Source organism: Myotis myotis, unplaced genomic scaffold (assembly GCF_014108235.1).
Source record: "Myotis myotis isolate mMyoMyo1 unplaced genomic scaffold, mMyoMyo1.p scaffold_m19_p_11, whole genome shotgun sequence".
Classification (NCBI taxonomy): Eukaryota; Metazoa; Chordata; class Mammalia; order Chiroptera; family Vespertilionidae; genus Myotis; species Myotis myotis.
The window spans coordinates 12,894,632-13,016,527 of NW_023416315.1; the positions used below are offsets into that span (position 1 = coordinate 12,894,632).

A 121,896-nucleotide genomic window follows, 5' to 3' on the forward strand; every position below is an offset into this window, starting at 1 on the left:
ATAATATGTATAGTCATCCTATTGCTTCTCTTTCTCTGAAGAACCCTGACGGACAGAGATGCTAATGTTCCTAAGCCTCAATTTTATCATCTATAAAATGAGGATTGATAGTACCTACTCATAGAGTTGCTACAAAGATTCAATGAATTTTGCATCTGAGCACTCAGGTGGCACCTAACATATTGGGTTGTGCAGTAAATGTTAAATATTAGGGAGTGTTAGTGCTCTCCCGCCAAAGGCCACCACAAATACCCCTCTAGTTGGGCAAGTGGAGTTCATTCGCATTGCAGTGAGGGAGAACATACAGCAGAGTGTCAGAAAAGACCTGTGATAAGATTTGGGCTTGTGTTTAAGTAATTTGGAGAGGGTTGAAGAAAGTGAGGCCTTGCTCTGGATTGAATGCTGTCCGAAAGCTGGAGTAATCCTATGGTTAGAGGTCAGGAGTGGGCTAAATTGTCATATCCCAAAAGATATGGCCAAGTCTAAACCCCAGTGCCTATGAATGTGACTTTAGTTGGAAAAGGAAACTTTTCAGACAGAATTAAACAAAAGCTGTAGAAATGAGGTCATCCTGGGTTAACCAGGTGGGCCCTAAACCTAATGACAAGAAGGCTTCTGAGAAGAGAAGACACGGAGACCAAGAGGAGAAACACAAGGGAGAGAAGGTGGTGTGAAGACAGAGGCAGATGGTGGAGGGAGGTGTCTACAAGCCAACAAACAACAAGAATTAGCAGCAGCCACCAGAAGCTACGAGGCAGGCATGGAGCAGATTCTTGCTCAGAGCCTCCCAAGGGAAGCAACCTTGCTGAAGCCTTGATTTCAGACTTCCAGACTCCAGAGCTTAAATGTTGTTTTAAGCCACCTAGAGGGAGGGCAGACTACAGGGAAGCCAAAGAAGCTTCAGCCGCTCCTACTAGCCAGGAGAGGGGTACACTGGGTGTACTGTGACTTGAACACTGCTCAAGTTGTGTCTGTGTTCAGACATGATTATGAAGTGGACTAGTTTCTGTCTTGTTCCATCAAAATCACAGAGTGATCTTGTCTTGTGTTCATATTTTCTAAAATTGTTTATGTTCAATAGGAACACACTAAGGCTCTTCCTTGGGAGCTTCTAAGAAAAATCATTTTTGTGTGTTTGTTTTTTAATCCTTACCCAAGCATATGTTTTTATTGATTTTTGTTTGTTTGTTTTTAGAGAGAGGAAGGAAGAGAGAGAGAGAAACATTGATGTGAGAGAGAAACATTGATCAATTGCCTCCTGTATGCACCCCAATCGGGGATGGAACCTGAAACCTGGGTATGTGCTCTGACCAGGAATTGAACCTGCTACCTTTCTGTGTACGGGACAACACTCCAACAACTGAGTCATACCAGCCAGGTCAAAAATCAATTTTTTAAAAATTCTCTACCCATTATACCCAAATTGCTTTTGTGGGAGGGAGGGGAGCTATGAGAAGTGGTTAATCTTCCATTTTAGCCTTTTTGCTGTTTGGTGAAGAGTTGCTATTATCTGTCAGATTAGAAATTGTATGTTTCCTTCATCCCAAGAAATATATCAGGATTTGGTTCAGAGCACACAGGCACCCACTGATACTGTGACAAATGAATTAAAATGCGAGCAGTTCCAAGTGTCAAGAGTGTTTTCATCATTCTGGTTGTTGTCAAAGGAGCTGTGTGTCCAAACACAAGCCAAGTTGTTGGTGCATGTCCAAGAGGCCCACAGCTTGGGACAACTCTCTCGGGGCAACCAGCTGGACAGCTCCCTTTGCCATCCAGAAATGTTTTGCGAATCTCCTTTACTATTTCATTGCTGAACTACAGTAAATGTGCACTCACTCTAAGACATTATGACTAGCTGATGCAATAATTAAAACCCCACTTCCCCATTCTGTCCCATCCTTGCCTAGGCACACATATGCATCTTCTTCACAGATGCTGTAACTATCTCATTCTAGACTAAAGACTACACTTTCCTGGGTCAGAGCAGAGCAGCAGAGGCAGAGCAGAGCTGTCTGTCTGGAGAGAAGCTTTGCCCCAGGGCCACCTCGCCCCAGGACCACCTCGCCCAGGGCCACCTCGCCCCAGGGCCACCTCGCCCAGGGCCACCTCGCCCAGGACCACCTCGCCCAGGGCCACCTCGCCCAGGGCCACCTCGCCCAGGGCCACCTCGCCCCAGGACCACCTCGCCCCAGGGCCACCTCGCCCAGGGCCACCTCGCCCAGGGCCACCTCACAGCCATGCTGCTCCACAGCTGCGCTGCTTTCTAATTGAGCTGTGAATCACAGTTGACCTGTTTACACTAAATAAAGTTTCTTTCTTCACCGAACCCCAAACTGGGGATTCCCGTTGACGTCAAATTGGTGCCAAGGACCATTACTTGGTAGTTGACACTACTACACCTAGAGCAGTGGTTCTCAACCTGTGGGTCGCGACCCCTTTGGGGGCCGAACGACCCTTTCACAGGGGTTGCCTAAGACCACCGGAAACACATATATAATTACCTATTGTTGTTGTGATTAATCACTATGCTTTAATTATGTTCAATTTGTAACAATGAAATTGGGGGTCCCCACAACATGAGGAACTGTATTAAAGGGTCGCGGCATTAGGAAGGCTGAGAACCACTGGCCTAGAGGTTTCCAGAAGAAAGCGCAGGTCCAATAGTACCCGCACACATGCCACAAAGCAATGTGGAGGTATCTGCTTCCAGGTTAACCTTGGGGAGGTATCTGTTTCCAGGTTAACCTTGGGGAGGTATCTGCTTCCAGGTTAACCTTGGGGAGGTATCTGCTTCCAGGTTAACCTTGGGGAGGTATCTGTTTCCAGGTTAACTGAGAAACACTCAGATTTCAACTGGAAGTTGCTACCAAACTCAATACAAATGATGCCATAGACGAGACAAAACAGAACAGCAATCTTTCTTTTTCTTTTAGTGCAAACCATAGAATGTGTTTCCAGGAGAAATATAAGCAAGGCCTAAGTATACAGGAGATTATTTGAATTGTGTTTCCTGGAGGATTTAACATAAATACCTGTAGCATTTTTGTATAAAATGCATCAGAGTATATGTACTTGTTATCATGACATTTCATTGCAGTCTGATTTTCCCTGAGGTTTTAGGTAAATACAATTTTGAGAATGTATTTACAATCTCTGTAATGCTAGGAGAATGAAAGGGGGAAAACCTCCTTGATTCTTCCACTGCCAGGAAATAGAAGGGTTCCAAGAATTGGTTCATTCGGTATAGGGAGCTGAGAGCTGATGGGCATTAATTGTACCCATCCAGATGATGAAGGGCTTTTTATTAGTTTTGATAATGATTCTGTGTCTCCTTTCTCCATGCCAGACCTCTCCTAGTGATTCTAGAAATCACTAACATCTGACTGCAAGATCTTGTTCAATTGAGAATAGGTTATTTGAAGGCTGGCTTTTCTAAGGGTGCTGAGTATGTCCAGGAAACAGAGTATCTGCTATGGAGTTCTCACTGAAGACTTTCTGCACTTACATAAAGTACTCTACATGCCACAAACAGGTGCTTAGAAGCATTATATGTAGATGGGTCCTTGCCCTTTGTTCCATGTATCTGTTGCTGTATAACAACCATCTCAAAATGCAGTGACTTAAAACGTGATTTATCTCACTCACGGTTGTGTGGGTCAGGACATCAGGAAGAGCTCAGCAGGTGCTTAGCAGGTGGTCCACACAGCATCACCTGGGTCAGATAGCGCTGAGGGATCTGCCTTCAAAGTGGCTTCCTCACTCATGAGCCTGGTGCCTTGGCCTCTCTCTTTACACACAGTACCTCATTTACGATGGCCTTGTCACGTGGCCTAGGCTTCTCACAACATCGTGATCTCAGTGTGTCCTATTTCTTAAGTGGTGGCTAGATTCCAAGAAGCGGAAGCTCTCAGGCCATTTAAACATTATGCCCGGAGCTGGCACGGCATGACTTATGCTGTATTTTATTGATCTAAGTCAGTGGTTCTCACCCTTCTGGCCCTTTAAATCCAGTTCCTCATGTTGTGACCCAGCCATAAAGTTATTTTCGTTGCTACTTCATAACTGTAATGTTGCTACTGTTATGAATCGTAATGTAAATATCTGATATGCAGGATGGTCTTAGGCGACCCCTGCGAAAGGGTCGTTCAACTGCCAAAGGGGTTGCGACCCACAGGTTGAGAACCGCTGGTCTAAGTAGTCACAGGGCTCATCCAGATTCAGGGTTGATGATAGGTAGAGTCCAAGTCTTGAGGGGATTTCGCAAAACAACACAATAGAAGAGCATATAGAAGTATGGTCATCTTTAGCAAGTACAATCTGCCACCTTCCTTTAAAAAAAATTATGTGACATTTTTTCTTCCTTTGCTTTATAGAGGTTCTTTGAGGTTAAACCACGTGTGCTGCACTTATAAAGAGCCCTAAATATACCACGAGGTGTTAAAAAAAAAGTGGCCCCTCAGTTAAGTCCCAACCAACTCAAAGACTTACGGTTCAAGGCATTAACTGATGAGTCAAAGAAATTCCAGGAATTGATCTGATCCACACAATATTCTTCAGCCTTTCACATCCTTGCTGGTAGCATATAGCAAAACTACATCACAGAGGCCTTCATTCCTTTTAGAACAAGGTAACTGCCAAAATTTGTGGAATTCCTAGAGGGGTATAAAATCTAAGGCAGGGAAGGGCATGAAAGATCAAGGAGAGTGATAAGACACAAGATGAGGAAGATAAGAGAAGGGAAAAGACCAGAGGGTTTTCAACACTGGACCCCACTCTGATTGAGCAGACAGGACTTTATAAAAAAGGATATCTGGAAGCTCACAGAGTCACTGGGAGACTGGAGAACTGGACTCCAGAGGCCAGGAGTGTGATACAGTCAGTAGAGCCAAATCATACCACAGAATCAGCCCACAGAAATCTTACAGCCAATGCCTCTGTTCACCGAATGCCAGGGTTTGCATGGCTGCTGCCCATGTCACAGCTATTGCTGCCCCCCAACCTGGAAGTGACCCTTGCAGCTGCTGCCACTCGCCACCACATGGATCATAGCTGTGTCTGCTTCTTAGTGCTATTTCCAGGGAGAGTGCATCTGATTGGCTGAGCCTGAGTCACATGTCCCTGCCTCACTGCAAAGGGAGTCTGGGAAAGTGAGTATAATTGTCAGCTGCTCTCTCCTATCAAGATCCATAAAGTGGGTGTTCCCTAAAATAGAAAGGAGGTTCAGATGATAGGTAGCCAAATCATGGGCAAAGTCCACTCTTTGGCCACTTAGTCATTCCATAACCTTTTATGGAGACTTTATGTGCAGCACTATTCTAGGCATTGAGAAGAAAAGGTGGGCAGGAAAGACTTGAAGTAAGACAAAAATAAAGAAACAAGTAAGATAGTGCAGATAATGATAAGTGCAATGGAGAAAAGAAAATTGTGTAACAGGCTAACGCGTCACTGGGGAATGCATGGGGGCATATGTGGGCGGGATTGCTTTATTTTTTTATTTTATTTTATTGCTTAAAGTATTACAAAGGGTATTACATATGTGCCCTTTTTTTCCCCCCGCCCTTGACAATCCAGGATTGCTTTAAATGAGATGATTAAGGAAGGCCTCTCCGTAGGTAGCAGAGTTGGGTGGAGCTGAGAGATGAGAAGGTATCAGCTGCTGTGAAGGTCTGGGGGAAGAGCCTTATGGGTAGAGGGAAGAACAAATGCAAAGGTCCTGAGGTGGGAACACATGAGAGGCATAAAGGAAGTAACAAGTCAGTGTGCCTGGAACAGATGAGCAGCAGGGAGGTCTGATGACGGCGGATAGCAACCCGTAAATTGTGTCTAGGTCTCCCTTAGCTAGACAAGCGCCAGGATATGGTAAGGACACTTTTACACTTGGGGATATGGTGCCCTTCCTTGTGGCGGGGACAGTATTGTCTTAGAGGCTGTGTCAAGAATAGTTTTGTGGGCTCACAGAGACTTTCCAACTTCTTGACTAATACCCACTTCAGGCATACATTGTGCTTGGCTTTATCGCTTTTGACAGATGCTGCATTTTTGTACAAACCAAAGGCAAGACCCTCCACCAACAAAAAAGATTATAATCCACTTTATTGCAATACTTGCTTTATTGTAGTGGTCTGGAACTGAACTGCAATATTGCTAAGTTATGCCTGTATAAGAGATATATGTTATTCCACTACATACATATATGTGATGGCTAATTTTACACGTCAGCTTATTTAGGCTATGTTACCCAGATATTTGGTCAAAGATCAGATTGGATGTTGCTGTGAAGGTGTTTTTTAGATTACCACATATTAGGAGGTTATCTTCTATAAGATGTGTGGGCCCATTTGATAAGTGGAAGGCCTTAAAAGAAAACAGACCGAAGCCTCCTGAAAAACAGAAAATTCTGCCTCGAGAGGATCTTTGGATTGAACTGCAACATCAACTCTTCCCTTTTCTCTTTACAGTACATCATTTCTTTTTAATAATTGACGTGTTGGTTACTCATTGCCAGTTTTTGTTTTCTTCTCGATGCTGTACCTGGTGCAAAAGCAGCTTTGTCTTCTGTTTTCTTATCTTGTCAGTTACTAGAAGGTAGAGTGACGCTTGGGAAGATGAGTCCTTCGGCCAGACGAGGTTGCATCCAAAAGTCAGGCAAGAGGCTGATGAGTGAATAGTACAGCAAACCCCAACACCTGCTGAGAACAAGCCCTTGGAGTGAGTCCACCCACCCCTTCGTTCCCTGCCCACAGATGCCGCCCACAGGGACCCCGGGAATCATAGTACAGAGATGTTACAATGGGCACAGACCAATGAGCAGGATCTCGGGTCATGAGCAGCTTTGTGAAGACCTGCCCAGAAACCTGACCCATAAGCCTTCTTCACTCTTGAAGCCAACTTGGCACCTCAATGAAATGTAGGGACAGCTTTCATTTTAAAAATATGTTTTCATTTTGGCTCTCTAGATTGAATTTGATTTCTCTTTTGTAAATAGGTAAAATGTTGGGAAGACGTCCTTTCTTTGAAGTCTCTAGAAGTAGTTGTTTCTGTGCATTTCTTTCTAACTTTCCATACCAAACTCTAAGTTCCAAAAGGCACCAGGTCTTAATCATTTACTATCCACCCACCAGAGCTATCATACTGCCTTGTGTATATTGGAGTCTTACTAAATATCTGTGGGATCAATGACATTTCTGTGCCTTGAAAGGTGGGCAGCATTTCCCAAGTTCTGAGGAATGCAGTCTTAAGAAACACGCTTCCCCAAAAGAATTTCATGATCGTACCAACTGAGGAAACAATATAACCTATAGTCCCATAAAGTAGAATAAAATGCATATTTAGTATAATCAAGGTACTGAAAAGGCCTGCTGTCAAGAAATCCAGTATTTCCCACAGCTTCTAGAACAGTGGTTCTCAACCTTCCTAATACAGTTCCTCATGTTGTGGTGACCCCAATTTCATTGTTACAAATTGAACATAATGAAAGCATAGTGATTAATCACAAAAACAATAAGTAATTATATATGTGTTTTCCGATGGTCTTAGGCGACCCCTGTGAAAGGGTCGTTCTAGAACATGGGACCCTTCTGTTGTTGAGCACTACTAGCATTCTGTAGAACACGGTCTCAGGCATGTTTTGCAAACACTCTTTGGGAAAATGCTGCTTTAGAAATGACGTTAGAAGCTTGGAAGGCATCAGTCGGTGCTCACTACAACCACAAAAAGCTGAAGAAACTAAAAATCAACAACTCCTCTTCAATCCTTCTTGGAATTGAGGTCACAGGGCAAATGGCTGGCCCCCAACTCGGAGAAAGAAGCACAGGCAGACACAGAGAAGCACATGTTACCAGAGCAGAGACCTCTGCAGGAGCCAGTGCCAGGCAGTGACCCCTAGATTGTACTGGATACATTGCTGGAGGCTCAGTGTGGACAGGTTGGAGAGAGAAAAACCGCAGGGGGAGCCGTCTTAAGGCGGTGCCCCACACGTTTGTGAGTGTTACCTCCATGAGCACTAACAGATTCTCACGGGAAGGCAGGAGAAAAAGCCCCTCTGGCTTCCAGTTTCCAGGCAAGTAGCCATTTAAAAATATGCCAGAGTTCTCAGTTCTTAACAGGGAACTATATTTCAGAAGCTAATCAACCGGGGTTTTACTAGAGCCTAAATGACGTAGGGGAAGGGGAATTCCCAGCTCCTGCCCACGCTAGCCCTCCTGTCTCACCTAAGGGGGGAGAGACTGAGAAGCACTTGTGAAGGTCACATCGCAGGGGCACAGGCTCAGGAAGTGACCGAGCCCTAATCCCAGGACTGTGGCCTGCTTCCCCTCCCCGCACACCTTGCCACCACATCACTGAGGCTTCTGTATGTTAAAGGGGGAATACAGTGAAACCTGTGGAGAGGTCCACCTTGAAGGGATGCAGTGAGCGCTGGGAGGAAGAAAGCAGCGGCGATAGGAGAGAAGTGCTGTTTCCTCCTCCTAACATGCTCTCCTCAACCCCATTCCCCGCTCCTGTGTCCACTTCCATCATCCACTGTGCCTCCCCACCTGCCCCAGTCCTGTCAACCCTTCCACTTTCTCGTCTTCCATGAAGCATCTCTGAGGACTCTAGCTCACAGTGCTCCCTGCTGCCCTGTGGTCTTTACCACACAAGGAACTTAGAGCCCCAGTTCAAACACTAGCTGGATTTTTTTTTTCTGGAGGTTCCATATCACCCCATTAGAACATCCACTTTTTGAGAGCAGGGGAGTGTGAATAATTTGGTGCCCTCGCCTCCTGTGGCATGTGGCATCTTGCTTCACATCCACGTGACAGGCCCAGGTGGGAAGGGGGTGGGGACTGGTTGGTGGATGAGTTGAATCTTTTTGCACAAGATGAAAGGAAAAGACTGTGTAGTTGCAGGAACTACCCCTGAAAGGGAACAGACTCTCATGGGGCTTCTCTCAGACAGCCTCAGGAGAAGATCTGGATGGACTGGGTGCTGTTCTCAACACCATTTGCCCGAGAGCTGCTCCCAAATTGCAGGTACTTCCAAGCTGACCTGCTCTGATTGATTGCACTAAAGTAAGAGGGAAGAAAATAAAAATAAAGAAAAACATAGACCCTTGACCTTTAAAGGAAGTGTGATTCTGCCTTCAAGTGTCCAGTGAAGGTTTAGGTCTGCTCTAAGCTACCTCAACTAGAAGACACCCTCACTCCCAGACAGTTTACTTTCTTTCGGGGGAGACATCGTGGTGCAATGAAGAGTTGGTGCTTTGCGGTAGCAAGCCTACCCCTTACTAGCCAAAGTAACCTCTCTGAACTCGAGTCTCCTCCTCTCTACAGTGGAGCAATCATATCTATCTTTCAGGTTTAATATGAGAATTAGAGATAATGTATACAAAGTGCAGAGGACAATACCTGATAATAAGTAGCAGCAATTCTGCCAGCTGGTGTGGCTCAGTGGTTGAATGTCAAACTATGAACCAGGAGGTCAGAGTTTGATTCCCATTAGGGCACATGCCTGGGTTGCAGGCTCGATCCCCAGTAGGGGGCATGCAGTAGGCAGCCGATCAACGATTCTCTCTCATCATTGATGTTTCTATCTCTCTCTCCCTTCCTCTCTGAAATCAATAAAAGTATAGTTTTAAAACATTAGTAGCCGCAATCCTCATTATGAAAGTAAAAATATCCAACCTGCTCAACAAGAATCCTTCCACTAGAACTGCAAGAACAAACTCATAAAATGGAATGTTTGTCCTCTTGATATGTGGCTTAAATTCTGTCTCCTTTCGCAATGCCATACCAAAAATAGCATTATCCTGATACATTGATTTTCCTACCATAAAAACAATCAAAATGTTAGCTCATACACCAGAAATGGGGCCCCGCCAGTATCCAAGCTAATTTGTCTGAGTAAGAGAATTCAGAAAAGTAGAGAGATCACATATTTTATAGAGCTGATTAGCATTTTCCACTCAGACCACATGTGCTCCGTGAGTGTCTTATGATTATCCCAGCAGTTGTGAATGAAAAATGAATTGAATGTTTGTGCTGGAAGTGTTGGTAAATGTTTAGTTTGTTTTTGTATTGGCCTGGCAGAAGAAGATTTTTATTTTCAAGCTTGCACGCTGATCTTTATCCTCCTTGGCTCTGTGCTCTTCTTTCTTGTCGCATATTTAGACCTGCTCTATTATGCAAGCTATTTAATGTGGGTGAAAGTGCTACATGCAGCTTCTCTCGCAGTTGTGCATCTGGAAAGGCTCTTGGGATTAGTTCCAACCTTTATTACCTGATATACAATTGAAGACCCTTCAGGAAACTCCTGGAAATTTGTGAGTTTTGAAGATTCCATTGGATCCAAATAGGTCTAGACCCAGAACTCCCCCAAGATTGCCCAGATGCAGGCGGAAACACCAGGGGTCTCTAAGTATTTGCCTCTTGCTTATATTTAACTTCATACATTCCAGAGTCTCTCTAAGCCAGAGTAGAAGCAGCTTCCCACTGCCTAGACCTGTACATTGCCCCGCGCCCTAAGCTTGGATCAGACCCAGCTGTCCAAGTAGTTCATCACTTTTTCTGTAGAATGGAGGGACTGACGAGGAGCCAAGCCCTGGGTAAGATGCCAAAGCTCTTGTTATGTAAAAAACCTGTTTGACTTCCTCATGCTAGAGTAGAGGTTTCATAATTCTGTCTCATTTCCCATAATTCTGTGTCATTTCCCATAATTTTGTGTCATTTCCCTGGTATAAGTGACTTGCGATTTAGTAGCTTCTGAAAGTGAAATCAGAACATGCAGAAGACATGGTCTCAGATCTGCAGAAATCATGTTCTTGGTTTCTGATCAACATGCTCTGGAATACTGTCTTCATCTAAGGGGCTGCTCTGTCTGACTCTGTGAGTGGCTGTGAGTGGCAGTCCTCAGGATGGTTTACATTTCTCTGTGATGGACAGTATGACCAATAGACTCCAAAGACCACTGTTTGTTTTTCAAATCAACCTTTTTATAAGGATATAGAGAAACTGTCCCCCCCAAAACAAACAAACAAACAAACAAACAAACACTGGATTAGTAGTTAGAGTGAGCATTGGGTTGATAATAGCTAACAATAGTAACTAACGTTTATTAAGCAATTAATAGTCAGGCACTGTTCTATGTGCTTTACATATAAGTGCTCATTCTATCTGATAAGCAGTCTTGAGAGAGACATTATTACTACCCCCCTTTTAAGATGAGGAGACTGAAGAAAGCATGGAGTGATTAAGTCATACATCCAAAATCATGCAGCTGGGAAGTGGTCAGCTAGGAGTTGAACCCAAGAGGACTATATTCGGAGTCTCTACACTGCTACACCATACTACTTGTCCTGGAGTCAGGGACCTGGGATCCAGGCTTGCTTCTTGGTATTTTTCTGAGATCAGTAGCATTGCCAGTCACCTCGTCATCCTAGCCAGAAAGCTGAGAGTGGTCCTAGAGTCCATTCTCTCCTTCTCTCTCTCTCACCCTTCATAGCCAATGAATCCTCAAGTTCCACCACGCTGGGTTCAAAAGCTACCTCCTCTCGGTCTCCATCTAGTCTCATATTGTTACCATCCATCATCCAAGCTGCTTTCTAAAATTCAGATGGGTCAAGTTATTTCCTGTCTTATTAACTATAGAGGAAATTTGCCCCTTTGAGGGCAAAATAAATAAATAAATAAATAAAATAAAAAATAAAATATCTTCTAGTAAAGCATTATTGGACATTAATTCTTTACGCTTTTGAATGTCTAAAGTAAAGGCTTTATTTTGCTTTTATTTAATTTTTGAAAGATACTTTTGCTGAGTATAAAAGTCTAGCTTGTCAGGTTTTCTTCTTCTAGTACTTTAAAGATATTGCTCCATTGTCTTCTTCCATGCATTATTTCCAAAATATCTGCTGTCATTTTTAGTTGTGTTCCTCTATACATGTCTTTTGCTCTGGATGGTTTTAAAATTTTCTCTTTATCACTGGATTTAAAAATCTGATTTTGATGTGTCATGGTGTAATTTTCTTCATGTTTCTTATGTTTAAGGGTCATGGAGCTTCTTGGATCCATGAGTTTACAGTATTTATCAAATTTTGAAATTGTTTAACCATATTTCCTCAAATATGGTCTCTGTTCTGCTCCCCCTCCTAAATTTGGAGACTCCAATTCCACAGATATTAATCTATTAAAGTTTTCCCATTTTTCTGTTTATTCTTTTTTTCTCTGTGTGTTTTAATTTGGATTATTTTTAAAGATTTGTCTTTAAAACTAGTAAAGTTTACTAGTCTTCTTCTGCATTGTATAGTCTGCTATTCATTCTATCCAGGACACTTTTTATTTCAGCTATTGTAATTTTCATCCCTCGAAGATACATTTGTATTTTTTATGACTTATTTGATATGTTCAATCTTTTCTCTACCTTCTTGAATTTACAGAATATAATTGTAACAACTGTTTGAATATCCCTGCCTACCCATTATATCATCTATATCACTTTTAAGTTGATTTCAATCTATTGAATTTTTTCATTATTAGTGGTCATATTATTCTGCTTCTTGTGCCTTTTATAACTAGCACAATTGGAAGATGACCCAATGATGAAGTCCCTTTTTTAATTTCCTAGCCTTGATGAAAAGATATCATTCTCATGATAACATTACATTATATATCTAAAGGAAGATGAAATTTTGCCGATGAAACTTAAGTTCCCAAATCAGTTTAATTAATCAAGAGGTAAATTGTCTTTGGGGGGCCTGAGCTATTTAGGGGAGCTCTTAACAAGAAATCTAGAAAGCAAAGACAAAGGACGTCAGAGAAATGCGTTTTTGATGGTCTTGAAGGAGACACAATCCCCCTAAGTTGTACAGCTGCAAGGATTCTGCCAACAGTCAAATGAACTTGAAAGAGGACCCTGAGCCTTAGATGAGACCACAGCCCTGGCCAACACCTTGATTACAAACTTTTAAGCCCTGAGCAAAGAACCCATTTGAGCCTTGCCCAGACTTCTGACCTACATAACTGTGAAATGATAAATGGGTGTTGCCAGAAAGTGTGTGGTTATTTGCTATGCAGCAATAGAAAATTAATACAACTGCTAATATTTTATTGCATTTCAGGTACTGTTAATTTTAACTTTTAAAAATTTGAATTCCTATACATTTTTTTTAAATTCATTGTTTAGTTTTTAATTTTTTTATTGATTTTATTGATTTTTTTATTGAATTTGTTGTTTCACTTGTTTATGCATTCAGTGGTTGAGCCTTCTATGTGCCCTGATGGGGGATCGAACTCACAACCGTGGTTTATCAAGATGATGCTCTGCCCACCTGAGGAATCTGGCCGGGGCATCCTATAAATATTCTTGACCTTCGATGCAATGCAGTTACTTGGCAACAGTTTGATCCTTTCGGGGTTGTTTTTCAGCTTTCTTGGGTGGAACCAGAGCAGTGTTTAAACTAGGAGTAATTTTTTCCTGACTAGTGAGGCAAACATCTTACCTAATTTCCCATAAATAATGAGATTTTCCATTCTGGCTATTGGGAACAGGAACTTTTGCAAGCCCTGTGTTAGCTTCAGATATTTTCCCTGCTAATTATATGAGTAGTTTCTTCTCCAATGTTATGAGCCTCAGACATATGCACTCACTGATTAGTACATAGCTGCTAATCTCTAGACCTCTCTCTCTCTCTCTCTCTCTCTTTATCTCTCTCCCTCCCTCCCTCCCTCTCTCTACCTCTCTCCTTTCTGGTTACCTGCCCTTCCTTGGTTTCTCCACTCTCACAGCTTTGAGTCCCCAACTCAGGGAGCAACTGGGTTCTTCCTAGATTTCCCTCCCTTACACCATTGCCTGAAACTTTTTCCAGGCAGTTATCTGGGATAACTGTAGAGTTTATTTCATTTGTTTCCCATCCCTTAGAGATTACTTTCTATTACTTCTTGATACCCAGTGTCTTGATGTTCATATATTTTTCTAGTTTCTTAGTTTCAGGAAAGAGGGTATGTCCTGTCCCTGTTACTTTATCCTATATAATAAAAGCCTAATATGTAAATTGACCTAACAGCAGAAGGGGGGGGGTGCCTGCAAGCGGGTGGCGCCAGGCCAGCCAAGGCAGGTGCCAGCAGGCAGAGGGAGTGGATGGCGATTGGGGGGCGGCGGCAGAGCAATGGAGGGAGAGCCGGCCGCTTGCCTCCCACAGAGCAAGGCCACCAGTGGCAATGGCAGGTCAGCAATGGGGGGCAGGGCCAGCCAGTGCCATCCCCCAATCGGCCCGCCAGTCACCTCCTGCAGAGAGAGGCCACCACTGGCAGCAGCAATCAGCCAGATTGTGGCTTAGGCCCACTCCCCACAGGGGCTGGGCCTAAGCCATCAGTTGGACATTCCCTGAGGGCTCCTGGACTGCGAGAGGGTGCAGGCCGAGCTGAGGGACCCCCCCCCCCCCCCGCCCACTGAGTGCATGAATTTTCGTGCACTGGGCCTCTAGTCTTACCATAATTGGCTATACTTCTTTGTATTATTATTTTAGTAATTGCTCTGGAATTGCAATATACATCCTTAATTTCTCATAGTTCACTTACATTTTATATTGTACCACTAAAATAAAATATAGAAACCATGACACCATTTGTCCCATAGGCCCCATGATTTTTGTTATAATTATTATATGTAATACATCCACATTTGTTATAAATCAAATGGCACCATTATAATTTTTCTTTAAATAGTTTTGTGATTTATATAAAGAAATTAAGAGGAAAGGGGCAAAGAAAATATATTCTTTTACATTTACAATTTTAATGTTATTTGTTCTTTTAAAGAGACACAAATATCCACCCAGTATTATTTACCTTCAGCCTGAGGAACTTCCTTTAGCATTTCTTATAGTTAAGTCCACTGGCAATGATACTTTCAATTTTATTTCATCTGAAATATCTTTATTTTATCTTCATTCCTGAAGGATATTTTTTCTGGATATAGAAACTGCATTGGTTTCATTTTTCTTCCAGCACTTTAAAGATGTTGGTTCACTCTTTTCCACCCTCCATACTTTCTGATGAGAACTCAGCCATTAATTAAATTATGATTCCCTCATATATAATGTGTTGTTTTTGTTCTTGACGCCTTGAGGACTTGTTCACTATCTTTGGCTTTCAACCGTTTGACCAGGATGTGCCTGATTATGGTTTATGCTTTTTCTACTTGATGTTCTTTGGGCATGCTTTATTTATAAATTTCTGGGTTTTTAAATCAAAATTTGGAAAATATTTTTGCCATTTTTTATTAAACTTATTTTCTCTCATCTTCTGGGATCCCAATTACACATATTTTGGAGCATGATATTTATATAAAATGTTCTGTTATGTTTTTTATTTCCAATCTTTTTTTCTCTCTATGCTTCACATTGGACAATTACTATTGATCTTTGCTTTCACTGACTCTATTATTTCCATTCAACTGTTAAGTCCATTTAGTGAATTTTTTATTTCAGCTATTGTATTTTTAAGTCCTGGAATTTCATTTTGTTTGTTTTTATTTCCATTTTGAAATTGTCTATTTTCTTAATTCATTGAGCTCATATTTTGTTTTATTTCATTGAGAATAATTACAATAGCTATTTAAAAGTTCTTGTCTGCTACTTCTAATATCTAGGTTTCTCAAGTTCTTACCCAACTCATTTTCTTTTCCCTTGAGAATATATTCCACTTTCTTGGTGGTTGGTTTTTTTTTCTGTTAGGGAAATTTGGGTTTATAGTGCATTTTGTGAATGGTAAGTTATATGAAGTCTTGATTTTTCTTTAACAAACAGTATTCTTTTGCTTATGAAACTGTTTCTTGATTGGCAGTGCCAATCTCAGTTCAGGTCATCTGTCTTTAGCTAAGGTGCCTTGAATCTGTTTCATGCAGTGTGATTCAATAATTAGAGAAACTGGTAGACAGAATTTGGAAATGTCCTCTCCCTTTCTCTTCTGGGATTCTCCAACTTTCTCCACTGGCTGTGGATTCTCCTACTAGGGAGATTGTGGATTTTCTGACACCTTCCCCACCATGCACTGGCTATGCACCCAGGCTAATAGGCACGGATACCGGGGGCTTACTTACCACATTACCAGTAGTTTTATTGCTAGCTTTACCCAGTGGCCAGATAAGTTTCTTCTGAACAAGTACAAAAAACGTTTTTACAAAGTATCATACTTTAAAAAGATCTTAGCTTGTAAGAACATGTAATAAATTACTTCAAAATGCAATGGGTATTTAATTTTAAGGCGTGCCTTTAACATTGATGTAAAACACTGTGTAATATGAAAACACAAGAATGCCCGTGACCGCCCGCAATGTGTTAATACAGCTTCCCTCCTCAAAGAATTTATTCCTCACCAGCGTGTGCCTATTTCTATTCTGTCTCCAGTGTCTTTGAGTCTTTGCTTTTTGCTTTGTGTCCAGGTTTTATAGTTAGTTACTGCAGGGAAGACTCCAGGAGGGTCTTATTTATCATCACCTAAATCTGAAATCCCTCTCACTTATCTTTTAAATTCAAGAATCTTGTCAGTTGAAGTCAAACACTTTCCAGAGCCTCGTAGAAACTTGTTCAACTAGCTCATATGGTGAGAAGTATCTACTAGTAGGCCTACTTTCTACAGTCATTGTTCATCTTCAGAGCACTTAGTTGGCCATTATCATTTTGAAAGTACTCCTTAATTTCACTGTTCAACTCAAAAACCCTGTTTAAAACTCTTCCTGTGGTAAGCCACCAAATTTCTGTATATTTATATGGTCTTGGTCCAGGTTTTTACAGTTTAAAATATTCTCGCCGAACCGGTTTGGCTCAGTGGATAGAGCGTCGTCGACCTGTGGACTGAAGGGTCCCAGGTTCGATTCCAGTCAAGGGCATCCCTATTGGGGGGCGTGCAGGAGGCAGCTGATCGGTGTTTCTCTCATCGATGTTTCTAACTCTCTATCCCTCTCTCTTCTTCTCTGTAAAAAATCAATAAAATATATTTTTTAAAAAAAATATTCTCAAGTTAATTAGTCTTTGTATATCAAAGTTAGCCATATTGTAGCATCATCCAAAACTTTCTATCACTTCATCTTGAGGGGTGTTTAACAACACCGCTTCTCTAAGAAGAAAGCAGTGTGTTGTCACAATGTGAGTAGATTTTTCATTTTACATGATACAAAAACTCTCAGAGACCCAACCATTGACCAGGACCATCCGTATGCAAATCAACACACTTCTCCCAGGACAGATCATTTGTTTATAGATATGAAGGCTAAACATTAATTCTATTTTGGCCTTTGTTTGTTGTGGGCAACGTTTTGTGTTCTTGAATTTCACAATTACTTGCAAATCTTACCAACACTGCAGCATGGCATTTATTGGTGAAATCTACTAACTCCAGCTAGATTAAAAAGCTGTTGTGGTCTTTGAGTTTATTTCACAAAACCTCTTCAAAGTCGTGTATTGTGTCATCAATACTTCAACTCTTCACACTGTTTGAGCGTGTGGAACATTCCAATTTCTTACACCACGTCTTGTCCTAACATTTTATTTGCAATGATTGTACATGATCACATTATTAGGCTCTTACCGACTGTGTGACTTTTCCTGTTTGAAGTAATAAGATCTGCTACTAAAGAACACATCTCCTGGTCCTTTTCACTGTTTTTAACTGATTACTTTGAGATTCTAATTACTGTTTAAATCAGCACTTTTTCAAGTGGCTGTGACTTGTATGTAAGGGTTTGTTTGTTTGTTTGTTTGTTTGTTTGTTTTGTTTTTCAATTTTCTTGGAGCTATTGTTCCATTTGTAAGTTGTTTAACATAGCAGGGGTTGGCAAACCACTATCCATGAGCCAAATCCCACCAGAGGTCTGTGTTTGCACAGCCTTCAGAGCTAATATTGATTTGTACATATTCAAAGAGTTGTAAACAGGCAAAGAAGAATATGTAAAAGAGACCATAAGTGGCCTGCAGAACCTAAAATATTTTTTTTCTCTATCGAAATTTGTTTTAAATCACAGGAAGAATATATACCCTTCCTTCCATTTCCTCTAGTGACCAATGACACACTTTGTAAGAAAGCTGGCAGGGTTAGGAGTAGTGCCTATGTCAGTGTAACAGAAATTTTCTTTCTTAGAACCGATGAAAATCATCACAAAAGAAGGAAGTAGATGAGATGCGAGTGGTCAGGCTTAGCCAAATTCTCCTTAATGTCCCAAACCCCATATGGGTTAAGTGGAGCCTGTTATGTAACCTTTTTGTGGGGCTGCCGTACAGTCAGAATGAAAAGCCTCTATGACATCCAGGCACTGTGAAAGTAAAACTTACTCTCCCTTGATATCTGACATCACAGAAAATAGTTCTTGGTCAAAAACCTTGGTTTGTTTAGAGATCAGGCAAGCCCCTCTGGTGTCCCATTCTAGCTTTCCCTGGCCAAGCTGCCTAATTTTGCAATTTCAACTCAGGCTCAAATACAGCCGTGCCTCAGGATCGCCATCTTGGGGGAAGGAGATTTGCTTTTGGAACCTTGGTAGTGGAGTAGACAAAGCACTAGAGCAGATGGGTGAACCCTCAGGGAGAGGACAGAAAGGTAGCTGTTGGAAGACAGATAAGTTCTTTATAAGTAAGTTCTGTCCAGCAGAAGATGAAGACTGGACGTAGGCATAACTAAAGACTATATAATCATGAAGATTCGAGATAAATAGGGTCTAAGCTTGGCCACCAACTCTCACAGATACAGGAATACAAAAGCCTCCCTAGCCTCAATGTTTTTCAATTCTGTGGCGGTGTTCTTGCTGCAGAGCTCCCCATGGGATCAGACTGCAGCTAGGCTTCAGCTGAAACCACATCTTACTGAGCTTATCCTCTGTGCTGTCCTCCTCCCCTCACTCCCTTACAGCGTTCAGGAGAGATCACTCTCTCAGTTAATCACTTGTGCAAGAATCCCCGCTGCAGGCTATGCTATGAGGAAATGTTACCTAAGACCAGGTTTAAAGAAAGTGCATGTGCCAGTAGCATCTATTGTGCTGTATTTCTCAGAAACCCTGAGTGCCCCAGGTAGAGTGTAGGGATGAGCTTTATTCCAAAACTGTTTTATACCCTGGCATTAAATATGTAGATCCTCTGAACCTTAAGAGAAAAATTTAAGAAGAATTAAATGGATGGGGGTGCAAATTATGGGTCCATACCAATTATAAAGACAAAAAGGAGATGCATAAGTGATTATCTCCTAATTTTCAAAATTAGTTTCTGAAGATCTGTGGCAGGATAGTGAGAAGCTAGGAAAATTCCTAGGCAAGTAGAAAGGGAAACTGAGACAAGAAAATTAAACAAGGCTGAATAGTTTGGGCAGCTTGCAGCCAGCTTGTGAATCACAGGACCTTATCTTTCCCAACCAAGGACACTTGAAAGCAAAGGATTAATATCGTTCCTCTCTAATAAGAGAATGCATAACTTAAATCATCCTGGCCTAGGAAAATATAGAACAAAGAACCCAGCTAACGCAAGGACAAATATCATGTAGGGGATGCTATGATAGGAAAAGAGGAAGGAGAAAGAAAGGGGGAGTTTATGTCACCCACCAAACAAAGAAGTCAGCTGTCTTAGAACTTTCCAAACAAGATGCAACAATGGAAAAGGGGACTTTAAAACCTAATGTGCAACCCAAGATATCTAGCAGAGAAATCTTGAAACCTAAAGGAAGAAGGGTATAAAACCCCTTGAACCCACACGGAGCACACGCTCAGACTAGCTGAGTGGCCCACTTGTGCTTTATGCCAAGTGTATTTTTAAAATTTGCTTGCCTTGCTTCCTTAATAAATTCACTTGCTTTGCTATGACACTGCTGTCTGTCACTCATTTAAAATCTTTCTTTTGAGATTTACAAGGGCTGAGGAGGTGACAGTCCTCTTTCTCCAACCTGGGGCTGTCCAATAACAGAACCACCGCAAATCATTTTCAGATTGTCACTACAGTGGGGCCTTGACTTACGAGTGTCCCGACTAACGAGTTTTTTGAGATATGAGCCATCTCTCTCTGCCGATTTTTTGCTTTGAGTTGCGAGCTAAAATTCGGGTTATGAGCCAGCTTCAGATACCCCACCGCTAGTTGGCGCAGCGAATGTCACAGCGAACGCCACAACATCAGCCCAGCATCACGTGTCTCACTCGTTCACTTTTTGATTTGACATATGAGTAATTTGAGTTATGAGCTCTGTCACGGAACGAATTAAACTCGTAAGTCAAGGCCCCTCTGTAGTCTGGTTCAAAGGGTTAAGTGTATGGTTTTAGTATGTCTCAATCCTATCCACAGTTTTTTTGAGAGCATAGGGCACATGGCATAATAAATTAGATACTGGCACCTATATTTGATGCTTTTATCACAGAAGAAAATATGAACAGGGTTTTATGCTGTTATCTGACATGGGATCACCAAAAAGTTCTAGAAAGCTTTAATGAAAAGATTAAAATGAATCTAAGAAATTCATACATTGATGTCTATCTAGAAAAGAATATAATAAATTTGGAACTATAGCTTTTAAATCCCTGCCCAAGCGAATAGCCAAGGAAAAAGAGTCGATATAAGAAAGATTGAGCTTTTGGAGATATTCCTCTATTGATTTTAACTTTGACAGCTTCTTTAAGTGACAATCCATCATTGATTCATAACCCTTTATATCATTTTTCCAACTACGTAGGAATTCTTACCATCTTCATGCTTAAAGTATGACAAGTGGAGGCAAATGCCTCAACTCCACGATTAATCCATTCAACCCCTCTTCCCACTATCCCTGCTGGCAACTGGGCTGTCACTGGAGAAATGAGTCTCAGGGAGAAAAGGTAATCTATATACACAACCATCATCAAGACAAAGCCAGCTGCATTGCCACTTCTACCATTTAATTTATCTCTCTCATTATTCAGGTCTAACTTAAGCTACACAGAAAAGCTAGCAAGGTACATAATCAAACACAGTTGTCTACCCCAGATTAAATACCTCCCTAGGAATGGCCCCAATTTTCATCACTTGCTATTAGCTTTTTATATTTTGCATTTGACAATAACATGGGGTCAACAAACTTGGTTCTAGTAATTGTTACCAACTCTCTGAGACTTAAGGCCAATCAGTCACCTCTCTGGGCTTCAATTTCCTCAGCTGAGAGAGAGAGAGAGAGAGAGAGAGAGAGAGAGAGAGAGAGAGAGAGATTTGATCAGTGTATCTGCATCAGGAAACACTGGTTTAGAGAGATGACTTTTGCACACAAAAAATCATATGATAATCTAAACCAAATATCACTGTAAACTACAGACCCTCCTTGGGGCATTCCCACTATACTGAATATAAGAAAAAGTTTTTGTGATAAATGAGTTCACGTTGTTTGAGCAAAAAAGAAATGTTGGCCATGGAAACTTTAGATGGCATGCTTACTAAAAATTCCAACTCTGTCTTTGGTGGTACCCTGAACTGGAGGAACTTTTCCAGGTTCATAAGTCAATGATTGTAGTTGGCCTGGTCAAAAACTAGTATAGATGTTGCTGTGAAGGTATTTTTTAGATGTGCTTAACATTTAAACCAGTAGACTTTGAGTACAGTATATTATCCTCCCATAATGTGAATGGGCCTCATCCAAACAGTTGAAAGCTTTAAGGGGAAATTCTATGGTTACAAGAAGAAGAAGGGATTTGGTCTCAAAACTGTAGCATAAAACCCTACTTGGGTTTTTAGCCTGCATAACCTGCCCTGTGTATTTTGACCTCAACATTACTTCAACTCCTACCCGAATTTCTATACTGCCAACCAGCCCATTGGATTTCAGACTTGCCAACTCCCATAATCACATGAGCCATTTTAAAAATCAATTTTTAATATATGATTAGATATAGATATAGATATAGATATAGATATAGATATAGATATAGATATAGATATAGATATAGATATAGATACTCCTATTGGTTCTGTTTCTCTGGAGGACCCTGACTAGCATGCTGGTATTGTTTTGCGACTTAACCAAATATCTATATAGAAAGTACAAATTTCCATTGTCTGCTTTTTGTCTCCTAATATAATATGAACCCCCTTGAGAGTGTTTCATATAATAAATAAGTATCTTCTAGAGGAAATGAGGCACAGTATGGTCGTATGGAAAAAGTACTTAATAAAAGACAAGATAATTAGTTCCCATTGCTCTTCTTTATCACTCATGGACTTGATTGTGCCACCATTTGAAGTAGGATAGTGTTGCTATGCTTGTCTGAGGCAATGACTTGCTGAACTGATTTTTTTAATTTAAATTCTTTATTGTTTAAAGTATTCCATGAGTCTCCTTTTCCCCATTGACCTCTCCCCAGCCACTCTCACCCCCCAACATGTCCTCCCCTCCCTCTCCCATCTGTGTCCATTGGTTATGCTCCTATGCATGCATACAAGTCCTTTGGTTGATTTCTTACCCCTTCACTCCCCACCTTCCCTCATTGTTGGAGTTATTCAATGTTTCTATGACTCTGGTTCTGTTTTGTTAATCAGTTTATGTTGTTCATTATATTCCACAAATGACTGAGATCCCTCTGCCCACAGGCACACGCCTTGGCTGGTCTGGCACTGCCTGCTCACCGGTCCACCCCCTGCCAACCATTAGGTCAATTTGCATATTACACTTTCATTATATAGGATAATTTACATATAATACAGTTCACCTATTTGAAGTGTACAATTCTGTGGTTTTAGTATGTAAACAGGACTCTACAACCACCACCACAATGTATCTTTCTCTGACTGGCTTATTTCACTTAGCATAATGCTCTCCAGTTCCATCAATGCTGTTGCAAATGGTAAGAATTCCTTCTTTTTTTACAGCAGCATAGTATTCCATTGTGTAGATGTACCACAGTTTTCTAATCCACTCATCTGCTGATAGGCACTTAGGCTGTTTCCAAGAAAACAGAAACACCAATCAGAAAGAATATATGCTGAACTGATTTTTGGTGATCCTTTCAATTTCTTAAAAGTGTGGTTTTCTGACTTAATGGCTACTGTGCTTGAGGAAGTAAATCTAGATCGTCTTCTGACAAGACTTTGAACAACTTCACCATGGCCAGGTTTGATTGAGGGAGAGAATGATGTTGTTAATCCACATTCTTGGCACAGTTTCTGGTTCAAACTGGCCCTCAATGAATGACTTCCCATGCTAATGAACAATTTTTAAAAGCTTCTTAATGGTGATCTTGGCTTCATACACTGTATAGTTACTTTGGAATCCCTAGAGTTCTTTTATTTTGGCATAGATATCCATTCCATCTAAACAGTCCCTTGAAAGAAGCAATCACCACAAATGGAATGGGATCCTTTATAATGCCTAAATGGGCAGGTTTTTTTATACCCTCAATGACTCACTTTTCTTATCTATAAATACTGATAATAAGAATTTCCATCCTTTAAAGTTATAAATATTGATTATACTGTAATAATTAATTTAAAATCATTAGCACAATGCTTGGCACAAGAGAAATGTTCAAAAGTTATGAATAAATAATAATTTCTTAGGTTATCCTTACAGATTTTAACTGAATATAGTTGTGTTTGGGAATACACTGTGTGTCCTAAATATAAAGTATAATGTAATAGCATGTATACATATATGAATCTCAGTTCAGCAATTCAAGTGAGCATAAAATATAGCATTATTTTTCTATCATTCTGCTTAATTTCTCTTCCTGGCTTACATTATGCTAGGGTTGTGGAAACTTACTCTTAAAGTCTCCATTTCCCAAGGAGGCTCTAATGGAGCTAAGGCATTGAGTGGGGTGGTGGAGGGGGTGGCATCTTGTCTCCACTGAGACTTCTATAGTTATGGTCTTGGGTCAGAGCTAAAATACCCATTCCTGTCCTCACAGCCTCTTTCAGTTCAGCCCGTTTCCCCTCTGACTTCCCTTTTTAATTTACCCTTTTTTAAAACTTTCCCCAGCATTCTAGTATAATATCCACTGCTTGGCAGTGAAATGCCAGTATCTTAAGGTTCTATGCAGGAAAATGGTTTTAGAACTAGTTTTTAAGGGATTTATTCTATACCACTAGAGCAGTCATTTTTTATAACAGCTTTATTAAGATACTAGAGGCCTGGTGCATTAAAATATGTGCACTGGGGGGCAGGGGAAATCCCTCAGCCCGGCCTGCACCCTCTTGCAGTCTGGGAGCCCTTAGCGGATGTGCAACTGATGGCCTTCCTCTGCAGGAGGCAACTGGGAAGGCCGATAAGGGGACAGCACCGATTCCCCCCGCCATTGCCTCTCTGCTGCAGCTGGTCGCCACTGCCCCCGATTGCTGTCCCCTCCTTCTGCCCGCTGGCATGCTCCTTGGCTGGTCTGGCACTGCCTGCTCACCGGTCCGCCCCCTGCCAACCGTTCGGTCAGTTTGCATATTACACTTTTATTATATAGGATAATTCACATGTAATACAGTTCACCTATTTGAAGTGTACAATTCTGTGGTTTTAGTATATAAACAAAACTCTACAACCACCACCACAATCAATTTTAGAACATTTTCATTACCATAAAAAAAACACCTGTTACCAATTAGTAGCTACTTCCAATTTCCTCTCCCCAACCTCACCAGCCCTATGTCTCTACAGCTTTCCTTATTCTGCACATTTAACATAAATGATATCATACAATATGTGGCCCTTTGATTGGCTTTGTTCACTTAGCATGTTTTCATGTTGTAGCATGTATTAGTACTTTTTTATTGCCAAATAATATTGTGTTACTTGGATACATTACATTTTATTTAACCATTTATTAGTTGATGAACATTTAAGTTCTTTTCACTTTTGCAATGCTTCTATGAACATTCATGTATGAGTTTGTGTTTGGACGTATGTTTTCATTTCTCTTAGGTATATACCTAACAGTGGAAAGGCTGGGTCATGTGGCAATCTTTATTTAACCTTTCAAGGAACTGCTAGACAGTTTTCCAAAGTGTTTGCACAATTTTACATTCCCACTTGTTACTATCTGTCATTTTGATCATAGCCATCCTAGTGAGAAGAGGAGGTATTAGCACAATTGTGGTTTTTATGTGCATTTCCCTAGTAGGTAATGATGTCAATTATCTTTTTCTGTGTTATTGGCATTTGTATATCTTCTTTCATATTTTTTGTATATCTATTCATATTCTTTGCCTATTTTTAATTGGTTTATTTGTTCTTTTATTATTGAGTTGTAACAGTTCTTTATGTATTCTAGATACAATACCTAGATATATATATTTGCAAATATTTTCTCTAATTTTGTGGCTTGTCTTTGCATTTTCTTGATAATGTTTTCTGTAATGCAAAATTTTTAATTTTTGATGAACTCTAACGTACTATTTTCTCTTTTGTCACTTTTGCTTTTGGAGTCATAAAAGAAACAATTGCCTAATCCAAGTTCACAATGATTTATGTCTATGTTTTCTTTTTAAGAGTTTTATAGTTTTAGGCTACTATAATTGGGTTCAATCCATTTTGAGTTGATAGTTGTATATGGTGTGAGGTAAGGGTTCAATGTCAGTCTTTTGCATGTAACTTTCTAGCTGTTCCAGCGTTCTTTTGTTTAAAAGCTTATTCTTTTCCTATTGAGTGGTTTTGACACCTTCAAAAATTAACTGACCACATGGTTTATTTCTGAATTCTCAATTATATTCCATTGTTTTAAATATTTATCCCTATGCCAATACCACACTATCATGATTATTGTTGCTTTGTGTTAAGTTTTTAAATCAGGAAGTCTGAGTCTTTCAACTCTGTACTTCCTTTCCAAGATTATTTTGGCTGTGCTGAATCTCTTGAATTTCCAAATGAATTCCAAATCACCTTGTCAAATTTTTAATGGCTGTGTGTTTTTCTTTTGCATGCACAAATCTTGTTCATAGTAATATTGACCATCAGGGCTGAAATACCCATTCCTGTCCTCACAGCCTAATTCACGATGTTTTCTTGGTTTTTATTATAAGTGTGGATGAAAGGGGCCACATGTGAACACAAGCTCAGGGAAGGCCTGCATGGCAGTCTTGCAAACTCAAAGACCTAAAGTAACCACAAAGGATGGTCTGAAATTAAACTTTAACTAAAAGCAGTTATGGTGGGTAGTTACATCCTAGGCTGGTATCTTCACTGACAAGGTCAACCTTTACCTTAACTGAGCCTATCTATCTTTTTGCACCTATGATAACATACCCTTGAAATGTCTGGGTAACTTGTAACTTCCCTTTTTCCAGACCCCTTGGGGTACAACCTAATGTGTCTGGGCGCCAGGACAGATACCACAAATTCTTTCATTGTTATGTTAATTGTTCCTGCGCCCACCTAAGTATGTGTATATCATTTTACTTTTTATCCAATCCCAAGTTTTCCCTGCTTTGCTTTCTCCTGTCTAGTCTATCACCAATGGACTTCATGTAACCCACCTACGTCCCTTACTTTGATTGCAATGTATAAATATAGATATAACCCGCCATTCTCTGGAGCATTATCTCAATCCGTTGAGGTTCTGCTTCACAGCAATTGTTGACAGTTTGGCTCAAATAAACTCACAAAAATTCTTTACAGGGTTGAATGTTTTTAATGTTAACATAAGTATTTCAGTTATAATAAAACTCTTGTTTAAATCCTGGTCATCAATTTCAAAATCTGAATCATCGTCTGACCAATGAGTAAATGTGTTTATTCATTCTTCCCTTTGTTGCATCTCTTCGTCAAATACAAAAACAAGTTCTTCTTGTTCTTGTTCCTCTGGAGGATGCAGTTGATTTGATGTCTCATCTGATACAGACGATGATTCCTTGAATGTCACTGTAGATGGTCAATATCTATTTGTTTTTACTTCTATCCAAAGCTCTGAGTCCAGGTCAGACAACCTTTAGACATTGCTTGGAGATTACTTGTTTAGTATTTTATTTAGTTAGTTAGTTTTGGACTCAGTAGACTTGCAGTTCTTGGAGAGTTTGGCAGACTCTATATATGAGCTAGAGGCTTGATCTGATATAAACTCAGAATAGGAATTATTTTTTAAAAAGTTCTTGACTCAACACTTAAGTTCCAGTGCAGTGGGTAGAACTATTAATTACAATAAAACAAATCTTGGCTCAACCCTAACCCTTGCATCAAGCAAGTTACTCTGCAGCAGATGGGAAAGGAGCTTTTGATTCCTTCCTTGTGCCATTCACATCTTGGCCCCAGAAGCACTTCATTCACCACTTGCTAAACTGATGGCCCATTCATCAACCGCAGGATACTGCCTTACACAAACGTATCTATTTCTGACCCAGGAAGAAGCTTCCAGACTGGAGGAGCTCAATCAGAACCAGAACTGGAGAAGGTCACAGCAGGCAAATCCCCTGAAGCTTTGTCAAAAAGCTTATGTCTGCTCTCTGTCCCCTATATCACTCCACTCTGAGAATATTAAAAAAAAAAAAAAAAAAAAAAGGTAGAAGAAATGAGAAGATCAGATATATTCAATTGAGAAAATATCCCAGATCACTCTGATAACCACTGTCCTACAATCATACAGAAAACAAGGGCCCTGACCGGTTTGGCTCAGTGGATAGAGCGTCGGCCTGCAGACTGAAAGGTCCTAGGTTTGATTCTGGCCAAGGGCATGTACCTTGGTTGCGGGCACATCCCCAGTAGGAGGTGTGCAAGAGGCAGCTGATCGATGTTTCTCTCTCATTGATGTTTCTAACTCTCTATCCCTCTCTCTTCCTCTCTGTGAAAAATCAATAAAATATATTAAAAAAAAAAAAAAAAGAAGAAGAAGAAGAAAACAACAAGGGTTCCATAAGCCAACCAGAGCCAAACTTTTAACTTTGGGGGAAGAAGAAAGAGAGGAGAAGGAGCTTGGCCTTAAAATCAATATTTTCTTTAATTTGGATCATACAGATTATGAGAAGCAGAAATGGGTTAGGCAGTCTTGCCAACAAATGGTCCTTCGTAAAAGGACCAGAAAAAAATGGAGCAAAAAGATTGAAAAAGAAAAATTGACATATAACAGAAACGGTGATGTGAAAAATAAGAAGAAAGGTAAAGAGAGAGAAAAGAGAAAGTAAATAAAATGTTTTATGCCAACTATAATTTAGAATAAATTATTTTGATGTGAAAAAGAAGTTTAAAAGAGTAAAGAGCAAAAAATATTTTAAAATATGAGCAATAAAATGGCAATAAATACATATCTATCAACAACTGAATCTAAAAATCAAAATAATCGAACAAGAAATCTAATGAGCAAAATAAACTGGCGAATAAAATAGAATCAGAGGCATGGAAACATGAAACAGATTGAGGAATCTCAGAGGGAAGGGGGAGGGTGGGAGACCTTACCTATGGACACAAACAAAAGGGTGGTGAAGGCCTGGGGCAGGAAAGGGTGGGAACCAGGTGGAGGGGGAGCAATGGGGGGGAAGAAGGGGGAGATCTGTAATAATCTCAACAATAAAGATTTTTTTTAAGAAAAGAAGAAAAAAGTAAAGAGCTTGTTCCAGGAAGTTAGGGTCAGGATATGGGAATTTGCGCAAGAGAGACTGCTGACTTAAAATGGAGTTACAGACACAGGACCAGGAAAGAACCCTTGGGGAATGGCTCTAATTTTATTTTTGAGGAAGTGAACAAGGATTCAAGAAGAAGTAGAAAGAAGAATTGTGGAGCAAGTTTAAGGAACTTTCTAAGAAGAGAAAAGAAACTTTAGAGAAAGAAACTGAAAGAAAAGACTAGCATAAAATGTACAGAATGGAAGGCCCTTTCAGTTTAAGACATCCTATTTCATATGTAGAGGTTGCACAAAATTAGATTTATGAACATCAGAGTTTTGCCTGGCAGGGAGAATACTAGTAAGCATTAAATAAGGCAAGCAACCAATTAATTAGCCTCCAGTGCTCTCATGGAGAATTTTTAAAATCTACTGGGTGAACCATTTTTGAAGGAGATGGTGGAGGAGACTTTGTTTCCGTTCCCCTGGGAGGAAGTGACAAACAGGAAGGGAATACAGCACAGACCAAAGGCACTGCAGTGTGTTTGTGTACTTTCAACTCAGATAAAATCACGGGTGCCATGTTTTCCAGCTTTACCGTGTACTATTTGCAAAACTTGAAATTGTTATTTTCCAGATTCACGTGTGCTCTATTATGCAATTAGCCAACATGGGGCGATTTTCATAGCATGCTTTATAACTTACTTTATTACTTTGCTTCTTATTAAAGTTTCAGTGAAGTTGCTCATCATAGTTTTGAGTATCCACATCGAAACTACGGAGACTCTAGGGTTGAGGAGCTAGAGTCAGATGGTTTCAGCTTTAAACCTCTCTACCACTTGCTAGATGTGTAATTTAGGACAGAGTATCTAATCTCTGTTCTTTAAGGTAATCCCCACCCCAAAGGATTGACAGAAAGCATACATTGGATAACTATTGTAGAATGTTTGACACAATGCTTTGTATAGAGTAAGTGCTCAATAAATAACAGTTATTGTTCCTCTTATTATTATCTGGAATAACCCTTGTCCTAAAAGCAAACCCCCCAAAAAGCCCATGTTCAAAAGAGAAGGAAGGAAATAAACAGTAGCATTAAGAAGAAGGAATAGGCGTATTATCTTATTTGAAAGTGGGGATAATAAAACCACCAAAGTGGTTGTAAACAGCATCTAAAGTACACAACCAATCCGTATATTTAAGGGCAAGCACTAGGTTAGTGTTGGATTAGGAATGGGCCCTTTAATTGCTCTAAGTTGAGAAATATGATAGTGCTACATCCAACCAGCAGTGGAGTCTGGCCACACCCACACTGGGTTAAAAATGGTAATCATACAATAACATCATAACTGTATCAAAGTACCACAAAACCAATCCTATTTAATGCAAACACTTATTGTTATTAGATAGAGATTCAGATCAAATATAAATAATTGAAAAAATTCTTTTGGGAGAGCAGGTTTGCTTTCAAGCAAAAAGATCTTGAAACTTTAAAACAGGGGAAGGGAGCACCAAGGAAAGAGAAAAGGACCCAGAATGGGGTAATTCTAAGTTCATGTTGCCTATTTCACAGCTGAGTCACAATTCATGGAGGCATTTGGAAGCAGGGTGGGGAGAAACTTTAATGCATGCCGTGTGGTTGCCCATGGGTAACTGAGTGAAGCAGACAGAGAAGGGCCCTGGGAAGTGAGAGAAAGGATGCCAACATGTAAGTGGATCTGAAGCAGCGAGGACGGAGAGGCCGTGCTTTCTGCCATTTGAGCTGACCTAACACCAGGAGAGATGTTTTCATAAAAAATCAACAATTGGATCATCAATGTACCTTATACCTGGATTTGGGCTTCTGTTGAGATGTGTTGGTATGAGATCAAAACACCTGACAAGTCCCTTTTCATAAGCCAACCTCGGAAGACCCGATTGATTTTGACGTTCCTGCTGTGATTTGGGGGACTGTTTTTTTTTTCTTGTCAGCATTTTATTGCATCAGCCTAGAAAGGTCAAGACAGGTTTCTCAGTCAGTCCGACATAACCAGTTTTTCCTCTGGCATAGAGGCAGGCAAGGCCACTGCCTGTGGTGATGGAAGCTATGCCTTGGTCACACAAGGCCTGCAGAAGAGTGAGTGGGGACAGATCTAGCCTGGTCTGCTTGTCAAGATGCAGGAAAGGAGCTTTTTTAGTAACTTGCACAACAGTTCTACTGAGTTAGTAGTGGCTATGAAAATAGATTTCTGTTTATCCACTAAAGCCCAAGGTCGTATGTTTGCATCTAACAAACAGTAGAATCCTACTTGCCACAAGATGAGCACATGATGAGAGGCATGTGGACATGGGACTGAGACTGACAAAGGAAAGAAGAGTTTTGTGTCTCTCGACTCCTTTCACACTTACCGCATGGCCTTCAGTCATCACTGGGTGAAACTTAAGTGGAATTTATTTTATTTTTTCCATTACCATTTATCCCCTGTAAGCCCTCTTCCACCTCCACACCTTCCCCCACAATCACCACACTGTTGTCCATGTCCATGAGTTCTCTCTCTCTTTTCTTTTTCTTTTTTGCTCATTCCCTTAGCCCCCTTCCCGCAACCCAGACACACACACCAGAGCTGTCTGCCTGCTGTCTATTACTCTGCCTCTATTTTGCTTGGTAGGTCAGTTTGTTCATTAAATTCCACATATGAGTGAAATCATACGGTACTTGTCTTTCTCTGATTGGCTTATTTCACTGAGCATAATATTCTCCAGGTCCATCCATGCTGTCACAAAAGGTAAAATGCTCTTCCTTTGCAACAAGTAGTATTTAATTGTGTAAGTGTACCACAGCTTCTTTACCCATTCATATACTACTGGAAACTTGGGCTGCTTCCAAATTTTGACTGTTGTAAATAATGCTGCAATGAACATATATAGGGGCACATATGTTCTTTTGAATTAATGTTTCGCGTTTCTTTGGATAAATTCCCAGAAGTGGAGTTGCTGGGTCATAAGGCAGTTCCATTTTTAATTTTTTAAGGTAACTCCATACTGCTTTCCACAGCGGCTACACAATCTACATTCCCACCAACAGTGTGTTCCCACCAACAGTCCCTTTTCTCCACATCCTTGCCAGCACTTGTTGATTTACTAATGATAGTCATCCTGACAGGCATGAGGTGATATCTCATTGTGGTTTTTAACTTGCATTTATCGGATGACTAGTGACTTTGAACATCTTTTCATATGTCTGTTAGCCATCTGTGTTTCCTCTTTGGAGATGTGTCTATTCCGGTCTTTTGCCCATTTTTTAATTGGATTGTTTGTTTGGTGTTTTTTTTTGTTTGTTTGTTTTGAGTTGTATAAGTTCTTCATAATTTTGGACATTAGCCCCTTATCAGATGTGTCATTAGCAAATATGGTCTCCATTCAGTGGGTTGTCTTTTCATTTTGTTGATGATTTCCTTTGCTGTGCAAAAAATCGTTTAGTTTGATGTAGTCCCATTTGTTTATTTCTTCTTTTGTTTCCCTTGCCATAATGTGCTCATCTCATGGCAAGTATGATTCAGAAAAAATATTGCTATGAGAAATGTCCAAGATTTCACTGCCCATGTTTTCTTCTAGAATTTTTATGGTTTCAAGTCTAACATTTAAGTCTTTAATCCACTTTGAATGTATTCTTGTGTGCAGTGTAAAAAGTTGGTCTAGTTTCATTTTTTGTATGTATCTGTTCTATTTTCCCAACAAAATTTATTGAAGACTCTCTTTAGTCCATTGTATGCTTGTGCTTCCTTGGTCAAATATTAGCTGACTATAAAGGTGTGGGAAATATTCTGTTTCATTGATCTATATGTAGTTTTTATCCCAGTACCATGCTGTTTTGATTACCTATAGTCTGGTAGTATACTTTGATATCAAGTAGCATGATTTATCCAACTTTGTTCTTCTTTCTCAAGATTGTTGTTGCTATTCATGGTCTTTTGTGGTTTCATATAAATTTTAAAACAATTGTTCTAGTTCTGTGAAATACGCCATTGGTATCTTGATAGAAATTCTGTTGAATCTGCAAATTGCTTTGGGTAGTATGGACATTTTAATTATGTTAATTCTTCCTATCCATGAACATGATGTATGCTTCCACTTATTTGCATCTTCTTTTATTTCTTTCTTTAGTGTCATATTTTCTGAATACAAGTCTTTTATATCCTTGGTTAAATTTATTTCTAAGGCCCTAGCTCAGTGGTCGGCAAACTCATTAGTCAACAGAGCCAAATATCAATAGTACAACGATTGAAATTTCTTTGGAGAGCCAAATTTTTTAAACTTAAACTATATAGGTAGGTACATTGTTATTAACTTAATTAGGGTACTCCTAAGCTGGCCTTTGCTAAAATCGTCCTCAATCTGATTGAGGTATGTTCGCTGAGGTCGACCCCTTCCAACTCTCCCATCCACACTAGTCTTGTATACTTGTTTCCTCTATCTCCTTTCCAAAAACCAACTTCTGTGCATGAGCCACGAAGTTTCAATCGCACTGTATGTGCACACCCGCACGTGGTATTTTGTGGAAGAGCCACACTCAAGGGGCCAAAGAGCCGCATGTATAGTCCTTCCTCATCAGGGTGTAAACTCCATAGGGTGGGGTGAGAGGGATTCCAACAGGTGGGACTGTTGCTTCTCCCTATGCTAATTCTGTACTGATGAGAAAGGTGGCTTCTGAATTATGGGGAATGACAGCACAGGATCCTGGTGCTGTCCTCTCAGCTCTTCCTACAGAGCCACCAACCCCAGACTCTCCTCACACAGCTCTAGTCCATTGTGCCCCAGCCCAAGGTGAGTGACTGCAAATGAAATTTTGTGCATTGGCCCTTTAAGCGGGTGCCTGCATTTCTAGCCCTCTCTCCCTGGTGAACAGAAACCCCTTTGCTTTTCACAGTCAGATGCTATGTGAGCACCTTTCCCAGTCCTGGTGCTCTGGGCTGGGGAGCCCAACTTGGGGTTTAGACCCCAGAATTCTCAGGAGAACCCCCTGCACCTAAGATATTCTTCCAAAACTTCAGCTGCTGCCTGCGGAAGCCCAGCCAACCCTCTTTCACCTCCATACTTCCTACCAGTCTTGATGCAGCCTCCTCTTTATGTCCTTGGTTATAAGGGTTCTCTCTAGCTAGTCTTCAATTGGGTATTCAGAATGCTTTTTCTATATTTAGTTGTAATTCCAGTTTGGTCCTGGGAGAAGGTCAGTGTGGCTTCCATCTAATCCACCACCCTCTTGGAATCCTACGAGGTTTTAAGTCCTAGCTTCTCAGCTCTTTCTTTGACTGAATATGGGGAGGAGGGATGGAGGAATGTTATTGTTTGAAAGGAGAGTCCCCTTCCATAAAAATGTCAGGTAGCTGTTCTTCGGGGGTTCTTTCACTCTTTTGTTTCTTTGCTCCACTAGAGCTTGCTTCAGGCTCACTGGGTCTCTTACTAAAATCTTCTCCTTAAATAGAATTTAAAGTATTGTCTTGAAAATAAACAATCCAATCAAAAAGTGAGCAAAGGACCTTAATAGACACTTCTCAAAAGCAGACATACAGAAGGCCAAGAGGCATATGAGAACATGCTCTAAGTCACTGATCATCCAAGAGCTGCAAATCAAAACGACAATAAGGTCACACCTCACATCTGTCAGAATGGCTGTCATCAATAAATCAACAAACAAGTGCTAGAGAGCATGTGGGGAAAGGGAACCCTCATACACTGCTGGTGGGAATGCAGACTGGTGCAGCCTCTGTGGAAAACAGTACGAAGTTTCCTCAAAAAATTAAAAATGGAACTCCTGTTTGACCCAGTAATCCCACTTCTAGGAATATACCCAAGAAATAAGCCAGTCAGAGAAAAGATAAGTATCACATGATCTTACTCATTTGTGGACTATAATGAACAACATAAATTGACGAACAAAAATTGATCCCGAGACATAGAAGTATCGAACAGACCATCAAACCTCAGAGAGAAGGCTGGAGAGGGTGGGCAAGGGGAGATAGAGATAGGGTAAGAGATCAACCAAAGAACTTGTATGCATATAAGCATAACTAATGGACAGAGACAATAGGAAGGATGAAGACCTGGGCTGGGAGGCGGGGGCAGGCTGGGAGAGGACAATGGGGGGAAAAGGGGGACATATGTAATACTTTCAAAAAGAATTTTAAAATAAATAAATAAAGTATTGTCTTACTCTCTTTCTTTTGATGGCAGGGTACTAGTAGATGCTAAAAAAGAGTTGTCGAAGAAAGTTTAATGAAAGGATTTTTACAAATATGTATTAAGGGAACCAGCAAAGGATAATGATTCCCCTTGGCTGTCAATCTCAGGGAAGGAGAATTTCCGGGGAAAGCGGTGGCTGAAGGGAAGAGCTGCCCTTCTTTTGTAGAAAAGAAGCAGTGTCACCACGTGTGCCTTTCTTCTGTATAGTACCAACATAGTGGCCCCTGTGCCACTCAAAAAAGTATGTTCTGAAGTCAAGGTTTTAAAGAGTCTCTTTTCTTCCTTTCTACAAATCATTGAAAAGTCTTATACATTTTAGATTGTATATTTGAATTCTGGCTTTCTTGTATAGCTTTTTTGTTTTTCTAGCATTTTGGATTGCTTTGAATTTGTCTTATAGAGAATAAATAGCTTTTTTATGCATAATTATAAATGAATTCCAGCTTCTACTTATGCTAGATATTACATATAAGTTACTCTTGAAGAACATTGACTTTTCCTTTTAATTTGGATTATGCTTTCTAGGCCTGCTGAAAATTCTGAGATTTCCTTTTTAAAAAAATGATTTTAAGAAGTGTAAGTAATTGTATTACTAGGTTGGTTATATCTATCTTTTTTTTTATCCCACACTGTCTTTCTCTTAGCTTTTCACCTTTGTTTAGCTGAATAATATCACTAAGTAATACACACACACACACACACACACACACACGCACACACACACACGATAGAAGAAAGCATTTTTTTTCCTGCTTAATTCTAGAATGGCTTATCTGATTAATGTGGACTGGACCTTTATATTTCTTGCTGCTGAGGAAAGATGGGATACCAACCTTCAGATACAGATTAGCTCATCTTTAGATGCAATGTGTTCTGAAAATCATGTATTTAATCACCTTGAGATAGGGTAAACTCTTGACTGTCATGTGTAATACTGTTCATATGCTGTTGGTTTTTACCATTTGGACCTATGCAGAAAACACTTCATGCAGGATAACAGAGAGATATGAAGTACTGGTGGTGCAGATGAGTTAGCAGCAATGATGAGAAGTAAGAACTGCCTGTACCTTATCTTCCCCATTTATCTGCGATGTGAACCAGACTTTAGGCAAAACATTGAATCCCACATAGAGAGCTAGGGGAGATATAAAACAGCATTGGCAAAGAGTCCTTGATAGGAAGGACCTCATGCCCTACAAAGCACATGCCACAAATGTATAAAAAAAAAAAAAAAAAGACTGTGTGTAATGTTAGAATAATGATGTCAAGAGCAAATGACCTAAATGACTCTGCTTAATTTTATTATCATTCACTGAGCCAAAAACAATAGACAAAAACAGCCATTGACATACATCCACCTGAACAGTACTTTGAAGACATACCTGTCCTAAGACATAACTGAGAGGACATGAGACTGTGAGAGCAATGACTCTCCAAGTCTTCCAAGGTTTTGAATTCCACACTCTCCTGTTTTAGCAGCCTTAAGTTTTTTTTATTACTTCTTGTCTCTTCAGGATCTTTAACTTATTGGTCTCTTCTGAAACCTTCTATTCCATATAACCATACCTGCTTTTCTATTTTAAAAAATAAGGAATGAAAGCAAAAAAAGAAAAAAAATGGAGAAAAGAAAATTTAAGTTTTAAAAATTGATTTCAGAGAGAAAGGAAAGGGAAAGAGAGACAGAAACATCAATGATGAGAATGAATCATTGAGCTATCAGCCTCCTGTATACCCCTTGTTGGGGATTGAGCCTGCAACCCAGGCATGTGCCCTGACCGGGAATTGAACCGTGACCTGCTGGTCCATCGGTTGATGCTCAGCCTCTGAGCCACACTGGCTGGGCAAGAAAAATATTTTAAATCCACTTCCTTTTCTGGAGATTCCACTTCACCACAAAGAAATTAGTTACATTTCCAACAGTTTCCTCACCGGCCACCAATTTCTCAACATATTCCTATCTGACTTTTTCTCTTACCAAACTATGAAACTATTTTCATAAAGACTACTACTAATTTTTTGCCAAAAGATTCAATAAATATTTTGATCCTCTTCTTGAATCAGCAGCCAAAATGATGACTGATCCCTTTCTTAAACATGCTTATCCTTTGGCTTACATGATTCTGTGCACTCCTGATATTCCTCTTTTGTTTGTGGCTGCTACTTCATTGTCTTCTTTGTTGGCTCATCCTCTTCTACGCTGCCTTTAAGTTCATCAAGGCTCAGTTGTAGGCTCCCTGGAGACTAGACTACCTCCTTAGACAATCTCAAACACACCCAGAGCTTAAATCCCATATATCTTCAGTGTGCATCTATTCTGGGCCTCTCTCTTTTGAGCTCTGGATGAGGAGAGGTATGTGAAATCTTTGTTTGCATGTATCAGAGGCACTTTCCACTCAAACATCCTAAGATGAAAAATGATCTATTCCCCCAAGTTAGCTCATCTGTGGTGTTTTTTATTTCAGTAAATATATCAGCACCAAAATCTACTCAACTGAGCAAGCCTGAAGCTTGGGAGTTGTCCTTGCCACCCACCACTTGCTCATCCTCCATCTATAAATCATTACAAAGATTTGTTCATGTTATCTTCTGAATATCCCTTGAATCAATTTCTTTTATCTCCTCTCTTATTACCATAGTCCAATCTACCACCAACTCTCACCTGAATCACTATAATAACCTTTTAACTTCATATCCTCCATTCAATTTTCTACTCTGTTGGCAAATTGATTTAACCTAAATATGATCATGTAATTTCCTAGCTTAAAAGCCTGTCAATAGATTCCAATTGTGTTAAAGATTAAGACCAAAATATACATCTTGTATACAATGTAAACCCTGCCCCTCTTTCCCACCTCATTTCTCAATACTCTCCCTCATAGGGGAATGTGCCATGTTCAGTACTGCCTCAAGCATTTGCATAAAGTCTTCTTTCTCCTCCAAACAATCTTTTCTTCTCCCCAAGTTTACTTAGTTAATTCCTATTCCTACTGAAAATTTTAACTCAAACATTACTTTCTCAGGGAAGCATTCTTAGAACTACCATTCCAGGTTAAGCTCACCTTTTAAGCATTATCAAAGCTTCATATCTTTCTTTCACATCACTTTCCATGGTTCATAATCCAATATTTGATCAATTTCTGTCTCCTACCTAGACTGTATACTCTATGAGAGCAGAAAGAGCATGAGTTTTCCCATCACCATTGTAGCCCCAGAACCTAGAATAGCAATTGGTGCAAAGTAGATACTGAATAAGTAAACATGTCAGTAATAGTGCTTTACTGTGCAAGGCAGGCAATAAGAGGTAAATAAAGGTATTATTTCTATGCCTCAAGTAATAAACATAAAAAGACTCAGAGAAGAAAAACATAATATGAATAAAATTTCCAGAGACATATTTATGAACCTTTTAGGAACTGAACCAAAAGGTGGTTGGGAGAGGATATATAACTCTACACCAGGGGTCCTCAAACTTTTTAAACAGGGGAGCCAGTTCATTGTCCCTCAGACCGTTGGAGGGCCGGACTATAGTTTAAAAAAAAACAATGAACAAATTCCTAGGCACACTGCACATATCTTATTTTGAAGTAAAAGAACAAAACAGGAACAAATACAATATTTGTATTTGCATATGGCCCGCGGGCCATCGTTTGAGGACCCCTGCTCTACACTATGTCTTTTGCAGTGCTGTCAGATTTAATCTGAAAAGAAAAACACCTCCCAATAATCAAGAAAACTTTAAAAAAAGGACCAAGAGAAGAATAGCGGTTTACATTAAAACTAGTTGTCCAGTGCATGAAATTCATGCACATTAAAAGGGAATTAATTGCCCTAACTGGTTTGACTCAGTGAATAGAGCATCGGACTGTGGACTCAAGGGTCCCAGGTTCGATTCTGGTTAAGGGCATGTACCTTGGTTGCGGGCACATCCCCAGTGTGCAGGAGGCAGCTGGTCGATGTTTCTCTCTCATCGATGTTTCTAACTCTCTATCCATCTCCCTTCCTCTCTGTAAAAAATCAATAAAACATATTTTTTTTAAAAAGGGAATTAACTAGTAGAGATATTTTAATATTGCTATTTGCCCTTTCTCTATAATAGAAGTGTGAGAGATGAAAGGAAATTAGTAATATATATATGAAAATAATATATAAATTTATTAATAAATAAACAGTAACAAAAGGATATAACAACAACAGAGACATGATATAAAAATGACAAAAACATGATATGAAAACAACAGTGATACAAACAATGACTGATAAAGTGATTAAACTTATTCTAATATCTCCCTGTACACCACATTAAGAGTGAAAACACTTTCAGAGTGCTTGACTAATTTCCCTTGTGAAGTATTTAGAACTTTAACTATAACATCACATGCTCGAGAGAAAGCAACATATAACTGACCATGTGCAAAAACAGGTTCAAGTAGGAATATGCCTACTCTGTCTAGAGTTTGTCCTTGTGATTTATTAACAGTCATCACGAGAAACCATCATCAAATCAATTTAAATGGGAGGCCAGTGTCAGATGGGGACAAATTAATTCTTGGAATCAGAACAACCTCTCCCTCTGCAGATCCTGTTAATACTTCAGCTTTGATAATGTTAGGTCATAATCTTTTGATAATAAATCTGGCACCATTACAAAGACCCCATTTACTATTGAGATTTCTCAATAGCACGATGATTGCACCCACTTTCAATTTTAATTTATGACACGGCATTACCGAAGGAGTAATACTATTAAGAAATTTGATGGGAAAATAATCCTTTTCAGCATCATCTGTGGAATCAATGGAATCATCACTCAAATATGTGTGAAAATCTCCACCGAGTATATCCAAATTTTCTTCATTTAATTTTTGAACATGCTCATTTTTTGGACAAAGAATTGCACATTTAGATATATTTTTAACACACTGTATGCGGGAAACGTATTTATACGTTTTACTTATACGTTTTACGTTGACTGGTAGTAGAGCACGGGACACGTATTAATACGTTTTTTATAGACTAGTGGTAGAATGCGGGTAACATATAAATACGTAAACTAAAGTTATCGTAATTTTACTGAACATTGACATTTGCGCAAAAAATTAGCAAAAATGGCCCGCGCCACCTGTTAGCGCGCAATAAAAACTACCCGCAAACAATGTGTTAATATTATCTATAGCAGTGGTTCTCAACCTTGGCTGCACATTAGAATCACCTGGGAATCTTTTAAAAATCCTGATTCCTGGGCCTTGTCCTCTGGAAATTGTTTCTTTGTTATGGGGTGGGACCACAACATTAGTAACAAAGAAACAGAATTAACACTTTATTGTGGGGAGCCACTACAGTGTTTTGGACAGGTTCAAGCCTTGGACTGATGAGAGGGCACAGTCCTCTCATTGCCACATGCAATTCCCAGATTGGAGGGCAGGGCCCTCCCAGCACAATTATAGCCAACAGCTGTAGTTGTAAGCTTGAACCTATGGTCCAAACATGTGGCCCCACGTGCCTGAGTGATGTAGGCTTGATAGAGTTCAGGTGCATGTAGTTGAGTAGGATTGAAACCCAGGAGAATGTTGTAAACATTTTGGTCACGCCCTTACTTTGCCTCGTAGCTTTTGCTATAAAATAAAGGCATGGCTGTGGGCATGGTTGCTGTCTCTCAGAGAAGCAGCGTCCCACTGAGACCTGGCTTTCATTCTCTTGTCTTTTCTAAGCCTTTCCGCCGCCCCCATTCAGGTTCACCCTTGGCTGTGCTGGCGCAGCACACTTTATAAAGAGATGCCTCCACGCTCCCAGGGCAGGTTCCTGCCTCAAACCCCGCCCTTACGGGAAACAGCTCAGGGGAAGATGCAGCCGTTGCCAAGACAACCCCTGCAGTACTGACTTCCTTCCACTTGGTCACAGTTCTGGTGGTCGTGATGAACATCACCGAGGGTTTTTATATAAGTAGATGCTATATTTCAGACTGAATTTTCATTATATTTCTCTATAAAATAGATCTACCTCTCCTCCTATCCAAAATACCTAGAAAAAAATAATTTAAAAAATAATGAATCACAAAATAGAAAGGTATGATCAGATTGACAGGGAGAGCCCAAAGTAGAGAACCATGATCCATATCATGTGCAGGAGAAGACTATTCCAGAAACACAAACAATTTCAGAGAAACTCTAAACCAGGAAATCAATTTCTGTTGTTAGCCACATAGTAAATGTTTCAGGCAGAGTGTAAAATAAAGTGAGGCTAGTGAGCTTTACAAAGGAGCACTTCCTTGGTATTACATCCTAGGCGCCTCTCTTTCCTCACCTTAGTCCTAGTCTTGAGTTTAGGTTTTGTGAGTTATGCACTCTGTAGCAATTAATCAACTCTGTCATTGCATACTAAAAGCAGTCATGGATATGTAAATAACAGGGCCTTGCTCCAATAAATCTTTGTTTATAAAAACAGGTAGCAGGGTGGGTTTGACCTGAGGGTAATAGTTTTGCTGACTCCTGCCCAAGTTCAGGATCCACAAACACAATGAAGCACAATTGGGCAAGAATACAAAAAACAACAGTAAAAAGAGTTACACCAGAGGAGATCCTCCCCTTACCACTGGGTTTTCTCCACTCCATACTGAGCAGTGGGCAGCAGTAGAACTTCCCCAAGTCCTATAGAATCATGGCATGCTCAAAATTATCTTTTTAAAATACTCTCATGTTTAAATGCAGTCACATTTGACTGACTAAAGAATTCTAATCTATATGTATAAAAGCCTAAGCGACCTTTAAAACTGAACAACTGGAACGACCAGTTTCTATGACACGCACTGATTACCGGGGGCAGATGCTCAATGCAGGAGCTTCCCCCTGGTGGTCAGTGCACTCCCACAGCCAACCTCCCATGGCCGGCCAACCTCCCCTGGTCCTTCCCCCTGGCTGGTCCCTCCCCCCAGATGGCAGCCAATCTCCCACCGTCCCTTCCCTCCCCACCCGCCATGCACAAATTTGTGCACCGGGTCTCTAGTGTAAAATAATTTCCTCTCAGAATCAGAGACTGTTCTGTTGTCTTCCAGTACCCTGTATTGATGATACAAAAATCCATTGACATTCTGCTTCTTATTTTTTTGTAAGTAATCTTTCTTTTTACTCTGGGAACTTTTAGAATTTTCTTTTGATCTTAGAGAGAAGAGAAAAAAATCAGCAAGAAAGTATAGTAGATAGGAAACATAAAGGAAAATGTCAGGATATGATCTGACCTGATTGTATGAATGGATTAAATTCCTCTAGCAATTTACAAAAAAAACCCTCTATTTTTTTAAAAAAAATCAAATCATATATATCAAATGAACTACAAAATGTCTGTAGGCTATGCTAAATATAATCAATAAATATTTACTCAAGGGTCTTAGAGTTTACCGACTGGGAACATAGCTAAGCAGAAACCAAGACGTGTCCCAAAGAAGAAAGCAGAGTAAAAAGTTCAGCAGGAATGTTATTACACAGCAATAAGTAAATAACACATGCCAGAAGGCTAATGATCCCTCCCAAAGGGAGGATGACGGAAGTGATGGTGTGTAACTTCTAAGGCTAGGTCATAAAAGACAATGTAGCTTTCCACCTTGCTCACGAAAATATTTGCCCTAGAAGCCTTCAGCCACTATATAGGTATCTGGCTACCTTAAGCTTGGCATGTTGTGAGTAGTCCAAACGAGCACATTTTGGGTGAAAAGGCCCTGGGACTATAAGAAAAAAGAGAAATGCCCAGTTGGTCCTCAATTGTACCAGGACCCTCCTGATTCAGCTCCAGCATCTATCTGACTACAACACAAACACTGAGCCAAAGTGTACATGGCTAAGTCTGTCCTGAATTCCTGACCCACAGAAACAGAGAGACAGCATGTTTTTTTTTTAAGTGCAGGGTGTCTTATAGTCGACAGGCAGAGTACGTAAATGCCCTGCTTGCCTCCTTCCACAACCACACCAAACTTACTACTAATCATAAAACAATCCCAGAGAACCACCTGAAGACCAGCTAAACAGAACTCCTATAACTAAGGAAGTAAAGAATAAGCCACATGGAGACTAATAGGAGGGTCGAAGACATGAAACAGTTTGGTCCCACACCCATGTTTGGCCATTAAGAATCAGGAGTGATGGACACAGACACCAGGGGGGTAAGGGCATGAGCGGGAGGTGGGGGGGAGCAAGGGGCGGGTAAGGACACATATGTAATACCTTAATCAATAAAGAAAAAATAGAATCAGGAGTGAGCCCAACTGGGTGGCTCAGTTGGTTGGAGAGTGGCCCCATGCACCAAAAAGATGTTGCAGATTTGATTCCCCAATCAGTGATTCCCTCTCATCATTGATGTTTCTCTCATCTTCCTCTCTGAAATCAATAAAAAAAATTGTTTAAACAGAAAAAAAAAAAAAACAAATAAAAGAAAGCAGCATGGAAAGTTCTTTCACAGAAGAATCCTAACAAGGAACTGTTATGGTGTATAAACCTTCCCAGAAGATAAGAAAAGATACAAAGCTTCTCAACTCATTCTTTGAGACTATTATAATATAAAACCAGACAAGGATATAGCTTAAGATAAAGAAAATAAAACTCTAAGCTAATGTCACTCCTGAACCTGTGAAAGTTCTAAGTATAATATTAACAAATTGAACATAACAATATATCCTATATAATAAACGGCTAATATGCAAATTGTCCCCTTGGGAGTTCGACCAACCTGGAGTTCAACCACTTGCTATGACGTGCACTGACCACCAGGGGACAGTGCGGAATGAAGGAAGGACCCGGCCAGCTCCCGGCAGCTGGGGAAGGAAGGCCCCGATCGGCCCTGATCACCAGCCAGGCCTAGGGATCATACCCGTGCATGAGGAAGCGGGGTTTATTTCAGATAAACATGGTGCATTCGATATTAGGAAATGATTCCATGTAGTATTTTTGCACTGAAAGATTAAAGGATATAAGCCATGCGATTATTTCAATAGATAGCCAAAATAGAATTTTAGAAAAGTCAACACCCATTCATGTTTAAAAAACTTAAATGCCAGGGCTGACCAGCAACCCCTGAATGACGGATGAACAGGTTTCTCAGACACAGTTTCACTGTCGGGGAGAGGGCTAAGGGGTTTGCCCAGCTGAAGAAGCCAGGCCACCTTGATTGCCTGCCTTGTTAGGCCTTTATTGGAATTTTTATCTTTAGATACAATCAGTAGGGTACATAATCCTGGGAGGACACATGTTTACATTATCCTCTAGACAGGGGCATCCAAGGATTAAGCATGAGGATTCCAGTAAACACCCCAGGGTCTGCATGTGCACAGGCTTGTTTGGAAAGGTCAAGGAATAATTAGGGGCTCCGCCTTCGACACTCCCTTAAGTCTCCCCGAAGTCAGAATTCTAATAAACAGGGCAGGTGGCCTTCCACACACTTCCCCTTTATCAGAATGTCCTCCTTACAACTTTCCAACCAAGTCTCTTGTGCCCCCCAACACTTAAATTCATAGCAAGCTAGAACATGCAAATCAACTTTTATATGCTCCTAAATTCTATAAGTATTTAAGGTAAACTTATGTGTTCATGCTTGTTTAATTTAAAAAATAACAAGCCCTGGCTGGTTTGGTTCAGTGGATGGAGCGTCGGCCTGCAGACTGAAGGCTCCCAGGTTCGATTCTGGTCAAGGGTGTGTACCTTAGTTGCGGGCACATCCCCAGTGGGAGGTGTGCAGGAGGCAGCTGATTGATTTTTCTCTCTCATTGATGTTTCTAACTCTCTATCCCTCTCCCTTCCTCTCAGTAAAAAATCAATAAAATATATTAAAAATAAAAAAATAAAAAATAACAAGTCATGCACAAATGATCAAGTTATATGATCAAATTTATTGCATAATTTCCCAGCTCTTCACTTTTACATCACTTTTTCACAGACTTTGTTACAAGATCAAAAATAATACACACTTCCAAATGTGTAAAAATAATTGGAACGAATAAGTATGATCTGTATAAATTTATTTCCTCTTTGATTTTTAAAACATATTTATATACTAATTAGAATTCAGGGCCAACATAACTCATTACATTTCAGTATACTCACACACATGAATAATTAGTTTGAATAATTTCATTGTAAAGAAACTTGTGAATTCTTAGTAAATATGATGGTTCTGGCAACAGCTTTAAAGTCATTCTTAAAACCTGAATATTCTTGGCACATGAAGAACTACACTAGAATATCCAGAATATGGGTATTCTGTAAGGAAAAGATCATCTTCTGAAAGTGAAAACAGAAAGCAATGAAATTATAACACCAAAAGCTGAAGAAACAGCTTACAAATGTACTGTTGGAAAACTTGGAAGATGACCAATCCCCACATCAAGAACATGGCTCAAATGTCACTAATGTAAAATGAAATGGCACTGTAACTTGCCTGGCACATTGAAATGGTGCTTATGGAATTCGTCACTGTTTTCTAATACTATCCAAGAAGAGGGTGCATTGATTCTAGAAGACAAACAACCCTAACCTTGACAGAAATGTCCCCAGAATTTTTAAAAAGTGAATTTTTAAGACTTAGATGGCTTAATGGAAGTATTTTTTAAGAGGCTCTAACAATCAATGTCTTATTCTGTATCCAGCAAACAAATTATTAACATGCAAACTGGTTTTCAGAGAGAACCTGCTGTACAGGTAACAGGATCCCATTGTCAAGTCAGGTTTATTTCACATTGCAATTACTTTAATTTTCCATCGAAGAGACCAATGTATTGCTTGTCAGTTTAGTTAGTGTTTCTCAGTCCTCTACAGTTCGATCACCTTCGAGCCACTTGATGAAATTCTTTCTGAACCAGTATCTATGGGGCATGCAGTGCACATGCACAACTCAAGAATTCTAATTTCAGAGTAGACCACAAGGATCCCTCTCTGCATGAGGAGCCCCTCAGCCTCATATGAAAAATGGGGGAAAGCTTTTTGGGATTGATGGTATAACTAACACCCTGGACAAAGATGGGATCCAAAATGTCCCCTTGCCTCTCATTACCAGGTATTTTAGGAGAACAGAAAACTCACCACTAGGAAAGAAAGAGATATGTAGTCCAGGCCAAGATAAACAGGTGGTTTCTTCTGGGACCTACAGCCAAGTTCCATGGCAGATGGACTGTGGTTAGACTTCTTCTGGAGGAAAATGTTCTCTCACCCTGTTGTCAGAGAGAAAAACAAGAGGAATAATGGTTAAATGGAGAAAAGAAACTTCTTTTTCTTTTATTGGTGTTATTAGCCAATATCTGAGAACTATACCCATTGGGTCTGCCAGCGTATATGGCCACAGACAAAAGCTGGTAAAATGAGGGAAAAAGTAGTAGAGACGGGAGTCAGAGACCTCTTTTTTGGAAAAGGAAAGAGATGCTGTGATAACTGGGAAACGGAGGTTTTTGTTTTGTTTTATTTTTTCTTTCAAATGAGAGAGGTTCAAATATGTTTATATGCCAAGGAGAAGTCAAGAGAAAGGGGGTGTCTGAAGGTTCAGAAGAGAGAAGGTGTGATGACTAATGAACAGGCCCTAAGGAGAGAGGTGGGGATATGGGATGGATCCAGAGTACAGGTGAGAGAGATTTACCAGGCTCTTTCCTTGAGCCTGAAGAAAAAAAGAAAACATGCGTGGGTATCTACATATGTCAGGGTAAACCTGGTCATGCTATGGTAACAGCCTCCAAAATCTTCATGGCTTACAAGAAAGGTTTATTTCATATACTACATGGCCAGGGCAAGTTGGCTCTGATTGGGTCCACATTTCAGGATTTAGGCATGTGGATCAGGCCCTCACTGGAATACTGCCATCTTTGTGACAGAAAGAAAAGAGAGAATGGCAAATCATGCATCAGTGCTTACAGCTTCTGCTGGGAAGTGATGCACAACACATCACATCAGTTCACATTTCATGGCTAAGGCAACTCCCGTGATCATGCCTGAGTTCAATAGCACGGGCACATAGGAGAGGAATGAGGAATATGGGTGAGCAATACAATAGAGAGGGGCTTTGAATATGGGCAAACAATGCAGTCTATCACAAGATCCATCCTGCTTTTGTTGGTGATAGAAGTTGCTCCTTCATTCATTCAATAAATATTTATTAAGCACTCCTGCTTGCCTTAATCCCAGCCTCTAACGATCATTGATCTTCTTTCATTGTAGAACTTCTACAATTTTAAAAATGAAATCATACAGTATGTAGCCTTTCATGTTTAACTTCTTCAAGAAAACTAATCTTCTGTGGAGGCTATGAAAACAACTTACAGGTTAAAAAAGGCAAGGAAAGTAGTAAGGCTCACCAGTCTGAGTGCCCACGTACTTTGGCTTCATCCTAAATACCAATTCCCAGGAAAAATTGAGTCTTATGTGCTGGTTATATTTTTCTAGAACTCATTAAAATAATTACTAATGTTAAAAATGTTAATTTGAGCACATCTCAGATAAGCAAGCCTCACTTAGGAAAACACTTCATTAAAAGATCTTGACCACCTTTTTTACTTCTAAACTCTCATTCTCTCAATCATTAATTTTGGCCATTGAGTCTTAAATAAAGTGGCCATTAGCAAAATGTATAAGTAATTATAACTCCCAAATCTCCACATATAGCATCATAACATGCAAGTCCACATTTACTTTACTTTTAAAGATAAATTCAAACCTTTTTCTTTTTGCTTTCTACCTTTATTTCCCATTTTATTTGGTTGGGATAAGAAAAATTTGTTTGGATATAATGGAAACCAAAAACACAATAAAGGTGGGAAGATTGAGACTTGCCATGCAGCATACATAGATTAGGAAGACGTCCTGCAGAATATGAGATTTCAAGAAGGTTCTAGAACTGGAACTTTGCTAGCCAGGGCTTATGCACTCTAATGTAATTGGGAGAACTCTACAGGAAGAGTTCTATGGTTGTAACTCCCCTTTCCTTAACTTCCTTTCCCCCCCTTATATAAATACTCCTCTATCTTCGCACATAGGCCAGAATGTGCATGTAGCTTGCTATGTCTGCTTGTACTGGGTTGCAATCCTTTTCTTTTTCCCAAATAAATCCTTTTTGGTGATGAAACACCTGGTTGATATTAATATTCAGTTGAACACAAAAATAAACTCAAAATGGATAAAGGACTTAAATATACGACGGGAAACCATACAAATACTAGAAGAATCCAAAGGCAACAAAATCTCAGACATATGCCGAAGCAATTTCTTCACCGATATAGCTCCTAGGGCATTGGAAACTAAAGAGAAAATAAACAAATGGGACTACATCAAAATAAAAAGCTTCTGCATAGCAAAAGAAACCATCAACAAAACAAAAAGAAAACCCACTGGGTGGGAAAACATATTTGCCAACGTCATATCTGATAAGGGCCTAATCTCCAAAATTTATAGGGAACTCATACAACTTAATAAAAGGAAGATAAACAATCCAATCAAAAAATGGGTAAAGGATCTAAATAGACACCTTTCAAAAGAGGACATTCAGAAAGCCAAGAGACATATGAAACATGCTCAAAGTCACTAATCATCCCAGAGATGCAAATCAAAACAACAATGAGGTACCATCTCACACCTGTCAGACTGGCTATCATCAACAAATCAACAAACGACAAGTGCTGGAGAGGATGTGGAGAAAAAGCAACCCTCCTGCACTGCTGGTGGGAATGCAGACGGGTGCAGCCACTATGGAAGACAGTATGGAGTTTCCTCAAAAAACTACAAATGGAACTCCCATTTGACCCTGTGATCCCACTTCTAGAAATATATCCCAAGAAACCAGAAACACCAATCAGAAAGGATATATGCACCCCTATGTTCATAGCAGCACAATTCACCATAGCTAAGATCTGGAAACAGCCTAAGTGCCCATCTGTAGATGAAAGGATTAGAAAACAGTGGTACATCTACACGATGGAATACTATGCTGCTGTAAAAAAGAAGGAACTCTTACCATTTACAACAGCATGGATGGAACTGGAGAGAATTATGCTAAGTGAAATAAGCCAGTGAATGAAGGAAAAATACCACATGATCTCACTCATTTCTGGATAATAAAGACCATTATAAACTTATGAACAAAAATAGATACAGAGGCAGAGCTGCCTCGAACAGACTGTCAAACTACAGCAGGAAGGCCGGGGAGGGTAGGAGGGCAGGAGGGGGGTGGGTAAGAGATCAACCAAAGGACTTGTATGCATGCATATAAGCATAACCAATGGACATAAGACACTGGGGGGTAGGGGAGGCCAGGGGATTGTCAAGGGCGGGGGGGAAAAGGAGACATATGTAATACTCTTTGTAATACTTTAAGCAATAAAAAAAAAAAAATTCAGTTGAAAACAGGAACATTTTGCAACATAATGCCTGTAGAAGACCCATGTAGGTGCAGTAATTCTTCCCCTATGTGGATTACTGTATCCGTTTCCATTAAACCACTTTCTTTCCCAGTTACTCTGACACTTCCATACTTTTAGGGTAAGAGTCATCAGTTTTCTGTGTGTCTCTGTGATTGTAGAGGACCCAGCAGCCTGAGTTATTAAAGAGTGCTTCAGAGATGGTTAGCAGATAATCGGATCTATGAAAACCCTTTCTGTAGATGAGGCCTTTTCTTTAGCAAATTAGAACTCTAACAGAGGTTTGAATAAGGAAAAGGTCTAACCAATTAAAAAGTTCCTTTGTTATTGTCTGTCTTTGTGGTCATTGTTGCTGCTTGGTAAGGCTAGAGGGAGTTTTGAAGGTTGATGGATAGGAACAGCAGGGTGATAGATAGGAACAGCGTCATGACTTGCAGCGTCATGTGGGTGAGCCCCACATCTATTTCTCCAGTGTTTTTTTACTGAGATGAAATCAGGTCAGGTTGGAATTCTGAGGCAACTTAGAAATACAAAAGTGTACCAAAGGCTGTCTGGAAGGGTATGTAGGAACAGGAATGGTGTAGCAACACCCACTTGGCTTGATCAAATGGACGGTGTCCAGGCCCTCTGTGGGATGTAAACGCGGAGCTGGATGCCCAATCCACCCAGCTTAGATTAATCCAGGGCTTTGAATAAAGGGGCGGGTCCATTTGAGTCTTTGTACTTGTCGGGTTTTGTCATGTTGTAAGGACCTATGAGAAACAGTTTCTCAGACTTTCCTACATGCTACTAGGTATGCTAGCTGTTATTCTTTTTAAAATGTTTTAATTGATTTCAGAGAGAGGAAGAGGGGGGGAGAGAGAAACATCCATGAGAGAAAACATCAATCAGCTGCCTCCTGCACCTCCCCCCACGCCCCCAGGATTGAGCCCCCAACCAGGAATCAAACTGTGACCTCCTAGTTCATAGATCAAAGCTTATCCAATGAGCCACACTGTCCGGGTTAAACTGTCTTTCAAGGAAGGCCATTTCAAAATGAAATCGTGACTTTGTATATGGTGATGATTTCATAGTTCTAGTTCTAAACCCTGATTAATTCAAAATTGGTCCTGCTTACACACGTAGTTTCATATAGAGCAGTGGTTCTCAACCTTCTGGCCCTTTAAATATAGTTCCTCATGTTGTGACCCAACCATAAAATTATTTTCGTTGCTACTTCATAACTGTAATGTTGCTACTGATAAGAATGGTAATGTAAATATTTGATATGCAGGATAGTCTTAGGCGACCCCTGTGAAAGGGTCGTTTGACCGCCAAAGGGGTCGCGACCCACAGGTTGAGAACCGCTGATATAGAGTGTGCCTAATTCTATCATAGACAAATGGTGATTTCTATTGGTAACATGACTGCATTTTCCTCTGGAGATTGCTGTAAGGGTTTAAGTCACTAATATGTGAACAGGTCTATGACTGTCCCTACATTTAACATGTCAGTGTAATAACATTTTTACCTGTACTGATATTAAACTTTCTCACCTTAAAACTTCCAATTCAATTCAAATACTGCAAGATCGAAGTTTATTTTGCTTTTTAAAAACAAAAACGGTACCATAAACAAAGCCCACTTTGTAATTAGAATCCTTTCCCCCTTGTATAAGGCAGCATAGAAAAATGGTGTTATACGAACATGGATTCCAAGAAGCTAAGCAAAAATAATTTGTCACTTAAGTAGGCTATGAAAATTTTAAATGAATAAAGAAAAAAAGCACCAAACTGAAAGGGACAAAAAGGGTCATTTTCCTTCTCTGAACTGCACTGCTTGAACTAAATTAACAAAATCTCCCAAAGTAAAAATATTTAAGTAATTTATTTGCATGCTCTTAAAAGTACTTTTCCCCAGTAAATACCGGGTCAACAAAAACAAAAAAACAACTGCTTCTTTGTTTTATTTTAAACCTTGTTGCTGAAAATAATTCTAAGTGTATCGGTATTATTTACTACTTTAGTGAGTGTCTAGCGACATCCCGCCCCTTCTGTGAATTTTGACTATGGAATCTACCTATAGATGGAGGCAAATGTCAAGAATCTGCAGGGACTCCAGAACACAGCTGGACCACCGTCACTTCTGACTGAAGAGGTCTACGTTTTCTTGTGATGAATCTCTCTCAAGTCACACTCCTCTCTTCACCCATAAAATAAGACTTCCACCAACTTGAAGGACAGTCTATAAAGTCCCTGTATCCGTTTCCATTAAACCACCTTCTTCCCAGCTACCTGTGTCTTGTAAAACCTAAACCTTAAAATTAAAAACAAAACAAAACAGGAATTGACTGCGTTGACAAAGGGAATCGTAGTTTTACGCAAAAATGCAACCCCATACGAGCAAATGGACGGTTGCATCTGAAGTCATCCGACTGGTCACTTGCGTCTTCATGTGGAGGTTTCCCAAGAGTTAACGATCGTAACCAGGATCAGTCAGTTTCGCACCGTCCAAGGCTCGGCCGTTGCCCTTTACCTCTAGGCAACGTTTGTTTCAATCAGGTCTTGTCTCCTCATTTTCTGTGAGGACGGAATTCATCCCCTGCCTTTCGGTGCAGGCGATTTTTTCCGGGAAAATTAAAACATCCCTCCAGGGATCAAAGAGCTCCACCGTAGAGCCGGAGGAAGGCGGGGCCCACGTGTCCGATCGGAGGGCCCTCAGCCCCGTTCCTCGCCGGAGGCCTGCAGCTGCCAGAACGAGGCTTCGGGGTCAGGAGACCAGGGGGATGGCGGCCACAGGCTCGGTCCTCCCGCCACGCCGGGGACAACACAACGGGAGTAACCGCGGGACGGAGCGACAGGCAGTGGCGCGACTGCAGGACTCAGAACACGGGCCAGGACTGGGCACGGCAGGAAGGGGTCCGCGAGGCTGGCGCACCGGGACTGCAGGAGCAGCGAGGCTACCCGGGAAACGAAACCCCGGGTCACGGGCCCGGGCGGCCCACGGCCTCCGGCCGCCCGGGGTGGGCGTTCCCCGAAAGGAGCGCGTGCCTCACGTCCTCCCCGCCGGCCTCGCCCCCGCGCACTGCGCACGCGCGCCCCGCCCCGCCCTGGCGCCCGCCTCCACCCCTGGGCGGTGGGCGGGGCGAGGGCCGAGGTGAGGCCGTCCGACTCCCGGCTGCGTGCGCGCGAGCCGCCGCCACCCCCGCCGCGTCAGGGCCGCCGGCCCGCCCTCCTGAGGCCCCGCCCCCGCGCTCCGTTTCCCCTCACCTCCCCCTCCGGCCGAGCGGTGACTTAAGCAACAGAGCGCGGTGAAGCCCATTTTTCCTCCCTCCTCGCTGCGGCGCTGGGCAGCCCCCCCGGTACGCGGTCGCCACTCCGGCCGAGATGAATGCTGCGGCAGAAGCCGAGTTCAACATCCTCCTGGCCACCGACTCCTACAAGGTAAGGCGGGGGCGGGGGCAGGTGAGGGAGAGGAGAGGCGCCGGGGGGCGAGCGCGGGGCGGTGGGGTCGGGGGCGGCCGGTCTGGGGGCGTGCGCCGGGCCGCCCCGAGGGAAGGTGCGGGCGGCGGCGCGGGCAGGTGAAGCTGGCGGCGCCTGGGGAAGGAGGTGGATGGAGGAGGGATGGAGGGATGGACGGCAGGAGGCGGGGCCTGGCGGTGCGTGGTGGGGGGGCGCGGCGAGGGGCTGAGGCGGGCCCGGCCGGCGCTGCCGGCTCGCGGGCTCTCCCTGCGCCCGGGGCTCGGGGCTCGGGGCTCGGGGCTCGGGGCTCGGGGCTCGGGGCTCGGGGCTCGGGTCGGCGCGGCGGGCGCGGGCCCGGCTGGCTGGGGCGTCTCCGGCCGAGCGGACGCCTGACCCAGGACCTCGGCCTTTTGGCGCCGGGCCGGGCTGGGCGAGGACTCGCCCGAGGAGCGGTCAGTTAAGTAACAGCCCCTGGGACTCGGCGGCGGAGAGGAGCGGGGTTGGAGAAGGGGGGCTCCCGGCTCAGCCATTCCAGGCGGATTCTGCCCCTTTGCGGAGAGGGTGTGGCGAGGTCCTGCAGGGGTCCCGGGCGCCGGCCCGTGGCTCGGTCCCGAGGACGCTGGGGTGCCCCCGGCCGCCCGGGTTTCTCCGCTCCGCTGCACGGGCTCCGCTGCCGATCACTCCTGAGCTTTAACCCCTGGGTGCTCGCCAAGGCCGACCTGCCCTTCCTCACCCCGCTCAGGCCACCACGGGATTTCTGTGAAACGGAAAGTGAAACACGACAAGTTCAATGAACTGCTGCAGTGTTAATTCTGGGGAGTGTATAAGCGTCTTGGACTGTTGCATGCATAGCTGCCCCATTACTTTTCTTTGAAACACACACGTTAGTGAAGGAAAGAATGATGGGAAGAATCTGCCAGATGTTGACTCCCCTGCTTTCTGGGTGCCGTTAGATATCACGGCGGTAACAGAACTCGCTCTGTGACCTTGGGTATGTCACCCCCTGTGCTCTTTTATGTGCATGGCATTGTTCAAGTGTTGGCTTGTGATTACTTGTTAGAAGTGAAAAAATTACAACTGGAAAAGTGGGTTAGTAGTAGTTGTCGTTGGTCATGTGATCCACTGTGGTAGGAAAGTTCTTGGAAAGATAAATCAACCTGGTGGGAAATCTAGAACCCAGGAGCAAGTTAGACTTTGCGCTCACAGAATTATTTTATGCAGCTTAACTATTTCTCATACTTCTCTTTAAATGTCATGCTTGGGGTTACAAATTTTAGAAGCTTATCTTTTCATGAAGTGCATCAATTACATAACTGAAATTAAGTTTTATTAAAAGAGCTACATTTTCCTGTGTGCCTGTTTTTTATGACACATATATTTATGTACTGTAGTGCTCTGTTAGCTACAGGAAGGCCATACCAGTTTAGGAAACATTTTTAGTGGAAAAGGTTTGCTGAAGATATTATGAGAGATTTCTTTTCTCTTCATCTGTAAATAATTTTAAAGTTATTGTGGAGCCATTTTCTCTAATAATCTAAGTCAAAATAGTGCTTTAAAAAATATGATTTGGCCCTAGCCAGTTTGGCTCAGTGGATAGAGCATGGGCCTGCAGGCTAAAGAGCCCCAGGTTCAATTCTGGTCAAGGGCACATGCCTGGGTTGTGGGCTTGATCCCCAGTGGGGGGCGTACAGGAGGCAAGCCGATCAGTGATTTTCTCTCATCATTGATGTTTCTATCTCTCTCTCCCTCTCCTTTCCTCTCTGAAATCAATAAAATATATAAAAGGATTTGAGCTCCCTTTTTGTAGTTCACTTTGATTTTGAATACTATGAAACTTTTTGTTAGTATTGCTTAACATTTCTTAAACTGAGCTCTCAATTTCTAGTCTACCCATTCATTCCAAGGCCTTCCACATCTCAGTAAATGGCAGCATTTACCCAGGTGCTCAACCCAAACATTTAGGAGACATCCTTAATTCCTCCCCCTCCTTATCCTCCAGATCTAATCTATCAACCTAATTTCCCTTTACCTCCTAAGATATTGAGCCATTTCACTCACCTAGCCTTGTCTTTAGCAGTAGCCTCTCACCTGATGCCCCTCTTCCACTCTGGTCACCCTGTAGTCCAGTGGTTCTCAACCTTGGCTGCACATTAGGATCACCTGGGAATCTTTTTAAAATCCTGATTTCTGGGCCTCATCCTCCGGAAATTCTTTTTGTTACTAATGATGAGGTCCAGAAATCAGGATTTTAAAAAGATTCCCAGGTGATCCTAATGTGCAGCCAAGGTTGAGAACCACTGCTGTAATCCGTTCTCCACCTCACTGCCAAGTTATTCTTGTAAAATGTAAATCACCCAGCTTAAAACATACTAATGGCTTCCCTTTGCACTTGATATAAATTCAAGCTCCTTGTTGTAGCCCATAAGCCTTACCTGTTCTTGTCTCAGCATCTCTCTCTGACTTCAGGACCATGTACCTCTTCCTCCTCCCCATTCTCTAAGCACCAACCACTCTAACCTTCATTCTTTTCTGTCCCTTGAGTCAAGTTATTTCATATCTCCTTGTCATTTAGGTTTTGCTCACATGTCACCATCTCAGAGAAGCCTTCTGGCCTCCCATTTAAAGTACTCTCCCAGGCTCCCTTTAGCCCACCATTTTCTTTTCATTTTTCATAGCATTCATCCAAACCTGACATTATTTTGCTTGTTATTTTCTGACTTTTCAGTCTTCTTTAGCCCTATGAGGATAGAAACTACTTTAGTCTATTTATTTCTCTGTCCTCAATATCTGAAACATTGCCTGATATATAGTAGATACAGCATATACAGGGTGGGGCAAAAGTAGGTTTATAGTTATGAGTCCAGGAAACAATTTATTCTTGTATTACATATTCATTATTGAATTATTTCCCATATGAACAACTGTAAACCTACTTTGCCCTGCCCTGTATATTTGTGGATGAATGAACTATTTATAAAATAATCTGTTGATTTCAGTTTCTGCTATATCATCTCAATTTCTGGTGAAGGTTTCAAGGGGTTCAGAGTGACCAGTTTAGCAGAAAGTAAAATGAAGAGGGCAGAAAACCTAGCAAAACTAGAATTACTATAAATCAGCCATTGGCTGTATTTTTAGAATAATATTTACTAAGAAGCTCTATATAAAATGTTTTCCCTTAAAACAATGTTATATGCCAAGATAAATAGATCTGAACATACGCTTTTGTTCTTCTGTAAAAGTATTGGGTGATAGCAGTAAATTATGGTTCGTGTTTAATTACCTGAGAGTTTACTTAGAGGACTTAAATTTTTTAGCTCAATTCTAAAACTATTCTCCTAAGTTTTTCCAAAGAAGATTTTAGAAGTCACTTCATTTCTAATTTAGCAGCCTAGATAATTTTGTGTTTTTAATGACATTTTTTTTCCAGAGGAGACATTCTGAATATTTATGCACAGTTTTGAAGTACCATAATTAAAGAACACAGCCAAAGTAAAAAACTAAAACTGTACCTATAAGATCAAAAATTTTTAATATACTTTTAGACCAAGATGGATTTACATAGTTTAGGGACATTTCCATTTAACTTTAGACTGCTTGGTCTACTTAGAAGATGAAAATAATTCATTTGTGTTTTGATACTTTTAAATCTATATAGAAAAAGTAAATTTATAAAGATGCACCATTAAGTATCTGAACTGTAAAGAAGGTCAAACTATTGAGAGTCACAACTATGAATCTGCCTTTCATAAACTTGCCTGATGCAATCTAGATCCTTATTCATATTTTACTTCATCATAATTGAGTTTTCTTCTGTCCCACTGCTTATTCCCATTAAAGTATTTGGAGTTATTTATATTGTAAACTGGACATTTTCATTTTTATATACACCTTAGATACGTTTTTAGTGGTATCTTTTTTCTAATCAGTTTTATAAGTAATTGAAATAGTGATAATTTATTACTAAGGTATTCATATATATGTATGTATAGTTATAGATATAAATGTTGTTTTTTAACGTTTTTACTGAATTTTAGAGAGAGGAAGGGAGAGGGAGAGAGATAGAAACATCAATGATAGACACATCGATCAGCTGCCTCTTGCATGCTCCCTACTGGAGATCGAGCCTGCAACCTGGGCATTTGCCCTGACTGGGAATTAAACCCTGACCTCCTGGTTCTTAGGTCAACACTCAACCATTGAACCATACCGGCTGGGCTAGTTGTTGTTTTGCATTTTAGTGAATTGCCTAATAGATTGATTTAAGTGCTCTGGACATAATAGTAGTATCAGTCCCTGGGTTTTAATCTGAAAGAAACTAGCAAATACTTCTAGATATTGATAAGGCCTCCCTATACCTTGTGGTATATAGGTAATCCATCATATGTGAGCGAAACAGTTCTAATTCTGTTGCCTGACTTAGGCAATCAGGCCACATATTAATATAAAGATTACCTATAAGGAACATGAGGGTGCTATTTTTATAGATTTGCAAGTTACTTTTATTAAAGAGGAAACTAAAATATTTTTTAAATTTGTGGGGGGTTTTTGCCCTCTCTACAGAGTATATTCATTTTAGATGAATGGTTAATGTTTACAGTGGTCATCCATGAACTTTGGTCTGCAAAGATTTATTCCACCATTAACCTGAATCACCACCCAATTAAGGCATTAATACTCTTTCAACTGGGCAAATAAATACACATTATTCTTCCAGTTATTTTTTATTGGTAAATGTTTTAACCACATTGAAATAGAATAAAATTCAAATTATAATGAGCACTCACTTTATTTTTTCTTGAAACAAAAACAGGTAATTTTTCACCAGTGACTTTTACTCAATTTGATGGAAATTTGTGATAATACCTCTTTATATTTTTAAGCTTATAAGGGTTTGATGTATTACATAGGCATTTCTTTCACAACTCAGAAGTAATTTGAGCAAAAGGAAAGACTACAAAACAAAATTTTTTTTGCTGCTGCTGCTTCTTTTGCTTTCATTCAGGTTTTCAGTGTCACTGTGAAGACCAGAAGAGGTCGTTCTCATTATCTCATTATACAGATGAAGAAGTAGAGTCCTGGGAAATCATGACTGTTGACTTATCAAACACACTACATTTAGATAGTAATAGGACCAAATTTTGCTTTCAGCTCATTCTTTTATATCGTGTATGTGCGCTCCCCCGGCCCCCGCTAAGGCAGCTACATCTCTCTTCCCTTGAATGAAAACTGTTCCCTGAGATCAAATAAGGTTACCTGTCTTTGTACTGTACCAGGTGTGCAGCGTAGAGACCTTTTACTTCCTTAAGTTCATCTGCTTGTTTATAAAAGTTAATACTCTCTTGTGGTTTTGAATTTAAGACACTGAACTATTAAAAGTATCTTAATAAGTATTTCTTATTTTTGGAGCCAGGAAAAGGAGCTGATCAATTGCAAATAAGCATAATTTCTCTGGTTTTAAATAATTTCAAGCCCTTTCCTTTGTGATTTATAGTCTATTCTTCTCATGTTTTCTGACTCAAGTATTTCTCTTTTATAGGTTACTCACTATAAACAATACCCACCCAACACAAGCAAAGTTTATTCCTACTTCGAATGCCGTGAAAAGAAGACAGAAAACTCCAAAATAAGGAAGGTGAAATACGAGGAAACAGTATTTTATGGGTTGCAGTACATTCTTAATAAGTACTTAAAAGGTATTATTTGTCCTATAAATTTAAAACAATGCTTTTACATAAAACTTCATAATTTTTCTCCTATTTTATATTCTAGAGGCCCGGTGCATGAAATTTGTGCACGGGGGTGGGGGGTGGTCCCTCAGCCTGGCCTGCACCCTCTCCAATCTGGGACCCCTTGGGGGATGTCCGACTGCCGGTTTAGGCCCGATCCCTATGGGTCAGACATCCCTCTCACAATCTGGGACTGCTGGCTCCTAACCGCTCGCCTGCCTGCCTGCCCCTAGCTGCTTCTGCCTGCCAGCCTGATTGCCCCCTCACCACTCCCCTGCCAGCCTGATTGACGCCGAACTGCTCCCCTGCGGGCCTGATCGTGCCCAACTGCCCTCCCCTGCAGGTCTGGTCACCCGCAACTGCCCTCCCCTGCCAGCCATCTTGTGCTGGCCATCTTGTGATAATGTCACGCGAAGGTGTGATGCCACCTAGGCTTTTATTTTATAGGATTATCTGAAGTAGCATTTTGAATAGTTTAATTTTGATATTTATTTAATTGCTTTAACTACTTTAGGAGTCTTGGAATTTAAAAAACCTTAGAATAATATTTACTAATATTATTAGTAATACATTAATTCTTATATTTTTGTGTGTGCTGGTGTTCTCAATATAAGGAAGATTTTCTGAAACTAATACGTTTAGAAACTAATTTTCTGAAACTAATACGTCTAGAAAAGTCATTAAATGGGGTCTGGTGGGGGCAGGCAAAGGAGGGGGTATGGGGACATCTGTAATGGTGTCAACAATAAAAATAAAGCTAAAAAAATTTTTTTAAGTCACTGATTTTCCAAGGCGAATCTGGTTTGTTAATAGACTTGTCATTAATTCAAAATGAAGGATTTATTATTGGCCTAGGAACTCATTTTGAATTGTGGTAGCAATTATAATTAGAATATTTTTATGCTAGTCAGTTTTACCTTAAAGTCTTATTTTTCAAAACTATCTCTATGAACTTAGTCTCAAATGCATATTAAAGCAGAAAAATCTCCCAAATAATTTCTTTGCCTTTTTACTTGAAAGTCCATTTCTAGTCAGTTTTGTAATTTTATTTCTAGGAGGCAAAACAGTTCCCAAGGGTTTTATATATTGGAAAATTTCATCTCTAGCCTTTTCAAATAAAAAATAATCTTAAAATTGAATACAGATTAAGTTGAATTTTTATTTAATATCCTTTTTCCATAATCTTGGCAATTTTAAGATTAGACTGTTCAGATATGTTATACTACTGAAAACCTACTTGGTATCCAAAGTACTTCTTTTGCAGCAAGACCTCCCAGGATATTTTAAATGAGTTTACTAGTGATCTTACATTGAGAAAGTTACCAAAAGACTGATGTCACACTTCAATTCTACAGGTTAAAAACTTCATATTAGTTATTAATTATAGCAAAAATATATTGATTTCCTATTATAAGCCAGCATTATTCTAAGTGTGTCATATGTTATAACTCATTCAGTCCTCACGACTTATAAGTAGGTACCCTACATTTTTTATCCTCATTTTACAGAAAAAGAAAATTTAAAATATATTTGGGGGGAAAAATGTAGTAATTGTGAAAATTATTGGATTATCTGAAGATATCTTTTAAGAATAAAGTGAGAAGGTTCACCTAGAAAATCATCTGTATCAAAGGCTTACTCTCAAATTTGGAGGGTGTAGAAATTAATAGAGATAGAAAAGATATCTTCTTAGAAGTTAATTCTAGTATTGTGATTTTAAAAAATACTATACATCTTATAATTTCTTCTGCACATTTACTTTTCAAATAAGAAATCAATACACTTAAATTGAGTGATTAAAAGTGCAAATTCAGCCTGGCTGATGTGCTCAGTGGGTGAGCATTGACCTATCAACCAGGAGGTCATAGTTCCATTCCCGGTGTGCGGGTTTGATCCCCAGTATGTGGTGTGCGGGAGGCAGCCAATTAATGATTCTCATCATTGATGTTTCTATCTTTCTCTCTCTCTCTTCCTCTCTGAAATCAATCAATCAACATATATACAAAAGTGCAAATTCATTTTCTGACTTTGCTGTTGAATCTGGATGAGTTATTTGACCTCTTAGTTCTTGTTTTTTTATCCATAGAATGGGTGAAAAGTACAGACATTAATCTTGTGACAGCTCAACAGTTCATAGAATGTCTTTTGAAATGTAAACAAGAAATGTTTATCTTTTTAGGTAAAGTAGTGACCAAAGAGAAGATCCAAGAAGCCAAAGAGGTGTACAAAGAGCATTTCCAAGATGATGTATTTAATGAAAAGGGATGGAACTACATTCTTGAGGTAAAAACTGGTTTCATGGTTTGGTCTACTAATTTGGTTTTACATTTACTTCAAAATTTCTTGTAAAGGAGTTTGAATAGAAGATTAGACTATAATTACAACTCTTTTCTGTCTGTGACCTAAGTATGGTGGCTACTTTAGACATTCTTGTGAAAAGTTAAGGGTAACAGTTAAACTTTTTTTCTGGTTGCCAATCATTAGTGTCTAGACTCTACAGCAAGTTTAATTTGTTATAATATAAATGAACTATAATTTAAATAACTTTTTTTTTTTTTAAGAAAGGTGATTTAACCCTTTCTTTGAAAATACACTAATTTAAAAAGGATGTGGTTAGTTGGCAATTTCAAAATTTAGGTCTATTTTCTTGATTATAGGTTATCTAAGAAAATAGATGCTGTGAATCTATCACTACACAATAATTCTAGGAAATTTCCCTTATTGAATAGTTAAAATGGTTTGGTGCAGATCCATGAAGTTGAATTTTATTCTTTGTTTGTACTGTAATATATCTAGCATGTTTGGAACCATTGCTTAAACTTTGGGTATCCAGAGACATGGGAATTAAGTTGACGTCCTTTGGTGGTTGCTTTTTTTTTATTACAAAGATAGATTGGGAATGGCATCTATTGGCATCTTGTTATGTTAAGTATTAGTTAATTTGCATCTTAAAAATGTATATATTTTTCATTATAGACTATTAAACACAAAATAATTAGAAATACTTTAACTTTCATGCCTATCTGGTAATAATCAAATTTTACTTTTTGTTACTTATGAATCTTTGAAGAAGTCAGGTAAGCACTCTCTACTGTAGTTTTTCCATATTTAAGTAAAATCTGTTGGGTAACTCCTAAACTTACCCCATTTGGTTTTTTTGTGAGTATAATATTAATAGATAAGTTAGGTACTATGCTTATTAATACAACTCCAGTGGCCAGGATGATAAATGTTCTGATTTTATGTTTAGAGAATTTTAGGGATTCATAGGTTCTCTAGAGGTAATCTTATCTAACCCTATTTTATAAGGAAAGTCTGAGACTTGCCCAAGATCTCCTACCTGCTTTTGAAGTCAAGCCAAGACTTCTAAGGCAGTATTCTTTCTGCTATATCTTGAGGCCCTCAGTGCTTCTCATTAAACAGATTTTTTAAAAAATATATTTTTATTTCAGAGAGGAAGGGAGAGGGGGAGAGAGATAGTAAATAGAAACATAAATGATGAGAATCATTGATCAGCTGCTACTGCACACACCCCCACTAGAGACCAAGTCTGCAATCCGGGCATGTGCCCTGACCAGGAATAGACCTGTGACCTCTGGTTTATAGGTTGATGTGCAGCCACTGAGCAACACCAGCCGGGCTAAACAGTTTAAAAAATATATATTTTAGATAAAATATAAATTAAGCTGGTATTGCTTCTTGACCTTTTGAATTTTTTAGAGAGCAGAAGGAAAAGAGAGAGATAGAGAGATAGAAACATCGATGAGAGAGGAACATCATTGATCAGCTGCCTCCTACATGCCCCCTGACAGGGGACTGAGCCTGCAACCTGGGAATGTGCCCTGACCAGGAATTGAACCGGTGGCCTCTTGGTTCCGGGCTCAATGCTCAACCACTAAGCTATATTGGCCGGGCTAAACAGATTTTTAAAATTCTACTTACCTTGTCCCAAATCACATAAATAAACTTAGATATCTGAAACAACTTTCCTTCCTAGCCAAAAGTTAGCCACAACTTTTAGCTTTAAAAGTAGGGAGGCATAATTAAATATCTAGTAACATCCTATGTAGCACATATATTCTCAGCCTAATTTTGGAGAGAATTGTTGCACTTTTGATACTGATAGCCAAAGCTCTAGAAAGTACACTATCTACTACCAAAACAGTTTCAGGTCTACACCAGAATAAAGAGAAAACCTATTTAAGGTTCTTCTACTGGCAGGAATCTCTCTCTGTTTTCTTTCTTTTTTCTGTGTGTGTGTATGTGTGTTATTTTGCTCTTTAATAACGTTACCTCATTTCATCTTTCCATCTTTAGCCTTTCTTTTTTTTTTTTTTTTAATTAAATCTTGTTCAGATTATTACAGTTGTTCCTCTTTTTTCCCCCATAACTCCCCTCCACCCGGTTCCCCTCCCACCCTCCGCTCTCACCCCCAACCCACTGTCCTCATCCATAGGTGCACGATTTTTGTCCAGTCTCTTCCCGCATCCCCCACACCCCTTTCCCCCCAAGAATAGTCAGTCCACTCCCTTTCTATGCCCCTGATTCTATTATAATCACCAGTTTATTCTGTTCATCAGATTATTTATTCACTTGATTTTTAGATTCACTTGTTGATAGATGTGTATTTGTTGTTCATATTTTGTATCTTTACCTTTTTCTTCTTCTTCCTCTTCTTAAAGGATACCTTTTAGCATTCCATATAATACTGGTTTAGTGGTGATGAACCCCGTTAGCTTTTCCTTATCTGTGAAGCTCTATATCTGACCTTCAATTCTGAATGATAGCTTTGCTGGATAAAGTAATCTTGGTTGTAGGTTCTTGGTATTCATCACTTTGAATATTTCTTGCCACTCCCTTCTGGCCTGCAAAGTTTCTGTTGAGAAATCAGCTGACAGCCGTATGGGCACTCCCTTGTAGGTAATTGACTTTTTTTCTCTTGCTGCTTTTAAGATTCTCTCTTTGTCTTTTGCTCTTGGCATTTTAATTATGATGTGTCTTGGTGTGGTCCTCTTTGGATTCCTTTTGTTTGGGGTTCTCTGCGCTTCCTGGACTTGTAAGTCTCTTTCACCAGGTAGGGGAAGTTTTTTGTCATTATTTCTTCAAGTAGGTTCTCTCTCTCTTCTTCTGGCACCCCTGTAATTCAGATGTTGGTACGCTTGAAGCTGTCCCAGAGGCTCCTTACACTATCTTCATATCTTTGGATTCTTTTTTCATTTTACTTTTCCAGTTGGGTGTTCTTTGCTTCTTCGTATTTCAAATCTTTGACTTGATTCTTGCGATCCTCTGGCCTGCTGTTGGGAGTCTGTATAGTATTCTTTATTTCAGTCAGTGTATGCTTAATTTCTAGTTGGTCCTTTATCACAACCTCGAGGGTCTCACTAGATTTCTTGAGGGTCTCATTAAGTTTATCGGCGGTTTCTAGAAAATTCTTGAAAAACCTTAAAAGTGTGGTTTTGAACTCTATATTCAGTAGTTTGCTTTCCTCCATTTCTGTTATTTGTGTCCTGTTTCTTTGTCTCGGCATTTTTTATGCTTCGCTGTGTCGATAGAGTGGCTTTCTGTGCTAAGTGTCCTATAGGGCCCAGTGGCTCAGCCTCCCCAGATACCTAAGGTAGACACTCTTGGTGCACCCTCTTGTGGCCTTTGTGCACAGTCTTGTTGTAGTTAAGCCTTGATTGTTGTAGGTAACACTGGGAGGGCTTGACCTCCAGGCCAATTGGCTGTGAGAATCAGCTGTTTCTGCAGTGGGAGAACTTCTGTGCTAGAGACACCCCTCTGGGACAAGACTTGCTTCAATAGGGCTTTGGTGCTCACTGAGTCTGCCCCCTGAGTGTGTCCTTTATGGATCCGAAGAGCTGCAATCTGGATGGTCCCACGCTGACCACCGGGCACACTGGCTCCTGGATCTCTAAGGTGGTGCTAATCTAGCCTCTGCCTTAGGCTACCCTGCAGAAGCCAGCTGTGAAGCAATGCAAGTTGCCCTGGGGCCTTGGGCCAGCTGCAGTTTAAGTAATTTTCAGATTGCCTTTCATATGCAGAAGCCTCCATGCACAGCTTGGGCAGGGCGGGGTCCCAGGGGATCAACAGGGTGGGGAGAACAGTTATGGCTGCTCTCAGTCCTGTCCTCAGAGGCCCCGCTTCTCAGTGTCCCGGCAATCTCTGCGAGCACCTCCAAGAGAAAGCTGCCCTCGAGTTCCAACCGATGCCAGACAGTCCCGTTTCTCCCATATGAGTCTGGGTCCCCAGAGACTCACCCAGAACTGGAGCTCAGAGCCTGAGACTCCCTCCCGATTGAAAAAAGACAACTGTGTCCTCAGCCGCCAGCCCTCTCCACATGCACCTCCGCACCTTTGTATTTTACTTTCACACCGCACCTCCTCTGAGTCTCGGTATGCTTTTCTCTTTCCTTCTAGTTGTATAATTTCCACTCAACCAGCCTTCCTGTGGTTCTGGATGATGTCCGTTCCATCTTTTAGTTGTATTTTTGAAGTGGTTGTGTGAGGAAGCAATCGCTGGTGTTTACCTATGCCGCCATCTTTGTTTTCTCCCTTTAGCCTTTCTTTTATTGAAAATGACCTACTTAGAAGAAAAATGGTGTTTTTGGAATATGTTGGAATTCTTTTTTTGTTTGTTTTGAAAGAATGAAGAGGAAACAACACTTCTTAAGAATTTGAAATTATCTGTATCTTTTAATAATAAATGTTTGTAGCAACATGAAATTTAAAAATTAATATCAGTGCCTAAGCTGTTAGCTAATTTCGTTTCAGGAGAATAGGGATATTCTGACTATCTTACTAACATTATAACACCTATAATTGTAGTTTCTATTACAATAAGTTTAGCTTCTGTAAACTGTAAAGAACCTTATTATAAAAACAGGTAACTGCATATCATCAGTTGAATGAAATGAATTCATTATTGTCTCTTACCAGAAATACGATGGGCATCTTCCAATAGAAGTGAAAGCTGTTCCTGAGGGCTCTGTCATTCCCAGAGGAAATGTCCTCTTCACAGTGGAAAACACAGATCCAGAGTGTTATTGGCTTACAAATTGGGTTGAGGTAAATTGCTTTGTTTTTAATTCTTATTTACATTAATTGAAGATGTAAAAACCATTCAATTGGGATTCTAGTTTAAAAATTGCTACTAATAAGGTGATGTCACCTCCTACAATTTAATAAACCTTTACAATTCTCAATTTCCTCACCTATAAAATGACATTTGGACTTAATAATCTTTAAGGTTCCTTGCAGTGAAATCTAATGTTCTGAGATTTTATCTAAATCAAATTGTTAAGAATTATTTCTGTTAAAGCTCAGCTAGCTTCCATCTTATTTGTTGCAATCCTAAGAAAAATTAGAACAGCACAGGTATATTTTTAAGGATTTAAGGCATTTTTTGGAAATTCTGTTTCAATTAAACTAAAGGCATTTTTGTTCAAATTTTCAATAACTGCTTTCTCTATTCTTATCTAATTAGTTAAGGGCCTAGGCTCTACCTCCTGACTCCTGATATTTCTCATCTAACTACATTCAAGATTCACTGATTATTTGATTTGATTTCTGAGCCTAGAAGGAGGCTACATTATGGGCTCTGAGTTTATATTACAAAGTTTTTTTGTTTGTTTTCCTTGTATCTATTCCTAAGTAATCATATTTTTTCACATGCTTATAGTTTTGATATTAATAATCTACTTAGCTCCTCACAGCTTAATTTACACTTGATCTTAACTAAAAGGCCAAGAAGCAATACCAGCTTAACTTACATTTTATCTATAAAAGGAAATATTCTGGAAGGTGACTATAGAAATACCATATTTATTTTTGAGAGGTTATTACTTAGTGCTTAGAACTGATTCTTTATTATTAGTTTATTGGTTAAACTAATTTGTTGTTACATAGTAAAATACATATGAGGTTCATTTATAAAAACTAGAGAAGTAACACATCTAAGAATGTTTGAAATTCATTTTTTGCTAACATTTTGGTAAACAAATTTTGCTAAATTTAAAACTTTCATATCAGATTCTTAATGAGCTATCAACTAATAATAGACTAATGGGCTCAAAAAATGTTCAGTTAACTAAAATGCAAGTTTTAAGTAGTTCACTGCTATGTCTTAAAACTTTGAATTAATGAACTCAAAGTAAAAGAACATTTATCTCCTTATTAGTTTTGTATAATTGTTATAGTATTTGTACTGGCAAATATTTTATTTTAAGGTGATAGTATTGTGAAAACACAACAGTGGAGGAGTTCTTAATCACATAATCTAGTCTGTCATTTTACCTTCAATGATGCCAAAAGATCCTAAATAGATAAATCTTACTGTGAAAATCATCATCTGTGGATAACCTTTTCTCAATTTTTTCTTTCTGGTTACCTGATTGAGGATTTAGTCAATAAGTACTATCCCCTTATGTTTAATTGAACTGCCATAAAGCAGATATTTATGAACTTCATGAATGTTTTTATTCTCTTCACAAAGTGAAAAAGCATAGCCTTAAAAAATAAACTTGTTTTAATAATCATTATTGTTTTGGTTTATTTCACTAAAAAAACATAAAGTAAAAAATTTATATATAGACATCTTAGAGCACTAGTTTGTTAGCAAATATATAGATATTTTAAATGTAACAATTATTAAATGTAAAATGCAATATGAGACTTAGATTTTGAAGAAAAAGTACATAGTTCCTTGTTTTTATTTGCTTATAACCTGAAATAACTTACATCAAGTTTATCTTCTATCCTAATATATATTACTAGAGGCCCAGTGCACGAATTTGTGCACCAGTGGGGTCCCTTGGCCTGACCTGCAGGATCAGGCTGAAACCGGCTCTCCAACATCCCCTGAGGGCTCCCAGATTGCGAGAGGGCACAGGCCAGGCCAAGGGACCCCACCAGTGCATGATCGGGGCCAGGGAGGGACTGGGGCCAGGGAGGGATCACGGGAGGGCTCCAGGACGTGTCCGGCCCATCTCAGTCCCAGTTGGCCAGACTCCAGCAGCAAACTAACCTACCGGTCGGAGCGTCTGCCTCCTGGTGGTCAGTGCATGTCATAGTGACTGGTTGACCAGTCGACGGTCTGCCCCCTGGTGGTCAGTGCACGTCATAGCAAGCGGTTGAGCGGCCTGAGCATATCATTAGCATATTACACTTTGATTGGTGGAATGGACGATTGAACACTTAGCATATTAGGTTTTGATTACATATAGGATTTTAAATAATTTTAGGTATTTTTATCTAGGCACAAAAAACATGGTCTGACAGTCCCTTATTGTAGTTTCTGATTGATCCATGCTTTATAAAACAATGTGTTTACTCTCAATAACAGGTCTCTAGAAGAGACTTTTTCATGGTAACTCTGCATTCTTTTTGGGCTTTTATGTAGGGTTAGAGGAGGTTTATCCTATTTTTACTCATCCCTAACCCAAGTTTACCACCTTGTATATAAAACATGTTACCAAATTCAATAAACTTTTTATTTATAAATTGAAGATTTTCAGGTAATTCTTGATTTAGAATATTTAAAATAATAGTACTAAATAGGGCTCCTTCCAATTTATGTTCAAAGCTATTAATAACATTCTTCCATTGTTATTAACCATACACTGTTATTCCCCATATACTGACCTTTAAAACCCACTAAAATTATTGAATTGCTTTATCAGTTTCAATATTAGTGCTAGAAGAAATTTTAGACCTCAGATCAAATTTTAAAACATTTAAGAGGGGACTCTCAGACTTCGGAGGGACTAAGAATTGAACATATTAGGCTAAACTTAACTGTCTCTTTCAACCAGAAAAACAAAACAAAACCTTTTGCTGTTAAAAGGATGACTTGAAAAATCATTACATTAATCAAATAGCCCTCATTTTACAGATGGGGAAATTGAGCCCTGAGAGTTGAATGGAATATTACACTAGAGTAGGTTTAGTCCCCTTTCTGTTATAACACACCATTTTTCATTCTTTAAAATTCTTTACCCTGCACAGTAACATTATAATAAACACATCCTAAGTGAAATTTGCAGGTTCATTTACTTTAGCCTTAGTTTTCAGCTGAAAATTTAACCTTGATTTGTGTGGGCAAATTGCTGTTTTGGAAAAGTTCCAACAAGGCCTACTTTATTAGACCTTGGATTAACCCAAACTAACTTGGCTTTTTTTTCCCTTGCTTACACCCACAGTGATCTTTTTTAAAGGGGACTGATTTTATTAAGAGTATAATTTAAGCTGATTTTGTTGGACTATGGAAAGGAAATGGTGATATGAAGGATCACTGTGTCTGATAGTTATTTCCTTCCTTCCCTGGCATTTTTCGAGGGGTAAGGTCAATCTTCTACCTTTATAACTCAACTAGAGTCATTCACATTGTTTTATCTTTCTCATACTCCTAGATAATACCAATCTAAGTTAAATTAAAATGTGAGAGTTAATTGAATTAAATCAACAGATGAGCATTGAGTAACGAGCTATGTACAAAAAAATGGTGGGCACAGAAATTAGAGTAAGTAAAGGGCCTTTGGGGGAGGAGCAATTCATCTTAACTAACCACTAACATAAGAAAGAATACTAAATTGGGTAGCAGAAAAATAGGTAATCCCACCTAAGGAATCTGAAATAGGAAAAATAAATAAGCTTTAATAAGGGAGAGGGAGAGCTGAGGAAATGACACAGTATTTTTAGAATGGCAAATAGCTCAAAGGGGAGCATTGCAGTGGGAAATATAGTAGGAGATCAACAAGACAAGATTATAGGAATCCCAATTTCTGTATGAATTGATGTGTTTCCCCTATGGACAGTAGTTAAAGGATTTTAAGGAATGACACAACCTAAATAAAACTTTTGCTTTAGAATGATAACCACTGGTATGAAAAGTAAGTCAGAGAAGCAAAAAGAGTGGTTAGAGATTAGAGGTGATTGGTTATAGAGTTTAAATTAGTTTTCTAATGTTACTTAACAAACTGCCATAAAATAAAATAACTATTCACATGATTCTGTGGTTGACTAGATGGTTCTCTGCTGCTCTCTCTTGGACTTTTGTGTCTGTATTGAGTTAAGGGTTCAGCTAGGACTGGGCAGTCTAAATGGCTCACTCCCATGTCTAGGGCCTCATTGAGATAGCAGGGACTGCTGAGCTTCAATAACTGCGGCTCCTTCACAACATTGTAGTCTCAAGGATTTAGGGCAGCTGTGGATCCGGCCAGTTTGAAATGAATAAAACTATTGAAAAAAAAGACCGTACCCTTTTATATAATGATGTTTACTTTGAATTTATATTAGTTCACACAAACACTCCATCCATGCTTTTGTTCCGGCCCTCCGGTCCAGTTTAAGAACCCACTGTGGCCCTCGAATCAAAAAGTTTGCCCACCCCTGATCTAGGGGAATGAGTGCTGTTAAACCTCTTGAAACAGTACCTTGAAAGTCATACAGTATGGCTTTTAACCATACTCTGTTGGTTAAAAGCAAATTAAAAGGACAGCCCAGAATCAAAGGATGAAGAAACAGATCCCATCTCTTGAGAGGAGCTGCAAAGATTTGGGGCCACATTAATCAGTCATAGAAGTCTAATGCTACAGTTTTTTGTTTTTTCTATTTAGATGACCGAGGGGAAGTCCAAGGTTAAATGATCTTTTGTTTTTACTTATTTTATTTATTGATCACTTAACTGGTATCAATAAGAGCTAGTTTTGTAAAATTTTATTCATTAAATAGCCTTTTTTTTTTTTTTCATTAACACGTTAAGTGCCATGTCAGTCACTGATGTCGCCAGCATATCAGTGAATCGGATATCACAGGCTAAACGGAAAGGAAGACAGAACAGGCTTGGCGCTTAACCTATTAAATAGCTTTTTGATTGAGCTCAGACACTGTTGTCATCTTAGGTCTTTCTAAAACAGATTTGAGGCTGCTTCTAATAATAGACTCTCTGGTTTATAAAATAAAAATGGAAAATTATGATACTATTATGGAGAAGGAATGAATTCCCAAGCCATAATAATTGATATGGTTGCCATGATTAAGCATCAGACTTAAGAGTTTCCTGGCAGCCAAGGAAAAAAAAGAAACCAAGGTACAGTTCTTATAAGAAATTAGGAACCTTGCAATTCTTCCCTGTCCTCATTTGGGAATTTATATAATAGGTATAAGTTAAAAATAGACAGTGGCCTCACAGTTTTATAACATATGCAGAAATGTTTCATGTGGCCTTCTATACTGACTTTTGATAAAAGCCAAGGGCATAAAGCATAACTTTAGTGAATAAAATTCTCTAGTGTTACACAAAAGTATTTCAAATATATAACCTACCAATAGTCATATTAGATCCAAGGAAAAATTAAATCCAAGTCGACCTAGAGAAGTAAATGAATAACCTTAGGCCCATACTATTCAAGGTATAGTCCATGGACCAGTGCTGGTCCATGAATTACTTGATGCAGGATCACATTAAATACAGAAATTAAGGATAAGCATTTAGAAACTTTTATGATAATTGCCCCACCATTCAAGCGTGTGTGTATTTCATAAATAATTGCTCCATGACAGATTGAAAATCTTTTTAAAAGTTGGTCCTTCATCACAGTCTATTACTTGCTTCTTTGGAGCTTTGGAGAGAAATGTGACATTCTCAACTGTTAAGGGCCTGGTGTGCTTTCTCTTCGTGTTGCTGATTTGAGAGCCAAGCTATGCACTGTATCTGGAATGCTCATATTAGCAATCTGTTACACAGTTGAAATGTCTAAACTGCATTTCCGGTAGTATGGAAGTCCAGAACATATCTCTGGAGAAAGCTAGGATTTTCCTCAGAAAGAACCCAATATTTTATGTATTAATATTTGTGGTTAATTTTATTACTGCAGACTATTCTTGTTCAGTCCTGGTATCCAATCACTGTGGCCACAAATTCTAGAGAGCAGAAGAAAATATTGGCCAAATATTTATTAGAAACATCTGGTAACTTAGTTGGTCTGGAATACAAGTTGCATGATTTTGGCTACAGAGGAGTCTCTTCCCAAGAGGTAAGAAACTGAAATGAACCTCATTGAATAAAATGTAGATTGTCAATAGATTACCATTATAAGCATTCTAGGAAGTTATGGGATCAGTGTTGGTTCTACATAGGCAATATTTTGAAGTTCCAGAGATTTAGTCAACAGATTAAGTACCTACTGTATGTTAGACTCTGTTCAAAGTACATGGAATATAGCCTTCAAATAATGTTTCCATCCTTTATATATTAGATGGATGGGTAGGTGGACTGATAGACAGACAGACATAATAAATATAGCAGATGCCAGGTAATGCTACAGAGAAGCATTAGGCAGAGTAAGGAAAAAGAGTGATGGGAAATGGGGGTAGGTCCTATTAAATACTCTTTGAGAAGGTAACAGTTGAATCCTTAAGTACTAAAAAAAAACTGGATGTTTGTCATATAACTATTATCTCTGATAATAAATACCTTTCTAAGAATAATGGAAGACAATAATTCTTTGGGAGCTATGTCAAGTATGGGTCTTCTTTTTTGGATTTTGGTTCATGGTTTATTTTCCAGACTGCTGGCATAGGAGCGTCTGCTCATTTAGTTAACTTCAAAGGAACAGATACAGTAGCAGGAATTGCTTTAATTAAAAAATACTATGGAACGAAAGATCCTGTTCCAGGCTATTCTATTCCAGCGGCAGAACACAGGTAAAATTGTTTTCATTCTTTTATTATCTAAACATTTATTTTCTATAATTACTAACTTTTCTCTCTTGTATTTGTAATTCAGTGATGTTCTGCTTAATTACAAAGCCATGTACTCCAGTAAATCTTCATGAACTAAAGCAATACAAATTCATTATTGATACTTTGTGTAAAGACTAGTATCAGGGACCTAGAGAACTTTTAACCATTCTAATAGAAACAATATAAGAGCTTTTTAAACTGCTATATTGCCATATAGGTGGGTTGTGTGTTTCTTTTAAGGACTTTTTCAACTGCTCTGTTGCATATGCAGATGGATTTTATGTATTGTATCACTTCTACTCACTGTAAAACCTGGTCACTTTTTTCCCTCTCCCTGCTCTACATGACCTCCAGCTATATTTGCCATGGAAATTGTCATTTGGAGCCGGTATCCTCAATTGTAGAAGAGCTAGTAAGCTCTTTTGATGAAAGGAAGAGAGTTCAGTTTCTTCTTATGCTTCCTTATGTGATCTTACTAAACCATCTGAAGTTGAACTAGAAGGCAATTATAATCTAGGCAGCAGCTGCTCTGATCCTAGAGTTAACTTGTTTTTAAAACAGGTCGAACCTTATTTCTGGTTCTTACAATGAAATGTATTTACTCTTTGAGGTGGTTTCTTAAGTCCTACTTAAACTTGAATAGTTCAGGGTGCCAAAACCAGTAGTAAGTTTAAGATAAACTGAGCTTTTAAAAAAATAGTTGATATTTATTAAGCACTTGTTTTATATGATGCAAAAGGTGAGATTGTTATAAAGGCAATCTACTAAGTGCTATAAGGAATAGAAAGTTAAAATACTGTCTTTAGGGTAAAATAGTACACTAGCAACATTTAGCTCTGTTGATTAAGTGTTTTTAAAGAGGCATAATTAAAGTGCTCTAGTGGTGCAAGGGAAGGAAAGGAAGGATTGCCTTCCACTGGCAGGGTCAAGAAAGGTTTTAAAGAGATGGGATGTGAAATCTTGACTTTTTGAAGGAATGGTAACATTTAATGGCAGTCATGGGGATCACTCATTCTCTAAGTGAATATTTACTGCTTACCCATCATGTGTCAGGCATTGTCCTAAAAGAGCAAGAATGAAAGAGGAGACAATGTGTTTAGGGAATCAGAGGTAAAATATAGAAACAGTAGGGAACATAGGGTAAACTGGGAAGACAGGTTAGTGAAGGCCCTCAGATTTTCGAGTGGAAGTGGACATTGAAGTTTTTTAGCAAAGAAGTGATGTCAGAGAATTATTATAGAAACATTATTTTGATAACAGGTTTTCTTCTTTTATGGAAAAGAGAAACGAAAAGGTAGGAGGCTATCGTAAAGCTATTGCAGCAGTTTTGAGAGATGACAAGGTTCAAAATCAAGTGTCTAAATAAATGGAAAGATGCAGCTAAACATGAGCAATGGCTTGGGAAATGAAATTGCCAGAACTTAATGATTGGAATTGGGACCACGTAGAGAGTAGATTCAATTAACATTTATGAGAATAGCTGTATTAGTAGGGCCTTATTGAATGTCACATTTAAGACTAGTGAAACTGGGAAAATTTATCAACAGATAATGGTTTTAGGGTTAAAGTATTTTTATTTCAGACTTAGATGTATGTACAGTTTTTAAAACTTAATTTAGTATCCATTTATTAGACTCTTAACTAGTGGTTTTGTGGTACTATAAATATGGGAATAAAGATAGTATCTTCTTTAGGGCTTTCATGATAAAAAGGTAAAAATCCATTTACTTTAAAGTCACATAATACTTACTACATTTGTAAGTGTTCGATTCTTTAATGTAGAAGAGTATTTCAGATGTCCTTAAATAAAAAAGTCTTAAACAGCAGCATAGTATAGTGAATAGAACTTTATAGCTGACACCTTGGGTGGCCTTGGGCAAGGCATTTACCTCTCTGTTTTTCAGTTCATCCAACCAAATAAAAGGAGGAGCTAAAATTTTGCATCTTTAATATCAGAAAGTCATTGAGAATAAATAAGCTAACATCTAAAATAATTTTAAAATAAGAGAACTCTAAATTTTATAGCACCGCCATTATTCTTATAAATATTTTCTTAAAGAATATATGAACCTGGATTTAGAAATATTCTGTTATGTAACTTTTCCCTCAAACTTTGGAAAGTTATCTAATTTGATACTGGAAATTGGAATATTGCCATGAGTAGAATTCACTGAATAAATATTTATGATCTCCATATACTAAATATTATACTAAGAAGAATGGTTGTAACAACTGGATTATATAGAGAATGCTCTAAGAAAAATCTGTGGTATGTTGAGATGAACATATCTTCTACCTAATCAAGTGCATCTGGAGTACAGGAGCAAAGCTTGAGGTGTTTTTTTTCACACATGGAGGTGTATGAAGGGAGACAGTGCCCAGATCAGAGCCTTTGGTCAGATTGAAGAAATGAGATAGCATAGCATCTGGGGGATGTGGAAAAGAAGCCATAGAAATAGGAAAATCAAAATGTGGGAGGTGTCATTGCAATCATGGGAACGAGAGCTTCAGGCAAGTTCAAATGCCACAGGGAAAGCAAATAAAGGCTTAAAATAAACAATTACGTTGACTAGATATGATAAACACAAATAGCAGAGTTAGATGACTGTATTGATACAATGCTGGTAAAATATTACTGCATAAGCAATGACTTCTAACTAGGATTTTTTTATTCAGTTACTAAGCTCTCCAGTACTGGTATTCTTTGCTTTTAATTGTCTCTCTTATATAGGGGACAGTAGTAATTCTTGATATGAAGAAGGGGCTTTTTTTCATCATGTCCTAATTTTCCCATAGCCTGCAGTTGCTTGAGTTAGAGAGTTAGCAGCATAGCTACTGGTAGCCTTTATAGTTTAGAAGAGTGTTCACTACATAAATAGACTATCTTTCCATTTCAGGCAAGAGTAGTCTCTCTAACCATGAATTGTATATACTCTGCTATCCCCAGCATACCATTGACAGCACGGGAAAAGTTGGCTACTCTAATCCTTTAGAAAAAAAGTAAAAATAAAATGACAATTTCCAACCTAAATTCATATGACCCTTCAAAAAGTTTTGAGATAAACGTTTACCTACATGGGATTTTATAGTGAATGAGTTGTCTTATTTTTCATTATTTTACTTACAAAAAATGGGGTAGAGGCAAAGACTAGAAAATTAGGGAAGAAAAATTGCTTGGCATGAGAAAATGGCAATTTTCAAATTCATTCTAAGAATTTAAAAAATTATATACAGGAGTGGACAAAAGTGGGTTTACAGTTGCGAGTACTCAAAACAGTTTATCCTTGTATTATTATTTATTAATTATTGTTACATTTATTACTTAACAATTTATTATTGTTATTATTAACCTACTTTTGCCCACCCCATATTAGGAAACCAACAGGTTCTTAAATTATATAATATTAATCTATTCAATAAGAAGAACCATTATTGAGGACATTGTAAAAGTCACTCATAGAAACTCTCACACTTTATTTTCCACCTAAATTATGTTTTGCTCAAACTAAATATTAATATTCTTATTCCCTGGATATATGTTAATTAGTGGATAACCTATACATGAAATAAATGACAATTAGGAGCCATTTGAAGACATAACAGGTAAAGAATTAGTTGACTATATGTATCTACAGTATAGTTTAAGTAATTGCCTTTAAGTATAAGAATTTGAAAGGTGAAAAAGATAAATTATATGCCTACTATTATTGGTACATGGTTTTGAAAATTCACAGGAGGGAGCCAAGTGTTTACATTGCCTAACAAATGGTGGGAGCATGTGTTCATTCTTTCTAACATCTTGACATAACATCTTGACATAACAAATAAAGTGCATTTAGTAAGTTTAAATGCCCCCAAAAAAGTTCAATAGGACTTGAAAGCTAAAATAATTACTGGAGAGGAGTGATATTACTTTAAGTCTTTAAAATAATTATAAGAGGGGTGGTTTGGCTGAGCTACTCAGTTAACCCTCAGGTGTGCATTCATTAAACTAAATCACTCACTTTTTTTTGCAGTGTTGATGATATAGTATAGTAACCATGAGATATGATTCAGGAATAGGTAATGTGTCTGCCTGAGTAAATCTGTATTTTCATTTTGTTTTCTAGTACCATAACAGCTTGGGGGAAAGACCATGAAAAAGATGCTTTTGAACATATAGTAACACAGTTTTCATCAGTGCCTGTATCTGTGGTCAGCGATAGTTATGACATTTATAATGCGTGTGAGAAAATATGGGGTGAAGATCTAAGACATTTAATAGTATCAAGAAGTTCAGAGGCACCACTAATAATCAGACCTGATTCTGGAAATCCTCTTGACACTGTATTAAAGGTAAATTTTAATACATAACTTGATTATTAAAATACTATCGACCAGCTGCATCACCACTACTTTTATTTTATTTTTTAAAAAATATATTTTATTGATTTTTTTATAGAGAGGAAGGGAGAGGGATAGAGAGTTAGAAACATCAATGAGAGAGAAACATCGATCAGCTGCCTCCTGCACACGCCCTACTGGGTACGTGCCTGCAACCAAGGTACATGCCCTTGACCGGAATCGAACCTGGGACCCTTGCATCCGCAGGCTGATGCTCTATCCACTGAGCCAAACCAGTTAGGGCAACACTACTTTTAATTACATTTATACACATACCATTTTCAGAGTTATCTTAGCTCTTACTTTAGAGTTGCAGCCCAGAGAGAGTAATAGATTTGCCCAAGGTCACACAATAATAGAAAGGATACCCTTAGTTATGGGTTATTTATATATATTGTCAAATAAACAATTAAGTACTGTTGATATTTTCTGCTTACTTTCAAAATTAATTGATAGCATTACCATTTTAATGAATCCTGTGATTTGGTTACCAAGTTTATAACTTTGAAATTCTTAGTGCAAAAGAAACATGTGCAAGGTGAGGTGGTAAAAAAAATATTAGAAATACTTTTCAAGTAGTGTTTTTTAAAAAATACTTCGATCATCAACATAGCAGTATTGTCTGTGTTTAGTGTTCAGGACTTGGTTTGCCTTCTTTGAAAAGTACTAACTAAGAGCAGGTTATTTGATCCCTCCTACTAGAAAAATACTTTGTTAGATGCTTTACTTAAGCTGTGTCACTTAATCTCTATGAAAACTCTGATAAATATTACATCCTCTTTTTTTATAGACAGATTTAGAGAGAGAGGTTAAAGTAACTTGCTCAGGGTCACACAACATGTAAAATAAGCCAAGTATCCATTGTCACCTTCTCACTTTACCACAGTTTCCCATCTAATAATTAGATGATAAAATACCCCTTAAGAAAGGGGGATATAGAATCAAGGAAATCTTTTCCTATCCTATTAATAATGGGCCAATCTTAAAGTCTTAGCCTGAAATATTTACAGATCTGGTTTTAGCAAACTTAACAGGTTTCATGTTTTAACTGTTACCTAATAAAAAAATGTGTAGACCTAGTTTTAAAAATAACCTAATTCATCAATATGGAATCTATGCATTGTTAGAATCTTAAATCAATTTATTTAGGAAAAGGGAATGATTGTTGTGGAGAAAAATTCTCTGATAGGTCTTTTGAATCTCTGGCCAAGCTTTCAAAGTTAAATCAATGTTTAGGTATTTCAGCTGCTATAAAACTTTTAGTAGTTAATGAGTGGTATGATTCACATATTATGCAATTTGGCCTAAAAAATGGGTGTCATCTTTAAGTGAGGGGAACTTCAGGGAAACTGGGTTATATGAGTTTCATTTCCAGCTTTGCCTGCATATCATATTTCTCTGAACTTTGTAATTCAAATAGATTTATATTTGCTTTGTCAAAATTAAATCAAATAAAACTATTGGGCACAAGCAGAATAAATGAAAATCAAAAGTATAATCATGATAAATGGTGTTTTATATACCTTTTAAAACTATTTTTGTATTTACTGTTTTAAGCTCCTAATGTTAAGATGTTTGGGGTAGGTTCTTTTCCTGAATCTATATAATTTGAGAGAAGGAAAATCTTATGGTTTGAGCCACTTTACTGTATAAAATGACTTGATAGAAAATATGTTTTATGTCTGTAACATAAAAGGAATTGAGACTAAATTTTAGAAGGTTTATGCATAGTGTTATAAAATTTTTTAAGTAAGTTGATTATATTCTCAAGATTGTCTAGCAAAGCAAAGTCATTAACTTTGCAAAGCTTTTACACTTGTTTTTCATTTTCACTTTTAGTTATTTTTTTGTTGGGTATTTTTCTATACAGGTTTTGGATATTTTAGGTAAGAAATTTCCTATTACTGAGAACTCAAAGGGCTACAAGTTGCTGCCATCTTATCTTCGAGTTATTCAAGGGGATGGAGTAGATATTAATACCTTACAAGAGGTACGTGTTTATACTAAGTGTTCCAATAAGGTAATAATAATTAAGTTCCTTTTTATTAGTTTGAGAAACACATAATTTCAGCACAATTGTGATTCTTTTCATAAGTGTTTTTAATAATATATACTGTATGCCTTTTCTGTTAATTGCTTAAATTTTATAAGTAATAGTAACCATTTGTACGACATCAGCGTCTATAGACACAAGTGGCAGACCTTTTTTAATTAAATTCAAAATGTCATGGCAGTTAACTAGTTAAGGTATAAAAGTACCAGTGAAACCTCATTTATATTCCTAGTCCTCAGTGGCCACCCTGGATGATGAACCTAAAGAAATATCACTGCTCTGGCTGGTATGCTCAGTGATTAGAGTGTCGGCCCTCAAGCACTAATGGGTCACAGGTTCTATTCCCAATCAAGGGCAGGTACCTGGGTTGTAGGTTCACACCATGCCTCCGCTTGGGGCACATGTGGGAGGCAACCAATTCATGTGTTTCTCTCACACCAATGTTTCTTTCTCTCTTCCCCCATCTCTCCCTTTCACTCTTTGAAAGCAATGGAAAAAATATCCTCAGGTGAGGATTAACAAAAAAGAAAAATATCATTAAGAAACAAGAAATTGCCAGTCAAGGAATGTTTCTTGTATTAAAACAAGTCTTAACACTGCTCATATAGGTCCCAGTTTTAATAGAATGGAGCTTCACATACTCTAACAATGTGAAACCCAAATGGTATTAATATGTGCTTTTTCAAAATTATAAAATGGTTTGTTAGCTCTTCTAAATTAAGCCTTAAATGTTATCACTATTTTTGTTAGATTTAGCAACATAACGCATACATCAAAACTTTTGCTTCTTTTATTCTCAAATAAGCTCCTAAAGAGCTATAATTTCATAAAATATACTCCATAGAAGTTAAGGATATCACCAATTTCATAATGTGGACTGTCTGCCATTGTAGCCACTGACATTTTAATGTATATCAATCTCCATTGGCATCCACTTGTCTAACACAGGTTATCAAAGATTTTTCTGCTTGAAAGAGTTTGGTGTGTGGTTAGAGTGAGATCAGTACCCAAATTATAGTTTTCCAAAGGTTCACTTAAAAGTAAGAACTACGGAATATAACAAAACAGTATTTCTGTGGTAATGTGCATTTAATGTTCCAAAAGGAGGTATCTGAAATAGATTTCTTGGAATAACAAATGAGGTTTCTTCCACCAACTCTCCCATACTGCTTTGCCTAAGAAAAGTGGAAACTCGTTTGATGTTGGGACATTAGGAGCTTTCATGTGAAAGAGAAGGAAGAAAAGTTTGCATTGAGGAGGAGGATTATAGAAATCCCAGCTGTCATATGTAGTTGCTGTTGTCTCCTTAGCTCAGCTGAATTAAAGGTTTCTTATCTGGGTATCAGTTAAGAACTATTACCCAATTCCTGCATTTTAGGCAGCTTAGCAGATATCTTCTTTATTCCCCTTTCAGGTGAAGAAACGTGGACAGGGTTCTGTACCAGGTTCAGAAACCCCACTGTATTGTGCTCTTCCCACTGCTTATATCTGCCCTTCCTTTTTCTGGTGGTGAACTCTTTAAGTTGGTTTGTTCAATCCAACTTGTTATTTTAACTTTCTTTAAAAAACTGAAGCTTTTGGCTTTTCTTTCTTTGCCCTTTTTAACTATGAACAAGGAGTCAGATATTGAGACAAATACTCTTTTGCATTGGTGAAACTTTGAACAGAATGATCAGAGAATGAAGTTTGTGTAATGCGAATGTACTCGTGTTGATTTACCTTAGGGGTGACAGCTGCTTTCTTCATATTGGAGGTGGGTCAAATAAGTTTTTAGAAAGAGAATGAATAATCCATCTAGTGGTTTTGCTTTGTATATATACTAAATTAGATGCCTAATTTTGACAAAATGAAAAATCTGTTTAATTTCAAACAACTGGCTTCTTTTATTGACTATCAGCCTCACTTCCTGTACTGTTACTCACCATCAGTCTTTCCCATGAAGTTTACAATGTTAAGCATGTCCTAGTTTGTGTGTACCAAAATCAGTCTGCTTATTTACAAAAAGAGGCAAAATTCTCCTGTGTTGGACAAAACAGATTGTCTTCTCTGTTTGTATCTCAGTTAGCTATTCAGTCATCTTGATTATCATGGAGACCTTTCTATTGGAGTAGTTCATTAATGATGTTAAGATGGCCGAAACCGGTTTGGCTCAGTGGATAGAGCGTCGGCCTGCGGACTGAAGGGTCCTAGGTTTGGTTCCGGTCAAGGGCATGTGCCTGGGTTGCGGGCACATCCCCAGTGGGAGATGTGCAGGAGGCGGCTGATCGATGTTTCTCTCTCATCGATGTTTCTAACTCTCTGTCTCTCTCCCTTCCTCTCTGTAAAAAATCAATAAAATATATTTTTTAAAAAAAAATGATGTTAAGATGATACCAAATTCTCAAAATTGGTAAGAAGATTTCTTTGCAAATGAAGTCCCACATAGTTGAAACACTTTTCTTTCACTGTAACTATCCTACTGTTCTTTCCCTAGAACCCTTTTCCTTTCTAGGAAATTTCCCTTGACCTTCATAACTTTGGTCCAGAGACTAAATAGAGGATTTATATAAATCTTAATGATAGGAGCACATTAACTTTTTATCTAAATACCATGGGCATAAAATAGGAAATGGAGAGTAGTGTCTTAACAGTTAAATTTTGTCAGTTTATGTCTAGTCAGATTTCCTTCTGCTTGACTGTATGTGTAAATATTTTTAAGTAGTATTTTTTCCCTAATTCTGTAATTTCCTGTACTCTTAACAGAATGATTCACTTAAATTTTAACTCCAAATTTTCTAAATTTTATAACTTCTGGTGCAGCTGTATGGGAAGAATATCTTAAAGTAACTGGGCCAGAAATACAGATACTGTGTGATTACTGTTCTTTGTCATTTCTTCATTCTTACGCTTCTGAGGCATATCTAAAATCATGTGACAGGTCTGAAACAATTTTCTCTATTTTTTCTTGTTAATCCTCACTCGATATTTTTCCCATTGATTTTCTAGAGAGAGGGTGGGAGGGAGGGAGGGAGGGGGAGAGAGAAACAGAAACATCAATGTGAGAGAGACACATTGATTGGTTGCCTCCCGTATGCCAGGGATTGAACCTGCAACCCAGGTACATGCCCTTGACCTGGAATGGAACTCAAGACTCTTGGGTGCTCTGGCCAGTGCTCTAACCACTGCTCACTGGCTAGGGTGATGCGTTTTTAACTAAACCACCTTATCCTCCATCTATCTGTTTCTTTTCTACTCTTTGCATTTCTCCCATATTGAAATCCACTCTTTTGGAATATGTCTTAATTTTGTATTATTTTATAAGGATTTTATTATTGTTTTAGTTATACTTTGTTCAGTTATTTCAATGAAAAATCTGAATCCAGAACCTTAGTATACTGTTGGGTTCTGATATAATAGACATGAGACTGAGTTTATGTATAGCCAAGGAATTGCTTTAAAATAAATTGTGTATGTTTTCATAGTGATTCCTGACATATAGCAATAGAATTTGATGGTTGGGATTTAAGGAAAAAGTCTGCCTTTTTAAATGTGAGATTGTTAAAAGTTGAAGGTCCTTGGAGTTTATATACTTTTATCATTCAGAGTTGAAAATAATAGATGTCAGGTCAAGACTCTTAGTATTTGAGGGGAATATGGCGAATTGATATTTATGATTTACATAAAACTATTAAATTTGCTTATGGTTTTCTAATCGTTTCTGAAAGTTCTATTTCAGTAAAATGGAACCAGATTTTCCAATACTTCCTTTTGACTCATCTCATGAAATTAAATTGCACTTGCACCCTTCTATTACAAATAGACATGCTAGGTAAATAAATCCTACTTGGGAAAAAGAAATATAAATGACAATAATAATGTAGCTTAATAAATTAATATAACTTTAAAATTATGTGTCACTTGAAAAAACTACTTTAGCTGCCAGAACTATATGTTCATTCAGGTCTCTCTGGCTTGTAGATCATCATTCTGCCAAAAGTGATCCAATGATAAATGAATGCCTAGTCTATTCATAATTTTGCTTAGGGCACTGGAGTTCTAGCCAGAGTAAAATAACTCTGCCAATGTCTGAATGATATGTAGCAGAGAGTATTTTATATTGTTTTACCACCAATACCTGTTGCTTTATTTAAATGCCCCATTAGATATGATATGCATTATGACATGTGATAACATGTATTGAGATTTATTAGGAGTGATTAGTCATTCCTAGAGTGTAGAAATTCAGGGCAAATGTCTAGGTCCCATTGCTTGTGCTACTGGTATCTGGGCAACAACTACAGGAGACAGGTAAGTTTACTCAAGTAACCTTTTCAATAGCATGTATAGCCAATTTTTTTCTCTCATTTCCCCAACCCTAACCACAGTTACAATGATGACAACAACACAAATTCAGGGACTATGAATGAAATCCATTCCTTCCACACTTATCCCTCAGTTTGTCCTTTTTGGGGTATTTGGGGCTTTTAAAAGAAAATGTGGGATATAGTTTTGTATAGGCCTACTCTTAATTTCATCATTCACTATGTTATAATACAACTTTAGGATGCTTTATTCATCAATATGACTCAAGGAAAATTACCTCATTTCTTTTCCAGTTTACTTAGTTTTTGTTTTTATTTTTTAATATTCTAGGTTGTAGAAGGCATGAAGCAAAAAAAATGGAGTATTGAAAATATTGCCTTTGGTTCTGGTGGAGCTTTGCTACAAAAATTAACAAGAGATCTTTTGAATTGTTCCTTTAAATGTAGCTATGTTGTAACCAATGGCCTTGGGGTATGTCTTTTAACTTTTACTCCTGTGTTAGTACCTTCTTTATGTATCTAGGTAGAATGCAGTTATTGAATGCAATAATAAAGGATAATAATGGTCCTGAAGCATTAATATATTATCAGTTATTACTGACTCTGGCTGAAAAAAAGGGAAAGAGACATTAGATAATAACAAGACCAGAAAAAATAAGATGAGAGATTAAAAGATAATGCAGGTCAGTCATTTTCCACTGCTTCTGTATATAACTTTGAATCAAAAAGTTGACCATATTTGATCTGGAACATCAGCTAACCTAGCCATCGTATATGAATGATAAGCATGTAAACACTATCAAAACAGTATTTTAGGAAAGTAGAGTATGATACTGGAGTTGTGACACCAGAATCATGTTCTAGTAGCCTTAGAATAGGGAAACCCAGGCTGCTCGGCAACTGAACAACAATCCCCCTAGGCCAGTGGTCGGCAAACTGTGGCCCCTTGAGTGTGGCTCTTCCACAAAATACCACATACAGTGTGATTGAAACTTCATGGCCACACTGTGGCTCGCGAGCCACAGTTTGCCGGCCACTGCCCTAGGCTTCATAGCTCTTGAGAGTCTGTGGGTCAAAGGGTGAGGGTGGAGAATACTCTCCTGAGAACACCTGGTTAGGTCCCCTGCTTTATTTACCTCCATCTTTCTTTGGAGAGTTATGGGATTGACCCATCTGCTTCTTAGGTTTTGCCTCCTACCTTTCTGATCCTGAAACAAACATTCTGCTCTTGAGGTTCTCTAGATCAATTTGCTTCTGACAGTAACAATATAATAGAGTAAAAAGTAACAAAATGCAAAGGTTATGAAATAGGAAAGCCATACTTAGTAAAATCCTAGTTCTGGAGCCACAGATTATATAATTGAGTTGACGTAGATTTGTTTTTCAATAGCATGTCTGTGCTATACTTAGATCAGTATAAAGATAAGGTGTGATATAAAAGGAGATACCTTAAGGATCACATGTTAACATCAAATATTTCCTACAAAAGGAGTATTAGGTATTCGGCATTGGTAAGAAAAAATAGTCAAGATTTGGATTTTGCTTTTTTCCTAACAAAGAACTCACTCTGTCCTCCAAAACAGGTTAGAATTATGTTTCTAAAAGCCTGGAGTGGATTGGTTTCATTACACCTAAAAATTGCCTTAAAATTTATTTGCAAATTATGTATATAGGGTTACTTTTTAATAGGAAATGAATGACCATTTCTGACGATTAATCTTTTTTCTTTCTGAATTTGGATTCAAGGTTAATGTCTTCAAAGACCCAGTTGCTGATCCCAACAAAAGGTCTAAGAAAGGTCGATTATCTTTACATAAAACACCAGCAGGAAATTTTGTTACACTTGAGGAAGGAAAAGGAGACCTTGAGGAATACGGTCATGTATGTATCTATGCTGATTGGATTTCTTTTGTGCCCCTCCCCCCCTTTTTTTGTTTTCCTTTTACCAGTAGTAGCTTGGCTCTCCTAATTAAGAAAGGAGGCTTTTATGTTGTATTTTAATTTTAAATTTTCAGAACAGTTTTTTCTTGGAGGATAAAGTAGTTTTATTGTAAAATAAACAATAGTTGACTGAGCCTGCCGAAATAAGACGAAAAACAAAAAGTGGCTAAATCATAAATATGAGACTTGTACATATTGGGTGAAATATTTTGTAACATTTAAAAAGTAAAAGTGTTTCCAAATAGTGACCAGCAGGGTAGTTACTGCTGAGCTTCAACAAGCTGTGTTTTTTATCTTACTCTTACTGTCAATTAGCAGTCAATTTTTTCTGAAGAGGCGTATTAAGAATACTTTAAGGATATTATTATTATGTGCTTGCTTCAGCAGCACATATACTAAAATTGGAACGATACAGAGAAGATAAGCATGGCCCCTGCGCAAGGATGACACGAAAATTCGTGAAGCGTTCCATATTTTTGGCCCAAATGGTAAAGTGCCTCCTGCGGGGTCAAATTTGTTTCCCAGCCCAGAGAGGGGTAGAAAGAAAACCCTTCTTTGTTGAAACAGATTCCTGAGACCAAGGGAAGACACATACTTCCTGTTAAGACTTTTTCCTTGCTGTTATTCATATATTTTCTACCAAAATAAAAAAAAGGATATTATTATTACACTTCTCATAGCTATTTATATTATATTAAACTTTGGTCATTTTAACAGAAAAAAGAAGGGCTTTTATTTTATCCAAATTCTAACATGCTAAAGATAATCCCATTTTAAAAAATAGAATCCAATTTAGATGGTTTTCTTTAGTCTCATTTGATTCTCAGGGCAACTCCATGGGCTAAAAAGGCAAATTATGTTATCTTAGTAGTGTCAAATGTGAAAACTACATGACTGATTCAGATTACATAACGAATAAATGGCGAAACCTAGCCTTAACCAAGTTTTCTGATTCAGGTCAACCAAATAGGAAAAATGTGTAGTATGCTTATGCTAAAGGAGTCCATATGATCTTTAATATACAAAAGTACATTTAAATTTGTGAACTCAAAAGTTATAAAATTTCTAATTCTTAACCCACTGGATTAAAAACATTCATTTTTTTTAGGGAAACTAATGAATACTTATATTTTCACAGAAAAGTTTATATTAAATGTAAGCACACTAATTTAGTACTTGAGATTCATTATACCATATCTGATATTCTGCTTGTTACTTTTATGATTTTGAGCCAGAATGAAAAATCATTTTGTTACCTTTAATTAAAAAAATATGTTTCTAAATGAACTTTTAGAATTAGATTCCTTTATATAGCCTGTTAATACTGTCCTTTGAGTAGCCTTCACTTAACTCTTATAGCTACCAGGACTTTGCTGAATTACTGTAGACAGTCATAACTTATTTTTTTAAAGGCATCATCATAACTTATTTTTTAAAAGGCATTGATTTTTAAGAGTATGTGAATTCTAGAATATTTAAGGTAGTAATTAACTTAAAATTAAGCATTTTGATTTAAGAATAAGAACCACCATTTTTTATAGATTGTTTAACTTTATGAAAGATACAACTAGAGCAGTGTGATTTGAAACATGACGAAAATATTAGATGTTACGTATCACGAAAATATTAGATAATGTTATGTATCACAATCTTAAGAATAAATGGAAAAGTTAAGCATGGTAGATTACTTACAGATTTTTAAAAGAGAAATTAGAGATAGATAATTCCTTCGTGAGACAGGAGTGGCTTTCCCAAACTCAAAAGGGAATTTAGTACTGATTTCTTAGTCTATCTTTGCTACCCTTGCCGGGATCAAATAGGTTACTTGTATCAGTGACTTTTGGATATACACAAAATAAAAATCAGTCACTGTGCATTAGCTTAGAAATAATAATTGTTTTTGTTTTTATTAAACTCCAGGCTTATGCATTTATTAACCTGGTGTTGAGCTTGTTGGGTAGGAACAAGGGAAGATTTCCTTTGTTGCACCGTCAATGGTAATTATCAACAGCCATCGTTCTAGGCAATGCATCTTCCACCTGAAAAAAAAAAATGGGGCATCTAAGTGTTTTGGTTTATCCTTCAAGGTCAACTTTTTTAAGAATGTAGTATTTAGATCATTCCTGTTCATAAAAGTTAAATATTTCTACATAGCCATTTTAGATAGTGCCTTGCTGTCTGACTGCTCCACCAGCATCCTTTGTGTATAAAATTATTTCATAATTGAACACCATCAACATCTCTGTATTTGACTAGTCAGTCTAATTCATGAGCATGGCTTAAGTATTTTGCTTGAGAGTATAATCATTAAACTTTAGTATTGTTAAATTTGTGCAGGATCTTCTCCATACTGTCTTCAAGAATGGGAAGGTGACAAAAAGCTATTCATTTGATGAAGTAAGAAAAAATGCAAAGCTGAATATTGAACTGGAAGTAGCACCTCATTAGGCTTTGTTTTATGACTGGGTGTGTGTCCTTGCCTCTGTGTGTGCATGTACATGCACGCACCTATACACCGGTGTGGGTGAGTGTGTGATACATAATGTTCATTGTACAGATGTGTGGGGTTTCTTTGTTTTATGATACATTACAGCCAAATTATTTGTTGGTTTATGGACATACTGCCCTTTCTTTTTTCTCCCCAGTGTTTAGGTGATTTTAATTAGGCAATGCACTTGACCACATCAAAGATTAATGCTAAAGTAAGCTTTTTAGGGCCCTTTGCCAATAGATAGTAATTTAATCTGGTATTGATCTTTTCTCAACAGAACTGAGAAACTTTTATATATAACTAAAGATCACATAAAACAGATTTGCATAAAGTTGTCATGATTGCTTTATGTTTATATTTAACTTGTATTTTTGTACAAACAAGATTGTGTACGATATATTTAATGTTTCAGTGATTTAACAGTCTTTCCAACTTTTCATGATTTTTATGAGCACAGACTTTCAAGAAAATACTTGAAGATAAATTACATTGCCTTTTGTCCATTAATCAGCAAATAAAACATGGCCTTAACAAAGTTGTTTGTGTTATTGTACAATTTTAAAATTATGTCCGGACACACCCTATAGAATTACTAACCTCACTGCCCCCTTGTAGAATATATATTAATCATTCTACATTAAAGAAAATAATGGTTCTTACTGGAATGTCTAGGCACTGTACAGTGATTATATATATTGGTCATTGTATTGTACCAGTGAAATGCCAAATTTGAAAGGCCTGTACTGCAGTTTTATATGTCAGATATTGCCTGTGGCTATAATATGCACCTCAAGATTTTAAGGAGATAATGTTTTTAGAAAGAATTTCTGCTTCCGCTATAGAATATATACGTAAATGTGAAATATTGACAGAAGTGGAAGTAGTGTATTTTAAAGTACACGTCTGAATTTATTTTTCCTATTCTATAGTTGATATGACTTAATACTGGAATGGGTAGTGAGTGTACTTATTTTAAACTTTTTGATTCTGTTATATTTTCATTAAGTTTTTTTAAAATTAAATTGAATATTAAATTGTATGGACATCATTTATTTTAAACTGAATTCCTAAATAAATAATATTCCAGCAAGTTCTTAAATGAAGATGAATTATCCCCAGTCAAAAGCATGATGACATGAGTTTAAATAGAAGAATCTTAACCAAAACAAGAAAATGGGCTAAATTCAAAGTATTCAGCATCAACATGTTCTAGAGCAGCGGTTCTCAACCTGTGGGTCGCCGACCCCTTTGGGGGTCAAATGACCCTTTCACAGGGGTCGCCTAAGACCACCAGAAAACACACATATAATTACATATTGTTTTTGTGATTAATCACTATGTTTTAATTATGTTCAATTTGTAACAATGAAATTGGGGGTCACCACAACATGAGGAACTGTATTAAAGGGTTGCAGCATTAGGAAGGTTGAGAACCACTGTTTTAGAGTGATTAACTGCCAGACTCTGAGTCAGTCATCACATCTGACTGGAGACCGACCATTTGTTTTGGTGGGTTTTTTTTGTTTTGTAGATGATTTGTTTATATTTAGGTCTGCTCTTTTTTTTTCTTTTTTTTTAAATATTTTTTATTGATTTCAGAGAGGGCGAGAAAGAGAGAGGGAGAGAGATAGAAACATCCATGATGAGAGAGAATCATGGATGGGCTGCCTCCTGCACGCCCCACATCGGGGATCGAGCCCGCAACCCAGGCATGTGCCCTGACCGGGAATCGAACCCTGACCTCCTGGTTCCTAGGTCGACGCTCAAGCGCTGAGCCACGCCGGCCGGGCTAGGTCTGCTCTTTTAAGGCAGTGAGAGGTTGACAACTAAAGCCCACAGGCCACATTTGGACTGCTTTTTTGTTGTTGTTAAATAACATCTTGTCTATGGCTGCCTTCCCAGACAGCAGCAGAAGAGTAGTTGCAATAGTGACCACATGGCCCAGAAACCTGAAATGTTTATCTGGCCCTTTAGGACTGTGCCTTCAATTTTAAGAGAAATGTTGACTTTCAGGGAAGGTAGGAGGTTAAGTTGATAATGGAGTTTGTTTCTCGTCCTTTCTTTTCTCATTTAAGAATCTGATTAAATGTGAAATTTTAAAAATTGAAAAGCCATAAATTTTCTTCCTGAACAATTACATGAGAAAGTATTTTATTAGTATTTTCTTAAAATAATCTAATGAGCGGTGAGTTACCTTTATTAAACATCTTTTATAACATTAAAATTATAGGTTTTTGCAGATGATTCTAAACACTTGTTTAATGAGAATAATAAGTTTTATTCACTTTCAGTAAAAGTTTTCATCCTGTAATTTCTGGTAGAAAATAATTTTAAGATGATTTTTAAATGTATCTAAGTAAAGATTAGTATTATTAAAAAGAACGCATCTTTTCACAAAATGTGCTCTAAGGGGCTTATAAAGAATTAAAAGAACTATATTACAAATAACTGATACCACCTGTAAGTTTGATTTAATTTTTTTAAACACTGGAATTGAACTAAAGGCAATATTCTTTTTGTACTGTGAATATCAGCAATTTCAGAGTACCTAGAGGAATTTTAAGACTTTCAGAGAATGCTAAAATCTGTACATTTGGATATGGCCATAGATTGCGGGGTGGGATGATTAATTCTGTTCACTCTTACTCATTTGGAACTGATTAACCCTGAATTTCCATCAATAAGCACCACTCTGAATAACAATGGTTAGCATAGGTACCAGATAGAACTCTGCTGTGCTGCCCTTTAAATCAGCCTAACTGTTCCAGACAAAAGCAAGTGGCATGTATGGCTTTCCTTAAGTCATTAGATGTGCAGCTGACATTGGTTAATCCCTCTCAATTCATAATATAAAGTATTTGTATTTTAAATAGGAGATAGGTGTTCTGTATTAAGTCTCTTTATTTGTACTATATAGTTAAAGTGGTTTTCGTGATTACCCCTTATTTCCTTTATTGCAATAAACTGTTATAAAAAATATTTTATCATTTGGAAAACTAGAAAAAGGAAAAATGGCAAGGTATTTATTGTTCTGTTTGCCATAATTTAGAATTAAACACTTAAACAAGTATTTTGTAGTTTTACATTCCTTTTTAACCCATTCAGTGGAGAATGTCAATTTTTCTCCAAAGCTGTATGTTAAGTCAATTCTAATATATGTATTCAGCGTCATAGATAAACATTTCATAAACATGGAAATAAAGTTTAGCTCTATTAGTGAAATGTTAAACTTGACTGTGTGCTTCCAATAATGGCATATTTCCAGACTTGCCTTTTTAAGGTATTCCTTCGGTTCAAATAATTAGAGAATGAGAGGGAGAAGTGTCAAAGATGACTCCTATATTTTACTTTGTGCAACTACTAGTATATGAATGGTAATGCCTCTTACTGAGAGAGAACACTAGAAGGAGACCAGCTTTGCGGGGAGAGAAAGAGCACAATTCCTATACTAAGATTTAAGATACCCTTGAAACATTTAAATGAGGATACTAGGTAGCTCTGTATACACATGGTCTGGGGCTCTCACCTATCGACTAAAGCCTCCACCCATTCAGATCTCTAGCCCAGACCTCTGAATTTCCCTGTCTGCGATACATTGCCATCCAGATACCTACTCAAATGCAACAGATCCAAACATCATATTCCTCCTGTGTGCCTGCCTCATTGCGGGGGTGGGGAGAGAAGGGGTTGACCACCCGCTGAGGTGAGACTTCCCTCTCCATTACCCCACACATGTAATCAACTTCACAGTTCTATTGATTTACCTATTAAATAATGTTATATCCTGTCTTCTCTCCAGCCCCCATTTCAGGCTAATCTCTTTGTGAAGCAATATTTAAAGTAAGTAGATTTCCTATCCTTAGCCCCCTCTCCCTCCCACTCTGCTACCAGAGTATTGTAGCAAAATCTAGTCATTTTTCAGTGCCCTGCTTAAAGCATTTAGTGCTCCTCCTTTTAGCCGACGGGCTGACGTTCAGAATCCAGCCTAACCTACACAAACCTCCCTGATCTGGCCCATGCAACACAGAGAGTCTCGTGTCTTGTCCTTCATTTTCTGTGCCAGCATCACTGACTTGCTCTGCCTCATCTACACACATGCACACAGACACACTGTACCATTTTCTCCATTTCTCTGCCTTTGCTTATGCTGACCCCTCAGCCAGAATGCCTGCCTTTGGTAGCTCATTGTGATGACACCTCCAAGAAGCATTCTGCCGGCTCACTCTGCTATCCCCACCCCACATGCCCTTCCTCTGGCCTCTATAGGTACTGAGTGTATTTATAAAACAGCACTCACCGCCCATGGGTTTGTGTCCTAAATAAGGCAGCAAAGAATGGTGTTTTATTCATCTGTGTCCCCTGAATTCAGCTCAGAATACACAGTCAAATGTTTGTTAATAAAATGTCCTTAAGATAAACACGTTTTGATACCCTCTATAATGTATCCTGAACATTTTAATAAGTATTTCAGAAGGGTAGAACATTTTACTAAGTGTGTTTAGAGATAGGTAACTTTCAAAGTATGTTCACATATTATCTTTCTGAAAAATCCTTACAATAAATTCATGAAGGTTGTTTCTTCAAAATATAGATTAGAAAACTAAGGTAGAAAGACAAATTATTTGCCTAAGATTGCCTTGTATGTAGTTCAGTGGTTCATAACTTTCCTTCAGTCTTAGACCTCTGAGAATTTGCTTAAAGCTATGTACCCTCTTCACAGATCAATTCTCATTTACAAATAAAACGATTTCCACAGACCACAAAGAACTCTAGGTAACTGCAGAGAAGATTCGAATTCATGCTTTCAAATGCTCTTCCCTCTCTATTTGAATGAGCTTCTAGTGGTACTCTTGGGAATTTTAAGATTTTTATCGCCTTAAACGGTTTTTGAAATAAGGCAACGTAAATAAATATAAATTTAATTCAACTCTCAAGAGGGTCTATGGAATTCATTGATAAGGATTCCAAAATTGATAGCTATTTTAAATGGCATTTTTTACAGATGGAGAAATGGAAACTTAGGAAGTAAAATTAAGAAATCTGACCATGTGCTGTGAGAAGGTTAAAGAAATTCCAGGAATCTTCTGTGCAGTCCAGCAGTATCAAACTTTTGACAAAAAAATGTCTATGTATTTTTATGAGAAGATTTCTATTTTCAGATACGTAAGCAGGCTAGGTAATTCTGACCATGTTCCTACATACTGAAAACAAAAATTAAATTTTAAAAGTATTGAACAGGACAGTAAGAAATTACCAGGTTAAAATCCAAGTGAAAATGGGATTCTGAAGTGAGAACCAATCACTGCAGCTGCTTTTGTCCTGGACATTTACCAAACTTGGGGACTCTGACCTTTAATTTTTTTAAGGCCTGACAAGACATGGTAAACAAATGAAAAAATCCTCCTGCTATAAAGCACCCCTCTTCCCAAAGTACTACCCTTAGAATGATGATGAACCAGTGATCAGTAATAAACCCATCCCCACATCACTAGGGCAATGCAAGGAAAGTTGCTTTAGCTCTGGGCAGACCAAATTAGGAACAATACCAATAGTCATTGCCACCCTGGCCTGGCTAGTGTGGCTCAGATGGTTGGAGTGTCATCCTATGCACCAGGGCTCTCATTTTTTACTGTTATTAGTTTCTACCATGAGCAATATTAAATTTAGCTAGTAAGCTCTTATCTCTCATCCTTCCTTCTCCTTCAGCATCTAATTTGAAATATTGTTTTATTCCCAGGTAATACCTATAAGGCAATCAGTAAGCTTAATCTGTTTTTCATATACTCATCCTATTTTCCCCCAGTTTTTGATAGTTGCACTCTATTACACTATTAAAACACACAGCCATCACACACCATACTTACACATATCCTATATAATAAAAGGCTAATATGCAAATTAATCAAATGGTGGAACGTTACTATGATGCATACTGACACCAGGAGGCACTCAATGCAGGAGCTGCCCCTTGGTGGTCAGCGTGCTCCCACAGGAGGAACGCTGCTCAGCCAGAAGTCCTGAGCTAGGTTCACAGCTGCTGAGTGCAGCAGTGGTGGCAGGAGCCTCTCCCGCCTCCGTGGCAGCGATAAGGATGTCCGACTGCCGGCTTAGGCCCACAGGGAGCAGGCCTAAGCCATCAGTCTGACATTCCCCGAGGGCTCCCAGACTGCAAGAGGGCGCAGGCTGGGCTGAGGGGACACCCCTCCAATGCTAGGGTCCAACCCCAGCAGGTCCAGGGGTTCCCAAAGGCGTAGACCAAGTGCACAAATTTTGTGCACCGGGCCTCTAGTACTTTTATAATCTTCGATCTAGATCTAGTTCCCCAGATGTTTAATACTTACTACTAGGCTTTATGTCAATCTCTCCAATCATTTTGCTGTCTGAAAATAGTTCTTTAGTAGGTTCCTCAGGAAAGATCTTCAAAATAATATTTCCTGAATTCATACATCTTCAAAATATTTTGCCTAAAGCCTTTATAACTGTGTGTCAGATTGATTAGAGTCTTTGATTCATGTTTTCTCTCCTAGCATAAACCATTGCTATAAAAAATATGTGGTAATTTATTTTCCTTTCTCTAAGAACTGTTTTTTGATCCTTTTATGAAAATATTAAAAAACATTTTATTTTTAAATTCCAATAATTTTACAATAATGTTTTAGTGTAGTCTATTCTGAGTCATTTTCCCTTACACTATATCCTTTCAAGATGTAGTTTTTGAGGTCTATTTTTATGGTAGGTTTTTCTTGAATTACAGTTTTTAGGATTTGCTCTATTCAATGGATTGGTTCTCTTTTTCAGGAACTCCTATTATACATATGTTTGATCTTCCTTAAATATCCTTTAAATCTATTTTCTCTCAAATCCTGTCTCTTCATTTCTTTTTTTATTTTCAAAAGTTTCCTCCTTTTAATCATTTAAAAAATAAATTAAAAGTATTTGCTCTTATATTCAATATGGTGTAACCATTTCTGAAGTGATTTTTAAATTTTCTAATTCTTGTCTGAGGTAGTTTTGTCACCTTTATTTTCAAATATTTCTATTTTCCAGACACCTCATTTGTGAGTTTCTCTGTTCTTCTTTCATAGGTTTTATTATTTCATTTTAGCTTATTTTAAATAATAGGTTTTACAGTTTTCATTTCTTTGTGAGCATGTGTTTTCACTGTCTAAAAGAATGTTACTGTGCTCCTTATTCTATCTTATCAAAACTTTGTATGAACTTTGACCATGGTCTTTTCCTGTTGCTCATATTTAAGTGAAATGAATTTTACTTTTGCAAAGGATGGTTTTTCTAGCTTCACATCTCTAGAACTCCTTCTGTTTTGTTATTTTGTAATAAAAAATATGTCCTTAAATACTTTCTGAAATAATGTTCCAATTTACCCTCACCCATTTTTCTTCATTCCCTTTTTCTTTGCCCCTACCATCCTTTTCTGCTCAATTTTAATTCTACTTTTTCCTCAGTGTGGTACTAAGAAGACTTGGTAGGAGAAGACCAAGAATATGAAGCAGTGATTTTAAGTAGCCATAAAGCCTAATATATTTACTATCAGACCCTTTACAGGAAAGTTTGCCAACCCTTGTTCTAGCACAATGCTACATTTTCTCTGGAGGATTCTCCCCCATTCCATGGGGTCTAGATGGTGCTATTAATCATGGTGCACCATCGTGTCAGTGAGGTGGGACCCAAGTGGAAGATAATAAATGAAGTATTTCCTGGAATTGACATGCAGATACGAGGAAAGAGGTCTTTTTATTAAGGTGTTTAGCTATGGATTTGTGAATCTCAGGCTACTGGTGGCCACTCTCTGAGCCACATAGAGGAAGCCTATTTCCAATTAGAGAAAAGGAGGCTCAGGTTGTGAAGGAAAGTGATTAATGTAATCTCTGAATCAAGCTGAAGCAGCTGAATCTCTGGACTTTCCAGTTACATGAGTCCATAAATTCCCTTTTCTTCTTGAGCTTGTTTGAGGTGCATTTTGATCTGGCAACCCCAAAACCCAGCCTAACACACTTGTATACTTGAAAACACATGCATGTGGTCATTTAAAGAGTTTTTCTAAATTATTTTCTAAGTCTGGGGTGGTTTTTTTAAGTTAGAGGATTAAAGACTGATAAAAGAAATAATAATAAGAGATGTAAGAGAAATTGCTTTGTGAACAAAAGAATACCATAGCTAAGAGTTCATAAATAGTCTAAATTTGTTAAAGGTATGGGCTTAAATAAATTGAGCTTATGGTTTATAACTAAAATAAACAGGGTAGGCCTAGCCATTTTGGCTCAGTAGATAGAGCATCGGCCTTCGCGGACTGAAGGGTCCTAGGTTCATTTCCCATCAAGGGCACATGCCCTGGTTGTGGGCTCAATCTCCAGTAGGGGGCATGCAGGAGGCAGCCAACTAATGATTCTCATCATTGATGTTTCTCTCTCTCCCTTCCTCTCTGAAATAAATAATAATACATGCTTGTGATCAAGGTTAACGATATTGATAAGTAAAAAACTTAAACGGGGTAATTAGGTTAGTAAAAGCAACTAACATCATATGACCTTGGTGCCGGTAGAGTTTGAATTTTTTTAAAATGACTTTTGTGGAATGGAGCCTATCAGAATCACCAGTGGAGCTTTTTTAAAAACCAGATTGTGAAAGGCTGTACCAAGTACCTACTGTGGTAACCCTAATAAACAAAAGTTTGAGAGCCACTGCTTTGTATGGGCACCTTAATCTTTAAACATTATGTGTATATTTTGCTTTTGTATTTTTTTTAAATGATAATGGTTCAAAGTCCTTATTTCTGTCATCTCTAAATATACATTCATATCACTACTAGATGGTCTCACCAATGCTACATAGTTTTTCAGTTGAATACACTTAGTGATAGCAATGATCTGGGTAAATTTTGTGGCTCTCTTATAACAAGGTCAGATCCAAAACAAAAATTAACAATGACTAGGGAATCAAAAAGCCACAGAGCAGACATTTAAGATTCATTAAGATGTTGAATAAGAGTGAACAAAAATCTGACCCAGATAAATAATTTAGGATTGGCTTTAATTAGCTCCTGATGTGATTCTCTGGATACTAAAAATCATTCATGTGTAAGCCTGACAGATGCCAAGCCCTCAGGCTCTTGAAAGCAACCTCTTTTCTCTCACCATTAGAGTGGCTACAAAGACCACCAAGGGCTCTCTTAGACACTACACTGAGACAACAGGCCCAGAATAGCTGCAAACTCATCTCGAGAGCCCCAGTGATTTAACAGAATGCTCAGTGGTTCTATGGAAAGGACCCAACGTGCTGCGAAGTGGGAGCCTCTGGGCCACCTCGTGGGGGAGAGTTCATTCCAATTCCATTGATATCTGCATTGCAGTTTGTCCACACAGTGTCTGTTACTCTGCTAATGCCAGAGAGATATGCGTGAGAAAGAAAAGCAGGCCAGGAAGAAACAAACCCTTACCATTTTACTCGTGATTTTTGTTTTATTTTAAAAAAGAACTCTTTTCTGTACATTTTTTTCTTAAAGTCTCTGAAATGTATGGGGGTTAGTTCTTGTTTCGGATGAGAGAGGGGATCAACATGATGCCTATCACCCTGTGTTTTGCTTAATTTGTTCCAAAACAGTAAATGCATTTTTTCCTGATTTGATCTTGTTAGAACTGAACGTGGCCATTTCCCAGGCAGCTCTAGAAGCTGGCTAAAAATCAGAACTTGGGTCACAGATTAGAAAATAATTCCTTGAAAAACCCTCCTGGCTTTCCCATACATCATATCCCCAGCCACTTCCTTCTCCATTTTGCAAGCTTAAAATGACTTGTAGCAAGTTTTTTATACACTTCTATCTTATTATAGTCTGGAATGAGGCCCTCCTGCCAACGCCCTTAATTACAGCAGCAGCAATAGCAGTAACAAGCAACAAACCAATTTAACATTATCAGATCTGATTTCTGTGAGGGAAGTACTATCGTCTTAATTCTATGGATTCACAGACTGAAATTCAGAAAAGTTAAACAAGAAAGGGAGAGAGCAGTCCCTTGAAATTCACGTCTTGCAGCTATAACTCCGTTTAAGGATATGAACCCTTATGTTCAAAAAAAATTCTATCACCTGCCCAAGTTATCACAACTAATTAGTTGCAAACCCTTAAGTTGACTGGTTAAATAAGGAGTAGAACCAGAGAAATCTGCCTCTCAGATGTTAACAGGAGTCTGAATATGAGTAGCTGGTGTTGCTTCCAAGGGCTTCCTGTGGAAGATGGAACATGCTCTGTCATGTTCTAGATCAGTGGTCACCAACCTTTCGGACCTCACAGACCATCAGTGATCCGCAGACCACCAGTTGGCGACCGCTGCTCCAAAGGTTTTCCTTAAACCAGCGGTCGTCAACCTTTCGGACCTCATGGACACCAGTGGTCCGTGGACCACCGGTTTGCGACAGCTGTTCTAGATAGCTCATTAGTGACAGAAGGGGGGAATGGATTTTAATTTGACATAAGAAATTATATCTAATGCTTACAGTCATCAGTCATATACCTCAGAAGTGAAGAGATGGGGATTCAGAGATGGCCTAAAACTGCAGGCTATCCAATGAGACCCAAGCCACTTGTGAGCTCAGAAAACATCTCCGGTTCCTCACAGCCCCAAGATTTCTACAAGTCCCTGGAAAAGTGGGGAGGAAGAAAGGAGGCTTTGAAAGTGGAAGAGATGATTCAACAAGGATGATGCCTACTTTTTCACTCCCAGCAGAAACGCAGAGGATAAAGAACGGATTTTTTTCCAGTGTCCCAGTAGAGAGAAATGGAGTATGAATTTATACAGTTGGATCTAGAAACACAAAAGAATGGAGGGAAACAAACAGGGAGGAGAAGAAAACAAGGACTATGTTATGTTTCCTTAGAGACAACCATTTGAAGGGATGCTACATCTCAAATCTGATCGTACTTGATAAACTCAATTCCTTAAGTAATCTACAAAAATAAGAGAAAGGTTTCACCTAACCGAAAAATTCAGAAACCTATTTTTAGTCCATTTCTTCACTTCTTCAATGGAGAAATATTTAACCAAGCATTATGACTGGTTTTATGAGTTGGCTGTATAGTGTCCTTTAAAAAAGATACCTCAGACTGTGACCTTGCTAGAAAATAGGGTCTTTACAGAGGTAATCAAGTTAAAATGAGGTAATTAGGGTGGACCATAATCAAATATGACTTGGGTCTTTATGAAAAAAGGGGAGAGGACTTGGATACACTGATGGAGAGGCACACAGGGAGAATGCCATGTGAAGATGGAGGCAGACATTGGGGTGAAGCATCTACAAGCCAAGGAAGGTCAAGCTTGCTAGCAAACACCAGAAGCCAGGAGAAAAGCATAGAACAGACCCTCCTTCAAAGTCCCCCAGAGGAACCAACCCTGTAGACACCTTGATCTTGGACTTCTAGCTTCCAATACTATGATAAAAAAAATTTCTGTTGTTTAAGGCACCTAGTTCATGGTATTTTGCTACAGTAGCTCTAGCAATCTAATACAACTGGCAATTCTGAGTTTCACCTTTCTTAGACACTTTCTAGTAAAGATTTGGAATACTCTGAAATTGTGAAGCTCATAAGCAAGTTAAAGCAGAAAGTAAACTTAGAGGTCATTGAGTACAACGGGAAAAACTGAAATTCAGGAAGAGTGAGTGAATTGCCCTTGTTTTCACTGTGGCAGAACCATGACTAAAGTCCATGCATCCTGACTTCCAGGCCACAACTATTTCCACCAAGACTTAACTGTACCAAAACTGCAAAGACAACCTTTCAATAAACTGCCTGCTGGTTGATAAGTATGATTCTAGTTATGTCTTAATAGCATGTCAATTGGGAGGGAGGGGTCATTTTACTCACTAGGGAATATCACCAAGGACTCTCATCAGGGAGGCCACAGTTGGGAGGACTAGATGTACCTGGTGTCTATAGACAACATTGCATTGCTGATCCTCCCCACATCCCTCCTCTGTACCCTTGACCAGATGGTGGTCAAACTGCAGAACTGGGGGAGGTGCTCAAATGCCAAGAAAGAACCAGTTACTGCAACATGTATTTGCACAGGAACATATGTAATTCAGCTCAGAGTGAACTTTATGACCCCCAGACATATGTTCACCAGTGGAGGCACTTCTTTCTTCTCATCTATATCTATATGAAAAGATAGTACTGGCTGGTTAGCTTCAGTTATACTGATTCGAAAGCTGGGACCCGGAATTTTTAAGGGGCATGTCCTCCCAAATCAGAAAGTCTTTGGGGTTGGTCCCTTCTCCAAAAGTTCTCAAAAAGTGCAAGAGGAAAATAGTTCCTTCATGAAGAGGGCTCAATCAGACTCTTGATTTCTGTCCCACCTGGTAAAAATGCCACATGCCAGACAGTCACACAGGTAAAGGATAGCAATTAAGCGAAACCCTGGTGGGTATGGCATGGTTTTGTCTACAAATCCAAGGGAAGGGGAAGGAGGAGGAGTCTCCCTGGGACTGGGCTGCTCTTTATTTTCTCTCTCAGCAGTAGAGATGAGGAAGAGCCACAGTGAAAGTGACCCAGAGCCTTGAGGGGCTGATGGACAAGGAATGGCCTCAGATTGCCTATACAAAAGGGCACCAAAGAAGTCCTTCGTTTAGATGCTCAGACGCAGACCTGTGGAAAGAAACCAGATACAGCTTGGGCACTGAGAGACTGAGGAGGTGAAAGAGTCCATCTCTTTCTTTCTCTCAGGGCTGTTGGCCTATCTTCTTAGGTCTTCTCACACCCTACACCTACCCTGACAATAACCAGACATAACTTTCTCAAATTGGTCAGATTCCTAGCTGGCCTTTTTTAAACCACCATTTTCTGCTCAATGCAGACAGACACAGCAGTGAAAGCGAATTTGTGGCTTATTTTCCTTCAAGGTATAGAATCCGGGACGTCTCTGCTTGTAGTCTGACCTACCTGACCCAGCCACTTAGTACATCTCTGGGCTTCAAGGAGAACCACATGAATCCAAAAGTGAGTAACTGTCCCTGCCATGGCTTTTACATCTATAGGATATATAATACATACTATAGACCACTGATGGTGAACCTTTTGAGCTCAGCGTGTCAGCATTTTGAAAAACCCTAACTTAACTCTGGTGCCGTGTCACATATAGAAATTTTTTGATATTTGCAACCATAGTAAAACAAAGACTTATATTTTTGATATGTATTTTATATATTTAAATGCCATTTAACAAAGAAAAATAAACCAAAAAAATGAGTTTATGTGTCACCTCTGACACACACGTGTCATAGGTTCGCCATCACTGCTATAGACTGAATGTTTGTGTGCCCCCAAAATTCATATGTTGAAGCCCTAACCCCCTTTGTGATATGATGGAATTAGGAGATGGTACCTTTGGGAGGTAATTGGGTTAGATGAAGTCATGATGGTGGGGACTTTGTGCCCTTATAAGGAGAAGCGACAATGAGATATCTCTCTGCCATGTGAGAATGAGACTGTCGATAAGCCAAGAAGAGAGCTCTTACCAGAAACCAATGCTACCATCCTGATCTTGGACGTCCATCCTCCAGAACTGTGAGAAATAAATGATTGTTTAAGCCAGTGGTCGCCAAACTTTCAGACCTCACGGACCACCAGTGGTCCACAGACCACCGGTTGGCGACTGCTGCTCCAAAAGTTTCCTTAAGCCAGCAGTTGCCAACCTTTCGGACCTCACGGACCACCAGTGGTCCGAGGACCACCGGCTGGTGATCACTGGTTTAAGCCACCCACCCAGCCTATGGTATTGTTATAGCAGCCTGAACTAAGATAATATATATGCCTATTTTTGTGCAGGGAGTGGGGTCTGACCAACTCTTTTATTCTCCAATTTTCACACACTTTACTAGGAGTTGCACCTCTCCTCCTCATCCACAAAGCTATTAAGGAAGCAGCTATGTTTGGACAAGGAGCCCCTTTCCCTCTACCCCACCACACCTCCTTCGCCCACTGGACCAGCCAATGACTCCTTCTTGAGGAATTTGAACTCAAAATTCAGCCCCAATCAGGTGTGCTTATAAATGGAGCAGATAAGGCACAGGAGCTTTTGGCAAAGGACATTTTCTGCCAAGTGTACTAGAAACTAGAAAAGTGCTTCTTCGGCCAGATAAAGTAGACTTGGAGAGGCAGGAAAAAAAGAGAGTGAGGGAACCCTTAGGTTTCCATGGGGCTTTTATCCTGGTTCCAGAACATCCCTAAGGCCCAGTTGCCTCTTGATCTTGTTCCTTGAGAATCCTTTGGCTTGAGCTAGCTCACATAGGCTTCTGTGGCTTACAGCCAAGAGTCCTCATTTACCGGAAAACATCTATGAAACTACTGGCTGGGGAATGGCCAAAGCCAGTGCACTGTGGGACTCTCCTGAAAGCACCTTTCAGGTCTTGCAAAGCCACCTAACCGTATCTTTCGAGCCACATTGTACCACGACACCAATGAAGGTGAAATTAGAGTTTTGGGGATGACTTTATCATACCCAGACACTCTCCTCACCCCCTAATAAACTTTGAACTGATACAATGACCACAAACTAAGTCTTGCATTCATTCTAGCTACCATATTTTTAAAAGGAGAATAATGGCTCACAGTCCCTTATCTGAAATTCTTAGGGCCCAATGTTTTTGGAATTCAGAATTTTTCAGATTTTAAAAATATGGCCCGTAAATTATAAATTACATAACTCAAGATAATAGTTCATGTCACTTTCCTGCCAAATAGATTCCAATCAGCAGACCAGATTTTACTCTCAAGTGATGGACCAAAAAATAAAAAAGGGGGAATTTGCCGGGAGCCGGTCCATGCTTGCTGTTTCAAGGGACCTGGCATATGTGGCATACTGTTCTTAATATGTTTGCTCACCTTCTTGGCACTATGTGTTTTAACCAAGGTCTCTGAGAAAGGTTGTTTCCCCAGGTAGGGATTTTCCCCTGAAGTTAGGGAGGGAATAAATCCCCTCAACTAAGTGCCAGGTGGGTAATTAATCACTTTAACTATGAACAGTCATGCTTAAGCTACATAATCTTTACTCCCTGGAATGGAGATAAGAAACGCCCTAACCTTTGTAATAGAGATTGATAGGATTGAATCAACTGGTATAAATACAGTTGTAACAAGACAGCAAGACTCAGAACTTAGAATACGGAACCAAGAGAGACAGAACCTAGGCACAGACCCTACACAGAACGTTCTCTAGAGACAGAAGAACTTCGCTGGAGAGAACATGGCAAAAGATCCTGGACTGAACCTGACTACAGAAATTGGCAAGAGAACCTGACTAGAACCTGGTGACTGAACCTGGCTGGAGAACCTGGACAGAACCTGGCTGGAGAACCTAGCGAGGGAACATGGACACAGAACCTGGCTGGAGATCCAAAGCAGAACTTCGCTGGAGATCCAGACCAGAACTTGGCTGGAGATCCTGGCTGGAGATCCTGGCTAGGCTGCTGATCAACTGAACACTGTCTCCGTGTCCTTCCTTCTTCGCCGAATCCGTCTACACCTTTGGGGACCCCTGGACCTGCTGGGGTTGGACCCCAGCAAAGTGAGTTACTAAAAACCTTAGATTTGGAGCTTTCTGTACTGTGATCATGGGCCATTACTAACCCCCATTTAATAGATAATCTTTTTGGCCATCTATTTACTTAAATACTTTATTCAGGGCCAAACTGGGACTCAAATCCTAGAAGTCTAATGCCAAAGTGTACAGCTTTAAACTACCACCCCATCCTGGCACTCCACTGTTATAGTGCCTCTCCAAATACACTACTAGAGAGTATCAGGCTGGTTCCAGATCTGGAAAACTACATGGAGAAAAATTAAGAGAACTAGAGCTGTTTAGCGAAGAGTAGAGAAAGCCAACAAGGCGATGTAATTTTTTTTTTTCAAATAGGTCTCCTTCCCAAATTTCTTCCCTAATTCCATTTTTAATAAGAGGACGTCGAGGAGGTGACGCCAACAGCACAGCAGCGTGAGATCTCCAGGTCTCTCCCCTTCAAGTCACAACGTGTTGGACAGTTATAATTCAACAGAGGATTTCCTGATCAACACGCAAACATGTCTGAGACATAGTGCATTGAGACATCTGAATGTGGGCATATTTGAGTGAACAGCGGAGACAGGACAGGGAGGGCGAAAGGGCAGAAGCTGCATGCAGTCCCACACTCGCCTTAGTGCCAGCAGATGTGATAGCAGCGAAGGGTTGAGGTGCAGCCCCCAAACAGACAGGAGCAACAGAAACAGCAAGTGGGCCAAGGTGGCTATCACACACTGAGGCTGGGCCCAGGGTCAGAGACAAAGAAATGGCATAAAAAAAATCAGTGTTCCAAAGCCCATCAGCACCTGACAAAATATTTCAAAGATGCTAAACCTGGCCATTCTATTCCCATGTGGCCCACCCAGCAGTAAAATCCTCAACTGGCAGTTTGCAAAAGGGCTGAAAGTACTTCCTAGCCAAAGTGGCTAAACCTATAGGAAAAGCAGAACCACATTTCTGCAAACCTGCTTGCTCCCTCCCACTCATCCCAGTGCAGATGGTAGAGGCAGCTGAGTCAACTCAGACAGAGCAGCCCTGCCAGCAGCTTCCGGTTACAGGAAGGCAGCACAGGGAATACACAGGTGAAGCACAGCCCACCACTTCTAAAACCACGGGAGTGGTGCCCTGAGACTGGGGTAGCTGGGTCATAAAGGGAATGCCCACTTCCACAGGGAATACAGAGCATTTTCCCACAAGCAAGGCGACAGTCTCACAGAGATCCTGGAAGCCCCAGCAGTGCAAGTAAGAGAAAATAAAAAACTTGTGCTTCAGGTCCACCTACTGGAAAATAAAGGAAAGACCTCTACTCTCAACCTGCTAAATAGTGAAATAAATGTCAAGTACAATAAACCCTCGATTTTGCAGACCTCATTCTATGAGGTCAACATTATCTTGATACCAAAACCTGGCAAGGACAACACAAATAACAAAAATTACAGACCAATATCTGTTGAATATAGATGCAAAAATTTTAAATACTAGCAAATTGAATACTACATTTAGAAATTAATACATCACAAGGGGTTCATTTCAGATGCACAAAGGATAATTCAACATACAAAAATCAAAGTGATACACCTCATTAACAAAATAAAAGATAAAATCACATGATCACATCAATAGATGTAGAAAAAGCATTTGACAAAATATACCATCCATTCATGAATAAAACAATAAAATGGGTATAAAAGGAAACTGCCTCAACATAATAAAGGCCACATATGACAAACCCTCAACTAATACTATACTCAATAGTATAAAACAAAGCTTTTCCTCTAAGATCAGAAACAAGACAAAGATGCCCACTCTCACAACTTATTCAATAGTACTAGAAGTCCTAGCCAGAGTAATCAGACAAAATGAAGAAATAAAAGGCATATAAATTGGGAATGAAGTAAAACTGCCACTTTTTGCAGATGACATGATTCTTTATATAGAAAACCTAAAGACTCCACCAAAAAAACTATTAGAAACAATAAACAAATACAGGAAAGTTGCAGAATACAAAAATTAATGTACAAAAATCCATTGCATTTCTATAAACTAACAATGAAATTTCAGAAAAAGAAATGAAAAAAAAAACCAATTCCCATTTGCAATTGCAATAACAACAAAAAATACCTAGGAATTAACAAAGGATGTGAAGGCACTAGGACAGTGATGGTGAACCTATGACACGCGTGTCAGAGGTGACACGCGAACTCATTTTTTTGGTTTATTTTTCTTTGTTAAATAGCATTTAAATATATAAAATAAATATCAAAAATATAAGTCTTTGTTTTACTATGGTTGCAAATGTCAAAAAATTTCTATATGTGACACAGCACCAGAGTTAAGTTAGGGTTTTTCAAAATGCTGACACGCCGAGCTCAAAAGGTTCGCCATCACTGCCTAGGAACTATACATTGAAAACTAAAAGACACTGAACAAAATTAAAGATGATACAAAGAAATGGAACAATATCCCATGTTCATGGTTTGGAAGAATCAACATAGTTAAAATGCCATATTACCTAAAGCAATATACAGATTTAATGTAATTCCCATAAAAATCCCAATGGCATTTTTCAAAGAAATAGAAAAAAAAAATCATCAAATTTGTATGGAGTCACAAAAGGCCTCCAAATAGCCAAAGCAATCCTGAGAAAAAAAGAACAAAGCCAAAAGTATCACATTTCCTTGACTTCAAATTATACTACATAGCTATGACAATCAAAACAGTATGGTATTGGCAGAAAAACAGACATAGACCAACGGAAAAGAATTCAGAGCCCAGAAATAAACCCACATGTATATGGGTGAATAATTTTCAACAAAGAAGCCTAAAACATACAATGTGAAGTGGAAGCCTCTTCAATAAATGGTGATGGGAAAATTGGACAGATACATGCAAAAAAATGAAATTAGACCACCAACTTACACCAGACACAAAAATAAACTCAAAATGGATAAAGGACTTAAACGTAAGATGGGAAACCATAAAAATCTTAGAGGAATCCACAGGCAGCAAAATCTCAGACATATGCTGAAGCAATATCTTCATTGATACAGCTCCTGACCTAGGGCAATGGAAACTAAAGAGAAAATAAACAAATAGGACTAGAGGAAATGGACATATTCCTAGAAAAATATAACCTTCCAAAACTCAATCAGGAAAAAATCTTATAAATTATAAATTAGTTCTTATAAATTAGTAATATTTACTCAAATAAAAATATTTGTAAAATCCCATGACAATGGTATTAAATTATCTAACTCTACAACTAGATAATATGGTTCTATATTCAACCAAATATGTCCATTTCCTTTTTATATCAAAATAAAAAGCTTCTGTACAGCAAAGAAACCATCAACAAAACAACAAGAAAGCCCACTGCATGGGAGAACATATTTGCCAATGTTATCTCTGATAAGGGTTTAATCTCCAACATTTATAGGGAACTCATACAACTTAACAAAAGGAAGATAAACAACCCAATTTTTAAAAAAATGGGCAAATATTAATTGAGCATAGTGGTTTGGGTCGATTTCTGGGTTCTCTATTCTATTCCATTGGTCTATAATGTCTGTTCTTGTGCCAGTACCAGGCAGTTTTGAGAACAGTGGCTTTGTAATAAAGCTTGTTATCTGGTATTGAGATCCCTCCTACTTTGTTCTTCTTTCTCAGGATTGCTGCAGCTATTCGGGGGTCTCTTTTTATGCCAGATGAATTTTTGGAGAGTTCGTTCTAGGTCTGTGAAATATGCCATTGGTATTTTAATGAGGAGTGCATTGAATCTATAGATTGCTTTGGGTAGTATGGACATTTTAATGATGTTTAGTATGTCTTCCTCTATCTCTTTTTTCAGTATCCTGTAGTTTTCTGAGTACAGGTCTTTTACCTCCTTAGTTAAGTTTATTCCTAGGTATCCTAATTTTTTTGGTGCAATAGTAAATGGTATTTCTTAAAAAATCTTTCTGTAAGTTCACTATTGGTGTACTAGTATAGAAATGCCATAGATTTCTGGGTTAATTTTGTATCGTGCTACATTGCCAAATTCATTTATTAAGTCTAATAATTTTCTGATGGAGTCTTTAGGGTTTTCTATTGTACAGTATCATGTCATCTGTGAATAATGACAGTTTTACTTCTTCTTTTCCAATTTGGATGCCTTTTATATCTTCTTCTGGTCTAATTGCTATGGCTAGCACTTCCAGTACTACGTCGAACAGGAGTGGTGAAAGTGGGCATCCCTGTCTTGTTCCTGTTCTTAGGTGAAATGGTATTAGTTTTTGCCCATTGAGTATGATGTTGGCTGTAGGTTTGTCAATATAAGGCTTTTATTATGTTGAGGTATGATCCCTCTATTCCCACCTTGCTAAGGGTTTTTATCAAGAAAGGGTGTTGGATTTTGTCAAATGCTTTTTCTGCATCAATTGATATGACTGTGATTTTTATCTTTCAATTTGTTTATGTGATGTAACACGTTTATTGATTTGTGGATATTGTACCATCCTTGCATGCCCGGGATAAATCCTACTTGGTCATGGTGTATGATCTTTCTGATGTAATGCTGGATCCAATTTGCTAGTATTTTGTTGAGGATTTTAGCATCTATGTTCATGAGGGATATTGGCCTGTAATTCTCTTTCTTTGTGTTGTCTGTATCTGGTTTTGGTATTAGTAATGCTGGCTTCATAGAATGAGCTTGGAGTGTTGCTTCCTCTTGAATTTTTTGGAATAGTCTAAGGAGGATAGGTTTTAGTTCTTCTTTGAATGTTTGGTAAAACTCCCCTGTGAAGCCATCTGGCCCCAGGCTTTTGTTTGCTTGAAGCTTTTTGATGACTGCTTCCATTTTCTCCATAGTTATCAGCCTATTGAGATTTTTAGATTTTTCCTGATTGAGTTTTGGAAGATTGTATTTTTCTAGGAATATGTCCATTTCCTCTAGGTTGTATAGTTTGTTGGAACAGAGTTGTTCACAGTATTTTTTTTTTTTACAGTCCTTTGTATTTCTGTGGGGTCTGTTGTGATTTGCCTCTATCATTTCTGATTTTGTTTATTTGGGTCCTCTCTCTTTACTTCTTGGTGAGCCTGGCTAGAGGTTCATCAATCTTGTTTATCCTTTCAAAGAACCAGCTCTTGGTTTCATTGATCTTTTGTATTGTTTTTTGGTCTCTATGTCATTTATTTCTGCTCTGATCTCCGTCCTTCTGCTCACTCTGGGCTTTTCTTGTTGTTCTCTTTCTAATTCTTTAAGTTGTAGAGTTAGATAATTTATTACCATTTTTTCTTCTTTTTTGAAGTAGGTCTGGCGTCTTTTTTAATAAGAGCACCTATCCCATTCAAGAGGGATTCACCCTCACAACCTAATCACCTCCCAAAGGCCCAGTCTCTTAGAACCATCACATTGAGGGGTAAGATTTCAATGTGTTCAACACAAATGATTCTGATGCCCACAGAAAATTGAGAGTCGCTGCTATAATGAAATGAGAAGAACAGCATGATTCTAGCATATACATGGCACTAAAATGTCTTTGAAAAATAACAGGATACACAAAAGACATAAAGGAAAATGGTTACATTGGTCTACATGAAAAATGTAAATGGAAGTATAGCAAAGATCACAAAATAAATGGAAAACAAACATAATGAGAAAAAATATTTTCACCATAGGTAAATATCCTTAATTCATGGAGAGATCGTATAAATTAGTAATATTTACTCAAATAAAAATATTTGTAAAATCCCATGACAAAGGCTAGAAATAGGCATAGACTGTTCAGAGTTAGAAGACAGTCTGAAAATAGCCAATAAATCTATGTATAGGTACATCTTTCTTTAGAAGTCAGGAAGATGCAAATTAAAATAAGAAAATCATTTCTACCCATCATTACCCAAAATTTAAATGATTCCTAATCCTATGTTGGTTAAGTTTGGGGAAGAAGACCACTCCTGTTCACTAATAGTAGGATGATAAATTGCAGCAAACTTTTTTAAAAAATTGATTGAGAGAGAGAGAGAGAGAAAGGAAGGCAGGCACCGGAGAGGGAGGGGGGGTGGACAGGGGCAGACATTGATTTCTTATTCCACTTATTTGTGCATTTATTGGTTGCTTCTTTTATGTGCCATGACTGGAGATTGAACCCACAACCTTGGCATATGGGGACAGTGCTCTAACCAACTGACTATTGCAAACTTCTTTGTTGTTGTTGTTAATCCTCACCTGAGGATATTTTTCCCATTGATTTTTAGAGAGTGGAAGGAAGAAAGGCGGGGAAGAGAGATTGGGGAGAGAGAGAAACATTGATGTGAGACACATTGATTGGTCGCCTCCTGCACACGTCCCAACTGTGGTCTGGGATCACATCTGCAGCCCACATACTTGCCCTTGACTGGAAATCGAACCTGCAACTCTTTAGTGCATGGGCTGATGCTCTAACCACTTAGCAACATAGGCCAGAGCAACCACTGCAAACTTTTTAGATAGTAATCAGGCACCATGTATTAAAATGTATAATGCACACACACTTGGACTCAAAAAATCCTACTTCAGGGTATTCAGCCAGGAGAAATAAAAATATAAGTATACTAAGATATGTTTTATAATAAAATCAGTAACATTTATTTTTTTTTTTTATTTTTTTAATTTTTATTGTTGAACATATTACATATGTCCCCTTTTCCCCCATTGGCCCCTTCAAGCCCCCACTCCTGCCACCCCAGGCCTTCACCTTATTGTCTGTGTCCATGGGTTATGAATGGGTTCTTTGGTTGATCCCTCCCCTCCTACCCACCTCTGCCTTCCCTCTGAGATTCCACATTCTGTTCTATGCTTCTATGTCTTTGGATCTATTTTGTTCATCAGTTTATTTTGTTCATTAGATTCCACATGAGTAAGATCATGTGATACTTGTCTTTCTCTGTCAGTAACTAACATTTACTGAGTGCTTTCTACGTGCCAAGAGCTGTACTAAATGTATTACAAAGGAGGTCTGAATTAATCTTCATAACAATTTTATGTGGTTACCATTATCTCATAAATAAGGACTAACATTAAGCAAAGTGAAACGTGTTGCCGAAATTTGTCTTCAAATGTGCTAGTATATGAAGCTAGAACTTGAAACCAGTCACTACAACTGCAGAGCTCATATTCTTACCCACTGCAATGTGCTGCCAAACTAGGGACAGCCAAAAAAAAAAAAAAATGTAACCCAAATGCCTTTCGTAGAGGACTAGTCTTAACAATGACCTCAACCACTAGAAACACAAAACACCGTCCCACTTTGGTTTCACAATTAAAATCCACTTTGGTGGTAGGGAGGAAGGAACAAATATGTTTTCCATAGAAACAGAAAGAAATTGTGATAAGGAAAAAAGAGACAAGTATGAAAGTCTTCTAGGTGGGTGGTTTGGAAAGAGATTTTTCTCTAAAGCCACCTCAGCTTCTCCCTGTAACTGCCCAATTACAGGATTTCTAACCAGGCCAATGATGGGGGGAGAGAGTGCAGGCTCCCCAATTTTCCCATTGGAGCTGCTCTGCTGTCCTCACCCCAACTGGCCCTCCCAAGAAAAAGGGTTGAGAGTGTGAGCAACTTTTTTACCTGGCAGAGGAAAGGTGATTATGAGATTCACAGGACTCTGGAACATGGCCTTCCTTTTCCTAGAAAAGGATCACTTGTTTGTTTTCTCTCCTTGGAATTCGGGGAGGATGCCATGAATACCATGCTCTCACCAAGCCTGTGGCTGACGCTGCCCCTAACACTTAACCCCTGCTGGGAAGGAGAGGAGCTGCTTACCGATGGCACCGCATTCTGGGGCTCAGGGCTGACTCTCCAGAGCCATTTCCTCCTGGTTTCATGTCCAGAATGTGGGAAAGATTTCACAGATAAACCAAGTGCCAGAGCTGTAGCCCTGGGTCCAGAGTACCCAGGAGCACATATTAGAATATGTTCTCACTTAATTGTGGGTTAAAATAAGAATTTTTAAAAACAATAATCAGTATAAACCAGTCACAAGGTCCAGTGTAGACAATGTGCTATAAAGCAAGGATTACGATTAATCTAATTCTGCGTGCCTGAAACCAGTAACAGTAATACAAAATAAACAAGTAGTACATATTAGCCTGATGAGCAGACTGGCATCCACAGCCCATGGTTGTTTTTCCTTATAGTCAACTGTTATTAATAGCTACTTAACCCAACCTTGTTCTCTCTTCAGACCCATGGCAGTAAACACACTTCTAACTTGTCTAAACCCCTACCTTACCGTGAAAATCTCTGAAGCATATTTACTTTTCTCAAGCCAATAATGTGGTATTTTCCAGACAACTCTCCCGACGCCAAAGTCCTTGTAGAAAGTCCCTATTAAATCGTTACTTTTCTTGTAGTCGAAGTTTGCTTATTTCCAGCTTGCCCAAAGTGGCGTGATGTGCTCCCTGGACATGCCCAAGAGTCCCGAGCACCTTTAACAGTCTAACCTCCCTCACTCTTCCCCCGCCCTTGCCTTTGACCAAAACAGATGAGAAAAGACTGGTTAAAGCATTAGACAGATTGGAAGTATCCAGATTCTTTTTTTTTTTTTTTTTTTTGATGGTGTGCAACAGTTTAATTATTTTGAAGTTATCTGTTTTAGAACTTCTTTTTTTATTTAATTTTATTTATTTTTATTTTTTTTATTTATTTATTTTTATTGCTTAAAGTATTACAAAGAGTATTACATATGTCTCCTTTTTTCCCCCCCGCCCTTGACAATCCCCTGGCCTCCCCTACCCCCCAGTGTCTTATGTCCATTGGTTATGCTTATATGCATGCATACAAGTCCTTTGGTTGATCTCTTACCTACCCCCCTCCTGCCCTCCCACCCTCCCCGGTCCTCCTGCTGTAGTTTGACAGTCTGTTCAAGGCAGCTCTGCCTCTGTATCTATTTTTGTTCATAAGTTTATAATGGTCTTTATTATCCAGAAATGAGTGAGATCATGTGGTATTTTTCCTTCATTCACTGGCTTATTTCACTTAGCATAATGCTCTCCAGTTCCATCCATGCTGTTGCAAATGGTAAGAGTTCCTTCTTTTTTACAGCAGCATAGTATTCCATCGTGTAGATGTACCACTGTTTTCTAATCCATTCATCTACAGATGGGCACTTAGGCTGTTTCCAGATCTTAGCTATGGTGAATTGTGCTGCTATGAACATAGGGGTGCATATATCCTTTCTGATTGGTGTTTCTGGTTTCCTGGGATATATTCCTAGAAGTGGGATCACAGGGTCAAATGGGAGTTCCATTTGTAGTTTTTTGAGGAAACTCCATACTGTCTTCCATAGTGGCTGCACCAGTCTGCATTCCCACCAGCAGTGCACAAGTGTTCCTTTTTCTCCACATCCTCTCCAGCACTTGTCGTTTGTTGATTTGTTGATAGCCATTCTGACAGGTGTGAGATGGTACCTCATTGTTGTTTTGATTTGCATCTCTCGGATGATTAGTGACTTTGAGCATGTTTTCATATGTCTCTTGGCTTTCTGAATGTCCTCTTTTGAAAGGTGTCTATTTAGATCCTTTGCCCATTTTTTGATTGGATTGTTTATTTTCCTTTTGTTAAGTTGTAGTATCCAGATTCTGAGCAAAGTATTTCTTGGATTCTGATCCCAGCTCTGCCACTTACTATGTGAACCTGAGCAAGATACTGCACTTCTCGGTGCTTCAGTTGTACCATCTGTAAAACTGAAGCAGTGGCTCATCCTCTTCCACAGGTTTGTTGTAAGGAGCAAATGAGAAATTGCATGTAAACCATATAGCACTATGTTTACACAGAGGGAACACGCAATAAACATTATTTATCATGGTTCTTCTATGTTCTTCTGGCCTTTGATGGCTCCTGCTTGACAGTTGCACGAGCGGTTAAGCCCTTAAGTCTGGCATTCAGCAGACTTGAGTTCAAATATAGCTCTGCTATTCACCATGTGACTTTTGACTTTTTCTTTAACCTTTAGAAGCCCTTTCTTCATCTATAAACATGGGAAATGACTATAGTGACCCACTTCTTAGGATTATGGGAGGATTAAATGATATATGTATTCAAAGTCTAGCACGTAGTTAGTATTCAATGTTAGTGGCTTTTTAAATTTTAATTTTATATGTATTTCAATTTCTTCTTTGTTCAAGTACTTAGAAATTAGAACACAATTGATTTCCCTACTGAGATTTGTGGGTTTACTGCAGTTTCATAGTCAGTTCATTTGGGGGAGCAAATCCTGGTTCTAAGAGTCAGAATATCAAGACCCTGGACATGACTCCTGTCAAGTACCAGCCAAGCGATCTCAAGAAATAGCCCAAGCTCAGGTTTCTTAACTGTCAAATCAAATACAAATATCTTCCCTTACAGAGCAATAAGATCTTCATGGATGAAATATGCTTTGTAAACTATAAAACAATACAAAAATATATTTTCCCAGGATAAATGAGGACTTAATACAGTAAATAGAAATAGAGCATAAATATCTATTTATAGAGGTAAACCAAATATCTGGCCATTCGGATCTCTGTGTTAATCCACTTTTCAATGTCCCATTATTAGTCCCCTACACGTGTTCTCACCAGGAAGATGCTTGGAGCAGTCAAAATTTTGATAAAAACCAAGAAAGAGGAAAAGGAGGAAATGCTTTCATCTTACAACAAGCAAATCAATGTGCAAAGAAACGGAAGTTATGTCCCTTCTCCGCAGCTACGTGCCAGCCTGCAGTCACTGTGAGATCAGAGACTTCCTCCTGGTACCTGAATCTAGTCTTAATTGCCCCACTTTAAAGAAAACCTCCAAGGGGAAAAAAGAGAAATAATAAATCCGTGTGTATAAATGTGAACATATATTTATTCAAAGTGTATTTACTGAGTGCCTGCTCCGAGCAGAGCACTGCAGGCTACACAAAGGTGAGTGAGATGAGAAATGGTCTGCTCTGTGCAGAGGTTTCCTCTAGAAAAGCAACTTCTAAAGTATGAGCCGTGATTCCCACCCACCCCCAAACCCTGCTGCACTTGGTCAAGCCCACCTCAGACTTCACCTTCCAGGGAAATCTCTTCCCTCACATGGGACAAAACCATTCCACCTCCTGCTGCAGCCTCCAGCTCCGCTTGCCCCACAAGTTGTCTCTGTCCCTTTGGCTATGCCATGCTTTCCCACAATCTCCCTGGCTCCACCCAGAGCCCAAGAAGGCAAGAACTGCCTTTATCCTCTGTGCCCTCCGAGCTCAGCACAGAGATACTCGAGAAATCTGTTGACTTGAATTAAATCGAAAATTGTAAGGCCGGCTGCCGTATCTTCAGAGGACCCTAGTTTTAAAAGGTCAGTGAAAGGAGAAATGAGCCTTTGAGTTTATGGGAGTTGCAAAGCCAACAACATATCAACAGATTCTAAAATCTAGAAACACACAAGGATAAGAGCACATGCTCTCACAAGTGCCAACAGAAGCCCTTGGCTAAAGAAACAATGATGTAATATTAGTATAATAGAGATAAACCTATTGAAAAACACCTAGTATATGAGCCACAGCTTTAAGCTAATAAACTGATTTTTAAAGGGACACAGGACAGAATTTAAGAATCATTAGGATAGAGCATCGGCCTGCGGACTCAAGGGTCCCAGGTTCGATTCCATCAAGGGCATGTACCTTGGTTACAGGCACATACTCAGTAGGGAGTGTTCAGGAGGCAGCTGATCGATGTTTCTCTCAACTCTCTATCCCTCTCCCTTCCTCTCTGTAAAAAATCAATGAAATATATTAAAAAAAAAGAAGTGATCTTAAAAAAAAAGAAAGAATCAAAGGAAACAGTACCTAGTATACATGTGGACACCAGGTTAGTGTCTGTTACTTCCAAGCAGACTAGAAAATATTGCAATTCATGGATATGTGGTAGATCCTCAAAAGTGTCATGCATTGGTAGTAAGGAGTAATTAACCTTAAACTAAAAACAGTCCAGCTCTCCCTAAGAACTTTTAAAAGCAAGCTTTAAAAGGTCCAAACTATTCCAAGTAAATTAACTGTATCCCAGAACAAAGCTCTAGAACATTTATAAAAACATAAAAATATCCAGTACCCAAAAAGGTAAAATTTTTTAAATCTAGCATCCAATCAAAAAAACACTAGACATGCTCCCAGCCAAGTGGCTCAATTGGTTGGAGCATTGTCCTGTACACCAAAAAGGTTGTGGGTTCAATCCCCAGTTGGGGCACATATGAGAGGCAACTGATCAATGTTTCTCTTTCACATCAATGTTTCTCTCTCTCTCTCTCAAATCAATAAAAACATATCCTTGCCCTAGACAGTTTGGCTCAGTGGATAGAGCTTTGGCCTGGGGAGTGAAGGGTCCCGGGTTCAATTCCAGTCAAGGGCATATGCCCAGGTTGTGAGCTCAATTCCCAGTAGAGGGAGTACAGGAGGCAGCTGATCAACGATTCTCTCTCATCATTGATGTTTCTCTCTCTCTCCATCTTCTTTCCTCTCTGAAATCAATAAAATACATATATTTAAAGGTAGTGATTGTTCCTTAAAAACAAACAAACTTTTCCTTGGGTGAGGATTAAAAAAAAAAGTCACAAGACATGCAAAGAAACCAAACTACAGTCCATTATAAGAAGAAAAACCAATCAATTGGAAGGCAACCCAGAATTGATACAAATGCTAGAATTAGCAGACAGGACATTAAAACAGTTATTATAACTATAATAACTTCAGAAGGCTGGAAGAAATATTGGACATGCTAAGTAGAGACATGAGAAATATTTTAACAATTTATTTATCTATTGATTAATTGATTTTTAGAGGGAGAGAGGAAAAGAGAGGGCGAGAGAGAGAGAGAGACATCAATTTGTTGTCCCATTGATGTATGTATTCATTGGATGATTGTATGTGCCTTGACCCGGGATCAAACCCAAAACCTTGGCATATAGGGATGACACTCAAACCAACTGAGCTAACCCACCAGGCCAACATGATAAATACTTTTAAAAGACCCAACTTCCAGAGATGAAAATTACAATATTTGTGATAAAAATGCACTAGGTAGAATTAAAAGCAGATTAAACATTATAGGGAAAAAAAGATTATTGAATTTAAAGACAGCAGTAGCAGGGGTCTAAAATATAACACAGAGAGAAAACTCAAATATAAATAAACAGAGCATCACTGGACTTTTGGAAAACATTAGATGGCCTAATATAAACATAATTAGAATCTCCAAAGGAGAGAAAAGAGAGGGAGAAACAGAAAATATGTGAATAAATCACAGCTGCAATTTAGAAATGTTTGATAAAAGTTATAAACAGATTCAAGAGGTTCCACAAACTTGCACAAGCACAGAAAACATGAAATTATACCAAGGCACATGATATATCAAATTCTGAAAACCAGTGCTAAAGGGAAAATGTTATAACCAGACAGTGAAAAAAGACACATTCATAAGAGCAAAGATAAGCATGATGGCAAGTTATTCTTAGAAACAACTTGAGCCAACAATAAAGCAACAATTACACATTACTGAAAGAAAAAAATTGCCTATACACTGTGAAAATCTCTTTCAAAAATGTAAGTGAAATTAAGACCTTCCTTGAGATGCATAAAAGTAGGAAAAACTCATCAGCAGTTCTTTGGGAAGGAAAGAAAGAGAAAAGGAAGGAAAGGAACGAAAATGATACCAAATGGAAATGTGGATCCATATGAAAGATTGAACAGCTGTGGTAATGATAACTACACTGGTAAGATTTTTTTTCTTATTATTTAACTCTTTTTAAAAATTTTTATCTTTACTGTTGAAAGTATTACAGATGTCCCCTTTTCCCCCCATTGATCTCCTCCACCCACACCTGCTTCCCCACCCCAGGCCTTCATCACATTATGTCTGTGTCCACAGGTTATACATATATGCATATAAGTTATTTGGTTAAAAGACAACTGCCTATTTTAAATGGATAATACATCATGACCAAGGGGTGGTGGTGGGGGTTAATCCCAATAGAGCAAGGTTAATTTAACATTAAGAGTTAATCAAGCCAAAACCGGTTTGGCTCAGTGGATAGAGCGTCGGCCTGCGGACTGAAAGGTCCCAGGTTCGATTCCGGTCAAGGGCATGTACCTGGGTTGCAGGCACATCCCCAGTAGGAGATGTGCAGGAGGCAGCTGATCGATGTTTCTCTCTCATCGATGTTTCTAACTCTCTATCTCTCTCCCTTCCTCTCTGTAAAAAATCAATAAAATATATTTAAAAAAAAAAAAAGAGTTAATCAAGCCCTGGCTGGTTTGGCTCAATGGATAGAGCATCGGCCTGCGGACTGAAGGGTCCCAGGTACGATTCTGGTCAAGGGCACATGTCTGGGTTGCAGGTTCAATCCCTAGTAGGGGACATGCAGGAGGCAGCCAATCAATGATTCTCTTTCATCATTGATATTTCTATCTCTCTCTCCCTCTCCCTTCCTCTCTGAAATAAAATATATATATATACTTTTTTAAAAGAGTCAATCAATGTTTTATAAATATAATTCACCATATTAATAAGCTAAAATGAAAAATCCACATAATTATCCCAATAGATGCATAAAATGCATTTAATCCAATATTATTTCTGATTTTTAAAAAAAACCTCTGAGCAAACTAGTAATAGAAGGAAACTTTCTTAATTAGATAAAGAGCATCTATGAAAAACCTATCACTAGCATCATACATAACACGGAAAGACTGAATTCATACAGAAATGCAAATGATATAGAATAAACAACTTGGAAAAAGTAAAATTGAAGTATTACTACCACCTGATTTCAATGGTAATATAAAGCCACAGATATCAAGATAGTGTGGTATTGGTGTAAAGACAGACAAATAGATCAATGGAACAGCATAAGAGCCCAGAAATAGACCCGCACATGTATGGACAACTGGTTTTCGACAAAAGTGCAAAAGCAATTCAGAGGAGAAAGGATGATCTTCTCAATAAATGATGCTGAAATAACTGTATATCCACATGCATAAAAAGGGGGGGGGGACTTTGATCCATACATAATATCATATTCAAAAGTTAACTCAAAACTGACCATACACCTAAATGTAAACCTAAAATCTATAAAACTTCTAGAAGGAAACCTAGGAGAAAAATCTTTGTTCTTATGATGGGCAAAGATTTCTTAGCTATAAATCTAAGTGCATGATACATAAATGAAAAAATTAATAAACTAGACTTCATTAAAAATAAAAACTTCGAGACACAGCTGACTCTCATAGCCAGTTGGCCTGGAGGTCAAATCACCCCCAGTATTTCCGACAAAAATCAAGGCTTAACTACAACAAGACTGCGCACAAAGACCACAAGGGGGTGCACCAAGAAAGCATAAAAAATGCGGAGACAAAGAAACATGACAGAAATGGAGGATATAGAGCTAAAAACTGCAATTTTAAGGTCTTTGAATAATTTTCTAGAAACTGCCGATAAATGTAGTGAGATCCTCAAGAAATCTAATGAGACCCTTGATGTTGTGATAAAGAACCAACTAGAAATTAAGCATACACTGACTGAAATAAAGAATATTATACAGACACCCAACAGCAGACCAGAGGAGCGCAAGAATCAAGTCAAAGATTCGAAATGCGAAGAAGCAAAAAACACCCAACTGGAAAAGCAAAATGAAAAGAGAATACGAAAATAGTGTAAGGAGCCTCTGGGACAGCTTCAAGCGTACCAACATCAGAATTATAGGGGTGCCAGAAGATGAGAGAGAGCAAGATATTGAAAACCTATTTGAAGAAATAATGACAGAAAACTTCCCCCACCTGTTGAAAGAAATAGACTTAAAGGTCCAGGAAACGCAGAGAACCCCAAACAAAAGGAATCCAAAGAGGACCACACCAAGACACATCATAATTAAAATGTCAAGAGCAAAAGACAAAGAGAGAATCTTTTTTTTTTTTTTTAAATATATTTTATTGATTTTTTTACAGAGAGGAAGGGAGAGAGAGAGTTAGAAACATCGATGAGAGAGAAACATTGATCAGCTGCCTCCTGCACATCTCCTACTGGGGATGTGCCCGCAACCCAGGTACATGCCCTTGACCGGAATCGAACCTGGGACCTCTCAGTCCACAGGCCGACACTCTATCCACTGAGCCAAACCGGTTCCGGCATAAGAGAGAATCTTAAAAGCAGCAAGAGAAAGAAACTCAGTTACCTACAAGGGAGTACCCATACGACTGTCAGCTGATTTCTCAACAGAAACTTTGCAGGCCAGAAGGGAATGGCAAGAAATATTCAAAGTGATGAATACCAAGAACCTACAACCAAGATTACTTTATCCAGCAAAGCTATCATTCAGAACTGAAGGTCAGATAAAGAGCTTCACAGATAAGGAAAAGCTAAAGGAGTTCATCACCACCAAACCAGTATTATATGAAATGCTGAAAGGTATCCTTTAAGAAGAGAAAGAAGAGGAAAAGGGTAAAGATACAAATTATGAACAACAAACATGCATCTATCAACAAGTGAACCTAAGAATCAAGTAAACAAATAATCTGGTGATCATAATAGAATCAGGGACATAGAAAGGGAATGGACTGACTATTCTTGGGGGGGAAAGGGGTGTGGGAGATGCGGGAAGAGACTGGACAAAAATCGTGCACCTATGGATGAGGACAGTGGATGGGGAGTGAGGGCGGAGGGTGGGGCAGGAATTGGGAGGAGGGGAGTTATGGGGGTAAAAAAGAGGAACAAAAAAAAAAAAAGAAAAAAACTTCTGAAAAGACAAGCCATAGATTGGGAAAAGATAAGAACCATATTGATTTCACTCATATGTGGAATATAAAACTGAAAGCAGCAAATGAACAAACAAAAACTCAGACAAAGACAACAGTATGTTGATTAAAAGAGGAAGAGAGTGTAAAGGGCAAATAAAGGGGGTCAAATATACGGTTATGGAAGAAGACTGCACTTTGGGTAGTGGGCACACAAAGCAATATACAAATGATGTGTCATAGAAATGTGCGCTTGAAATTGATATACTCTTATTAACCATTGTCACTCCCAATAAATTTAATTTTAAAAATAAATAAAATTTGTTATTACCAGAATTTAAAAAAAAAAAATTCCTTTCTTCAAGTAGTTCACAATCTGATGTAAGAGATGGACAAGAAACGGACAGTCCCAGTGGCACCATGAGAGGCAGTATAAACCACATTTAAGAGCTCTGTTACTAGGACACCCAGCTCCAAATCCTGTGTGACCTTGGGCAAGTCACTTAACCTCTCTGAGTTCCCAGGTCCCTTTCTGTAAAACAAGGACAATAGCACTGTGTACCTCATAGATAGGTCTGGTGTAAGGTCTAAATGAGTTAACTGATGTAAAGTGTTTAAAATGTGCCTGGTATAGTGTCTTGATTGCTAGTTCTTGTCAATATTAGCATGAAAAATATGAAGGTCTGAGGACATGATTCAGGGGAGAAGCCAGACATAAAACTAACAACCTTTTTTACTACAGCGTAGTATTCCATCATGTAGATGTACCACAGTTTTCTAATCCACTCATCTGCTGATGGGCACTTAGGCTGTTTCCAAATCTTAGCTACGGTAAATTGTGCTGCTATGAACATAGGGGTGCATATATCCTTTCTGATTGGTGTTTCTGATTTCTTGGGATATATTCCTAGAAGTGGGATCACTGGGTCAAATGGGAGTTCCATTTTTAGTTTTTTGAGGAAACTCCATACTGTCTTCCATAGTGGCTGCACCAGTCTGCATTCCCACCAGCAGTGCACGAGGGTTCCTTTTTCTCTGCATTCTCGCCAGCACATGTCATTTGTTGATAGCCATTCTGACAGGTGTGAGATGGTACCTCATTGTCATTTTGATTTCCATCTCTCAGATGATTAGTGACTTTGAGCATGTTTTCATGTGTCTCTTGGCCTTCCTTACTAGTATGTCCTCTATTGAAAAAGAAGGAATTCTTATCATTTGCAACAGCATGGATGGAACTGGAGAGCATTATGCTAAGCGAAATAAGCCAGTGGAAGAAAGATAAATACCACATGATCTCACTCATTTGTGGAATATAATGAGCAACATAAACTGATGAACAAAAACAGATCCAGAAACAGAGAAGCATTGATCAGACTGTCAAACCTCAGAGGGAAGGTAGAGGAGGGCGGGGGTAAGGGGAAGAGATCAACCAAAGGACTTGTATGCATGCATATAAGCCTAACCAATGGACACAGACACCAGAGGATGAGGGCATGAGTGTGGGAGGGTGGGGAGGCAACGGGGGGATAAGGGCACATATGTAATACCTTAATCAATAAAGAAAATAAAATGGAAAGAAAAAAAAACCTTTGAGAGCTGCAGCTTGCCGTCTGTAACAAGAACAGTTCCAAACAGAGGATCCGAAGCCCCGTCTAGCGTGAGAGCTGTGGTCTGGAGGTCTCTCTTCTATTTGTAACCGTCACTGGAAACCTGTGATTCTGCACATAAACTGCTCTCTTGGCCAGAGGCACTACCAACCCACAGTCCCACCAGCTAGGGACTTTCCGAGGGCTGAGGGCCACGCTTTCGGACACAAAGTGCTGTTGACCAATGCTCAGGTTAGGAAAGGACACTGGATGACACATGAAGAATGCTGGCACTCCGAACAAGGCTGGTCACTCCCTGAACAATGAGTCCTAGCAAGACAGGAGAGAACAGGCCAGCAGGCAGCTCAGCATTGTGCAATGCAGACCATACCCTCCTCTCAGCTACCAATCAGAAGGTAGTCCTGGCCACGTGGGTCACCCTCATTGTACTTAGCTGGAGAGTAAGGTCTCCAGCTCAGGACCTTCCAGCACCCATGTGCTGTAAAGGTGACTGGCTAAGAGAAGGAAGAAATAACCAAGCAAATTCAAAGGGTCCCCAGGGTATGCCTTCTCTTGTCTTCCTCTCAGCCACTCCTTGCCTTCTTCAGTCTCCTGAACTCCAATTAAGAAGGAAGGGGGAGGGATCAAGCCCTTGAACAAACTGGAGGCTAATTTCAATCCAAAACACTGGGTGTGACTTGGCAGCAGCCCTCAGCAACTTCCAGCTAAGCCAGCCCATGCTACTGGTGCTGAAAATACCCAAGCATCTTATGAAGCAATGCAGTTAAATTTAGCTCTGGCATTCCCAAGGCTGGGCTGGGTGCTAGAAGCAGCAGAGTAGACCCACAGATATACCCATCGCAGGTGTTAAGAGCTGCC

General features: G+C 38.9%; 1 protein-coding gene, 2 long non-coding RNA genes and 1 other non-coding gene across 9 annotated transcripts; 2 read left to right on the plus strand and 2 right to left on the minus strand.

Annotated features, from left to right (window-relative positions):
• Positions 1-42,996: 42,996 nt before the first annotated feature.
• Positions 42,997-52,278, minus strand: LOC118666007. 4 transcript variants are annotated; one of them, XR_004970799.1, is made up of 3 exons: positions 51,113-52,274; positions 45,741-45,868; positions 42,997-43,046 (listed from the first exon to the last, which is right to left on the minus strand). It is a non-coding gene; the product is annotated as an uncharacterized LOC118666007 (long non-coding RNA). The 4 variants fall into 4 exon arrangements; XR_004970797.1 differs by lacking the exon at positions 42,997-43,046 and adding an exon at positions 44,532-44,942 and having other exon boundaries at positions 51,113-52,272; XR_004970798.1 differs by lacking the exon at positions 42,997-43,046 and having other exon boundaries at positions 44,532-45,868; positions 50,590-52,278.
• Positions 52,279-52,300: 22 nt separating this feature from the next.
• Positions 52,301-88,167, plus strand: NAMPT (nicotinamide phosphoribosyltransferase). 3 transcript variants are annotated; one of them, XM_036327545.1, is made up of 11 exons: positions 52,302-52,476; positions 58,031-58,187; positions 60,400-60,503; positions 65,156-65,284; positions 71,092-71,250; positions 71,784-71,920; positions 76,069-76,294; positions 78,213-78,332; positions 83,028-83,168; positions 84,443-84,577; positions 86,975-88,167. In XM_036327545.1, exons 1-11 carry the CDS (start codon positions 52,420-52,422, stop codon positions 87,083-87,085), a joined length of 1,476 nt encoding a protein of 491 aa, XP_036183438.1. In that variant the 5' UTR covers positions 52,302-52,419; the 3' UTR covers positions 87,086-88,167. The 3 variants fall into 3 exon arrangements, with proteins under 3 accessions (XP_036183439.1, XP_036183438.1, XP_036183440.1); XM_036327546.1 differs by lacking the exon at positions 83,028-83,168 and having other exon boundaries at positions 52,301-52,476; XM_036327547.1 differs by lacking the exon at positions 71,092-71,250.
• Positions 85,009-85,115, plus strand: LOC118666729. The gene has a single exon (XR_004971056.1). It is a non-coding gene; the product is annotated as a U6 spliceosomal RNA (small nuclear RNA).
• LOC118666008 lies at positions 86,514-121,597 on the minus strand. The gene is made up of 2 exons (XR_004970800.1): positions 121,019-121,597; positions 86,514-86,676 (listed from the first exon to the last, which is right to left on the minus strand). It is a non-coding gene; the product is annotated as an uncharacterized LOC118666008 (long non-coding RNA).
• Positions 121,598-121,896: the final 299 nt, after the last annotated feature.

What these genes read in the sequence shown, in the direction of transcription:
- NAMPT (XM_036327545.1), top strand. Translation starts at nt 52,420, where the DNA reads ATGAATGCTGCGGCAGAAGCCGAGTTCAACATCCTCCTGGCCACCGAC. An exon ending in TGGCCACCGACTCCTACAAG is followed by an intron (nt 52,477 to 58,030) that starts GTAAGGCGGGGG and finishes TCTCTTTTATAG; the next exon opens with GTTACTCACTATAAACAATA. An exon ending in TCTTAATAAGTACTTAAAAG is followed by an intron (nt 58,188 to 60,399) that starts GTATTATTTGTC and finishes TTATCTTTTTAG; the next exon opens with GTAAAGTAGTGACCAAAGAG.